The sequence below is a fragment of the Lithobates pipiens genome, unplaced genomic scaffold, assembly GCF_037356315.1.
Source record: "Lithobates pipiens isolate NorthernLeopardFrog02 unplaced genomic scaffold, aLitPip1_a1.2 Scaffold_8, whole genome shotgun sequence".
NCBI lineage: Eukaryota > Metazoa > Chordata > Amphibia > Anura > Ranidae > Lithobates > Lithobates pipiens.
In genome coordinates, this window is record NW_027507903.1 from 19,065,276 (window position 1) to 19,209,454 (window position 144,179).

The 144,179-nt window shown below is 45.5% G+C and overlaps 1 protein-coding gene across 2 annotated transcripts; it reads left to right on the plus strand.

Moving 5' to 3' along the window:
- The first annotated feature begins 9,235 nt into the window (after positions 1 to 9,235).
- LOC143963576 (protein FAM169B-like) lies at positions 9,236 to 98,840 on the plus strand. 2 transcript variants are annotated; one of them, XM_077473257.1, is made up of 9 exons: positions 9,236 to 9,389; positions 24,104 to 24,163; positions 46,985 to 47,121; positions 53,392 to 53,491; positions 56,989 to 57,074; positions 71,554 to 71,731; positions 82,396 to 82,575; positions 83,983 to 84,107; positions 93,620 to 98,840. In XM_077473257.1, exons 2-9 carry the CDS (start codon positions 24,151 to 24,153, stop codon positions 93,884 to 93,886), a joined length of 1,086 nt encoding a protein of 361 aa, XP_077329383.1. In that variant the 5' UTR covers positions 9,236 to 9,389; positions 24,104 to 24,150; the 3' UTR covers positions 93,887 to 98,840. The 2 variants fall into 2 exon arrangements, with proteins under 2 accessions (XP_077329383.1, XP_077329384.1); XM_077473258.1 differs by having other exon boundaries at positions 9,314 to 9,379.
- The last annotated feature ends 45,339 nt before the right edge of the window (positions 98,841 to 144,179 follow it).

Consider the following 144,179-nt stretch of genomic DNA (forward strand, 5'->3'; position numbering starts at 1 on the left):
TAGGGCAGAGTTGGGCAGCAGTAGTACCAGCACTTCACACAGAGATATCGGGACACAGCACAGGACTAAAACTTCAAGGGACAAGGGAATTTAAACTGAGACAGTTGGCAAGTATGGGGCAGCTGCTTTGGGCCCCACAACAATGACAGGGCCCAGGGCAGCTGCCCCTTTTGTCCTGCCTTAAAGACGGCCCTGACCTTAGGGCAGCCATGACAGCTTGGCTAACAGTGTAACATTGCACTAGAACTCCCTCCTCCCTTATGTTCAGGAATTCGTAGGCTTTATACAGTGCCTTGCGAAAGTATTCGGCCCCTTTGAACGTTTCAACCTTTTGCCACATTTCAGGTTTCAAACATAAAGATATAAAATTTTAATTTTTTGTGAAGAATCACAAACAAGTGGGACACAATTGTGAAGTGGAACGAAATCTATTGGATATTTTAAACTTTTTTAGCAAATAAAAAACTGAAAAGTGGTGCGTGCAAAATTATTCGGCCCCTTTACTTTCAGTGCAGCAAACTCACTCTAGAAGTTCAGCGAGGATCTCTGAATGATCCAATGTTGTCCTAAATGACTGATGGTGATAAATAGAATCCACCTGTGTGTAATCAAGTCTCTGTATAAATGCACCTGCTCTGTGATAGTCTCAGGGTTCTGTTGAAAGCGCAGAGAGCATCATGAAGACCAAGGAACACACCAGGCAGGTCCGTAATACTGTTGTGGAGAAGTTTAAAGCCGGATTTGGATACAAAAAGATTTCCCAAGCTTTAAACATCCCAAGGAGCATTGTGCAAGCGATCATTTTGAAATGGAAGGAGTATCAGACCACTGCAAATCTACCAAGACCTGGCCGTCCCTCTAAACTTTCAGCTCAGACAAGGAGAAGACTGATCAGAGATGCAGCCAAGAGGTCCATGATCACTCTGGATGAACTGCAGAGAACTACACCTGAGGTGGGAGAGTCTGTCCATAGGACAAAAATCAGTCGTACACTGCACAAATCTGCCCTTTATGGAAGAGTGGCAAGAAGAAAGCCATTTCTCAAAGATATCCACAAAAAGTCTCGTCTGAAGTTTGCCACAAGCCACCTGGGAGACACACCAAACATGTGGAAGAAGGTGCTCTGGTCAGATGAAACCAAAATCCAACTTTTTGCCCACAATGCAAAACGATATGTTTGGCGTAAAAGCAACACAGCTCATCACCCTCAACACACCATCCCCACTGTCAAACATGGTGGTGGCAGCATCATGGTTTGGGCCTGCTTTTCTTCAGCAGGGACAGAGAATATGGTAAAATTGAGGGGAAGATGGATGCAGCCAAATACAGGACCATTCTGGATGAAAACCTGTTGGAGTCTGCAAAAGACCTGAAACTTGGACGGAGATTTATCTTCAAACAAGACAATGATCCCAAACATTCAGCAAAATCTACAAAGGAATGGTTCACAAATAAACGTATCCAGGTGTTAGAATGGCCAAGTCAAAGTCCAGACCTGAATCCAATCAAGAATCTGTGGAAAGAGCTGAAAACTGCTGTTCACAAACGCTCTCCATCCAACCTCACTGAGCTCGAGCTGTTTTGCAAGGAAGAATGGGCAAGAATTTCAGTCTCTCGATGTGCAAAACTGATAGAGACATACCCCAAGCGACTTGCAGCTGTAATCGCAGCAAAAGGTGGCTCTACAAAGTATTAACGCAAGGGGGCCGATTAATTTTGCACGCACCACTTTTCATTTTTTTATTAGTTAAAAAAGTTTCAAAAATCCAATAGATTTCGTTCCACTTCACAATTGTGTCCCACTTGTTGGTGATTCTTCACAAAAAATAAAAATGTTATATCTTTATGTTTGAAGCCTGAAATGTGGCAAAAGGTTGAAAAGTTCAAGGGGGCCGAATACTTTCGCAAGGCACTGTACTTCAAAAGAGCTGTTATCTCAAAATCAGGGGTGGACTGACAACTCATGGGGCCCCCGGGCAATCAGAGATTATGGGGCCACACAGTAGACACAAACACACACACACACACACACACACACACACAGTATACAATCACACAGTATACACAGACATGTTTCTATTGGCTGAGAAGGTACTGGAGAGGCGGGGCAGCTATAATCTCAGGATTTTTAGACCAAAAGGATGTCTGTAAGGGACATTTCAGAGACAGATGTAAAAAAAAAACACAATTTTTTACATACTGTCCCTGGTTTTATTGAGGCTGGCAACCCTGATGGGGCCCCCTAGTGGCATGGGGCCTTCGGCAAGTGCGTGAGTGGTCCGATGGTCAGTCCACCCCTGCTCAACATAGAGAAAGCAGGACCAGGCTAGGTCTGAAAAAACAGCTAATGTCGGCCTGGCAGGATGTCCAGGCCTATCGTAAAACTGTCACCCTCTCAATTCAGAGAACCAGCAGATACCGGTCGTAAATACCTTAGTGCACATAAAGCTTAAACAGTGGAATAAGTATGAAATTTCAGCATAACTTCCAAAATAATAACAGCACAGCCATAATATGGATATATTTAGTTTCCTCAGATAAGTTGTAACATTTCAAGTCCAGACACCTCTATGTCAGGTCATATGGGAAACCACTGGTACCCCTTATTCCTCCTAGGTAAACTAGGCCTTGAAGACCTGGCATGTGTGTCTTAGTTTTGAAGCAAATGTCACACTGAACAATAATATGGATATTCGCAGTCTGTAAACAGTAGACATGCGGAGATATGAATATGTATCACAAAGTGTACCTGGGACATGGCCATGAGTATAGACACCTCCCAGCAACCAACCCCTAAACAAGATGACCAGACGGTTGGTCACTGGTCGCTGTAAACACCCCTTTGATCTGACAGAAAGGAGGACATGCCAAGACAACGGGCAGTCCTCCTTTTGCCCTGTGCACACGACCGGTTTTCCCGTCGGAATAAACTCTGAAGGTTTTTCCGATGGTATTCTGACAGAATTCCGCTGAGACTGTCTTGCGTACACACGATCACACCAAATTCCGACCGTCAAGAACGTGGTGACGTACAACACGTACGACTGTACTAGAAACAAGAAGTTTAATAGCCAGTAGCTAATAGCTTCCGTCTCGTGCATGCTTCAGAGCATGCGTTGTTTTTGGTACGTCAGAACAGCATACAGAGCATACAGAGTTTTTTCCGATAGGAATTGATTCCGCGTAAACATGTTCTCTTTCTAGGTCCGTCAGAATTTTTGACGTAAAAAGTCTGATGGGGCATACACACGATCGGAATATACGATGAAAAGGTTCCGTCTGACTTTTTCTGTCAGACAGTCCGCTCGTGTGTACACGGTATTTTACCATCCAAGCAGTGACATCTGCCAAGTTTGAGAACCAATTACCCAGCTCATCGGTCGATGCAAAACTCACAACGCAAAACTGTGAAACGCGTAGAAGCTATGGGAGACATACTTTATTTAAGGAATAGCCAGGAACAGGTCAGCTGAGTGGAGGGAGGAGAGTACCACCTGCGGAACATCATTGGCTTGCCCGATCACCTTTCAGGTACTTCAGCCACCTCCCTCTCTATCACTCTCCTCTTTCGAAGCACACTGCATTCGTCTTTTCACTCCAATTTCTCTAAGGATAGCTGTGATCTACAGGCCCCCTGGACCAGTATCAACATTTCTTGATGACTTCTCTGCCTGGCTACCCTACTTTCTTTCTTCTGAAATCCCCACAATCATTCTCTGGGACTTCAACACCCCTATTAATACTAATGCCGCGTACACACGATCAAACAATCGGGTGGAAAAGTCCGGCAAACTCAAGTCCGCCGGACAATCCCCCCGTGTGTAGCCTCCGGCGGACTTTTTTTACCCAAAAGTACGGCGGACTTAGAAAGTAGTTTTGCACTCCAATCTTCCCGCTGGACTTGCATTTCAGCGGGCAAACCGGCCGTGCGTATGCCAGTCCGCCGTACTTTTGAAATGAACGGACTTTTCCCGCCCGTAGAAAAGTCCGCTCATTTTGAGCGGGTCTCCAGGTAGGCGGGGCCCGCGAAGGATGCGTCGCTGGCCCCACCACTTGGTATGGACTTAAAGAGGAACCCCAACGCCGAAAAAAATCGGCGTGGGGGTCCCCCCCAGGTCCACATCAGACCCTTGACCGAGCACGCTACCCGGCTGGCCAGGAAAGGGGGGGATGAGCGAGCAGCCCCCCTCCTGAGCCGTACCAGGCCGCGTGCCCTCAACATGGGGGGGTGCTTTATAAGTCGCCGCGCGTCGCGTCGGTGCCATTGTGAGCGGAGGAATCGACGAGGCAACATCTGAAGAGAAGAACAGAAGGCGGCGACAGCGGCGACAGAAGACCGGGCCACCGCCTGTAAAAGAGCTAGAAGAAGGCGCGGTGGCCCAGCAGAAGAACCGAAGAAGGGGACAAGACCCCCGAAGTCGGAAGAAGAGGGCGGCGGCGAGGAAGAAAGCCGGACTCCTCCGCTAGCAAAAGAGCTAGAAGAAGATAGCGGAGGAGTCCGGCGAGAAGACCCCCGAAGACGGAAGACCCCCGGAGCTGTGCAATAAACTATTTTAACCCTTGTGTGTTGTGTTTTTTTTTACTTTATTTTACAGGTGAATGGATAGGGGTACATTGTACCCCATACTCATTCACATAGGGTGGGGGCCGGTATCCGGGGGCCCCCTTATTAAAGGGGGTTCCCGGATTCCGATAAGCCCCCCGCCCGCAGACCCCGACAACCAACGGCCAGGGTTGTCGGGAAGAGGCCCTTGTCCCCATCAACATGGGGACAAGGTGCTTTGGGGTGGGGGGGCCGCAGCCCCCCTTCCCCAAGCACCCCCCCATGTTGAGGGCACGCGGCCTGGTACGGCTCAGGAGGGGGGGGCGCTCGCTCGTCCCCCCCTTTCCTGGCCGGCCGGGTAGCGTGCTCGGACAAGGGTCTGATGTGGACCTGGGGGGGACCCCCACGCCGATTTTTTTTGCCGTTGGGGTTCCCCTTAAAGTCTATACCAGGTGGCGGGGCCAGCGACGCATCCTTCGCGGGCCCCGCCTACCTGGAGACGTGCTCAAAATGATCGGACTTTCCTCCGCGTGTGTGTGGGCGAGTCCGTTTATTTTAAAAGTACAGCGGATAGTCCGGCGGACTTAGTACGCCATATTAGTCCGCTGAAAAAGTGCCGTGTGTGGGCAAGTAGCCCGTTCGGAAAGTCCGGCGGCTAAGTCTTATCGCGGCATAACACTCCTGCCCCTTCCAAACTTCTCAGCCTAACCTCCTCCTTTGACCTGAAGCAGTGGATACATGCTCCGACTCACTCTGAAGGCAATATCCTTGACCTTGTTTTCTCTCACCTTTGCACTCCATGCAACCTCTCTAACTATCCATTCCCTCTCTCTGATCACCACCTTATTAGTTTCACTCTCTCCCTCTCCTTCACCTCCTCTCCCTCCAACCGCATTAAAGTTACCCGCAGAAACCTACGTCATCTCAACCCTTCACTTCTCTACTCTACTGTCGACAATCTCTACGACAAAATCTCACCCCTATCCTGCACCAACCTAGCCACTTCTGTCTACAACACTTCACTTCTAGCCTCACTGGACTCACTGGCCCCCCTCACTACACACAGAATCAAGCCCCGACCCCTTCAACCTTGGCAAACAGATGTTACTAGAAGTCTGAAAAAACGTAGTCGTGCTCATGAACGCCTGTGGCATAAGACCAAGTCTCAGAAAGATTTCAACCAATATAAATCTGCTCTCCAAAAATACAATTCCAGCCTCCTCTCTACCAAGCAGACCTATTTTATCATTCTCATTAGCAACCTATCATCCTGTCCCCATCAACTCTTCTCTACCTTCAACTCTCTACTTCGTCCTCCACCGCCTCCACCCGCCAACTCACTCACTGCCCAGGAGATTGCCAATCACTTCAAACAGAAGATTGATACAATTTGCGCAGAAATCTCTACTGTTCTGATACCCTCCACACTTTACACATCATGCCCACAGGCACAATCATTACTTCCCTCTTTCAACCCCACCACTATAGACGAAGTTGCTAAACTACTTGGTAATGTCCACCTTACCACCTGCCCTCTGGATCCTGTTCCCTTACAAATGCTACGTTCACCCTCTGGCTCTATACTACACTCTCTAACCCACATCTTCAATCTCTCCCTCTCTTCTGGCATCTTTCCCAACTCTCTAAAACATGCACTTGTCAAACCCATACTTAAAAATCCCTCACTGGACCCATCCAATCCTAACAACCTACGCCCCATCTCCTTGCTCCCCTTCTTATCTAAACTCCTTGAACGTCTGGTCTACAACCGACTGAGTGTCCACCTCGCTGATAATGGCCTGCTTGATCCCCTTCAGTCTGCATTTCGTCCTCAACACTCCACAGAAACTGCTCTCCTAAAACTAACAAATGATCTACTAACGGCCAAAACCAATCGACATTATTCGGTACTCCTCCTCCTGGACCTCTCTGCTGCCTTTGACACGGTTGACCACCTCCTCCTCCTCAAAATACTCCACACCTTTGGTCTACGTGACTGTACTCTTCGCTGGTTCTCTTCCTACTTATCTAACCGCACCTTTACCGTTTCTTAAAACTCTACTTCCTCCTCTCCTCTTCCTTTCTCTGTTGGGGTCCCCCCAGGTTCTGTTCTTGGACCGCTCCTATTTTCAATCTATACCTCCTCCCTGGGTCAACTGATAGCCTCCCATGGCTTCCAATACCACCTTTACGCTGACGACACCCAAATCTATTTCTCTACCCCTCAGCTCACTCCCTCTGTCTCCTCACGTATCACTAATTTACTATCAGATATATCAGCCTGGATGTCACATCACTTCCTCAAACTCAATCTATCCAAAACCGAACTTGTAATTTTTCCTCCCCCATATGCCCCTTCCCCTGATCTCACTGTCCAAATTGATGGCACAACCATAAACCCATCCCCACATGCCAAGGTTCTAGGTGTAGTCCTGGACTCTGAACTCTCCTTCAAGCAACACATCCAATCACTGTCCAAATCCTGCCGCCTCAACCTCTGCAACATCTCCAAAATACGCCCCTTTCTAACCAATGACACAACAAAGCTCTTAAATCACTCCCTTCTCATTGGCTTACCTCTACATAGTCTATCACCTCTTCAATCCATCATGAATGCTGCTGCCAGATTCATCCACCTTACCAATCGCTCTGTGTCTGCTACTCCTCTCTGTCAATCCCTCCACTGGCTTCCACTCAGCCAAAGAATTAAATTCAAAATACTAACAATTACATACAAAGCCATCCACAACTCTGCCCCCAGCTACATCACTAGCTTGGTCTCTAAATACCAACCTACTCGTCCTCTTCGTTCCTCTCAAGACCTCCTGCTCTCTAGCTCCCTCATCACCTCCTCCCATACTCGCCTCCAGGACTTTTCCAAAGCCTCTCCAATCCTATTGAATGCCCTACCCCAATCTGTCCGCCTATCTCCTACTTTATTAACTTTAAGACGATCCCTGAAAACCCTTCTCTTCAGAGAAGCCTATCCTACCCACACCTAACAACTGTATTTTCATTTTCTCCATCAGCTCATCCCCCACAGTCATTACCTTTTTTGTTTCAACTTGACCCTCCCTTCTAGATTGTAAACTCTAACGAGCAGGGCCCTCTAGTCCCTCCTGTATTGATTTGTATTGTAAGTGTACTGTCTGCCCTCATGTTGTAAAGCGCTGCGCAAACTGTTGGCGCTATATAAATCCTGAATAATAATAATAATGTAGAGTTCAGGGGTCAGCAGTGACACAGGGGTCAGTATTAAGTGACATAGAGTTCAGGGGTCAGCAGTAAGTGTAGTGACACAGAGTTCAGGGGGTCAGGAGTAAGTGACACAGGGGTCAGTAGTAAGTGATGTAAAGTTCATGGGTTAGGAGTAAGTGACGTCGAGTTCAGGGGTCAGCAGTAAGTGATGTAGAGTTCAGGGGTCAGCAGTAAGTGACGTCGAGTTCAGGGGTCAGCAGTAAGTGACCTTGAGTTCAGGGGTCAGCAGTAAGTGACGTAGAGTTCAGGGGTCAGCAGTAAGTTACGTAGAGTTCAGGGGTCAGCAGTAAGTGACGTCGAGTTCAGGGGTCAGCAGTAAGTGACGTAGGGTTCAGGGGTCAGCAGTAAGTGACGTCGAGTTCAGGGGTCAGCAGTAAGTGATGTCGAGCTCAGGGGTCAGCAGTAAGTGACGTAGAGTTCAGGGGTCAGCAGTAAGTGACGTCGAGTTCAGGGGTCAGCAGTAAGTGATGTCGAGCTCAGGGGTCAGCAGTAAGTGACGTAGAGTTCAGGGGTCAGCAGTAAGTGACATGGAGTTCAGGGGTCAGCAGTAAGCAACACAGGGGTCAGTAGAAGATGATGCAGAGGTCAAGGGTCAGTAGTGACACAGAGTTCAGGGGTCAGGAGCAAGTGACACAGGGGTCAGTAGTAAGTGATGGAAAGTTCAGGGGTCAGTAGTAAGTGACAGAGAGTTCAAGGGTCAGCAGTGATGTATTCAGGGGTCAGTAGTAAGTTACATAGAGTTCAGGGGTCATTAGTACATGACAGAGGGGTCAGTAGTAAGTGACGTTGACTTCAGGGGTCAGGAGTAAGTGACACAGAGGTCAGTAGAAGATGATGCAGAGGTTAAGGGTCAGTGGTAAGTGACGTAAAGTTCAGGGGTCAGCAATAAGGGACAGAGGGGTCAGTAGATGATGCAGAGGTCAAGGGTCAGTAGTGACGTAGGGTTCAGGGGTCAGTGGCATAGCTCCCAACTGCCCCTGATTTGGAGCAATGTCCTTCTGTCCCTCATTCCTCCTCATTTGTCCCTCATTTTGGTCTGATCCATATAGATGTATATAAAATGCACTTTTTTATCTTTAAAAAACTGTTTCCCAGTGCTGAACTCTTCATCCAAATTCTAAATTGCTGCATTTGTACATTTTAACAGCCAATATAAATGAATAATAGTGGTAAAAAAAGTCTCTTGTAGATTTAACTTTTTTTTTTTTTCTTTATTCTCCTTTAAAGGGCGTGGCAAGGGGCATGTCCTGTTCCCGCATACATTTTCTAGTAGGTGTCCCTCATTGCCCTCTCACAATGTTGGGACTCGGTGTGCGGTGACCTTTTCAGCAGGTGACCCAACGAGCAAGAATTGACACAGCCCTCCCCTCAGCAGAGGGCGGGAGCACACAACCTCCAGGTTGTCCAAGGACAGAATCTCCACACGTTTACTTGGGATTCGCGGCAGCCAATAGCAGTCCGGGGCTTAGCGTTCAGCCGGGGGGCGGGGCGAGGTTGGACCAGTCCGAGGTCACAATACCCAGTAGACTCCGCCCTCACCCCCCCGGAAGTGGCGATCCCTATGGCGAGGTTCCCCAGGTACATCGAGGTATCTGAGAGAGGAGTTCTGATATTGGTGTCCGGGTGGCGCTTCTTCCTGTGTGTGTATATGTGTGCGCCCCAGGGTCAGGCGGCCCCGTGTGACCCGGGACTTGTAGTTCCACAACAGGTGGATGAGTGACGCCTGAGCTGGCTGGATGTCCCGGGTGTACACGGCGCATGCGCGGCTCAGGTTGTAGTGTCTCTATGTGTGCCCCCTGTCATGTGTCCCCCCCCTCCTTACCTGACATGGGGGGACCCTACAAGGATCCTTCCCACCATTTCACTTCACTTTAAGCCTGCCAGAGCCGGAATCACACACACAATGCACGTTTTAGGCCTGAAGATTAGCAACCCCCCCCCCCCCAATTTTTATATATATATATATATATACACACACATATATAATATATATATATTTTTTAAAGCAGATTCCTGTAGAAAAACATGGTGGTCTTTTCCATTTTTATTTTTTTATAATTTTTTTTATTTTTATATAATGTCGCAATATTTTCACAGTTTACGAAATGCAAAATTTCAGCAATAAAAATCCACAAAAGTTATAATTAGGGCACAAATTGCCCAGTTTTTTTTTATTATAAAAGACGAGACTACGCCGAATAAATAGATACCCGACATGCCAAGGCTTAACCACCTGACCTCCGGAAGATTTACTCCCCCCTCCTCTTCATGACCAGGCCATGTTTTTTGCGATACGGCACCGCGTTACTTTAACTGACAATTGCGCGGTCGTGCGACAATGTGCCCAAATACAATTTATACCCTCCCCCCCCAACCCCACAAATAGAGCTTTCTTTTGGTGGTATTTGATCTCCTCTGCGGTTTTATTTTTTGCGCCATAAACCAAAAAAATAAACCCCCCCCTCAAAAAAAAAAAATTATTTACTTTCTGCTATAAAATTTAAAAAAAATCAAATTTCTTCATCAGTTTAGGCCAATATGTATTCCACTACATATTTTTGGTAACAAAAAAAAAAAAAATCCTGTATACTGATTGGGTTACGCAAAAGCTGTAGCGTCTACAAACTGTGGGCTAGATGTATTTATTTATTTTTTTACTAGTGATGGCGACGATCAGCGACTTATAGCGGGACTGTGATATTGCGGCGGCAAATCTGACACTTTGTGGGGACCAGCGACACTAATACAGCGATGAACAATGTAAAAAAAAAAAAAATGCACTGTCACTGTACTAATGACACTGGCTGGGGAGGGATTAAACACCTAGGGTGATCAAAGGGTTAAAGGAGCTGTAAATCCTTGGGGTTTTTCACCTTAATGTAATCTATGCAATAAGACCCCTTTCGCACTGGAGGCGCTTTGCAGGCGCTACAGCGCAAAAAATAGCGCCTGCAAATCTCCTCTGAAAGAGCCGCTGCTGTGTCTCCAATGAGAAAGCCCCCGGGGGCTCTCACACTGGAGCGGTGCACTGCCAGGACCCTAAAAAAAAGTCCTGCTAGCAGCATCTTTGGAGCGGTGTATAAACCACACCTGCCCATTGAAATCAAAGTCCTGCTGTTTGTGTAAGTGGACGCGGCAGGACTCGGGAGCGCGCCCGCATGTGTGCTCCCTTCGAATGCGGCTGTTGCAATACTTTATGCCACACCACATTTGTGCAGCTGTCTTACAAGCGCATTTTTTTTTTTAGAAAAAAAAATACACTTTTTTAATAAAAAAAAGAAAAGACAACAGTAACGTTAGCCCAAATGTAATTTTTAATTTTGTGAAAGATGATGTTATGCCGAGTAAATTGATACCCAACATGTCTTGCTTCAAAATTGCGCCCGCTCATGGAATGGCAACAAACTTTGGCACTTCAAAATCTCCACTGGCGACATTTAAAAAATGTCTACAGGTTACCAGTTTTGAGTTGCTCTCGCTCTGACAATCGCGGAGATACCTCACATGTGTGGTTTGAACACCGTTTTCATATGCGGGCGCGACTTAGGTGTGCGTTCACTTCTGCACATGAGCTCGAAGGGACGGGGCACTTAAATTCTTTTTTTTTTTCTTATTTTACTTTTTATTTTCATATTTTCACCTTTAAAAAAAACGAAACAAAAAACTGTTGGGTCACTTTTACTCCTATTGCAAGGAATGTAAACATGACTTGTAATTAGGGATGCACCGAATGGGTTTTTTGATGCCAAAACTAATACAGAAAATATATATTCCTTGATATCGAAAACCGAAACACCACTAATACCGAAAGTGACTATTTTTAAAAATATTTTTATACAGGACATGGTACAGGAGATGGTCAGAGACTGGGGACATGTTACTAGAGATGGTCAGAGCCTGGGGACATGATACTAGAGATGGTCACAGACTACAGACGTGATACAAGAGATGGTCGCAGACTGCAGACGTGATACAAGAGATGGTCAGAGACTGTGGACGTGATACAAGAGATGGTCAGAGACTGGGGACATGGTACTAGAGATGGTCAGAGACTGCGGACATGATACAAGAGATGGTCAGAGACTGGGGACATGGTACTAGAGATGGTCAGAGACTGCGAACATGATACAAGAGATGGTCAGAGACTGGGGACATGATACTAGAGATGGTCAGAGACTGGGGACATGATACTAGAGATGGTCACAGACTGCAGACATGATACTAGAGATGGTCGCAGACTACAGACGTGATACAAGAGATGGTCGCAGACTGCAGACGTGATACAAGAGATGGTCAGAGACTGTGGACGTGATACAAGAGATGGTCAGAGACTGGGGACATGGTACTAGAGATGGTCAGAGACTGGGGACATGATACTAGAGATGGTCAGAGACTGGGGACATGATACTAGAGATGGTCTGAGACTGGGGACATGATACTAGAGATGGTCTGAGACTGGGGACATGATACTAGAGATGGTCTGAGACTGGGAACATGATATTAGAGATGGTCACAGACTGCAGACATGATACAAGAGATGGTCACAGACTGCAGACGTGATACAAGAGATGGTCACAGACTGCAGACGTGATACAAGAGATGGTCAGAGACTGTGGACGTGATACAAGAGATGGTCAGAGACTGGGGACATGATACTAGAGATGGTCAGAGACTGGGGACATGATACTAGAGATGGTCAGAGACTGGGGACATGATACTAGAGATGGTCAGAGACTGGGGACATGATACTAGAGATGGTCAGAGACTGGGGACATGATACTAGAGATGGTCAGAGACTGGGGACATGATACTAGAGATGGTCTGAGACTGGGGACATGATACTAGAGATGGTCAGAGACTGGGGACATGATACTAGAGATGGTCTGAGACTGGGGACATGATACTAGATATGGTCAGAGACTGGGGACATGATACTAGAGATGGTCAGAGACTCGGGACATGGTACTAGAGATGGTCAGAGACTGCTGACATGGTACTAGAGATGGTCAGAGACTGGGGACATGGTACAGGAGACACTCAGAGACTGCAGAGATGGTACAGGAGATCATCAGAGACTGGGGACATGGTACAGGAGATAAATGCAGCCTCACCAGTGCCTGTCAGATGCAGCTTGACTGTGTCCCCATTGCAGCCAGTGAATGGAGAGGAGAGCCACTGCCGCCTGTTTGATTACAGCGGCGGGAACATCACAGCTTTAATTTCAATAGCTGTGTGTTCTCCGCTGTGTGCTGTCACATACAGCCCCTCCCTCTTGTCCGGGCACTTTGATTGGCAGATCCCCGTCACATGTGTGGTTTGAACACCATTTTCATATGTGGGCGCGACTTAGGTGTGCGTTCACTTCTGCACATGAGCTCGAAGGGACGGGGCGCTTAAATCTTTTTTTTCTTATTTTACTTTTTATTTTCATATTTTTACACTGTTCCTTTAAAAAAACTAAAAACTGTTGGGTCACTTTTATTCCTATTGCAAGGAATGTAAACATGACTTGTAATTAGGGATGCACCGAATGGGTTTTTTGATGCCAAAACTAATACCGAAAATATATATTCCTTGATCCCGAAAACCGAAACACCACTGATACCGAAAGTGACTATTTTTAAAAATATTTTTTATACAGGACATGGTACAGGAGATGGTCAGAGACTGGGGACATGGTACTAGAGATGGTCAGAGACTGGGGACATGATACTAGAGAAGGTCAGAGACTGAGGACATGATACTAGAGATGGTCAGAGACTGGGGACATGGTACTAGAGATGGTCAGAGACTGGTGACATGATACTAGAGATGGTCAGAGACTGGGGACAGGGTACTAGAGATGGTCAGAGACTGGGGACATGGTACTAGAGATGGTCAGAGACTGGGGACATGGTACTAGAGATGGTCAGAGACTGGGGACATGGTACTAGAGATGGTCAGAGACTGGGGACATGGTACTAGAGATGGTCAGAGACTGGGGACATGGTACTAGAGATGGTCAGAGACTGGGGACATGATACTAGAGATGGTCTGAGACTGGGGACATGATACTAGAGATGGTCAGAGACTGGGGACATGATACTAGAGATGGTCAGAGACTGGGGACATGATACTAGAGATGGTCAGAGACTGGGGACATGGTACTAGAGATGGTCAGAGACTGGGGACATGGTACTAGAGATGGTCAGAGACTGGGGACATGGTACTAGAGATGGTCAGAGACTGGGAACATGATACTAGAGATGGTCTGAGACTGGGGACATGATACTAGAGATGGTCTGAGACTGGGGACATGGTACTAGAGATGGTCAGAGACTGGGGACATGATACTAGAGATGGTCTGAGACTGGGGACATGATACTAGAGATGGTCTGAGACTGGGGACATGGTACTAGAGATGGTCAGAGACTGGGGACATGATACTAGAGATGGTCAGAGACTGGGGACATGGTACTAGAGATGGTCAGAGACTGGGGACAGGGTACTAGAGATGATCAGAGACTGAGGACATGGTACTAGAGATGGTCAGAGACTGGGGACAGGGTACTAGAGATGGTCAGAGACTGGGGACAGGGTACTAGAGATGGTCAGAGACTGGGGACATGGTACAGGAGATAAATGCAGCCTCACCAGTGCCTGTCAGATGCAGCTTGCCTGTGTCCCCATTGCAGCCAGTGAATGGAGAGGAGAGCCACTGCCGCCTGTTTGATTACAGCGCCGGGAACATCACAGCTTTAATTTCAATAGCTGTGTGTTCTCCGCTGCGTGCTGTCACATACAGCCCCTCCCTCTTGTCCGGGCACTTTGATTGGTAGATCCCCCGTCCAATCCTGGGACGGGTGATTGGTCTATCAAAGTGCCCGGACATGGGGGAGGGGTTGTATGTGACAGCACGCAGCGGAGAACACACAGCTATTGAAATTAAAGCTGTGATGTTGCCGGCGCTGTAATCAAACAGGCGGCTGCTCTCCTCTCTTCTATGATATAGGAAGCCCCCCTGATAAGCGGCACCAGGCCCTACCCCATTTTCGTGTGTTAGTGTTGGGAAGAATTCTCTTTTGGCTTTTTGCCGAAAGGGCCATTTTCGGCCGATATGTTCCGGCGCAGAAATGCCGGTGCATCCCTACTTGTAATAGGAAAAAAAAGCGTGACGGAAGTGATGTCGCTTTCGACATCCAACGTTATGGAGTCGAATGGGGTCCATCTTCACTCGCTCCGCTCCATACTACTGAGAGGACAGCATCTGATTGTCTCTGCCATTACCGGCAGGTCCGGTAAGTGGTGGAGATAACTGGGGCGCGGCGGGAGGGAGGGATGGGGATATCTCTCCTGCCGCCCATAAAAGTGATCTTGCAGCGAATCTGCCGCAGAGACCACTTTTATCCTAAAGAGGACCACCCGCCGTTGAAGGAAAATACCGGGGTTATGACTTCTATCTGCTGCCTTAACTCCGGTATTCTACGTCAAAGTAACGACGTTCAGCTACGGCGGTTTTGCGGTAAGCGGTTAAGAGGGAGTGACAGGGGGCGTGTCCTATGCCTAAATACTTTTGCTTAGGGATGCACCGAATGGGTTTTTTGGTGCCGAAACCGATACCGAAAATGAAAAATACACTAGGCCGAAAACCGAAACCGATACCGAAACAGCACCGATACCGAAAATGACTGTTTTTAAAAAATATTTTTATACAGGAGGTGGTCAGAGACTGGGGACATGGTACAGGAGGTGGTCAGAGACTGGGGACATGGTACAGGAGGTGGTCAGAGACTGGGGACATGGTACAGGAGGTGGTCAGAGACTGGGGACATGGTACAGGAGGTGGTCAGAGACTGGGGACATGGTACAGGAGGTGGTCAGAGACTGGGGACATGGTACAGGAGGTGGTCAGAGACTGGGGACATGGTACAGGAGGTGGTCAGAGACTGGGGACATGGTACAGGAGGTGGTCAGAGACTGGGGACATGGTACAGGAGGTGGTCAGAGACTGCATGCATGGTACAGGAGGTGGTCAGAGACTGCATGCATGGTACAGGAGGTGGTCAGAGACTGGGGACATGGTACAGGAGGTGGTCAGAGACTGGGGACATGGTACAGGAGGTGGTCAGAGACTGCATGCATGGTACAGGAGGTGGTCAGAGACTGCATGCATGGTACAGGAGGTGGTCAGAGACTGCATGCATGGTACAGGAGGTGGTCAGAGACTGCATGCATGGTACAGGAGGTGGTCAGAGACTGCATGCATGGTACAGGAGGTGGTCAGAGACTGGGGACACGGTACAGGAGGTGGTCAGAGACTGGGGACACGGTACAGGAGATGGTCAGAGACTGGGGACACGGTACAGGAGATGGTCAGAGACTGGGGACACGGTACAGGAGATGGTCAGAGACTGGGGACACGGTACAGGAGGTGGTCAGAGACTGGGGACATGGTACAGGAGGTGGTCAGAGACTGCATGCATGGTACAGGAGGTGGTCAGAGACTGCATGCATGGTACAGGAGGTGGTCAGAGACTGCATGCATGGTACAGGAGGTGGTCAGAGACTGCATGCATGGTACAGGAGGTGGTCAGAGACTGCAGGCATGGTACAGGAAGTGGTCAGAGACTGGGGACACGGTACAGGAGGTGGTCAGAGACTGGGGACACGGTACAGGAGATGGTCAGAGACTGGGCACACGGTATAGGAGATGATCAGAGACTGGGGACGTGGTACCGAAGATGGTCAGACTGGGGACATGGTACAGGAGATGGTCAGAGACAGAGGACGTGGTACAGGAGGCATCCCCCATTGCAGCCAGTGTGTCCCCATTGCAGCCAGTGTGTCCCCATTGCAGCCAGTGTGTCTCCATTGCAGCCAGTGTGTCTCCATTGCAGCCAGTGTGTCTCCATTGCAGCCAGTGTGTCCCCATTGCAGCCAGTGTGTCCCCATTGCAGCCAGTGTGTCCCCATTGCAGCCAGTGTGTCCCCATTGCAGCCAGTGTGTCCCCATTGCAGCCAGTGTGTCCCCATTGCAGCCAGTGTGTCCCCATTGCAGCCAGTGTGTCCCCATTGCAGCCAGTGTGTCTCCATTGCAGCCTGTGTGCCATTTTGCAGCCAGCCTGTGCACTGTGTGCAGGGAAGAGAGCCGCCTCCGTCGCCTGTTTGATAACAGCGCCGGGAACATCACAGCTTTCATTTCAATAGCTGTGTGTTCCCGGCCGTGCGCCGTCACACGCAGCCCCTCCCCCTTGTCCGGGCACTTTGATAGACAGATCATCCGTCCAATCCTGCGGATGATCTGTCTATCTAAGTGCCCGGACAAGGGGGAGGGGCTGCGTGTGACGGCGCACGGCCGGGAACACACAGCTATTGAAATGAAAGCTGTGATGTTCCCGGCGCTGTTATCAAAAAGGCGGCGGAGGTGGCTCTCCTGCGCTATGATGGGCATCACCAGGGGCGGGGGGCGGAGCCCCGCCCCCCACCCAGGCCACGCCCCATTTTCGGCTCCATTATCGGCCGTTTTTCTCTTTCGGCAAATTGCCGAAAAGGGCATTTTCGGCCGATATGTTTCGGCGGCCGAAATTTCGGTGCATCACTACTTTTGCTAATAGGTGTTTCTCGTTCCCATCTCAGAAAGTTGGGAGGCATGCGCAGTGCCATTCCCGCGTTCACCAATAAGCACACAAAACATGCGTGGAGCGAGGGTACCAGCACTCGGTTCACACTAGTGCGGGCTGTGCTTTCCTGAGTTTGCTCGGGCACGGCAGCCCATTCATTTGAGTGGGCTGCTGTGCAAGGCGACATGAAACGCACAAAAATGGTGCATTTTTGAAAATGCGGGTCGTATGTAAATTGCGTGGCCTTTTCTGACCATGTGGCTTCCCTGCAGTTCCCCTGCGGGCTGAGATGCGTGGCGGTGCCATTCGGAATGAATGGCAGCCCCCCAATGCGTCTCGCAAGAGCAGTGCAATTCAGGTTCGGGAATCACATTGAATCCCGCAACTGGAATGCCCGGCCTGCACTAGTGTGGACTGAGCCTTACGGGGGGGGGGGGGGGGGGTGCGATCAGGTGGCTGCACAGCCGCTGGATCACTTCCATCTGCCAGCTGACAGTCAACTTGTCAAAATTCCCACTGCTCCCTCGTAAACACGCATATGCATTTTTGCCAAGTTTTTGATGTGTTTGCGATGTGTTTTCTGGTTGCTTGCACCTGTGAATAATGGACATGTGACTTAAGGCACCAAAAACGCAGACGTGCGTTGTTTTTTGATGCGTTTCCCGTTTATTTCAATGGTGAGCTGCATTTTTTTTAATGTGGTTTTCAAAACCGCACTACGGATGCAGCAGGGCCGTTTCACATTATGCCCGCAGCTGAATCGCACAGGAACGCACTGTGCGATTCAAACCACATGCAAAACGCAGTACATTTGCAGCAGACGTCAATAAAAAAAGTTAATGTCACCCCCAAACACAGGTTGCTAACGCGCTGCGTCTGCCGGCAGCGGATCGCATGGTACAGTGTGCCTTTTTAACCACTTCAATACCGCCCATTGTCATATGATGTCCACAGATGGGATCTCCCATCCTAGGTGGGCGTCATATGACGTCTTGGGCTTCCCGGCTGCCTGGGTGGCATGCACGCGCCCCCCCGCCGTGTCACTTGGGACCGGCTGCATGTGACCGGTGTCCGCCGGGTACCCGCGATTGCCCGGTAACCGAGCAGGACCGTGGATCTGTGTGTGTAAACACAGATCCACGTCCTGTCAGAGCAGAGGAGACCGATCGCGTGTTCCCAGTACAGAGAGACACCGATCGGTCTCCTCCCCTTGTGAGTCCCCTCCCCCTACAGTTAGAATCACTCCCTAGGCAGACACACAGTTAACCCTTTGATCACCCCCTAGTGCTGGACCTCCAGCTGTTGCAGAACTACAAGTCCCATGAGGCATAGCAAGAATCTGACAGCCTCAAGCATGACACCCAGAGGCAGAGGCATGATGGGACTTGTAGTTTTGCAACAGCTGGAGGTCCGCTAATTGCATATCCCTGTCCTAGTGTTAACCCCTTCCCTGCCAGTGACATTTATACAGTAATCAGTGCATTTTTATAGCATGGATTGCTGTATAAATGCCAATGGTTCAAAAATGGTGTTAAAAGTGTCCGATTTGTCCGCTGCGATATCGCAGTCACGATAAAAATTGCAGATCGCCGCCATTACTAGAAAATTTTTTTTTAAATGCCATAAAACTTTCCCCAATTTGTAGACGTTATAACTTAGAGTTGCCACCTCATCCCTTTAAAACCGAACACATATGAATTACACGGGTTCTGAGACTAATTTAGTGCAGATGAGGCACCAAGTGAGTTTAACCACTTGGCGCCCACACTACGTCTATTGACGTCATGGGCTTTCGGTGGTTATATCTGAATGATGCCTGAGGCCACAGACATCATTCAGATATCGGCGTTTTCAGCCGGCGATTCCCTGCACCATAAGAATGATCATAGCGGCTATTCCGCCGCTTGATCGTTCTTACGGGCGGCGGGATGGGACGCCCCTCCCGCCGCCCTCCGGTGCTTGTACCGACTCACCGCTTCCATCGGTGAGTCGGTGACAGGATCCGCCGGCACCCGCCAGTTACCATAGAGATTTCCGGCGGACCAGATCGTCCCCGGAGTCTCTATGAGCGTTCGGAGGCCGGGCGCGATGTTATGACGTCACGCCCGGCCTTGGTATTCAAATTAACGGCGCCGATTTGGCAGGGAAGCCAGGATCGTTTTTTTTTTTTTTTTCTTCTTCCCAGCCTAGAGGTGAGATATGGGGTCTTATTGACCCCATATCTCACTGTAAATATGTCCGATTGTGCCATATCCTATTACATTCCTTGTAATAGGAATAAAAGTCATCAATTTTTTTTTTTAAGTGTCAAACTAAAAAAATAAAAATAAAATTAACAATAAAAAATTTTTTTAAAAATGTAAAGCGCCCCTGTCCCCGTGAGTTCACACACAGAAGCGAACGCATACGTAAGTCCCGCCTACATATGAAAACTGTGTTCAAACCACACATGTGAGGTATCGCCGCAAACGTTAGAGCGAGAGCAATAATTCTAGCCCTAGACCTCCTCTGTAACCCAAAACATGTAACCGGTAAAATTTTTTAAAGCGTCGCCTATGGGGATTTTTAAATACCAAAGTTTGGCGCCATTCCACGAACGCGTGCAATTTTGAAGCGTGACATGTTGGGTATCTATTTACTCGGCGTATCCTCCTCTTTTACATAATGTAAAAAAATTGGGCTAACTACTGTTTTTTTTTTTTTTTTTTTTTTTTTTTTTAAAGCAGGAAACTGTTTTTTTTCTGAAAAAAACGTGTTCGAAAAATTGCTGCACAAATACCGTGCGAGATAAAAAGTTGCAACGACCGCCATTGTATTCTCTAGGGTCTTTGCTAAAAAAAACATATATAATGTTGGGGGGTTCTATGTAATTTTCTAGCAAAAAAATTAGGAATTTTACATGTAGGAGAGAAATGTCAGAATTGGCCTGGGCGCGAAGTGGTTAATTACCACCTTAATCACCCACAGAACCTGTGTAATCAATATGTGTTGGGGTTTAAAGGGATGAGGTGGCAACTCTATTATAACTTTTGAGCAAACCAATAAATATACGCTTATATTTTTTACCAAAAATACGTAGAATACATATTGGCCTAAACTGAGGACATTTATTTTTTATTTTTTTTATTTGTGCTATTTATTATAGCAAAAAGTAAAAAATATTGTGTTTTTTTTTTTCAAACTTATTGCTCTTCTTTTGTCTATAGCGCAAAAATGAAAACCCACAGAGGTGATCAAATACCACCAAAAGAAAGCTCTATTTGTGGGGGAAAAAATTATAAAAATGTAATTTGGGTACAGCGTCGCATGACCGCGTAATTGTCATTCAAATTGCGATGGCGCTGAAAACTGAAAATTGGCCTGGGCAGGAAGGGGGTGAAAATGCCCGGCATTGAAGTGGTTAAAAAGTCGTGCATGCACTACTTTTGGTACAATTTCAGCCCATTCGAAATGAATGGGCTGAAATTGCAGTGCACAGAGCCACATGTGAATCGCACAGAAATGCACAGCGCGGTCCTGTACAGTTCAAATGCTTGCATGGTGTGAACTGTTCCGCATGCAGGGCTTTTCAAAACATACAGCACCTGCAGTGCAATGGTGTAAACAGTCCCATAGGGCTTAAGGGGATTGTGTAGTCCCCACTGTAATATCCACAATCTACCCACTGTAATATTGGCAGGGTATGGCAGAGTATTGGCAGGGTATGGCAGAGTATTGGCAGGGTATTGCAGAGTATTGGCAGGGTATTGCTGGGTGTTGGCAGGGTATGGAGGGATGGCTGCTTCCATCCGACCTCTCCCATCCACTGTACAGATCAGTACAGAGAGGGGAGAGAAAAACCGTCGTCATGACATGACGCTGGTTTGTTTACAAGTGATCGCTCCGTCGGAGCGATCACATTGTAAACGTCTGGGTGTAGAAAGATGGCCGCTGCTTCGGAGCTAGGCCGAAGCCCCGGCCTTTCCTAAGGCCGAGAATCCGAGTGCGGTGACCCGTTCGGATCACGGATCGGTGACGATTCGTTGCACTCCTAGTTATAAAAGGAATAACTGCTTGCTGACCGTGTAACTTACATATATATGACGGCAAGGCACTGGCAGCTCTCTTGTGCCAGATCACGTACTAAGTACGCAATGCAGTACTTCCAGGTAGGGGGCACCCCAGCAGTGCTATGATTATACACAGTAGATGCCAATCAATGGGTACCGCCCAGTGGATGACTGCCGGCACCCGCCAATCGTCGGGAAGACACACAAGACGGACCTCTGTCCTGTCAGCAGGGACGTTTTGGATTTTCTTTCCCCGCAAAGTAGGGAATAAAATCCATACCTTCCCTTAGTAAAAGCACCGCACTGTGTACACAAAAACACTGGCTAGGCACAAAGTTAACCCTTTGATCTACCCTGATGTTTAACCCCTTCCCAGCCAGTGTCGTTGGTACAGCGACCGTGCATATTTTTAGCACTGATTACTGTATTGGTGTCACTGGTTCTCACTCAAAAAATGTCAGTTAGTGTCCGATCGTCTGACGCAATGTCGCAGTCCCGCTATAGGTTGCTGATTGCCGCCATTACTAGGAAAAAATATAAAAGTTCCAGTATACAGTATCTCACAAAAGTGAGTACACTCCTCACATTTGTGTAAATATTTTCTTATATCTTTTCATGTGACAACACTAAAGAAATGACACTTTGCTACAATGTAAAGTAGTGAGTGTACAGCTTGTATAACAGTGTACATTTGCTGTCCCCTCAAAATAACTCAACACACAGCCATTAATGTCTAAACCGCTGGCAACAAAAGTGAGTACACCCCTAAGTGAAAATGTCCAAATTGGGCCCAAAGTGTCAATATTTTGTGTGGCCACCATTATTTTCCAGTACTGCCTTAACCCTCTTGGGCATGGAGGTCACCAGAGCTTCACAGGTTGCCACTGGAGTCCTCTTCCCCTCCTCCATGATGACATCACAGAGCTGGTGGATGTTGGAGACCTTGCCCTCCTCCACCTTCCATTTGAGGATGCCCCACAGATGCTCAATAGTGTTTAGGTCTGGAGACATGCTTGGCCAGTCCATCCCCTTTACCCTCAGCTTCTTTAGCAAGGCAGTGGTCATCTCGGAGGTGTGTTTGGGGTCGTTATGTTGGAATACTGCCCTGTGGCCCAGTCTCTGAAGGGAGGGGATCATGCTCTGCTTCAGTATGTCACAGTACATGTTGGCATTCATGGTTCCCTCAATGAACTGTAGCTCCCCAGTGCCGGTGTTCTGCCTTATAGTGTCCGGCCATCAAATAGTGTCCGCCCCGTACTGCGCATGCGCAGTACGGAGCAGATGAAGCTTCGGAAAATCTCCGAAGCTGAACGGCGCCTGCGCCGTGAGTGGAGGTGGTAGCCCCACCATCCAAGCGGACATAGGGTCGCCACGCTTGGGGCTCGGCCTCGCTGCGCTCGGCTCTTTTTTATTCCTACTCTATGTCCACTTGGATGGTGGGGCTAGAACCTGTACTCACGGCGCAGGCGCCGTTCATCCTCAGCAATTTTCGGAATCTGTGTTGCTGTGTACTGCGCATGCGCAGTACGCAGCGGACACTATGGAATGGAGGACGTTATATGACAAGACACCGGCAGCACTCATGCAGCCCCAGACCATGACACTCCCACCATCATGCTTAACTGTAGGCAAGACACACTTGTCTTTGTACTCCTCACCTGGTTGCCGCCACACACGCCGGACACCATCTGAACCAAATACGTTTATCTTCGTCTCATCAGACCACAGGACATGGTTCCAGTAATCCATGTCCTTAGTCTGCTTGTCTTCAGCAAACTGTTTGCGGGCTTTCTTGTGCATCATCTTTAGAAGAGGCTTCCTTCTGGGGCGACAGCCATGCAGACCAATTTGATGCAGTGTGCGGTGTATGGCCTGACTGACAGGCTGACCCCCCACCCCTTCATCCTCTGCCACAATGCTGGCAGCACTCATACGTCTATTTCTCAAAGACAACCTCTGAATATGACGCTGAGCACGTGCACTCAACTTCTTTGGTGGACCATGGCGAGGCCTGTTCCGAGTGGAACCTGTCCTGTTATACCGCTGTATGGTCTTGGCCACTTTGCTGCAGCTCAGTTTCAGAGTGTTAGCAATCTTCTTATAGCCTAGGCCAGTGATGGCGAACCTCGGCACCCCAGATGTTTTTGAACTACATTTCCCATGATGCTCACCTACACTGCAGAGTGCATGAGCATCATGGGAAATGTAGTTCCAAAACATCTGGGGTGCCAAGGTTCGCCATCACTGGCCTAGGCCATCTTTATGTAGAGCAACAATTTTTTTTGTCCAACATCAGAGCCTGACCTCACAAATGCCCCTCTGGAAGAATAGTCATACATTCCCATAGACACACTCCTAAACCTTGTGGACGGCCTTCCCAGAAGAGTTGAAGCTGTTATGGCTGCAAAGGGTGGGCCAACTCAGTACTGAACCCTACGGACTTAGACTGGGATGCCATTAAATTTAAAGGCAGGTGTCCCAATACTTTTGGCAATATAGTATATATACTTATTGCGGTCAGCAAGTGGTTAGCCCTCAAGTTTAAGAACCCTTACAATGCAATACTATGGAAGCTTACGCTCTGCATAATATGTAAATCTGCTTGTAGATCAGTATAGATCTGTGGTTCCTAAATCTTTTTTATTATTTCACCAGGTGTTCTGAAGACCATTGGCAGCATTTAATCCACAGTCACCGTTACAATGAAGCTTGCAGGTACGTTCAGATGACATTGTTTATCAATCATTTCAGGTTTAGAATGAGCAGGTAAATAACTTGCATCAAATACATTTAATGCACATATCTAATAGGATGAGCAGTCTGGCGACTGGTTCTCTTTAACCCTTTCGCTGCCAGGGCCATTATTGCTTTTTTCTTGCACACATGCTTTAAAAAATAATTTTAGGCCTGGAGATTACATAAAAACCCACAAAACATTATATATTTTCTTATAGCAGACACCCTAGAGCAGTGGTCTCCAATCACCGGGCCATGGCCTCTCTGCAGCCGGGCCGCGGGTGTAGCGGGGGGCGGGTGGCACGAGTGACCCGGGTGTATGAGAAAAATCGGGCAGGCGGATTAGAGAAGCGGGCTGGCGAGCAGAGATGACAACGTGTCTCTCCGCCCGCCCCACATCACCGCTCTTCCGCCCTCACAGCGCAGGCCTCTTCAATGTCAGAGCTGCGGCGGGGAGCAGAGGGATGACATCAACCGCCTGCCCCACATCTCCTGCCCTCACTCAGAAACGCAATTTTTAGTGCAAATAGAGCTGTGCCGAGAGTGCGCTCCCGGCACAATTACTGGTAGCTAACAGAAAGCTCCTGATTGCTGCTTGCGATCGGGAGCTTTCTGATCATGTGACTGCTGTGACTGCCAATCATGGCGGTCAAGTGACCTCCCAGCATTCTAAACCACCAGCTCCAAGGGGTTACATTTTTTATTTTTTTACCTTTTTTTTTTTGGTGACCGGTTCTCTTTAACCACTTGCTTACTGGGCACTTAAACCCCCCTCCTGCCCAGACCAATTTTCAGCTTTCAGCGCTGATGCACTTTGAATGACAATTGCGCGGTCATACAACACTGTACCCAAATTAAATTTTTATCATTTTTTTCCCACAAATAGAGCTTTCTTTTGGTGGTATTTAATTACAGCTGGGAGTTTTATTTTTTGCTAAACAAACAAAAAAGATGCAAAATAAAAAAAAATAAAAAATCATGTTTAACCACTTAATAACCGCCCTATAGCCAAATGACGGCTACAGGGCGGTTTCTTAACTCTGGGAGGGCGTCATATGACGTCCTCCCAGAATTCCGCTCTCGCGCGCCCCCTGGGGTGCGCACTCGAGAGCATCCGTGACCGCCGGGTCCTGTGCATCACGGATCACGGTAAACTGCCGCTCAAATGACGGAGTGATCACTTGTAAACAAACCGGCGTCATAACATTCCTCCCTCCCCCTCTCTGTACCGATCGGAACAGCGGAGGGGGAAGAGATCGGTGTCAGCAGCGATGTGGGCTGCATCTGCAGTGCCCACATCGCTGCTCACCGAAAATTAACCCCTCAATTCCCTGCAAATACTCTACAATACCCTGCCATTACTCTGCATTACTCTGCAATACCCTGAAATACTCTGCATTACTCTGCAATACCCTGCAATACTCTGCAATACCCTGCAATACCCTGCAATAGTCTGCATTACCCTGAATTACCCTGCAATACTCTGCATTACTCTGCAATACCCTGCAATACTCTGCAATACTCTGCATTACTCTGCATTACTCTGCAATACTCTGCATTACTCTGCATTACTCTGCATTACTCTGCATTACTCTGCATTACTCTGCAATACTCTGCAATACCCTGCAATACTCTGCATTACCCTGCAATACCCTGCAATACTCTGCAACACTCTGCAATACCCTGCAACGCTCTGCAACACCCGCCAATACCCTGCAACACTCTGCAATGCTCTGCAACACCCACCAATACCCTGCAACACTCTGCAATGCTCTGCAACACCCGCCAATACCGTGCAACACTATGCAATGCTCTGCAACACCCGCCAATACCGTGCAACACTCTGCAATGCTCTGCAACACCCTCCAATATCCTGCAATGCTCTGCAACGCCATACTCTGAGATACCCAGCCATACTCTGAGATACCCAGCCATACTCTGAGATACCCAGCCATACTCTGAGATACCCAGCCATAGTCGGTGATACCCTGCAATACCCAGCCATAGACACCCCCCCCCCTCCCGCCGCCCTCCGGTGTTTCTACCGACTCGCCAATACGATCAAATCCAGAATCTTTTTTTTTTTTTCAGGCTTCCCAGCTTAGAGATGAGATGCGGGGTCTTATTGACCCCATATCTCACTGTAAAGAGGACCTGTCATGCCATATTCCTATTACAAGGGATGTTTACATTCCTTGTAATAGGAATAAAAGTGATCAAAAAATTTATTTTTGGGGAAAAAAATGTCAAACTAAAATAAATAAAGTAAAATGAACAATAAAATATATATATATTTTTTTAAAGCGCCCCTGTCCCCATGTGCTCACATGCAGAAGCGAACGCATACGTAAGTCCCCCCCACATATGAAAACGGTGTTCAAACCACACATGTGAGGTATCGCTGCGAACGTTAGAGCGAGAGCAATAATTCTAGCCCTAGACCTCCTCTGTAACTCAAAACATATAACCAGTAAAAAAAAAAATTAAATCGTCGCCTATGGGGATTTTTAAGTAGCGATGTTTGGCACCATTCCACGAGCCTGTGCAATTTTGAAGAGTGACATGTTAGGTATCGATTTACTCGGTGTAACTTCATCTTTCACATTATGCAAAAATTGGGCTAACTTTACTGTGTTTTTATTTTTTTTTAAGCACAAAACAGTTTTTTTTCCAAAAAAAAAGCATTCGAAAAATTGTTGCGCAAATACCGTGCGAGATAAAAAGTTGCAACGACCACCATTGTATTCTCCAGGGTGTTTGCTAAAAAAACATATATAATGTTTTGGGATTCGATGTAATTTTCTAGCAAATAAATGATGATTTTTACATGTAGGAGAGAAATGTCAGAATTGTCCTGGGTGCTCCAGAACGCCTGATGGCGCTCCCTGCATGTTGGGCCTCTGTATGTGGCCACACTGTGTAAAAGTCTCACACATGTGGTATTGCCGTACTCGGGAGTAATAGCAGAATGTGTTTTGGGGTGTAATTTGTGGTATGCATATGCTGTGTGAGAAATAAACTGATAATATGACAATTTTGTGAAAAAAAAAAAAAGTAAAAAAAATCTTGATTTTGCAAAGAATTGTGGGAAAAAATGACAACTTCAAAAAACTCATCATGCCTCTTACTAAATACCTTGGAATGTCTTCTTTCCAAAAAGGGGGTCATTTGGGGGGTATTTGTACTTTTCTGGCATGTTAGGGTCTCAAGAATTGAAATAGGCCGTCAGTACTTCAGGTGTGATCAATTTTCAGATATTGGCACCACAGCTTGTGGACTCTATAACTTTCACAAAGACCAAATAATATCCACCAATTTGTACTTATTTTTACCAAAGATATGTAGTGGTATACATTTTGGCCAAAATTTATGAAGAAAAAATTACTAATCTGCTAAATTTTATAACAGAAACGAAGAAAAATTCATTTTTTTACAGAATTTTCTGTCTTTTTTCTTTTATAGCACAAAAAATAAAAAACCCAGCGGTGATTAACCACTTGCTTACAGGGCACTTAAACACCTTCCTGCCCAGACCAATTTTCAGCTTTCGGTGCTCTCACAATTTGAATGACAATTACTCAGTCATGCAACACTGTACCCAAATGAATTTTTTGTCCTTTTTTTCCCACAAATAGAGCTTTCTTTTGGTGGTATTTGATCACCTCTGGGGTTTTTATTTTTTGCGCTATAAATGAAAAAAGACCGAAAATTTTGAAAAAAAACGCATATTTCTTTGTTTCTGTGACAGAATTATGCAAATTATTAATTTTTCTTCATAAATTTTGGTCACAATTTATACTGCTACATGTCTTTGGTAAAAATAACCCAAATTAGTGGATATTATTTGGTCTTTGTGAAAGTTAGAGAGTCTACAAGCTGTGGTGCGAATCGCACAAAATTGATCACATCTGATGTACTGGTGGCCTATCTCGCTTCTTGTGACCCGAACAAGCCAGGAAAGTACAAATACCCCCCAAATGACCCCTTTTTGGAAAGTAGACATTCCAAGGTATTTAGTAAGAGGTATAGTGAGCTTTTTGATGTTGTCATTTTTTTCCCACAATTCTTTGCAAAATTAAGATTTTTCATTTTTTTTTTTTCTCCACAAAATTGTCATTGTAATAGGTTATTTCTCTCACGTGGCATGTGTATACCACAAATGACACCCCCCAAAAAATTCTGCTACTCCTCCTGAGTATTACAATACCACATGTGTGGGACTTTTTCACAGCCTGGCCACATAGAGAGGCCCAACATGCAGGTAGCGCCATCATGTGTTCTAGGAACATAAGTTACACATCTAACTTGTTGACTATTTATTACACTTTTGAAGCACCAGGACAATGACACGTGACACTGATGACAGATGGCACTGATACGTGGCAATGATGACAGGTGGCACTGATGACAGATGGCACTAATATGTGGCACTGATGACAGATGGCACTAATATGTGGCACTGATGACGCGTGGCACTTATACGTGGCACTGATGACACGTGGCACTAATACGTGGCACTGATGACACGTGGCACTGAAACGTGGCACCGATGACAGATGGCACTAATACGTGGCACTAATATGTGGCACCGATGACGCGTGACACTGATGACAGATGGCACTGATAAGTGGCATTGATGACACGTGACACTGACAACAGATGGCACGTGACACTGACAGGTGGCACTGATGACAAATGGCACTGATACGTGGCACTGATGACAGATGGCACTATGTGGCACTGACGGCAGGTGGCACTGACGGCAGGTGGCACTGGGGGCAGGTGGCACTGGGGGCAGGTAGCACTGGGGTGGATGGCACTGGGGGCAGGTAGCACTGGGGTGGATGGCACTAGGGGCAGGTAGCACTGGGGTGGATGGCACTAGGGGCAGGTAGCACTGGGGTGGATGGCACTGGGGGCAGGTAGCACTGGGGTGGATGGCACTGGGGGCAGGTAGCACTGGGGTGGATGGCACTGCTGGGGGCGGATGGCACTGCTGGGGGCGGATGGCACTGCTGGGGGCGGATGGCACTGCTGGGGGCGGATGGCACTTTTTATTTCATTTTTTTAATTTATTTTTTTTCCACAATCAGAACGGCTGCCGCTGCAGCCGTTCATCTCTCCCCTCTCGCACTGTCTGTGCGAGGAAGGAGAGCGGCGCTGCGAGATGATCTCATATGTTTACATATGAGATCATCTCCCATTGGACACGCCGATCGTGCTGTAAACGGCCGCTGTGATTGGCCGTTTACAGCGATCTGTGTTTGCCTGTCCCCGGGGGACACGGCGAACACAGAACTTCCGCGATGCGCGCCCGCGGCGGCGCGCATTGCGGAAGTAAACATCAGGCCGTCCAGGGACGACCGCCCGGACGAACGCGCCTGCTCTACGGCCGTCATTCGGCTATAGGGCGGGCGCGAGGAGGTTAAATACCACCAAAAGAAAGCTCTATTTGTGTGAAAAAAAGGACAAAAATTTCATATAGGTCCAGTGTTGCATGACTGAGTAATTGTCATTCAAAATGTGAGGGCACCGAAAGCTGAAAATTGGTCTGGTTATTAAGGGTGTTTAAGTGCCCAGTGGTCAAGTGGTTAATAGTTTGTTATAAAATTTTGCAAACAGGTAATTTTTCTCCTTCATTGAAATGCGCTGATGAAGCGGCACTGGTGGGCACTGATAGGCGGCACTGGTGGGCACTAATAGGCACAGTTAAGGCGACACTAATAGGCACAGATAAGGTGGCACCGATAGGCACAGATAAGGCGGCACTGATGGGCAAAGATGGGCACAGATAAGATGGCACTGATGGGTGGCACGGATGGGTGCCCCTAAGGGGCACTGATAGGTACCACTGATAGATGGGACTGATGGGCACTGATAGGTGGCTCTGATAGGTGGCACTGATGGGCGGCACTGATGGGCACTGGTAGATGACACTGATGGGCACGGATATGTGGCACTGAGGTGCAGCACTGTTGTTGAGGCAGATTGTGGACACTGATAGGTGGCACTGTGGGCACTGATAGGTGGCACTGTGGGCACTGATAGGTGGCACTGTGGGCACTGATAGGTGGCACTGTGGGCACTGATGTATGGCACTGTGGGTACTGATATATGGCACTGTGGGCACTGATGTATGGCACTGTGGGCACTAATGTATGGCACTATGGGCACTGATGGGTGGCACTGCTGGGTGGCACTTTTATTAATAACTGGCAGGGGTAGGTGGGCACTGATAAGTTGGCCGTGATCAGGACTGATGTCCCGATAACGGCCGCCGGTGATCGGCTTTTTTTTCTCTCCTCGCGCTGACAGCGCGAGGAGGAAAAATAGCCGATTACCGGCTCTGTTTTGTCACATGATCAGCTGTCATTGGCTGACAGCTGATCACGTGGTAAGGGGTCGGGATCGACCTCTTGCTCGGATCCGTGATCAGGCGAGTCTCATAGACTCGCTGATCACAGAGCGCGCCGCGTAGTCCCGGCAAAGCAGGTCCGCGCTGTAGCCGTCATTCGGCTATAGCGCGGATCTCTAGTGGTTAATGAGATATCAAGACTATAATGAGACCCCCAATGTCTCCCCTGTGCTCCACTGAATGTCATGCAATGCAGATCACACTGCATTACATTCTTTCCTGGGTATGCTGGCTGGGAACAGGACTTGTTTTCAGGTTTTCCTTTACCCTGCACAGGTGCTTTAATGTGTTTGTAAAGGCAGACGTTTTTTATTTTTTATCTTAATGCATTTTATGCATTAAGATAAAAAAAAAACCTTCTGCGTGCAGCTGCCACGCCAGCACCCATGTCACTAATACTTACCTGAGCCCCATCTCTGTCCCATGATGTCCAGGAGCCTAATACCATGAATCCTTTCTGTTAGACCCAGCTACTGTGGGAAGCACTTCCCTGATTACTACCTTTAGTACTCCAGTTCCAGGGGGGTGGCCCCTTTGTCATTGAAACCCCCCAGCTGTTCTCCTGTCTTAACAGCTAACCAGGTGAGTAGTCCTCCACTGTCACAACCAGCATGAAGGCAGCCAATCAGGAGCCTAATAGCATGCAGCCTCCCCAAAATTACCCATTTGCTTTGGATAGCTTCTCCCTTATAACTATCACAGAAATCCAGTTCCGGGAGGGGGCGGGGTGGCCCTTTGGTCTTTTGACCCCCCCCAGCTGTTCACATGTGTTACCAAAGCTAACCAGGTGAGCAGTCTTCCGCTGTCAGAACCAGAATGAAGGCGGCCAAGCAAGAGCCTAATAGCATGAAGCCTCTCTGAAGGACCCAGCTTCTCCCTGATTACTACCTTTGTACTCCAGTTCCAGGGGGCCGGTCCCTTTGTCCTTGGATCCCCCCCCCCCAGCTGTTCACCTGTGTTACCAAAGCTAACCAGGCGAGCAGTCCTCCACTGTCAGAACCAGAATGAAGGCGGCCAAGCAGGAGCCTAATAGCATGAAGCCTTTCTGAAAGACCCAGCTACTGTTGGGAGCTCCTCCCTGATTACTACCTTAGTACTCCAGTTCCAGGGGCCGGTCCCTTTGTCCTTGGATCCCCCCAGCTGTTCACCTGTGTTACCAAAGCTAATCAGGCGAGCAGTCCTCCACTGTCAGAACCAGAATGAAGGCAGCCAAGCAGGAGCCTAATAACATGAAGCCTCTATGAAGGACCCAGCTTCTCCCTGATTACTACCTTAGTACTCCAGTTCCAGCGGGCCGGTCCCTTTGTCCTTGGATCCCCCCCCAGCTGTTCACCTGTGTTACCAAAGCTAACCAGGCGAGCAGTCCTCCACTGTCAGAACCAGAATGAAGGCGGCCAAGCAGGAGCCTAATAGCATGAAGCCTTTCTGAAAGACCCAGCTACTGTTGGGAGCTCCTCCCTGATTAATACCTTAGTACTCCAGTTCCAGGGGGTGGCCCCTTTGTCCTTGGATCCCCCCCAGCTGTTCACCTGTGTTAACAGTGCTAACCTGGACTTCAGTGCGAGAGCTGTGAGGATAATCACAAGTGACTGTTGGTGTTCAGAATTGTTTTACTCTCCACTAGACTGTCTGTTGTTATAGAGCAGTGGTTCTCAACCTCAGTCCACAAATACCCCCAACGGAGTTTATCTACTGAGTGTTCTCTTTCAGGATATCCGAGAGCCGCCCAGGACTGAAACAAGGTCCTTTTACAATACATCCTCATTGTCCATTGGCCCCTTTGACTACTCTTCTATCCACCGCCTGCCCATGCTATAGCCAAAAGATGAGATGGCTACAGCACAGGCTCACATTGCTTGGAGGGCATCAATGAACGTCCTTCCATGATCACACTTCCCGCGTGTCCCCTGCGGCACACATCAGTATGGATCTGTGATTGCTGTGTCCAATCTCAGCTGATTCCAACGTAAACAGGATTTACTGGTTATCGGCAGTCCTCTCCTCACACTGAAAGCACGTGAGGAGAGGAGAAAGGCTAACCAGCAAATCCACACAGGGGAGATCTACACTGGTAATCAGGGCACTCTTCATCAGTGCCTTGATTATCAGTGCAGCCCCAACAGTGCCCATCAGTGCTGCCAGTCAGTGCCCATCAGTGATGCATATCACTGCAGCCTCATTGCTGCTGCCTCAGTAGTACAGCCTATCAGTGCCCATCAGTGCAGCCTTATCAAAAATTACTTTGATTTTACTTTAGAAAATTTTATAACAAAAACTAAGAAAAACTTTTTTTTTTACATTTTTGGTCCTTCGTTGTTTTGCAAAAAAAAACAAAAAAAACCCAGTGGTGATTAAATACCGCCAAAAGAAATCTCTGTCTCAAAAAAATACAAATTTCATTTTGATACAATTGTCATTCAAAGTAGGGCTGAAACAACTAATCGATTAATCGACAACTAATCCATTATGACTATTTTCATAGTCGATTAATCGGCCAGCCGATTAGTTGGCCTGCATACAGAATGCATTATTTGTTTACATACCAGGAAATACAGAGCAGCACACATACAGCTCAGTACATCATCCATACATGTCAGTAAGTGCCTGTGTTTCGTTACATATGGCGACCCATCAAATTTGGCTACCCGCTGGACTGCGCATGCGCGCCGGCGCTATATGCGTTCCACCCCTGAGTCCAGGGTCAAGCCCCACCATCCAAGTAGACATAGAGACCGATTATAATTATGCCGAGCGAAGCGAGCCCGCGAGTGGCCCTGTGTTGGAACGCATATGGCGGCGTCGCGCATGCGCACTCCAGCGGGTAGCCGAATGTGATGGGTAGCCGAATGTGACATGACACCTGAGAACTTGTGAATGTGTGAGGAGCAATGCCTCATGGGACATGTAGTCGTGGGCAGGAAGTGATGGGTTCTAAAGGCAGAAGTTTTCTTTACCTTTATTGGGGCGCTCTATACTGTACTTAACACGCAGCAAAAAGCAGTGTAGAAACAGATCAAAAGCCAACTGCATAGGTGTGTACCGAGCCTTATGCTGGCCACACCGATCGATATTCAGATGGGAATATTCATATGCAAAATCTTTGTACCTTCGCCAAATGAAAGAATGTTTGAAATTTTCACTTGCTTTTAACATTCTGTTTTAAAATGAATGTAATTTCTGAACGAAAACCACATACATTGTCTGACCAAGAAGTTTTCTATTATTTCTAAATTTTTCCCTTCACTGTGGTTGAAAATGAACGTCGATTTGACCCCAAAAACGATTCGAAAATCGAACGAACGTTCTTAAAATTACTTTTTTTGTTTTATAATTAGTTATTTTTTTCATATGCCCAGCATATAATATATTACAGTTCTGTTTAAAAATCTGCAAAACCATCTTTTTTCTTAACCACTTTCAGACCGGACCAATTTGCTGGTCAAAGACCAGACCACTTTTTGCGATTCGGCACTGCGTCGCTTTAACTGACAATTGCGCGGTCGTGCGACGTGGCTCCCAAACAAAATTGACGTCCTTTTTTTCCCACAAATAGAGCTTTCTTTTGGTGGTATTTGATCACCTCTGCGGTTTTTATTTTTTGTGCTATAAACAAAAATAGAGCGACAATTTTGAAAAAAACGCATTATTTTTTACTTTTTGTTATAATATACAGGTCCTTCTCAAAAAATTAGCACATTGTGATAAAGTTCATTATTTTCTGTAATGTACTGATAAACATTAGACTTTCATATATTTTAGATTCATTACACACAACTGAAGTAGTTCAAGCCTTTTCTTGTTTTAATATTGATGATTTTGGCATACAGCTCATGAAAACCCCAAATTCCTATCTCAAAAAATTAGCATATCATGAAAAGTTTCTCTAAACAAGCTATTAACCTAATCATCTGAATCAACTAATTAACTCTAAACACCTGCAAAAGATTCCTGAGGCTTTTAAAAACTCCCAGCCTGGTTCATTACTCAAAACCGCAATCATGGGTAAGACTGCCGACCTGACTGCTGTCCAGAAGGCCATCATTGACACCCTCAAGCAAGAGGGTAAGACACAGAAAGAAATTTCTGAACGAAAAGGCTGTTCCCAGAGTGCTGTATCAAGGCACCTCAGTGGGAAGTCTGTGGGAAGGAAAAAGTGTGTCAGAAAACGCTGCACAACGAGAAGAGGTGACCGGACCCTGAAGAAGATTGTGGAGAAGGACCGATTCCAGACCTTGGAGGACCTGCGGAAGCAGTGGACTGAGTCTGGAGTAGAAACATCCAGAGCCACCGTGAACAGGCGTGTGCAGGAAATGGGCTACAGGTGCCGCATTCCCCAGGTCAAGCCACTTTTGAACCAGAAACAGCGGCAGAAGCGCCTGACCTGGGCTACAGAGAAGCAGCACTGGACTGTTGCTCAGTGGTCCAAAGTACTTTTTTCGGATGAAAGCAAATTTTGCATGTCATTCGGAAATCAAGGTGCCAGAGTCTGGAGGAAGACTGGGGAGAGGGAAATGCCAAAATGCCTGAGGTCCAGTGTCAAGTACCCACAGTCAGTGATGGTCTGGGGTGCCATGTCAGCTGCTGGTGTTGGTCCTCTGTGTTTTATCAAGGGCAGGGTCAATGCAGCTAGCTATCAGGAGATTTTGGAGCACTTCATGCTTCCATCTGCTGAAAAGCTTTATGGAGATGAAGATTTCATTTTTCAGCACGACCTGGCACCTGCTCACAGTGCCAAAACCACTGGTAAATGGTTTACTGACCATGGTATTACTGTGCTCAATTGGCCTGCCAACTCTCCTGACCTGAACCCCATAGAGAATCTGTGGGATATTGGGAAGAGAAAGTTGAGAGACGCAAGACCCAACACTCTGGATGAGCTTAAGGCCGCTATCGAAGCATCCTGAACTCCATAACACCTCAGCAGTGCCACAGGCTGGTTGCCTCCATGCCACGCCGCATTGAAGCAGTCATTTCTGCAAAAGGATTCCTGACCAAGTATTGAGTGCATAACTGAACATAATTATTTGAAGGTTGACTTTTTTTGTATTAAAAACACTTTTCTTTTATTGGTCGGATGAAATATGCTAATTTTTTGAGATAGGATTTTTGGATTTTAAGGAGCTGTATGCCAAAATCATCAATATTAAAACAAGAAAAGGCTTGAACTACTTCAGTTGTGTGTAATGAATCTAAAATATATGAAAGTCTAATGTTTATCAGTACATTACAGAAAATAATGAACTTTATCACAATATGCTAATTTTTTGAGAAGGACCTGTATATCCCCCAAAAATATATAAAAAAACATTTGTTTCCCTCAGTTTAGGCCGATACGTATTCTTCTACATATTTTTGGTAAAAAAAATCGCAATAAGCAATTATTAATTGGTTTGCGCAAAAGTTATAGCGTTTACAAAATAGGAATAGTTTTATAGCATTTTTATTAATAATTTTTTATTATTTTTTTTACTAGTAATGGCGGCGATCAGCGATTTTTATTGTGACTGCGACATTGTGGGGGACCCATCGGACATTTTTGACACATTTTTGGGACCATTGTCATTTATACAGTAATCACTGCTATATAAATGCAGTGATTCCTGTGTAAATGACACTGGCAGTGAAGGGGTTAACCAGTGGGTGGCAGTGTAGGGGTTAAGTGTTCCTAGGGGCGTGTTACTAACTGTGGGGGGGTTGGGCTTTCATTTAGTGAACACTGATCTCTGCTCCAATCACATGGAGCAGAGATCAGCGTCACTAGTTGCTAGGCAGAATGGAGAAATGTTGTTTACAACGGCACTTCTCCATTCGGCCGCTCCGTGAGACGATCGCGGGGATGCCCGCGGCGATCGAGACCACGGGTCCCGCGACCGGACTCACGGGGGTCCCGACCAGTGCGGGAGCGCGCCGCCGGCGCGCTCCCGATGGCAGGGCGGCAAATTTAAAGGGACGTACATGTACGCCCATTTGCCTGCCCGTGCCATTCTGTCGACGTACATCGTTGTGCGCTGGTCGGCAAGTGGTTAAAAAAAAAAAAAGAAAAAAAGATCTCTGAGTCTGATGATATTTACCAGATTCAACCTCCTAATAGTATATACAGTATATATCTCCTCTAATAGTATATGCAGTATATCTCTCATCTAATAGTATATACAGTATACATCTCCTCTAATAGTATATACAGTATATATATCTTCTAATAGTATATGCAGTAAATATCTCCTCTAATTGTGTATATACAGTATATCTCTTCTAATTGTATATACAGTATATCTCTTCTAATAGTATATACAGTGTATATCTCCTCTAATAGTATATACAGTATTTATATCTTATAATATATATCTCTTATAATAGTATATACAGTATATATCTCTTCTAATAATATATACAGTATATATCTCCTCTAATAGTATATACAGTATATATCTCTTATAATAGTATATATCTCTTATAATAGTATATGCAGTATACATCTCCTCTAATAGTATATTCTGTATATCTCCTCTAATAGTATATTCTGTATATCTCCTCTAATAGTATAAACAATATATATCTCCTCTAATAGTATATACAGTATATATCTCTTCTAATAGTATATACAGTATATCTCTTCTAATAGTGTATATACAGTATATATCTCCTCTAATAGTATATACAGTATATATCTCTTCTAATAGTATATACAGTATATCTTTTCTAATAGTGTATATACAGTATATATCTCCTCTAATAGTATATACAGTATATATCTCTTCTAATATTATATACAGTATATCTCTTCTAATAGTGTATATACAGTATATATCTCCTCTAATAGTATATACAGTATATCTCTTCTGTCTGTTATTCTCAGAGTGGATTATATGTTTTGCTCTCTAACCATATAGTTGGTTACTCATATTTACCACTGCATACAGAGATATTTAGGAATAAATTGGCTTTTTAAAAAAAAAAAACTTTACATATTAACTAAATTATACACAACACACTTTTTTAAGGTTAATAACCGATTATTCTAAATAGTAATCGGCCAACTAATCGATTATGAGAATAATGGTTAGTTGCAGCCCTAATTCAAAGTGTGACAGCGCTAAAAGCTAAAAATTGGCCTGGGCAGGAAGGGGGTGAAGGGGCTCTTGTAGGGCACTAAACATTTTTTTTCTCAAGTAAACTAGATATTTAATTATCCTTGTCTATGATGACTAAAGGAAGCCCTATGTAATGTTTATAGAAGTCAGGAGCCAATCCATTCCATCGAGTAACCACATTTTACCCTTGGGGGAGGAGATCCTACCCTTGCATACGCAGCGCACAGTAAAGGCATGCAATGCTACCTTGCTAAGATCATACGATATGCAAAGAGGCGTTTATTTGATTGAGCGCCACAAACTGTTACAGATCACGTCTTACTGGTGCTGCGGATCCCAGAATTAGGTAGAGTTAGGTAGGGAGATCCCCAATCACCGGACCGCTATACCTCGTGCTGTGTCCCTTTTTTTAAACAGCGATAGCCGGGATGAAATTACTTACTGTAGTAAAAAAAAAAAATGGCCCCAGCGTCTCATGTGTTTTGGGACGTATCGGCACTTTAATCTCACACTGGCTTCGCTGCTTTTTTATCCAGTTTCTCTGTGAAAATACATTCCTTACGGTCAGTGTCAGCTGAAAGAGATAGAAGGAAGCCGATACCCAGATGGGGCACTCCAATTTTCAAGGGAACGCTCTATGAGATGCATGGGAGGGGGAGGGGAGGGGGGACAGGGTTGTTTACCAGTTCTCAACTGTATAAGATGGACTCGGTAATGTCTGGAATCCCCTGACTCACAAGGCGCTGCATCTAAATTTATCCTTCATGCAGTTATACCGTGCCCTACATACTGATATCCTATATACACATACCTCTATTTAGCTACAGCATACTTGCTATGGATAGAAAGTAAACGAGTAAAAACCAGTGAGACGAGGGTCAGCAGATTTCACTTTTAAAGCATCATTTTTTATTTTTTTTTGAAATCCCAAAAGTTTTTATCCATCAAATAAACATAAAGTAACAACACTGATGCTGACAAAGACTGTCAGGTCTCTAGATAGATTTTTACTCCAAAAGCATTTTATTAAAATAAATTTGATTAGAAAGTAATATTTACAGTAACGATTTGCTCTTTTTTTGTACTATAAAGGGCTAATTTTTTTTAACCCATTATGTTACTGGCCGATTAATCGATTATGAAAATAGTAATCGATTAATTTAATAATCGATTAGTTGTCGATTAATCGATTAGTTGTTTCAGCCCTACATGTAAGCCTTAATCTTGGCTTACCTGTAGGCTAAAGTGGCCTGTAAGGGTTTACAACCACTTTAACCTCCTCCCGCCCGCCCTATAGCCGAATGACGGCCTTAGAGCGGGCGGGTTCCTTCGCCTGGCCGTCCCTGGACGGCCTGGTGTTTACTTCCGCAATGCGCGCCGCCGGGGGCGCGCATCGCGGAAGTATTGTATTCGCCGTGTCTCCCGGAGACAGGCAAATACAGATCGCCGTGAACGGCCAATCAAAGCGGCCATTCACAGCGTGATCGCAGCTGCCAATGGGAGATGATCTCATATGGAAACATATGAGATCATCTCCCATTGCCGTGTCTCTCCCTCCTCACACAGAGACAGCGTGTGAGGAGGGAGAGCGATCTGTGTGTCAGCCCCAGTGCTGTGTGTCAGCCCCAGTGCCAGTGCCATCTGTCAGCCCAGTGCCATCTGCCAGTAGTGCCAGCGCCTGCCGTCAGCCCCAGTGCCGCCAGTGCCACCTGCCAGCGCTAGTGCCACCCGTCAGCCCCAGTGCCGTCCGTCAGCCCCAGTGCCGTCCGTCAGACCCAGTGCCGCCAGTGCCGTCAGCCCCAGTGCCGCCAGTGCCGTCAGCTCCAGTGCCGCCAGTGCCAGTGCCATCCGTAAGCCCCAGTGCCGTCAGCCCCAGTGCCGCCAGTGCCACCTGCCAGTGCCACCTGCCAGCGCCAGTGCCACCTGCCAGTGCCACCTGCCACCACCAGTGCCGCCAGTGCCACCTGCCAGTGCCACCTGCCAGCGCCAGTGCCACCTGCCAGCGCCAGTGCCATCCGTCAGCCCCAGTGCCACGTGCCAGTGCCACCTGCCAGCGCCAGTGCCACCTGCCAGTGCCAGTGCCATCCGTCAGCCCCAGTACCGTCAGCCCCAGTGCCGTCAGCCCCAGTGCCGCCAGTGCCACCTGCCAGTGCCACCTGCCAGCGCCACCTGCCAGTGCCATCTGCCAGCCGCAGTGCCATCTGCCAGCCCCATTTGCCAGAGCAATTATCCAGAGCAAATAGCCAGCACCATCTGCCAGTGCCAGCCCCAGTGCCATCTGTCAGCGACATCTGCCAGCCCCATCTGTCAGCCCCATCTGTCAGCCCCATCTGCCAGCCCCATCTGCCAGCCCCATCTGCCTCCAGTGCCATCTGCCTCCAGTGCCATCTGCCTCCAGTGCCATCTGTCAGTGCCACGTGTCATCAGTGCCACGTGGGGTCACTTTGTGGGCATTTCCATTGTCCTGGTGCTCCAGGGCCTTCAAAACTGTAATAGGTGGTTGAGAAATAAGATGTGTAATTTATGCTCCTAGAACGCCTGATGGTGCTATTTCAATATTGGGCCTCTGTATGTGGCCAGGCTGTGTAAAAGTCTCACACATTTGGTATCATTATACTCAGGAGGAGTAGTAGAACGTATTTTGGGGTGTCATTTTTGCTATGTACATGCTATATGTTGGAAATATCTTATAAATGGACAACTTTGCGTAAAAAAAATGCGTTTTCATTTTTTTTCCACATTTTCCCAAAACTTCTGGAAAAAAAATGAACCATTCAAACGACTCATTATGCCTCATAGATTATACGTTGGGGTGTTAGCTTTCCAAAATGGGGTCACTTTGTGGGCATTTCCATTGTCCTGGTGCTCCAGGGCCTTCAAAACTGTAATAGGTGGTTGAGAAATAAGATGTGTAATTTATGCTCCTAGAACGCCTGATGGTGCTATTTCAATATTGGGCCTCTGTATGTGGCCAGGCTGTGTAAAAGTCTCACACATTTGGTATCGTAATACTCAGAAGGAGTAGCAGAACGTATTTTGGGGTGTAATTTGTGGTATACACATGCCATGTGAGAGAAATAACCTATTACATTGAAAATTTTGTGAGGAAAAAAATAAAAATAAAAAAATCTTCATTTTGCAAAGAATTGTGGGAAAAAGATGACAACATCAAAAACCTCACCATGCATCTTAGTAAATACCTTGGAATGTCTACTTTCAAAAAAGGGGTCATTTGGGGGGTATTTGTACTTTCCTGACTTGTTCGGGTCGCAAGAAATGAGATAGGCCACCAGTACATCAGGTGTGATAAATTTTGTGCGATTGGCACCACAGCTTGTAGACTCTCTAACTTTCACAAAGACCAAATAATATCCACTAATTTGGGTTATTTTTACCAAAGATATGTAGCAGTATAAATTGTGGCCAAAATTTATGAAATTTTTTTTATAATTTGCAAAATTTTATCACAGAAACAAAGAAAAATGCGTTTTTTTTCAAAATTTTCGGTCTTTTTTCATTAATAGCTCAAAAAATAAAAACCCCAGAGGTGATCAAATACCACCAAAAGAAAGCTCTATTTGTGGGAAAAAAAGGACACAAAATTCATTTGGGTACAGTGTTGCATGACTGAGTAATTGTCATTCAAAGTGTGAGAGCACCAAAAGCTGAAAATTGGTCTGGTCAGGAAGGGTGTTTAAGTGCCCAGTAAGCAAGTGGTTAAGAACCGAGCCTCTTTCTGAGATTTGTTGTTTACAAGTTTTTTGCTAGAAAATTACTTGGAACCCCCAAACATAATACTTTTTTTTTTTTCTAACACCCTAGAGAATAAAATGGTGGTCCTTGCAATACATTCTGTCACACCATATTTGCTCAGAGGTCTTACAAACGCACTTTTTTTTTTTTTTTGGAGAAAAGACACTCTTTTGAATTAAAAAAAATAAGACAACAGTAAAGTTAGCCCATTTTTCATATTGTGAAAGATAATGTTTTGCCGAGTAAATTGATACCCAACATGTCACGCTTCAAAATTGCGCCCGCTCGTGGAATGGCGATAAACTTTTACCCTTAAAAATCTCCATAGGCGATGTTTAAAAAATTCTACAGGTTGCATGTTTAGAGTTAAAGAGGAAGTCTAGGGCTAGAATTATTACTCTCGCTCTACCGTTGGCGGCAATACCTCACATGTGTGGTTTGAACACCGTTTTCATATGCGGGCACTACTCGCTTCTGCACACGAGCTCAGCGGGACGGGCACGTTTACATTTTTTTTTTCTTATTTATTTAACTTTTCTTTTTTTCTTTTCACACTGTTCTTTTAAAAAAAATGGTGTCACATGTAAACATCCTTTGTAATAGAAAAAAAGCATGACAGGACCTCTTTACAATTTTTGTTATTAAAGGTGGGTAATTGAGAGTATATAGGGATGATGGCTCTCAACCTGTGTGTATTCCCAAATATGTGATATATATGAGTGGCTAAAGTAAATGGAGAAGACAACCGCCATTTATCTGATAACAGGGGGTTAAATGCTAGAACCTCACTTTTGTCAAAATTAATTGTAATGAGTCGAAAAGGCCACAAATAGGTCACATAGTTTATCAAAATCTGAGAGAGGATTGTTGGAGAAGAGTAGAATATCATCCGCATATTGGTCGCCGATAGTGACACCACTAACACCAGCACATGAGTTAAGAATTCTAGATAGAGGGTCAATCGCTATATTAAAGAGCAGAGGGGAGAGGGGACAGCCCTGTCTTATTCCCATAGTTAGAGGTATGGTGTCTGAAATAAAATCCGGAGTAACGAGGCGAGCTGTTGCATACATTTGGTATAAAAAAATGTACAATCGAACACAAAAACCCGAATGCACTCATTACCTTAAATAACCATGAAAAACAAATATTGTCGAAAGCCTTTTTGGCATCTAGAGAGATGATAGTAGTGTCTTGATCTGGATGCAGTTTGGCATATTCTAGCACCAGCAAGACTTTACAAATGTCCAAAGTCGCTGAACGCCCTGAAACAAAGCCCGATTGAGCTGGGTGTAGCAAGGAAGGGAGTAATGTAGCTAGGCGTGGGGCAACCATTTTAGAAAGAATCTTTACATCTGTTGATAAACAGGATTGGCCTATAGGAACCTTGGTGCAACGGGTCTTTCCCTTTTTTTGGATATTAGTTTAATGTGTGCCCGAGTTCCTGTGGGGGAGGTATGGGCCCCCTTCCCACATGGCGGTAAAGACATGTTTCAAAGTGTTGGAAATGAAATCACTAGTCGGTTTGTAAAATTTGGCATTGTATCCATCAGGACCCGGGGGCCATTGAGGCTAAGGATTTAACCGTTTTTTGGATGTCTTCCACTGAAATGTGAGCATTAGGGGCCTCTAAAAGTGCGGAGGTGAGTTGGGGCAGTCGCACTTTGGAGAACAAATTCTCTGCCAGTGTCTGATCGTTCAGAACCTCCGAGTAGAGGGATGTGTAATAATCAGTAAGTAGTTTACTAATTTCTGCAGGGGAGGTAACAAAGGAACCAGCAGTATCCTTAAGAGCAGAAATATAGGTAGGCCGTTTAGGACCGGTACACAGTCAGCACAGAAATTTGCCCGCCTTGTTACCACATCTGTAGAGACGAAGTGTAGAGTAGGATGTCTTATGCCGCGTACACACGATCGAATTGTCCGGCGCACTTAGTCCGAACGGACTTGGCCACACCCGGGCGCACGGAAAGTCCGGCGATTGCTAGCGCGATGACGTACAGCACGTACGACGGGACTAGAAAAAGGAAGTTCAACAGCCAGTAGCCAATAGCTTCCTTTTCGTACTTGCTTCTGAGCATGCGTCATTCTTAGTCCGCCGGACTAGCATACTCACGAACGTATTGTCCGCTGAAACCCAAGTCTGGCGGAAAGATTGGGCTGCAAAACTACTTTCTAAGTCCGCCGGACTTTACACTGAAAAAGTCAGCTGGAGCCCACACGCGATCGGATTGTCTGGTGAAATGCGATTCCGGCAGACTAAGTACGCCGGACAATTTGATCGTGTGTACGCGGCATTAGCTGCTTCCTGTTGCTCTGCTCACAGATCAAAGTTCTGCTTAGCGAGCTGCCAGGCTTTAATGTTATCCAAGGTGCGAGTATGCGTTAAAGTAGCATGTGCTGATCGTAACATTTCACTAGCGTGCATATATTGCTGTCGGGAGTGTCTTTTGAATTGGGCAGTATATTAGATAATCTTTCCTCAAAGGAAGACCTTACCCGCCTCCCAAAAGAGGTTTGGATCGGTAAGGTGTGCTCCGTTTGTGGAGGCATAATCCGCCCAGGCATCATGAAGCATGTGATGAAAATCCTTGTTTTCGGCTAAATATGAGGGGAATCGCCAAGTGGGTGAGGGCGTTGATGGTGTGGCATTGGTCAAGTGTACAATAATTGGACTGCGATCTAATATCATTGTATCGCCAATCTCTGCATCACGGATCGTTGACGGTAAAGCTTGGGAAGCAAAAAAATAATCTATTTGTGAAAGAATTGTGGGGGGGGGGGGGTGGAAAAAAAAAGTAAAATCTTGGTGAGTCGGGTGGATTAGGCGGCACAAATCTACAAAATTTATTGGTGAGATGGCCCAGGTAAGCAGGGAGAGGTCTGCAGTCAGAGAGTCCGGGTTCCGTGACGTCTGGGATGATCGACCATCACGGTCCTCTGATGGACTCATGACAGAGTTAAAGTCTCCTCCAACCAGGTGGAGAGCCTCAGGAGCGATCAAGATCCAAGAAACCATGTCCTGAAAGAAGAGATTATTAGGTGAGTTGGGAGCATAGCTGTTGGTGATAGCGATGTCCCTAGAAACTAATGATAAATGTAGTGTCAGTTTGCGGCCAGTCGACTTAGCTCGGATATCTCCAATAGTGTGTCTCAGATTTTTATGTAGCAAGATAGCCACCCCAGCTTTGCGGCCTACTGCCGGAAAGCCATAGACATCCCCAAGACATAATGTACAAAGACGTGGTAAATCGTTAGCAGATAGATGGGTCTCTTGAAGGAGCACCACATCAGCCTGGAGACGTTTTAGATGTCTAAGAATTTGCATACCCTTATTGGGGGAACAAAGTCCCTTAACGTTCCAGGATACAATCTTTAGGATTGGGGAGGAAACAAAGGGGGAGGGGGGATTGAAGGGGAAGGGGTGTTGAGGAAAAGAGACCCGCTGACAGCAGGTAGGACTAGTCAGTACATGGGCAACTGAACAGAATGTAGCAAGAGAACAGCTGAGAATATAAAGCGCCTAATAAACCAAGTGCTACTAAACCAATGCATAGCTAACAGCAACTAAGGTAGTGGTCACATGGTACATAACAGAACAGGAGGCGTAAAGGGAGCAGAAAATTTAAAAACTACCAGCTTCCAACAGGACTCTGGAATCCGCATAGCATTAGGGACAATTCAGTGAAATTATGAGTGGTTAGCTTGGTTGGTAAAACGACTACGCTTGTATGGAGCTTTTCAGGACTGGGTTGGCTCTTAGCTGAGGCTCGGGAGGCCTTAACAGCTCTCCCCTGCAGGAGATTGGATGTGGAAAACAGCCAGGTAGGCCAGGGTGAACTTGACGTATGAGATTAAGGAAATTGACGAGAATGCTTTGCGCTGTTTCATCACCTCGATAGAGTAATTGGTGAACAGTTGCAGGTCTGCGCCATCAATAGAGAGGGTTCACATGGGACGGAACTTCTGTAAGATGGCGTTCTTGTCAGCGTAATTGAGGTATCTGACGATGACTGGTCTGGGTTTAGCACGGTGTTCTGTGTGCTGGCCTATGTGGTGAACACGCTCAATGACACATGGTATACAGAGGCCAAGTTGCTCAGGGATGGTTTTGGCACAGAGATCTGTGAGCTGTCCACTAGCGAATGATTCTGGCAAGCCAATAATCCGCAGATTATTTTGTCGCAAGCAATTTTCTAAATCATCTAATTTGTCCCACAATTCTCTATTAGAGTGTGTAAGGCGTGCGAGGACAGCAGCGTTAGCTGTAGTATCATCCACCAGTGAGGAGATCTGCTCCTCTGTATGAGAGATTCATTGAGCCTGGTTCTGGAGTTCCATATGGTGCTGCTCCATTCCCCTCTGCACTGCAGCATCCACTGAGGCAGCCAGTCTGGGTGTAAGAAGGGCTACAACTGCCTGGGCTATGCCTGCAGGAGAGGCAGGATCGCTGGGTACTGTGCCTATGTGAGACTACACTGTCTCTATAGCGCTAGGTGCGGGCGGCACCTTGGCTGCGGCCGCCGCTGTATCGGCCGAGGATGGCTGCATAGTGGTGGAGAGAGATCGGTTGTAGGAATGCTCCACAAACCCGATCCATGACCTCACCATGTAGCGGAGATGGAGAGGGGTGTCCCCGAGGCATTAGTGGGCTTTGGAGAGGAGTGCAGTGGGAGCTTGCTCTGCCTACCTCCTCCTCATGTGTCGCCGGAACCAGAAGTGGCCTGGGCCATCTTTATGTAGAGCAAAACATTTTTTTTTTCAGATCCTCAGAGAGTTCTTTGCCATGAGGTGCCATGTTGAACTTTCATTGACCGGTATGAGAGAGTGAGAGCGATAACACCAAATTTAACACACCTGCTCCCCATTCACACCTGAGACCTTGTAACGCTAACGAGTCACATGACATCGGGGAGGGAAAATGGCTAATTGGGCCAAATTTGGAAATTTTCACTTAGGGGTGTACTCATTTTTGTTGCCAGCAGGTTTAGACATTAATGGCTGTGTGTTGAGTTATTTTGGGGGGACAGCAAATGTACACTGTTATACAAGCTGTACACTCACTACTTTACATTGTAGCAACGTGTCATTTCTTCAGTGTTGTCCCATGAAAAGTTAGATTGAGTTTTTTCATGTAGGAAATTACACATTAGGATACATCCACGTGGGCAGCCAGGGGCGGTGGAGCTACATGCTGAATGCACACAGTGTAAATCAATGGCCAGTGCTGCTGTTGTTCACATGTAAACTACTTATCCGAATTGTTACATGTGAGTAAAGACCAACCCTGGACACAGACAGTGTGCATCCAGGGATGGCGTTTGTGGCCAATGCCCTGAGTGCAGCTGCATCCATTAGTAGCATTCAGCCGCCTCTGAGTGCAGCAAACGATCCACCCCCCAGCTGCCCGTATGAATGGGGTTGTATTGCTGAACATCACTGGTGTGAGCCACTTGTATAACTTTGATAGGCAACAGAAATACGTTGTTCCAGTTTCTCTACAAAGCCCAATGCATCTAATATGTCTGTTTTATTTTGCAGAACAATGCCACCCCATAGACTGTCTGATGTCATCAGATTTGCAGAGTCTTCTGGAGCAATCAAACCAGCACTTCTTACAGATCACCCAAGGGCAAAGCGATTTTGTTGAGTTTTTCTTCTGTCCAGATGGAGAGAAGGTGGGTGGGAAAACCATAAATATCAGATGATCTTATAATATTTTTCAAAATGCATCTGCGCTAGGGCTGAAACAACGAATCGATTAATTGATTATGAAATTAATCGATTACTATTTTCATAATATGTTACTAAACTTAGTCTTAGCCCTTGTGCACACGGTCGGATATTCCGATGGACAATGTCCAATAGGACTGTGTTGTCGGATAATCTGACAGTGTGTGGGCTCCATCGGACTGTTTTCGTCTGAGTATCCGACGGACCAAGTTTTCCAGCTGGGCTAGAAAATTTTCCGACAACATGATCCGATCGGATTTTGTCCGATCATGTGTAGAGAATTCCGATCGGACAAAGTGCCACGCATGCTCAGATCAAATTCCTAGACCAAATCTATTAGCAACTAATTAACGAAATAACGTCATCACGTTAAGTACGATCGGATTTTCTGACAACTTTGTCCGACCGTGTGTATGCAACAGTTTTGGACAAAATCCGATGGATTTGGTTGTCGGAATGTCCGACCGTGTGTACAAGGGCTTAGACTTGCTTCACATCTATGTGTTGGTGCTTTTTGCAGAAATGCATTACAGTTCATCTACATGATTTCCTATGGGACACGTTCACATCTGAAAGGGTCAGGGACTTTTAATGCAAAATGGTGCTTTATTGGTTCAATATACTTCAATTGAGAAGCTGCAGAAAAGCGTGGAATGTGTTTTTGTAGCAATTTGTGTTTTTTAATCTGCCCAAAAAAAAATGCAAAAATACAAATTGCAGTAAAATCACGTGCGCAAAAATCAAAACGCACAGCAAAAAGCAGTGCAGAAACAGATCATAAGCAAACTGCATAGGTGTGTACCGAGCCTTATGCTGACCACACCGATCAATTTTCAGATGAGAATATTCAGACGAAAAATCTTTGTACATTCGCTGAATGAAAGAATTTTGTTTGAAATTTTCACTTGTTTTTAACATTCTGTTTTTAAAATGAATGTAATTTCTGAACGAAAACCACATCCACTGTCTGAAAATTCTACTAAGAAGTTTTCTATTATTTCCAAATTTTCCCGTCACTGTGGTTGAAAATGAACGTCAATTTGACCCACTTTTTTTTTTTAAAGGTTATTAACCAATTAATCGAATTATAAAAATAATCGTTAGTTGCAGCCCTAATCTGCGCTGTCGTTTATTAAAATGTTTATAAACTCTAACAATATATTTCTCTTTGAGAAAGAAATCCGGATGGCAGCAATCCTAGGATCTTCTAAAAATCATGTTTATTGGCAACAAAGTAATCCATATAACACACAGGACACCCCGCGTAGAGGAGGAGACCAGGAGATGGTAGGAAGCACTAAACTATTGTGAAACGTGTTACCGTCTCCTGTTCTGTTCTCCCCCCTCCAGGTCTGATGTCTTGTTTGTTATGTAGATTACTTTGTTGCCAATAAAGATGATTTTTAGAAGATCCTAGGATTACCGCCATCAGGATTTCTCACGCTGGTGCGACAAAGGCTCCGACATTGGGAGCTGAAAATCAATGGTTCCCTATGAGAACCGTTTTATCTGGTTCGACTTTGAAAATGCTCTCTGCTCACTACTTTGATCCTACTTCAGCCCATTGAATATCACTGAAGTCGGATCGTGGTCTTAACTGATCTGACTTTGGCATGCAGATGATCTTGAAAGGGAACTCCACGGCAAATAAAAAAAAAACAAAAAAAAAAACATTAGTTCCCCCTCCAAGGCCATACCAGGCCCTTCTGTCTGGTATTGATTTTAAGGGGGACCCCCCACACCAAAAAAACGACTTGGGGTCCTTCCCAAAATCCATACCAGACTCTTATCTGAGTACGCAGGTCAGGAAAGGGGTCGGGGACAAGCGTTTTATTTTTGACACTTTTTTTTTTTTTTAAGTAGCAGCTCTGGCGTCTCTTTCGATTTCTTCTCCCCTCTCCGCCTCTTCTGCCTCCTCCGCTGGAGTCTTCTGCCGGTTCTTCTCCTCTCTCCGGGTCTTCTCCGCTGATGTCTTCTAGCCCTCTTCGGTTCTCCTCCCTCTGTGCGCTGTCTTCTGGCTCTTTTCTTCTTCTGATGTTGACTCGACTTTCTCTTCCGCTCTAATGCTAGGTGCGCAGTGTGCCACTATTTACATTGGCATGGGGTGGGGTCACCGGGTCACTGCTACTCTCCCAAGACATGGACAAGGCAGTCTCCAATTATGATCCTCCAAAAGCCTCAATCATCATGACCAACTTCAGGTATATGCGTTCATATGTATCCCATAATGTCAATCCAAATATAGATATGCAGAAAATGGCTCCAATATGGAAAAAGCCCCAGCCAGAGGAATTCAATATATATAAAAAAAAATTAAATAAAAAAACGACCTAAGTGTAGCAAAATAAAATATCGTTTTATGTAAATTCAATGAAATTTAAAATTTATGATAATAAATAGCAGTCCAAAATTAATACATAGGCTTCTGGAGGATCATAATTGGAGACTGCCTTGTCCATGTCTTGGGAGCGTAGCCGTTTGGTCCTTACATACCACATGTGCGAATCTGCCTGTTTGACCATTTGAGTATTCAGTGGTCCATCCCAGCTGGTAAGAATATATTAGCACTGGTGGAAGTATTGGTCACACACAAGAGAAGATTTTCCTCACTACGTGGTGTTTCTTCCTATATATTTCATGCTGCTACACAATAATACGTGATCGTTATTGGACTTTATTTGCGCTGCACCATTTTTGTATTTTATATAAAATAAGTTATAATTTTTTTTTTTTTAAAGCACCTCCGTCATCCCTCTATACAAAAGTTATTTGTAGCAAAAAATAAAAAAATTCAGATTTTGACACGTATGAAAAAAATAACAAAACTGCACGCGGTAAAACACATCTCTGGTCATATTTAAATTTTATTTTGATGCAAAAAGTAATTATTCTGACAGATCTCTTATCATTCGACAATCCACAATACCCATGTAAAGCCCCGTACACACGATCGGAAATCCCGCCAGCAAAAGTCCGATGAGAGCATTTGGTCGGAAATTCCGACCGTGTGTATGCTCCATCGGACTTTTGCTGGTGGAATTCCCGCCAGCAAAAGATTGAGAGCAGGTTCTCTATTTTTACGACGGAAAAAATTACGGTCGACTGTAGCAAATGCGACGCGCAAAATTCCTACGCATGCTCGGAAACAATTGGCCGCATGCTCGGAAGCATCAAACTTAATTTTCTCGGCTTGTCGTGGTGTGGTAGGTCACCGCGTTCTTGACGGTCGAAAGTTCAGAGAACTTTTGTGTGACCCGTGTGTATGCAAGCCAAGCTTGAGCAGAATTCTGGTGGAAAAACCATCCAAGTTTTTTCCAACGAAAACTCAGATCACATAACTCGCTGCTTAGAGTGTTCAGGTGTTCTGCTTCCCAAATGGAGAGAGTCATTTTATTATTATTATTTAAAGTGGAGGGCCACCCTGAAAAAAAAAATACATTAAAAATTAGAAAAAAATCAGAAAAAAAATAATTTTTTTTTTTTTAACTTACCAGAAATGCCTGTTGCTAGGCACATCGTCCTAATCTGCCTCTTCCTCCTCCGAGGAGATCTTCTGTCTTCTCTCCTCTGTGCGGCGTCTTCTGGGTAATGGGTCGCGCTGTGTTCTGGGAACTGTGTGTCCCAGAACACAGCGCGCCCCATTCACAAAGTGCTGCACGACTCGCGCATGCACAGTAGGAAACGGGCAGTGAAGCCGCAAGGCTCCACTGCATGTTTCCCTTAGCCAAAATGGCGGCGCCGGGACCCGAGAGCCGAGGGACAGGTCAGCCTCGGGCGGCCGACATCGCGGGTGCCCTGGACAGGTAAGTCTGCTTATTAAAAGTCAGCAGCTACAGTGTTTGCAGCTGCTGACTTTTGAATTCTTAATTTTTTTTAAACCGGCCCTTGTCTTTAAGGTACTTATATAGTGCTGTCAATTTACGCAGCACTTTACATATACATTGTACAGTCACATCGTTTTTATGATTTCCATTTAAATGTAGCGGCTCTGTTTACACAGTCTGCATTTTTGTGACTACGTGTTTAATGCCATTTCTCAATTGCTGATCTCCTGTATTTAATATCCAGTTATGCAACCTTTAAATTAATGTGTTTTGCCAGTAAAAGGGCCCACCCGATGTGTACAGAGAGACCCCGTTTGAACCTCGGCTGGATGTTTGTAATGCACGTTTTTGAACCCCCCCGACACCACGCCCCTCACATATTTTCAGTGCCACCTCCCTTTGCTGTGGGGCCTGAGCAGGAACTCTTAGGAGGTTGTTTAGCACTTTTCTAGCAGCAGTTGTAAAAAAAAAAAAAAAACAGCAAGTTTTGTGCATAAAAAAAAGTAAAATAAGGAGGGCAATGGTCTCAATATGAAGCTAATATTAAGAACATGGAGATATGGGGATATGACCTCAAACTAGCTGGAGGAAGAAGTTCAACACTAATCTTATTTTAAGAAAAGAGTAGTTGATGCTTGGAATAGACTCCCAGCAGAGGTCTGGCGTCTGTCAACAGTGAGTGAATTCAGACATGCTTGGGACACACGCAGATCTATACTTAAAAAAATAAAATAAAAAATGTGTGCGTTTAATATACAGTGCTTTGAAAAAGTATTCATACCCCTTGAAAGTTTCCACATTTTGTCATGTTACAACCAAAAAAAAACCCAGAAATGGTATTTTATGTGATAGACCAACACAAAGTGGCACATGATCGTGAAGTGGATCGGAAGTGATAAATGGTTTTCAAAAAAAATATCTGAAAAGTGTGTGTGGGAGGGGGGGGCATTTGTATTCAGCCCCCTTAGGCCTCTTTCACACTGACGTCCCGTTCAGGCCCGCCTGTCAGTTTTTCATGCGGACCTGAACGGGTGCTCCATAGAGCTCTATGGAGCGTCGGATGTCAGCGGTGACATGTCCGCTGACATCCGACCCACTCCGATCCGAAAAAGTGTAACGGAGGAAAAAGCTATTTTTCCATCCGTCTGCGGATCGGATCGGGTGACGACGGGCACTGCGGTCCGTCGTCATCCGATCTCCCATAGGGGAGAGCGGCGCTGTGACAGGTCCGTCCCTGCGCAGTGTGCAGAGACGGAGCTGTCATCTCCCTGCTCAGCGGGGATCGGCGGAGTGATCCCCGCTGAGCAAACGGATATCCACGGGGCGGATCAGAACTGATCCGCCCCGTGTGAAAGGACCCTTACTCTGATACTCTGATACCCCTAACTAAAATCTAGTGGAACCAATTGCCTTCAGAAGTCAATTAATTAGTAAACAGAGTCCACCTGTGTGTAATTTAATCTCAGTATAAATACAGCTATTCATTTAAATTCCACAATTATGAATTGGTAAGCTGCAATATCACATTTTTTGTTTTCGGGGGTTAGTACAACTTTAAGCCCTTGTACACACGGTCAGACATTCCGACAACCAAATCCGTCGGATTTTGTCCGAAACTGTTGCATACACACAACTGTCGGACAAGTTGTCAGAAAATCCGATCGTACTTAACGTGATGACGTTATTTAGTTAGGACGGGACTACATTCACGCTAGTAGCCAATAGCTTTGGTGTAGGAATTTGATCTGAGCATGTGTGGCACTTTGTCCGATCGGAATTCTCTATACATGATCAGACAAAGTCCGATCGAATCATGTTGTCGGAAAATTTTCTAGCCCAGCTGGAAAACTTGGTCCGTCTGATACTCAGACGGAAACAGTCCGATGGAGCCCCCACACTGTCGGATTATCCGACAACACGGTCCTATCGGACATTGTCCATCGGAATATCCGACCGCGTGTACAAGGGCTAAAAGAAAAGTACAGGGTTTAGTTTTTGTCCAGAATCGTACTTACCCAGCTGGATGCAGCATCGGTCCCTGCCGGCTCTAACACTGAGAACCGAGCGATCAAACACCACCAATCGCTCGAGTCTCTCAGAGTTGCCTGAGCAGAGAGCCGGTGACTGTCAGTCATCCGCTCTCTGCTCGGCCACCCCCCTGTGCTCACTGGTGCAATGGGCTGACTCAGGCTCTCAGCGGACATTTGTTTTATTTATGTACAGTGTTCCATGGCCACGTAATTGTCAGTTAAAGTAACGCAGTGCTGTATCACATAAAATGGCCTAGTAATGAAGGGGGGGAGGGGGGTAAACCTTCCGGAGGTCTGGTGGTTAAACAAGTAACCCCTTTACTGTCCAATGTGACCCATTAATATTTTGTGTCATTTGCAGATAAAAGTCGATGGGGACTGTGTTCTTCACATGCCGCTTTACAGAGATGAAGATTCCCAGAAAATGCTGCTCTTGGTGAACCCCAAGAAAAGAAACTCAGGTAGCTTTCACATAAGATGTGCGTGCAAACAACCATCATGACATCACAGCTTACACCATGACATCACCAGGGTCATCAGAACTAGTGTCTCCATTGGGCGATTTCCCCTTTTATTTCTCTTTTTTTTTTTTTTACTTTTGGTGATAATGGTCACCAGGACAAATAGAGAGGGTGAATTTCCCTAATGGGGACATAGGCAGCCAGAAAAACCTGACAGATGTTCTAACCCCTCTTCACTGTCCAAAAGTAAAAAAAAAAAGTTTTTCCTTCAGTTATACTTAAGGCCCCATGCGCACTGGGCATTTAGCCCGGTGCATGAGGCTCTGGCATTTAGGTGCAGGCGGAAGGCACAGGCGCACCGTCCAGCCCATTAAATTCTATGAGAGACGCGTGATTGGTCACGGACAAATGCCCGGAACTTAAAGTAAACATCTGGGCTAAATTTATGTGTTCTTAAACCAGCTCCCATCCAAATTGTATGTCCTATACTAACTAGCCTGTAGAGGGAAGATGTCTATACTTGCCTGTTTCTTAGGACGCTCCAGTCCAGTCATGGCTCCCAGCGCTGGCTTCAGGGGAGAGCAGCTGCAATGCCTGAGTGGTGACGTCACCCATAGAGCTACTATGGGGCATCTGTTGTCGGCTGAAACCGGCAGCTGGGAGACCAGACCGGAGTGCCCTGAGAATAGGTAAGTATAGACATCTTTCCTCTACAGCAGAGGAGTAAACCATGCCCCATTATTGGTATTAGTGGGAGGAAATATTTTCATTGTTGGTGTCAGTGGAAGGAATAGTGCCCCATCATTGGTATCAGTGGTAGAAATAGTGCCCCATTATTGGTGTCAGTAGGAGAAATAGTGTCCCATCATTGGTGTCAGTGGGAGGAATAGTGCCCCATCCTTGGTATCGGTGGGAGGAATAGTTCCCCATCATTGGACTCAGGGGGAGGAATAGTGCCTTATCATTGGTGTCAGTGAGAGGAATGGTGCCCCATCATTGGTATCAATGGGAGGAATAGTGCCCCGTTATTGGTCTCAGGGGAAGGAATAGTGCCCCATCATTGGTATCGGTGGGAGGAATAGTTCCCCATCCTTTGTATCAGTGGGAGGAATAGTGCCCCATTATTGGACTCAGGGGAAGGAATAGTGCCCTATCATTGGTGTCAGTCAGAGGAATGGTGCCCCATCATTGGTATCAATGGGAGGAATAGTGCCCCGTTATTGGTCTCAGGGGAAGCAATAGTGCCCTATCATTGGTGTCAGTAGGAGGAATGGTGCCCCATCCTTTGTATCAGTTGATGGAATAGTGCCCCATCATTGGTGTTGGTGGGAGGAATAGTGCCCCATCATTGGTGTTGGTGGGAGGAATAGTGCCCCATCATTGCTGTCAGTGGGAGGAATAGTGCCCCATCATTGCTGTCAGTGGGAGGAATAGTGTCCCATTATTGGTGTGAGTGGAAGGAATAGTGCCCCATTGTTGGTATTAGCAGGAAGAATAGTACCCCATCCTTGGTATCGGGGAAGTAATAATGCACCACCATTGGTGTCGGTAGGAGGAATTGTGCCCCCTTGTTGATGTCACTGGAAGTAGTTGTGCTCCGGGGGGGCCAGATATAGGCAGGCAAAGGGCCGCAGTTTGGAGACCACTGGTCTACAGGCTAGTTTATATGGGACTTAGAATGGGGGTGGGAACTGGTTTATAAAGTGGAGGGCCACCCTAAAAAACAAAATTACATTGAAATCAGAAAAAAATAAATTAGATTTTTTTTTTTCTTTTAACTTACCAGAAATGGTTGTTGCTAGGCAGATCGTCCTAATCTGCCACTTCCTACACCGCAGTGATCTCCAGTCTTCTCGACCTCACGTTGTCTTTTGGGGAATGAGGCGCCCCATTCACAAAGCGCTGTGCGACTCGCGCATGTGCAGCAGGAAACAGGCAGTGAAGCTGCAAAGCTCCTCTGCTTGCTTCTCTTAGTACCAATGGCGGCGCTGAGATCGGAGGGACGGGTCGGCCTTGTGCGGCCGACATCGCGGGCACCCTGGACAGGTAAGTGTGCTTATTAAAAGTCAGCCGCTACAGTGTTTGTAGCGGCTGACTTTAAAAAAAAAAATTTCAGCTGGTCCTTCCCTTTTAAGATTAGAGAGGTTTCTCCCGGACTTCCACTTCAAGTCTGCATTGCAGGCATCCGTCATGAGCACATACAGCCCTAAACGTTGCTAGAACTTGGTACACCGTCCAGCCCCATCCAGCTGTCAGCCTCCCATAGAGTTTAATAGGATGCTGGCAGCAGGTCTGGATGGTGCACCTGTGCCTTCTGCCCACACCTAAACGCCAGAGCCTCCTGCCCCTGGGCTAAACACCCTGTGTGCATGGCGCCTTAATTGATTTTTTACTGATTAAATTATTATACCCAAAGATTATTTTATGACACCCATGAGTTCTTGCTTCTAAATAAAATCATTCCAACATAATTTTGCCTTGGGTAAAGTCCTTTTGCGAATCCTGTGATATGTTGTACTATACACTATATTGTCAAAAGTATTGGGACACCTGCCTTTACACACACATGAAATTTAATCCGTAGGGTTAAATGTTGAGTTGGCCCACCCTTTGCAGCTATAACATCTTTAACCCTTCTTGGAAGGCTGTCCACCAGGTTTAGGAGTGTGTCTATGGGAATGTTTGACCATTCTTCCAGAAGCGCATATGTGAGGTCAGGCACTGATGTTGGAGTAGAAGGTCCGGCTCGCAGTCTCCGCTCTAATTCATCCCAAAGGTGCTCTATCGGGTTGAGGTCAGGACTCTTTGCAGGCCAGTCAGGTTCCTCCACCCGAAACTTGCTCATCCATGTCTTTATGGACCTTGCTTTGTGCACTGGTCCAAATCATTTGGTGGAGGGGGGATTATGGTGTGGGGTTGTTTTTCAGGGGTTGGGTTTGGCCAGTGAAGGGAACTCTTAAGGTGTCGGGATACCAAGACATTTTGGACAATTTCATGTTCCCAACTATGTGGGAACAGTTTGGGGATGGCCCTTTCCTGTTCCAACATGACTGCTCACCAGTGCACAAAGCAAGGTCCATAACGACATAGATGGGTGAGTTTGGGGTGGAGGAAGTTGACTGACCTCAACCCAATAGAACACCTTTGACCCATGAATTGGAGCGGAGACAGTTAACCAGGCCTTCTCATCCAACATTAGTGCCTGACGTCAAAAGGCGCTTCTGGAAGAATGGTCAAACGTTCCCATGGACACGCTCCTAAACCTTGTGGACGGCCTTCCCAGCAGACTTGAAGCCGTTATATCTGCAAAGGGTGGGCCAACACAATATTGAACCCTACGGACTAAGACTGGGATGCCATCAAAGTTCATGTGCGTGTAAAGGCAGGTGTCCCAATACATTTGACAATATCGTGTATTTGTAGTGTACTAGCTCTGCCTTTCTCTGCAAACAATTTGTCCAGTCTTAGTGTGTGAGCTGTTGTGCTTGTTTTTCCAGTTGTGGCGGTGTCTTTGAATGGCAGATGGTGGGGTGTAGATGACGTCTTGCAGTCATGTGTTCCCATCCAGGAGGGTCTTCAGCAGGTGAGTGCTGTGTAGTCCTTTGCTCGAGCCAGAGCAGAAGTAAAGGACCACATTTCTTTTTTTTTTTACTTCACCATTTACCGTCTTCTATCATGAGAACTGAAGGAAAGGGAAAGCAGATATTTCTTACTCCACAGTAAAAAACGTAAAATTGGCTGTAATTTCCTTGCTCTGGGCTGTGAATATTTAAATGGAATTCCAGACAAAAGGAAACGTTCTTTCACTTCCTTAACTGTTGGCACTCAAGGCTACGGTATGAGCTAAATCTCCTTTCTCTGGAGAGTCTTCCCCATATACAGTATTCTGTTGGAGGATCTGCTCCGGAGCCAGAGAAATTGTCATCGGCATCAAGTGTATATACAAAGAGTTTTACCGAAAGTAATGCAAAAAGTGCGCATAACTTTTATTTATTTTTTTTTTTTATTAAAGTGGTTCTAAAGGCAAAATGTTTTATTTATTTGTTTATTTTTTACTGCATTCTGTGCATTAAGGCAAAAAACGCTCCACTACCTTGTCCTAGACCTCCCCTGCCCACCCCTAAACACTTAGCTGGCTACTCTCACCGCTCCAGCGTTGTCCCAGCTGCAGCATTGCTTCTCCACTTCCCGAAATCACAAGAAGGCACAGGCAACCATAGGCCCCCTGCTGCTGCTCAGTCAGACTTCTGTGAACCGGGAGTCGGGGCCTGGCTTACAGGCGCTGTGTGTGTGTGTCTATGGGCGCACACAACCCGTCTCTGGACCATGCCCGCATAGGTGTACACCCTTAGCGTATGGCTTGCTGAGTGGGCACCCGGAGGAAGGAGGAGTGGATAGCACTGGCAGGGGTCTCTAGAAAAGGAGGTAAGGGACTGATCTGTGCAATGTTATTGCACAGAGCAGGTAGGTATAATATATTTTTTTAATTTGAAGCAGGGTGGATATAAATCAATGATTTAAAAAAAAAAAAATCCCAAAAATCTATTTTTTTTTTATTTAAATCTGATTTTTTTTTAATTTAAATCTGTTTTTTTTTTTATTTAAATAGATTTTTCATTTTTTTTTTAAATAGATTTTTTATTTTTTTTAATCAAATTTCTTTCGACCACTTAAGCCCCGGATCATTTGGCTGGCCAAAGACCAGAGCACTTTTTGTGATTCGCCACTGCATTGCTTTAACTGACATTTGCGCAGTCGTGCGACGTGGCTACCAAACAAAATTGACGTCCTTATTTTTTTTCCACAAATAGAGCTTTCTTTTGGTGGTATTTGATCACCTCTGCGGTTTTTATTTTTTGCGCTATAAACAAAAAAAAGAGGGACAATTTTGAAAAAAAAACATTTTTTTTTAACTTTTTGCTATAATAAATATCCCCAAAAAATCTTTAAAAAAAAGTATTTTCCTCAGTTTAGGCTGATACGTATTCTTCTACATATTTTTGGTTAAAAAAATCTCAACAAGCGTCTATTGATTGGTTTGCACAATAAGTGTCTACAAACTACGGGATAGTTTTATGGCATTTTTATTGATTTTTTTTTTTTTGCTAGTAATGGCAGCAATCAGTGATTTTATATTAACATTATGGCGGACACGTCGGACAATTTTGGCGCAATTTCGGGTCCATTCACATTTATACAGCGATCAGTGCAATTAAAAATGCATTGATTAATGTGTAAATGTGACTGGCCGTGAAGGGGTTAACCACTAGGTGGCGCTGTAGGGGTTAAGTGTGTCCTAGGGAGTGATTCTAACTGTGGGGGGGAGGGGCTGTGTGTGACACGTCACTGACAGATGTCATTAGGCAGAACGGGGAGATGCTTGTTTACATTAGCATTTCCCCATTCTTCTTTACCGTGAGACGATCACGGGTATCCCCGTGGACATCGAGTCCGCGATCACAGTCACGGAGCTTCCGGTGGGCGGGCACGTGCGCCCGCAAGCTGCCTCTTAAAGGGCCAAGTACAGGTACGTTAATCTGCCTGTACGTGCCCTTCTGCCGCAGTATATCTGCGCGAGGCGGTCGGGGAGTGGTTAATAAAATGCTTTTGGAGTAAAAATCTATCCAAAGACAGTTTTCTGTTTAAGATACCTTAATAATTTAGTTTATTCAGCATGAAATGGAGCTTAGTTATGTAGAATGATACTGTATATTCTGCAATATTTACTTTTTTTGGTAAACTCATTCAATGAATCCAAGCTGAGATAACATGCACTGCATTGATGCATTCACACAATTTCACATTAACCATGAGATAAACCTTCAGGAATGTTTCTTTATCGGATTGTTTTGCGAATCTATGTACACTACAAACTGTATGATTGAATCGGTTCTGATATCGCTGTTTTACTAACCTAACAGCTTATTATTCTAAATAGGAAACCTTCACCAGTTTGAAAATATTAAAAGTTCTAACTACCAGCAAGGATAAGTCCTTACATTTAAAGAGCCCCTGTCATTTCAGATCCATCATGGCAGTGCCTGTTAGCGACATCCACTCACCTGCTGCCGCCACGTCCCTCAACCTTGTGTCACTGCCGTATCACCAGCCGTCCCATTAAAGTGAATGGGACTGTCGGCGAGTCACCAGGGGGTCAGAGGAGGAGCCGCTGCAGGACAGAGATAACAGTTGCTCTTTAAAAATTATGATTTAAATCAGGTTGATTTAAATCAAGCCTTTTTACTAGTGATTTAAATCCATGATTTAAATTGTAATTTAAATCTACTTGATTTAAATCAAATCCACCCTGTTTTAAAGCAAAAAAAACCCCAAAATTTTAATTTCACTTTAACTTACAGTAAATAGGTGTCAGGAACCATAAACCAGATGGAGACAGAAAATTCAGTTCAAATCACACCTTTTAATAAAATAGCAAAAAATAACACAGTTCATCAACATAGTCAAAAACTGAAGCCAGGATTTTGATGCCAGAATATAGAGGTCATCAGACGAGCCGGGGTCAGAAAGCCAGAAGTCAGCGTAGTTAGGAGCAAAAACAGGATCAGGTATCAGAAGAGAGGTCAGCCAGGCCAAGTCATACACAGGAACACACTGGAAATCATAGACCACACAATGAGCAAATCTGTTTAAGGCTGGGTTCACACTGCTGCGGCAGAGAGAACCCGGATGTGATTCGCACCGCACTGCAGTGCAAATCACATCCGATCTCTTGTGCGATACGAGTTCAGCCATACAGATAGTATGGCTGAATTCGCATTGCACCCGGCCCAAACTCGCACAGGACCCTTTTTTTGGTCCGCAGCAGAATTGGATCGCATGGGTGTTCACACCATGCGATCCGATTCCTGTGCGAGTGTGCAGATCGCACTGCGATATGCGAACTGATCTGGGGTTGTCATTAACTTTTCACTGACACTCCCAGCCGTTCGCAGAGGGCAGTGTGAACTGCCGCTGGGAGGCATGCGATGCGGGAACCCGCAGCGGATTTGCGGCGTTCCCGCATCGCTGCAATGTGAACCCAGCCTAAATAGTGAAAAGGGATGACTGTAGTCTGGACTAAAGATGGCAGGTAATGGTAATCAGGTGAGTCACTGTGGAAATGAGTGGCTCGTAATTTGCAGACAGCTGAGCAGCCTCTGTGCACTGAAAGAAAAGAGCTGCTTGAAAATGACAGGAGCCCAGCCCTGACAATAGGTCATTCAAATTTCATAAGTTTTTAGAGTAACTCATCCTCTATAGTAATTCTTTTTCATTGCAGATAAATAATGGATTCCAAGCAGAAGCAACGTGTCATCATTAAGAGATAGAAGAATAGTGGTGCACTGTACATAAAAGATAAAATGCTAAAAGGTACTAATAAAATGAGATCACAGTAAAATATGATATACAAGGCAGATGCTGGCAATTGTCAGACTAAAAACGTGCAGACAATGCCAAAAAAGCCAAATGTGGGCTAATAGTAAACAAATGATAAACTCAAGCTAGATGTGCAAGACAAGTGCTAACAATTACCAGTCTTAGGTACTTGAAACAAAGTGCTTATCTCCCAAGTGAAAATGGATAATAGGTTAATAGAAAAGGATATCAAATCATACATGTGTATATATATATAAATAAATAAAAGTTCATATAAAAGCATATATCAAAATGTCCATAAATGCTTCCTTCGACAAAAATATATATAGTGCAATATATAGTGGTTCTGTAAACCCAGAAAATTAAAGTGCTGGTGCTGGTAAACCAAATGCTGTAAAGTGCTGCTAGTGGTGGATGACCCGTGCGATCCATCGTGCTGATTAGATATATGGGTGTTCCCTTACCTTACTGCTGTAAGGTAACAGCATAAAAATATGTGTCTTGTGGGTCCTTGGTGACCGTCCTAGCGAGGTAGCCCAGGTCCTTGTTGGTATAGCTATCCTGCCTACAGTCAGCGTAGGTGTCCCCTTTAAGAATGACCTTAAGGTATCCGGGATGGATGGGTCTCGCCAGTGTACCATAGGTGGAGATTAAAAACAGGAGGGATGCCCCATAGTGTAGTATATTACAGCGTATTTATTGATTAAAAAAAAGTAGACAGGTACTCGCATCAACATAAAAGCAATCAGGCAATGTAAAAACGAGCAGCGAGCTCGATCGGTGTCACAGTCCCGAGGCGTGTTCATCACGATCACGTGACTTCATTATTCATGATGAATGATGGAGGGGAGCAGAATGTCCAAAATCAACAGAAGGCTTATGGCGATAATATCATTGACAACAGTCACCAATTAGAAGACATTGGTCTTGCCAATGGTGCCATCTCTGTAAACATTCTGTAGCCTTATGTGGATGTCAGACATTCTGCACCCCTCCTTCATCATGAATTCAATGACGGCATGTTGCTTCTGCTTGCAATTCATTATTTACCTGCAGTGAAAAAGAGTTACTATAGAGCATTGGTGCTTAGTCTGTGGCCCTCCAGCTGTTACGGAACTATAAATCCCATCATGCCTCTGCCTTTTGGGGTCATGCTTGTTTAACTGACAGCATGGGACTAGTAGTTCCGAAACAGCTGAAGGGCCACAGGTTGAGCACCCATGCTCTAGAGGAAGAGTTACTCAAACAACACGGGAAATTTGAACAACCTATGTAAGTCGGAAAAAAAGTTGTGTCCACTTTTGCATTACTTTCAGTACTGCCCTCAAATATATGGAGGAAACTCGGCTCACATTTGTGTCCTGGGTGCTACTTCCCAGGGAGACAGCATAAAAAAGAAGTGCTTTAAATATATAGTGTGTGCGACTTTTCTGAATTCTAAACTGACATGTTTAACCACTTTCAGACCGGACCAATTTGCTGGTCAAAGACCAGACCACTTTTTGCGATTCGGCACTGCGTCGCTTTAACTGACAATTGCGCGGTCGTGCGACGTGGCTTCCAAACAAAATTGACGTCCTTTTTTTCCCACAAATAGAGCTTTCTTTTGGTGGTATTTGATCACCCCTGCGGTTTTTATTTTTTGCACTATAAACAAAAATAGAGCGACAATTTTGAAAAAAACGCATTATTTTTTACTTTTTGTTATAATAAATATCCCCCAAAAATATATAAAAAAACATTTTTTTCCCTCAGTTTAGGCCGATACGTATTCTTCTATATATTTTTGGTAAAAAAAATCGCAATAAGCGATTATTGATTGGTTTGCGCAAAAGTTATAGCGTTTACAAAATAGGGATAGTTTTATAGCATTTTTATTAATAATTTTTTATTATTTTTTTTTTTACTAGTAATGGCAGTGATCAGCGATTTTTATTGTGACTGCGACATTGTGGGGGACCCATCGGACATTTTTGACACATTTTTGGGACCATTGTCATTTATACAGTAATCACTGCTATATAAATGCAGTGATTCCTGTGTAAATGACACTGGCAGTGAAAGGGTTAACCAGTGGGTGGCAGTGTAGGGGTTAAGTGTTCCTAGGGGAGTGTTACTAACTGTGGGGGGGTTGGGTTTCATTTAGTGTACACTGATCTCTGCTCCAATCACATGGAGCAGAGATCAGCATCACTAGTTGCTAGGCAGAATAGACAAATGTTGTTTACACAGCATTTGCTCTATTCGGCCGCTCCGTGAGACGATCGCGGGGATGCCCGCGGCGATCGAGTCCGCGGGTCCCGCGACCGGACTCACGGGGGGTCCCGACCAGCGCGGGAGCGCGCCGCCGCCGCCGCGCTCCCGATGGCAGGGCAGCATCGAATATTGGACGTACCTGTACGCCAATATGCCTGCCCGTGCCATTCTGTCGACGTACATCGTCGTGCGCTGGTCGGGAAGTGGTTAATGTGATTGTAGCCGTATTAGTGCAATTGTGACAGAGAAAATTGAGCTTGTCCTGAAAAATTGTATGTTGGTGCAAATAAAAAAACTGACATATAAAAGTCAGACTTCCCTTACTAACTTGTGGGTATAAAAATACATTTCATCTATACCCATGAAATCGCAGCCTTCTCTAGACCTGTGTGGGTTTGTTATTTACTGACCCCATGCACACTGGGCGTTTTTGCCCCATTGCACCATCCAGCCACGCTGCAGACAGCCTGTCAAGCTCTATGAGAGGCTGACCGCTGCGGCAGCTGGAAGGGGATGGATGGTGCCCCTAGTGGCAGGGGCATACTTACAGGGGTCGCAATTGTCCTTTTATTTTAAAGAGAAAACAGAAATTGTTGGAAAAAACATTTCATCAGTGGAGGCGGAAGAAACATGCCCACCATATGCAGGGACCCGCTTCTTGGTATTTTATCCGGTGACTCCAGAAGATATCAAAATCATTCTCAAATCTCTCAATGCCTCTTCCTCATCACTTGATCCCTGCATTGCGCAGTTGGTGAAGGACTCCTCAGATGCTCTGGAGCCTATTGTCATTGTCATTGTCAGCATGTCTTTTGCTACTGGTGTCGTTCCATGTATTCTGAAGCAGGCGGTGGTTATACCCCTGCTAAAGAAAGCTAACGTGGAGCGCACCACGTTGAGCAACAATCGCCCTATTTCCACCCTTCCGTTTTTGGCAAAAATCACGGAGCGAGCTGCGATATGGCAATTTCAACCTCACCTGGAGTCTAATAAAATTTTTGATGACTTCCAGTCAGGATTTCGTCCTGGGAGAGGTACGGAAAGAGCCCCGGTAAAAGTGCAGGACGACTTACTCTGGGCCTTGGATGAGAATGAAACTTCGACCTTGGTACTTCTGGATCTGTTGGCATCTTTTGATACCATCGACCACTCTATACTTGTGGATCGGTTGGAGATGGTGGCGGGAATGGATGGCATAGCTCTGGCATGTGTAGCCTCGTTCCTGTGAGACAGGGTTCAGAGGGTAAAGTTGGGACCATTTTATTCCGCTGATAGCTCCCTGTCTTGCGGGGTCCCACAAGGATCGGCTTTATCTCCTATCCTTTTTAACATCTATATGAGGCCGCTGCTGTATATCATTCGCTGACACAATCTCCCGTTCCATGTCTACGCTGACAACACCCAAAACTACTTCAAATTATCCAAGAAAGGGGATTATCAGGTGATGCTGGCCTCCTGTCTATAGGAAATCCAATACTGGATGGGTACCAATTATCTAAAACAAAATGACACCAAAACTGAATGCATCATCTTCAGTAACCAGGTGTATTCCTGGCCGGAATCTTTCAAACCTTTTCCGATTCCGGACACTCTTTGACTCTAGGTTGAACTTGCACCCTCAGGTAAATCAGGTGGTGAGTTCATGCCACTTCTACCTGAGACTCCTGAGGTCCACTTTTCGCTATATTGCAGACTCTGACAAGATCGCCATGGTCAATGCCATTATCAGCAGTCGATTGGACTACTGTAATGCCCTGTATCTGGGTCTGCCTGCTTGTACCATATACAAGCTCCAGTTGATTCAGAACGCCGCAGCAAGGTTACTGACAGGTGTTGTTCGTCGTGACCTCATCACTCCATCCCTTAGAGCCCTGCATTGGCTGCCCGTGAAAGAACGGGGTTGTGTTCAAAACTGGATGTCTTGTCCATAAGGCATTACACGGACGTGGTCCAGAGTATCTGAAGGAAAAATTTGTCAAGTATGTGCCTACCCGATTCTTGAGATCGGCAAACTTTTTTTTAAAAAAAACATGCGGCGGGAGAACGAGTGAAGTACAAGGAGCTGAATTTTGGAACTCCTTGCCTCTGAAACTGAGACTTGAGAATTACTTTTTGAAATTCCGAAAGAAATTGAAAACCTTACTTTTTGTACATACTTTTGGAGTCACCTAATTTTAAAGTGGTAGTAAAGTAATTTTTTAAACTTTTACCTACAGGTAAGCCTATAATAAGGCTTACCTGTAGGTAAAAAAAAAAAATCTCCTAAACTTGTACGGTTTAGGAGATATTCCCCTCACAATGCGCCGCTGACTACAGCACCGCATGCTCACAGGGGATTCTCGGCTGAAAGTCCGGCAGACGCCGGACCCTACTGGAAAGAAATCTCCCGCACGCATGCGCGGGAGTGACGATATCGCGGCTCCGGCCACTCATAGCGATGGAGCCCCACAATACCCGGAAGACACGCCGAGGGAACGTGTCAGCTCCCTCGACGTGTATCGGGGAGATGTCGGGACCTCATTCTAAGGTATTTCATAATGAGCTAGTATGCAGTGCATACTAGCTCATTATGCCTTTTCCTTTGCAGGTCAAAAAAAAAAAAACTTCAGCGGGTTTACTCCCACTTTAATTTGGGGTGTGTTGGACAGACTCCCTGGCTTTTATTTTGTATGTTGCCCTGTTGGTATGTTGGTTCTCTTAAGGTCTTTTAATGTCAATGTCTTTTGTGCATCAAGGCCTTCGGGTAAGACTGCGAAGGTTAAGCATTTTAATAAATAATTGTGACTCAGGCCCCATGCTTCTCCCTGTACACATGGATAGGAGGAGCGGCGGGGCGACTGCATATAGAGCAACCTATCTGTTAATTTTCCTCCTGTAGCTGCTGACTGCCTTCTTCTTCTCCTCCTCCCTTCTGCAGGCAGGATCAATTCCTCTATATGCAGCTGCCCCCTTCGCTCCTCCTATCCATCCTTTTTGTGCGCCCCCCCTCTCCCGCTCGCTGCTGCGGGGGATGCTGTCGGAATGGAGAGCATAGAAGGGGACAGTAAATGTGTCATTTATCGGCCCCTTACTGTTCTTAATGAATAGAGTTAGTGATTTGTACTGATCACTGTCTCTGTTCATTTATATCTGAGGAATATTAAATTTGAAGACACTCTTGTAGAATTGAGTCATTAGTCTAAGGCCCAATGCACAATGCCAATGGGCATTTAGACACGGTGTATGAGGCTCCAGCATTTTGGTGTGGGCAGCATTTTTTACAATTTTATTAGGAGCCCTGTTAGGGGAGGATTTGGTGAGATGTCAGGGGTCTAAACAGACCTCTGATGTTCCACCTTTGAGACAGAGGAAGGAGATTGAGGGCTATGTCCTCAATCTCCATCTCTGCAGCCTCAGAATGAATGGACTGGAATAGCTCTGTACAGAGCTTTCCATTTATTCACAAACTAAAACATAGTGAACACAGTTTAAAGGGGAACTTCTTTCTTGCAAGGTAAAAATGCTGGAAAACGTATTAGTGTGAAAGGGCCCTAAGAGCACTGAGATTTGAGTTTTGCCCTGACATCATAGCTATTTAGATACAGGTTATATAGGCTCTTGCACACACATATGGGCATATTTTGCCCTCTTAACCCTCTTGTATGTTATTGTATTGTAACTGCAAATGTCTCCCTTTATATTGTAAAGTACTGCACAAACTGCTGTCCCTATATAAACCCCTCAGTTTAAATTAGCTAAATACTGTACATATCAAGAGCATTGAAACATTGTCTAAACCAGCTACAGTCCATGTACAAAAGCCTTTGCCGGCAGTTTTATTCATACAGCCGCACACAACGTATTCTGTATTGCGTGTCAATGGGCACAATTATGCTGCAGTTGTGGCTTCTGGGCAAGGGCATAGATGAGGGGGATAAAAGGCCCGTGGCGCACCAGCTAGTTCTGGTAGTTACTACATCCCCGAAGCAATGCAGTTTTTCTTGCCGCCCGTCAGACCTCATAGACAATCCGTTTAGAAAGAGTGAGCTGAGGCAGTTCAGAGTGAGGGGGGCACTCCTTAGCTCCTTCTTGGCATCAGTCACTTGACCCAGCCAAGGGAGGCCAGTTATCCGTAGTGAATTGATAACTGAAGGGGAGTGAAATCTATAAGGGGGGGTGATCTCAACTGGGGTAGATCTGTACTCTGGCAAATCTGTACTGTGGGAGATCTATACTCTGTCTCTAGTACAGATCTGTCTCCAGTACAGATGTGTGCTGCGGAGGTCTGTACGGGGAGGGGGGATTTGTACTTGGGAGATCTGTACTAGGGGGGTATCTTTAAAAGGGGATCTGTACTGGAGCAGAGGTGTACTGTGAAAGTGCTGTAATAGGGGATAGATCTGTACTGGGGGTGATCTGTACTAGGGGGAATATACGAACTAGGATGGGGTTCTGTACGAGGGGGGAGATCTGTGCTGGAGGTGATCTGTATTAGAGGGAGATCTGTACTGCTTTAGCTTTGTGCTGGGTAAGATCAATGCTATGGAGAAGATCTTTACTAGTAATGAGATCTGTGCTGGAGGAGATCTGCATTATGGTGAAACCTGTACTGGGGGAGATCTGTTCTGGGGCAAAAGTGTACTGGGGGGGAGATCTCTACTAGTGACTTGGGTAAGTGTAAGACTCCATTTTCTGAGCCATCACCCTCCATAAAGCCACACACCAGGCTGTTCTGCCCTGTGGGGAGATCTGTATTAGAGGGGCAATCTGTACTAGGTGAGATCTGTGCTTGGACAGATCTGTACTGCGGGGGGGGGGGGGGGGGGAGATCTCTAGTAAATACGAGATTTGTACCAGGGGTATCTGCACTGAAGATGATCTGCACTGGGGGAGTTCTGTTCTGGAGGGACATCTGTACTGGGGGTGTTGTGAAAATTTTATGAAGATGTATTTTAATATGTATTGTCATAGTGTCTCCCAGTTTTAGTCCTCCCGCAACCCGCTCTAAAGAGCTGACTGGGGCGGACTGAGGCTGGTTGAGATCCGTTTGGTAGTGGAAAACTTCCTGAGGTTGGAGAGAGGTGCTTGCAGAGTGGGGATATGTCTGCCGACGAAAGGACCCCTGTGTGTGTTCGCTCTGCAAAGACATCGGTTTAGCGGATGTGCGCTCGTGTCACCCCTGTATGGCTGATCAACATATTTGAGGTGTCATGGCATACATCTGCAGATAATCTCCCATCAGCAGGAACGGTAGTCAATGTTTGTATAAACTGATATCCCGCTTGGTCATATCCCGCTTGGTCATATCCTGTGAGGTCATATCCTGCGAAAGAAGTGATTGGTTGTTGGGGCCAGGGCTTCCTGTTTGTGATTGCTTTTGTTGTCTTTGAATAAAAGAGCCAGTGCTTGGCAGACGGTTGGAGGAGCAATGGAGCTAAGACAGTGACTATGTCTGTTTACTTGGGGGGAAAAGAGGAGCCATGGGTTGTTTAACCACCTCGCGCCCGCCCTATAGCCGAATGACGGCCGTAGAGCAGGCGCGTTCGTCCGGGTGGTCGTCCCTGGACGGCCTGATGTTTACTTCCGCAATGCGCGCCGCCGCGCATCGCGGAAGTTCTGTGTTCGCCGTGTCCCCCGGGGACAGGCAAACACAGATCGCTGTAAACGGCCAATCACAGCGGCCGTTTACAGCGTGATCGGCGTGTCCAATGGGAGATGATCTCATATGTAAACATATGAGATCATCTCTCAGCGCCGCTCTCCCTCCTCGCACAGACAGTGTGAGAGGGGAGAGATGAACGGCTGCAGCGGCAGCCGTTCTGCCTGTAGTAAGGAAAAAAAAAAAAAGTAAAAAAATAAAATAAAAAGTGCCATCCTCCCCCAGCAGTGCCATCCGCCCCAGCAGTGCCATCCGCCCCAGTGCCATCCACCCCAGTTCCATCCACCCCAATGCTACCTGCCCCCAGTGCCATCCACCCCAGTGCTACCTGCCCCCAGTGCCATCCATCCCAGTGCTACCTGCCCCCAGTGCCATCCACCCCAGTGCTACCTGCCCCCAGTGCTACCTGCCCCCAGTGCCACCTGCCCCCAGTGCCACCTGCCCCCAGTGCCACCTGTCGTCAGTGCCACCTGTCGTCAGTGCCACGTGTCATCAGTGCCACATAGTGCCATCTGTCATCAGTGCCACGTATCAGTGCCATTTGTCATCAGTGCCACCTGTCAGTGTCACGTGCCATCTGTTGTCAGTGTCACGTGTCATCAATGCCACTTATCAGTGCCATCTGTCATCAGTGTCACGTGTCATCGGTGCCATGTATTAGTGGCATCTGTCATCGGTGGCACGTATTAGTGCCACGTATTAGTGCCATCTGTCATCAGTGCCACGTATTAGTGCCATCTGTCATCAGTGCCATGTATAAGTGCCACGTGTCATCAGTGCCACATATTAGTGCCATCTGTCATCAGTGCCACATATTAGTGCCATCTGTCATCAGTGCCACTTGTCATCAGTGCCACGTATAAGTGTCATCATTGCCACGTATCAGTGCCATCTGTCATCAGTGTCACGTGTCATTGTCCTGGTGCTTCAAAAGTGTAATAAATAGTCAACAAGTTAGATGTGTAATTTATGTTCCTAGAACACATGATGGCGCTACCTGCATGTTGGGCCTCTCTATGTGGCCAGGCTGTGAAAAAGTCACACACATGTGGTATTGTAATACTCAGGAGGAGTAGCAGAATTTTTTGGGGGGTGTCATTTGTGGTATACACATGCCACGTGAGAGAAATAACCTATTACAATGACAATTTTGTGGAGAAAAAAAAATGAAAAATCTTAATTTTGCAAAGAATTGTGGGAAAAATATGACAAAATCAAAAAGCTCACCATGCCTCTTACTAAATACCTTGGAATGTCTACTTTCCAAAAAGGGGTCATTTGGGGGGTATTTGTACTTTCCTGACTTGTTTGGGTCACAAGAAGCGAGATAGGCCACCAGTACATCAGATGTGATCAATTTTGTGCGATTCGCACCACAGCTTGTAGACTCTCTAACTTTCACAAAGACCAAATAATATCCACTAATTTGGGTTATTTTTACCAAAGACATGTAGCAGTATAAATTGTGGCCAAAATTTATGAAGAAAAATTAATAATTTGCATAATTCTGTCACAGAAACAAAGAAATATGCGTTTTTTTTCAAAATTTTCGGTCTTTTTTCATTTATAGCGCAAAAAATAAAAACCCCAGAGGTGATCAAATACCACCAAAAGAAAGCTCTATTTGTGGGAAAAAAAGGACACAAAATTCATTTGGGTACAGTGTTGCATGACTGAGTAATTGTCATTCAAAGTGTGAGAGCACCGAAAGCTGAAAATTGGTCTGGGCAGAATGGTGTTTAAGTGCCCAGTAAGCAAGTGGTTAAAGAGGAAGTAAACCCTCAGCATGAAAACGAAAAAACTAAAAACCCTGCAAGACAAAGGTTTAATTGGCTAGTATGCATAGCATACTAGCTAATTATGTATTACTTACCTCAGATCGAAGCTCCCGCATCGGTCCACGTCTCCTCCTCCAACCACCGACATGTTGTCCCGGAGTGACTTCCGAGTATCGCGGCTCCGGCGCTGTGATTAGCCAGAGTCGCCATGACGTCACTCCGCGCATGCGCGCGGGAACGGCACAGTACAACTGAAGCAACGACATATAGCACCATTGCTTCGGTTGTCTTAAGTGCGCATGTGCCGCATGACGCCGGCACATGCAAATACAGGGATATCTCCTAAACCGTGCAGGTTTAGGAGATATCCTTGTTAGCTACAGGTAAGCCAACATATTATGGTTTTCTGTGTGCAGAAATGTAAAGGGGAGTTTCATTCTTTACAAATGATTGTGCTGAGGTTTGCTTTGAAGTACTCTGGCATATGTACACAATGAGTAGGCTCAGGTTACTGTACAATATCTCCCCCGGTATACACCTTTTTATTGTACAAGTGCCCAAGACTGACCCCCTTCAGTCCCCCTCCCCCCAAAAAAATAAAAGGACCCATGCCCCCGGCTTCCAGGTGCCACAACAACAGTTCTTGGACCTTACACTGTGCAGTCAAGACTACTGTCCCTGGACAATATAACTTGATAGGCTTCGCATCCCTCTTGGTGTCGTTCTCCATAATGAACACTTTATAAAGGTTGATAGCAGCAAGTTTAGAAGCACATTAGATCTTCAAAAGTGTGATAACTTTTTATGTCTATTTAGTTGCTGCCTGACTCGCTGTAGCCGATTACACTGTTCTAATGTTATTTCCGTTGTATTATCTCGCAATTTTCTAGAGTACCCCCAGGCACAGATCGATCTTTCTATTAGAGAAGGGCACTGAGAACCGTTCTTGTCAGCAGTTTGTGATAATTTGACAATTGGTACTTCCTTTGACAATAAACTTTGTCATTCTCCAGGTCCAGACATGGGGAGAAAGGATTGTCCTCTTTGTGCTGAACTGCCTGGTGTGTGGCTTCGTGGAGGGTGGTGGTTCAGAGAATGGAGTCTGCTTCCTTCCGCACTCTGCAGGGGAGCTGGCCAAGATCCTTTGGCACCACGGAGAGGCTGTGGCATTTTACACGTACAAAAACAAAGGTAAAAAAAAAAATCAAAAAGGTTAAGTGACTTTTAAAGTTAATGGGGGCACTCTGATGCCAGTCATCACTTTATTACAGTATGTAAAAAAAAACAAAAAAAAAACAGAAAAAGGCTTGTGCTTAGATTGGCGCAATATTGATATGGTTTAGTGTATATCTGCAGTGGATCGCTTTTCAGAGAGCATTTGACAGGCAGTGAGGAAGAGGTATATTACCCCCTCACTGTCTGATATAACCCCTAAATACCTTCACCACTGCACTGCAGTGGTGGTTGTCGGACAGCCTCATTCAGTGAAATGGGTTGTGTTTGGTGGGCAAGCACAACATGGGGGGTCATTTTTGCCATGCTGTGATGGAAAGCATCACGGCCACAGCATGTGTACACCCCCATCCATGTCCTTTGCAGGTTTTGTCCCATTTTATGCCTTTGCCTGTGTGTCACCCCCTCCTAAACCTTGCACTCTGTGCGTTACATACTCTTCACCCCTCCACTCTGTATGTTACTCATTCCTGACCCTTGAAGTATATAGATTATCCACTCATGATGACCCCTGCACTATGTACATTAGTCACTCCTTACCCCGTCACTCTATTCATTACCCATTCCTGACACTTCAACTATGTATATTACCCACTTCTGATCCTCTGCACTATGTGCATTATGCATTCCTGACCCCTGCACTTAATGTGTTACCCACTGATGACCCTTGAACTATGTACATTACCCACTCATGACCCTACACTCTGTACATTACCCACTCATGACCCCTACACTCTGTACATTACCCACTGCACTATGTGCATTACATAATCATGACCTCTGAACTGTGTACATTACCCACTCTTGACCCCTGCACACGATATGGGTTACCTCCTCCTGTTCCCTGAACTATGTACATATTACCCACTTCTGACCCCTCTACTCTGTACATTACATACGCCTGACCTCTGAACTGTGTCGATTACTCACTCTTCATCCCTGCATATGATACAGTACATACTCCTGACCCCTGAACTTTTTGTTGCCCCCTCCTGTCCCCTGCACTCTATAAATTTCATACTCTTAACCCTTGAATTATGTACATCAATCTCTCATGACCCCTGAACTATATATTTACCCACACCTGACCCCTGCAAACTGTACAGTACATACTCCCGACCCCTGCACATTACCCACTACTGAATTCATACATTTTGAAGTATGTATTTTAACCACTCCTGACCCCTGAACTATGGACGTTACCCACCCTCACCCCTGAACTATGTACGTCACCCACTCCTGACCCCTGAACTATGTACGTCACCCACTCCTGACCCCTGAACTATGTACGTCACCCACTCCTGACCCCTGAACTATGTACGTCACCCACTCCTGACCCCTGAACTATGTACGTCACCCACTCCTGACCCCTGAACTATGTACGTTACCCACTCCTGACCCCTGCATACTATACAGTACATACTAATCTGTACATTATCCACTCCTGACCCCTTCACTCTGTACATTACACACTGCTGAACTATGTACGTTACCCACCCCGACTCCTGCACTCTATACATTACACACTGCTGAACCCTGAACTATGTACATTACCCACCCCTGCCTCCTGCTCACTGTAGGGTACATACTCCTGAAACTGGCACCGTGTACATTACGTACTTCTAACCCCTGCATTCTGTACATTACCCATTTCTGACCCCTGAACTATGTAAATTACCCACCCCTGACACCTGCACACCGTAGGATACATATTCCTGATCCCTGAGCTATGTACATTACCTACCCCTGCACACTGTAGGATACATACTCCTGAAACCTGCACTGTGTACATTACACACGCCTAACCCCTGCACTCTGTACATTACTGTGCATTTTGTACTTTATATACACCTGATACCTGTATGTTACATACTTCAGTTACCAACACTCTTTGTTACATACTTTTGGCTCATAGGGGGGCGTTTTTCAAAGTGATTTCTCATCAAAATAAAGCATAGAGGCACGGGTGGACGGGGAAAGTTTGCTTTGAATAATGAATTAAATAGACCAGTTGCGCATTTAAGCGAATTGAATTCTAGTTGAATAACATATTGTTGGATATCGGTGCGGTGTAATGCAAACATTGCAAACAAGATTATAGGGGGAACCCAAAAAAATGACATGAAAACCTGTAAGTTCTCGGTAATTCCCAAGCTTTGAATATTTCAGGTTCTGGTGTTCTGTAAAGGAACCAGCTTCCCTTTCTGGCCAGTGGAAGCCTTTTCCTGTTGAACTGTGCCAGTACTTAATGAAGTTTAAGTGACCCCTGTTGTCTAATAACATGTTTACCCCGAGTCTGCAGCGAGATTTTAGCTTGCAAAACATTGTTTGTGAGCGGCTGGGGCTACATTCTTGCTTGGTTGTGTCAGTGTTTTTAACAAACAAGGTCATTTTTTGGCAGTGAGATCTCCTCTGGCCTCTCCGGTGCCAAGGCCGGCATTAAAGCAGCAGAAATAATTACCTCCTGTTGACTGTCTCATCAGGCGGAGGCGACAACATCCACTGTGTGTTTTGACAATAAACTGAGTCTGCTGACTTGCTCCATCATACTGAATGTGATCTGCTAGCCAGCCCACAAGTCTTAACCCTTTACATGGTAGGGGAAGTTTTAGTTGTTGTAGCAAGGTCTCCGGCCTCCTTCAGTCTAATGAGAACCTTCAGGGCCAGAGAATGCTGCCATCCTTCAGTATGTGGTGGGTTGGGAGGCATAGTGGGTGCAAGGTGGAAGTTATTGGGCGCCAGACACTTCTTGAATGCAAAAAAGATGATTTTTTTTCTCTTAAAAAAACTTTTATGGGGGAAAGAGGGTTAGGGCCAGACCAACCTTTAGCAGTTGCAAGTTCAATTAGCAGACCCCGAGACTTCAATAAGAGGACAGTTGTGCAGGGAAAGGCCTCCAGCAAGAAGCCACATCTGCACGTGTAGGAATGCTGTCTCCTATTGCAACAGTCTTTAACAGTTCCTAACACAAAGTGTAAGCCCTTGTACACACGATCGGAGATTCCGACGGAATGTGTCCGATCGGAGCGTTTTGTCGGACATTCCGACTGTGTGTGGTCTGCATCGGACTGTTTCCGTCGGAATATCCGTCGGACCAAATTTTCCAACTTGCCGGAAATATTTTCTGACAAAATGCTCCGATCGGACATACTCCGATCATGTGTAGAGAATTCCGATCGGACAAAGTGCCACGCATGCTCAGATCAAATCCCTACATCAAAGCTATTGGCTACTAGCCTGAACATAGTCCCGTCATAACGAAATAACGTCATCACGTTCTGAACGAACGGATTTTCCGACAACTTCGTCCGACCGTGTGTATACAACAGTTTCGGACAAAATCCGACAGATTTGGTTGTCGGAATCTCCGAACGTGTGTACAAGGGCTAACAGTTCTTTCACCTTCACTACAACATCTCCTTGTAGTTCTTCAGCCCACTGAGCTCCAGGTCTCTCACTAGACCCACTGATTCACTGCCACTGAATCCCTTGAACTCCTCCAATCTTTACGGTGGTATCTTCCTCAAGTGTCACCTGCGCTTCTCTGCTGGGTCCCTAGCTTGGCACTCCCGATACTTCTCAAGCTTCACCCCACTGGCCTGCTCGGCCCCTGGCTTGACACACAAGGCTGTTCTGCAAGCCTCACCTCCGCTGGCTGGGTTCCTTGACTTGATCACCACCTCAAGTTTTCTGATTCTCCACTGTGCCCGTTCGGTGAGAATATTGCTCCGGCACTTGCTTCAGTTACTTACTGTGGTCCCTGGTAATAAGGTGGTTGGTCCCTTAGTGGCAACAGCTTCCCCTCTATCTCCGACCACAACAGGTTCTCTGGCTGGCAGAACCATCACCTCTGGTTCGACTGCAAGCCGCAATCCCAACCCTGCGCTACTCTCTTGCTTTTGGATAGGCCCCCAGACAGCCTAGCAGCCAGACGCCCCTGGGATAGGCCCAATCTCCGGCCTAGCAGCCCGGGGCAACATGACACACATCCACCCAGACGGCCCTCCAGGTGGCACAGAAAACGGATCGCCCGACTCGACCCGAATATATACCGTAGGTTTTTCCAGCAGGCCAAGGAATCCAAGAAAACCCCTGCCCATTGGCTGAGATACCCCATATACCCATAACCTGACCTTGAGTTGCCCTTCTGATATCTAGTATCACCAAGTACCCAGCCACCTAGTGGTAGAAGAGAAAAGTGCAAAAAAGGCCAGACTTGGGGAGAAATCAATGGATCTCTAACAATCAACCAGGTTGACTACTCCTGGTAAGTAAATGTGTGAGGAGCAACCCTGCCTCAACTCCAGGGTGCTACAGATGCTAAAGAGTTATTAGAATAAATGCTCCACTTTGTCACCCCTACATGGCCATGTCATAAACCTTATCTCAGTTCATCTATTGGCTTCCTATGGGAGAGTTTAAGGCTGGGTTCACACTGCTGCGGCTGGGAGACCCGGATGTGATTCGCACCGCACTGCAGTGTAAATCGCATCCGATCTCTGTGCGATGCGAGTTCAGCCATACAGATAGTATACAGATAGTATGGCTGAATTCACATCGCACCCGCTCCAAACTCGCACAGGACCCTTTTTTTGGTCCGCAGCAGAATCGGATCGCATGGGTGTTCACACCATGCGATCCGATTCCTGTCCGAGTTTGCAGATCGCACTGCGATATGCGAACTGATCTGGGGGTGTCATTAAGGTTTCACTGACACTCCCAGCAGTCCGCATAGGGCAGTGTGAACTGCCGGCGGGAGGCATGCGATGCGGGAACCTGCCGCGGATTCGTGGTGTTCTCTCATCGCTTCAGTGTGAACCCAGCCTAAATGCTATTGAATACATTTTACAACATTTTCTAGTTTATTTCAAGTACTTGTATAGCACCATCAATTTACGCAGTACTTTACAAATTTATTATGCACTCACATCAGTCCCTGCCCTCAAGGAGCTTACAATCTGAGGTTAAAGGCGTAGACGTGTGCCTACTGTTCTCCAGCTCCCTCTTCTGTCCACGTCCCCACTGCAGTTGCAGTGTTGGCAGCCCTGCACATACTCCGTTTTCAGTGTATTTTCTACCCTGAGCATTTTCTTCCCATCACATCTGAGCAGCCCACGTGACTGTAGAGCCACCCATGTGGGTGTATACACAATGGTAAATGACAGCCCACTCCCTCCCTCCTCCTCCATGTCCACCAACCAGCTAAACACAATGGGGTGGAATTTTACATGTAGATTGATGGAGGCTTTACCTCCCTGTTATTCTAAGACACAGGCTGGAGAGGTGCGTCACAACCTGTGACTGGCAGAAATCTGCCCAAACCATGGTGCTGCCAAAAAAAAAAAAAAATGTATTTCAAATATATATTTGTATGACCATTTAAAACAGTTTATTGATATTAATTATTTATTTTTACTCTGTGTCCTAAAGGCTTTCATTTTGAACATGTGACCAGCAGCAGAGGACTAGAAGCTCCTCCTACTTAGGTTTCCCTGTAGACAGGCTGGGAAAGAGCAAGGTCATGTGACCAGCAGCAGAGGACTAGAAACTCCTCCTACTTAGGTTTCCCTGTAGACAGGCTGGGAAAGAGCTGGGTCATGTGACCAGCAGCAGAGGACTAGAAACTCCTCCTACTTAGGTTTCCCTGCAGACAGGCTGGGAAAGAGCAAGGTCATGTGACCAGCAGCAGAGGACTAGAAATTCCTCCTACTTAGGTTTCCCTGCAGACAGGCTGGGAAAGAGCAAGGTCATGTGACCAGCAGCAGAGGACTAGAAGCTCCTCCTACTTAGGTTTCCCTGTAGACAGGCTGGGAAAGAGCTGGGTCATGTGACCAGCAGCAGAGGACTAGAAACTCCTCCTACTTAGGTTTCCCTGCAGACAGGCTGGGAAAGAGCAAGGTCATGTGACCAGCAGCAGAGGACTAGAAGCTCCTCCCCCCACTGTTTCCCTGCAGACAGGCTGGGAGAGAGATGGGTCTTGTGACAGCTGTATATCAATTAGGAAAAGGGTACTTAGATTTTTTTTTTAAATTAAAATAATTACAGCGCCATCATTCATATACAGAAATAGCATTGACAATGTCAATTAAATAGTGTGTGTTTAGTATAACTTTAACTCCTTGTAAACCGTGACACAGTTTTTTAACTCATTTTGCTCTGTACACAATGGATGACAGTTCCTCGATACACTTCAAAACTTGTGTCTCTGTATGGTGCAGCATTTCTGCTCTGTACTGGATTCTACCAGCCCAATAACCCGTCACCCCACTCCCAGTGACACTGATTTGTATAGTAGGCTTAAATACTAGGTAGCTTGCACATAACCCATGTTTATTATTCCCCCAAGGGCTCACTCCATCTTCTGTGACTTCCAGGCTGGGTCCCTAGGATTGCCTGCGCTGTGAGTCGGAATCAGTATTGGAGTTTTGGTTGCTAGGGAAGGAACCTGAGCACACAAGCTCCTTCTGTTGCCTGTGCCAAGTCACATCAATTCCCAACAAGCTGTCTGCTTTTGCACTCGCCACTGCTACTGTAGCCATTGGCAATGGCAATATAGCCTCCTTCAAAAAGCTTCACTGCACATTAGACAAAAGTACCGTATCTTCTCTAACTTGTCTTGTTCCCTAATAAGCCCTCTTCTTGGCATACGCCATGTATGCATGGACCCCTTTAAGGTTGTCCTAGAGCAGTGATGGTGAACCTTGGCACCCCAGATGTTTCGGAACTAATTTCCCATGATGCTCAACTACACTGCGGAGTGCATCAGCATCATGGGAAATGTAGTTCCAAATTATCTGGGGTGCCAAGGTTTGCAATCACTGTCCTAGAGTGACCTCAGACCAGGCCAAGATGTATGTAACAATAAAAGTTCTTTACTGAAGTTGTTGTTATTATACAGGATTTATTTAGTACCAACAGTTTGTGCAGCGCTTTACAACATGAGGGCAAATAGTACAGTTGCAATACAGTTCAATACAGGAGGAAACAGAGGGCCCTGCTCCTTAGAGTTTACAATCTAGAGGGTCAAGTGATACAAAAGGTAATAGCTGTGGGGGATGATCTGATAGAGAAAGTAAAAGTACAGTTGTTAGGTGGAGGCAGGGTAGGCTTCTCTGAAGAGAAGGGTTTTCAGGGATTGTCTAAAAGCAAGCAGAGTAGGAGATGGTCAGACAGATTGGGGTAGCGAGTTCCAGAGGATGGGAGGGGCTCAAGAAAAGTCCTGGAGGTGAGCATGGGAGGAGATGACAAGGGAACTAGAGAGCAGGAGGTCTTGGGAGGAACGAAGGGAACGAGTAGGTTGGTGTTTTAGGACTAGGTTAGTGATGTAGCTGGTGGCTGAGTTGTGGATGGCTTTGTAGTTTTTACTAGAATTTTTTTCATTTAATTTGTTGGGTGAGTGGAAGCCAGTGGAGGGATTGACAGAGAGTAAGGTGGATGAGCCTGGCAGCAGCATCCATGATGGACTCAAGGCGGGATAGCCTGTGTAAGACTCCTTTCACACTGGGGCATTTTGCAGGCGCTATAGCGTTAGAAATAGCGCCTGCAATCCGCCCTAAAAAAGCTGCACCATTGGGCTTTCACACTACAGCGGTGTGCTGGCGGGACGTCAGGGAAAAGTCCTGCCAGCAGCTTCTTTGGAGCGGTGAAGGAGCGGTGTGTTTACCGCTCCTCCACCGCTGCTCCCCATTGAAATCAATGGGGCAGCGCTCTAATACCGCCGGCAAAACCCACGCTATGGGCGGTGTGGTGTGAAAGGGGTCTAATGGTAATCCTGGGAGGAGGGAGTTGCAGTAGTCGGCGGGAGATGACCATGGAGTGAATTGGGAGTTTTGTGGTGTCATTGGTTAGAAAGGAGATGTTGCGGAGGTTGAGATGAGTTAAGATTTATAAAGTGTTTGGATGTGGGACCGAAAGGAGAGTTCGGAGTCCAGGGTTACACCTAGAACCTTGGCATGCGTGGACGGGCTGATAGTAGTGCTATTGATTTTGACAGAGAGATCAGGGACAGAGGCACGTGGAGGAGGAAAATCATGAGTTCACTTTTGTATAGATTTGAGTTTGAGGAATTGGTGTGACGTTCAGACTGATATGTCTGTTAGTAAGCTAGTGATAGGTGAGGAGACTGAAGGAGTGAGCTGAGGGGTAGCGAGATAGATTTGGGTGTCGTCAGCATAAAGATGGTATTGAAAGCTATGGGAGGCTATTACTTGACCCGGGGAGGAAGTGTAGATGGAGAATAGGAGAGGTCCAAGAACAGAACCTTGGGGGACCCCGACAGAGAAAGTGAGAGGAGAGGAGGCAGTAGAGTAGTAAGTGACACTAAAGGTGCAGTAGGATAAAAACCAGCGAAGAGTACAGTCTTGGAGACCAAAGACGTGGAGTTTTTTGAGGAGGAGGGGGTGGTCCACTGTGTCAAAGGAAGCAGAGAGGTCTAAGCCCTTGTACACACGGTCGGAGATTCCGTCGGAATGTGTCCTATCGGACCGTTTTGTCGGATATTCCGACGGTCTGTGGTCTGCATTGGACTGTTTCCGTCGGAGTATCCGACGGACCAATTTTCCAACTTGCCGGTAAAATTTTCAGACAAAATGCTCCTATTGGACATACTCCGATCATGTGTAGCCTACTCCGACGGACAAAGTGCCACGCATGCTCAGATCAAATTCCGAGACCAAAGCTTTTGGCTACTAGCCTGAACGTAGTCCCGTTGTAACGAAATAACGCCATCACGTTATGTACAATCGGATTTTCCGACAACTTAGTCCGACCGTGTGTATGCAACATCACTTCCGGACCTCTTCCGGAATTAATCCGTCGGAATTACTCTGACGGATTTGGTTGTCGGAATCTCCGACTGTGTGTACAAGGGCTAAGAGTAGGCGTACAGAATAGAGTCCATTGGATTTAGCTGTTAGCAGATCATTTGTGAGTTTTAGGAGAGCAGTTTCAGTGGAGTGTTGAGGGGACAATCCAGACTGAAGGGGATCAAGGAGGTTATTCTTGGCAAGGCGGTCACTCATTTGGTTGTTTGGATAAAAAGGGGGGCAAGGAGAAGGGGTGTAGGTTGTTAAGATTGGTGGGGTCTAGTGAGGGCTTTTTAAGAATGGGGGTGACTAATGCATGTTTTAGAGAGTTTGGGAAGCTGCCTGAGGAGAGAGATTAAAGATGTGAGTTAGGGAATGTAGAATAGAGCCAGAGGGTGAATGCAGCAATTGTGAGGGATCCAGGGGGCAGGTGGTAAGGTGGATTTTAGAGAAAAGTTCATTCATCCTTGCCTATAGTGGCGAGTTTAATGAAGGAAGTAATGATTGTACCTGTGGACATGGGGTGTTAGATGGAGAACAGTGGGGATCTGCTCACAAATTGCATCAATTTTATGTTTGAAGTGATTGGCGATCTCTTGGGCAATGAGTGAGTTAGTGGGTGGAGGCAGTGGGGGACGAAGTAGAGAGTTGAAGGTAGAGAGAGTGTTGAAGGGGATGGCAGGATAAGTTGTTAATGAGAGTGATAAAATAGGTCTGCTTGGCAGTGAGTAGGCAGGAATTGTATTTTTGGAGAGCAGATTTATAATGGTTGAAATCTTTCTGAGACTTAGCCGCGCACTTGAGTGCCAGTGGCGTAAGACTGTTTTTTCAGACTTCTAGTGGCATTTGTTTGCCAAGGTTGTAGGGGACGTGGCCTGATTCTGTGTGTAGTAAGGGGAGCGAGCTTGTCTAGGGAGGATGGCGGTGAAGTGTTGTAGACAGAAGTGGCTAAGTTGGGCCAGGACATAGGTGAGCTTTTGTCAGAGGTGGTCAGTAGCAGAGTAGAGAAGAGAAGGGTTGAGGAGTGAAGGTTTCTACGGGTAACTATTAGGCGGTTGGAGGGAGAGGAGGTGGTAGAGAAAAAAATAATAAGGTGGTGGTCAGAGAGAGGGAAAGGATAGTTGGAGAGGTTGCACAGAGTGCATAGGTGGGAGAAAACAAGGTCAAAGTTATTTCCATCAGTGTCTAGATGCGTGTATCCATTGCTTCAGGTCAAAGGAGGAGGTTAGTCTGAGAAGTTTGAAAGTAGCAGACGTGTTTATTTATTATGGTAGCCTCCCTGGCGGTATTCCCGAGTTTGGCTCGGCGTGAGATTTCAGTACCAAAAGCGGTATTCCCGAGCCAGACTCGGCATCGCATCGCAGGATCCATGTAGAGGTTTACTTACCTTGTCCCCTGGATCCTGCGATGTCTCCCCGCAAGCAGGCAGAAGAAACAGACTTTTTTAGTAAAAACAGCACACATTATACAAAAAAAACACTTGTTAGGCACACACTTAACCCCCTGATTGTCCGAGATGTTAACCTCTTCCCAGCGAGAGTCATTAATACAGTGACAGTGTATAGTATTATCATATCTTTTATGTACCTAGTGCCCATTTTTCCTTTAGGCAGCATAACCCTACATTGCGTATCATCAAGCGATGGCCCTCAATTTACTCCAATTAGATAGTTTGATGGTCATTACAAAAAAATCCTGTTTTTGATTTGGCAATCTGAAGGGTGACATTAGTGGCCTATGAAGCTATTTTGTGTTGAGGAAGAGCTTTACAACGCAGATGTGGCCTGTCCTCTTAGAATAAATATTTTCTTTTCCCAGGAAGCCTGTGTGATCGGGGCAGTCAGTGTTACATGTTACCTGTGCTGGACACAATCTATGTGCAGAAAAAATGGCGGAAACGCGGCTTTGGAATGACTATGTTACAAGACTTCTGCCAGATGTTTGCCAAGGAAGTTGCTTTGGGTATCAGCTTTCCCATTTCTTCCGACATGTATCATGGTAAGAAAACCTAAAACCAAAACCTAACATATGTTCCTTTTTTATGCTTCCAAACATGCTATTTCATTGTAAAAATAACACCAGTGTATTATTGTCTATTAAAGAGGAAGTAAACCCTGATGGGTTTACTTCCTCTTTGTCTCCCTGCAAAGGTAAAGCATAATGGACTACTATGCATCGCATAGTAGTCCATTATGTGTCACTTACCTGACACAGGAGCCAGCGATGTCACCGCTGTCCCCTGTAGTCCGGCGCATCCATCTTCTCGGTGGGTCTTGCAGCTCCGCCGCTGTCATTCGGCGAAGCCGCGATGACGTCACTCCCGCGCACGCGCATGGGAGCCGACATGCGCGGCATCTTCGTCATTGACGATGCCGCGCTCAGTGCGCCTGCGCGCCGCTGTCTACGGCGCATGCGCCGTAGACAGTGGTGCCTGTCTTCGGGCAAATATCTCCTAAACCGTGTAGGTTTAGGAGATATTTCTTGGACCTACAGGTAAGCCTTAATCTAGGCTTACCTGTAGGTCAAAGTGGTTTGTAAGGGTTTACAACCACTTTAAAGAGGAAGTAAACTTTGATGTGTTTACTTCCTCTTTGTCTCCCTGCAAAGGTAAAGCATAATGGGCGACTATGCATCGCATAGTAGCCCATTATGTGTCACTTACCTAACACAGGAGCCAGTGATGTCACCGCTGTCCCCTGTAGCACGGAGCGTCCATCTTCTTCCGGGTATCGCTGCTCCGGCCACACGCAGCGTTGGAGCAGCGATGACGTCACTCCTGCGCATGCGCACAGGAGCCGCCACTAACGGCATATCGCCGTTAGCAGCGGCATGCTGCTAGCGATGATAGTGCGCCTGCGCGCCGCTGTCTACGGCGCATGCGCCATAGACAGCTGTGCCTGTCTTTTTGTTTTAGGAGGTTTAGCAGATATTTCTTAGACCTACAGGTAAGCCTTAATCTAGGCTTACGTCTAGGTCAAAGTGGTTTGTAAGGGTTTACAACCACTTTAATGCTTAGAGGTAGGAAAGATCCTTCTAAGCTGTGTGCCTTGGTACATTAATGACATAGATTGCTGGCCTTCGCATGAGGTTCTGGTGCATAAAAAGACTTTCAGCATATCTTGTGGCTGAGTTGGAGCAAAACTTTGCAACTGCATATTAGCCAAAGGGTTGTAGAACGTGCGATGTGTTTTGTTACGAATCGAAATTCAGACAAAAATTTTCGTTAATTTCGAGATTTGGATGGTGGTCAGCGGTTATAATAAAAATGTGCAATATCAGACCAAAATAGTTTTATGGCGGGATATACACTAATGCACATCATTGCTCTTGGCATGCGTTATTAGAGACTGAATTTGTTGGCATAGTAAAGCTGATCAGATGGTTCCATTGCATTTTTTCTCTAAGTGTGTGGAAGATTTCTTATGGATAAGCCTAAGGAACAGGAACGTCTGTGGGAAGTTGATCCTCCTGGTGACTGGAGCCAAAGATTGAATATATGGTTACAAATCCAGCTTGGAGAGACGCCTGTGGTAAGTGCATTTTACGTCTTTTTTTTTTTTTAAACGAATGTACAGACGTAGACTTAGGAGGTTATTTACTAAAGGCAAATCCACTGTGCTCTACAAGTGCAATTTAGATGTTCACTGCAAGTCCACTGTAGATCTGGGGAGAGACGGACATGCAAGGACAGTATTGATTGGATGATAGAAATCAGCAGATCTTCCCCTCAGTTCAGATCTTCCCCTCAGATCTACAGCGACTGCACTTGGATTTATCTTTAGTAAATCAACCCCAATGTTCACTAGTAAAAACACTGAGACACAAGCATGCTATGGGGTAGATTTACTAAAACTGGAGAGTGTGAAATCTGGTGCAGCTCTGCAAGGTAGCCAATCAGCTTCTAACATCAGCTTGTTCAATGAAGCTTTAACAATAAAACCTGGAAGCTGATTGGTTTCTATGCAGAGCTGCACCAGATTTTGCACTCAGTTTTTAGTAAATAAACCGGCAGCACAGTGGTGTAGTGGTTAGCACTCTCACCTAGCAGTAAGAAGGGTCGCTGGTTCAAATCCCAACCACGACACTACCTGCCTGGAGTTTGCATGTTCTCCCTGTGCCTTCGTGGGTTTCCTCCGGGTACTCCGGTTTCCTCCCACACTCCAAAGACATGCAGGTAGGTTAATTGGCTTCTGTCCAAAATTGGCCCTAGTATAAGAATGGGGACCTTGGATTGTGGGCTTCTTGAGGGTAGGGACTGATGTGAGTGTGAAATGTACAGGGATAGGGACAATTGTAGACACTCACTCAGGTTGAACTGGATGGACTGGTGTCTTTATTCAACCTTACTAACTATGAAACTATGAAACCTCTGTGGCTGAACCAGTCTACCAAAGTTCTGCATCCATGTATAAGGGTGACAAGGGGAACTTCACTGTCTGATCTAGTTTTAACATGGTAGCATTACCCCACCAATGTCTCTCAGGGTTAAAGGGTAGCTCTATAATAGATAAATTATACCAAAGATAATTCTATGCAGATCAACTGTTTCAATTATTAACAGTTTTTTAAACTCATGCCCTATTTTGGAAAGTTTTACCTCTCTGCTCATAGTCACTCCCTCTGTTCACCTAAAACAGGGGTGGCCAACCAGTTGCCCGGGGGCCACATGTGGCCCGCGGAGCCCTTTGATGTGGCCTGCGACCTCCTTCTCTGGAATGGCGGGTTAGCAAGCGCAGATCACAGGTTGCCGACCCGTCATACCACAGCATCGGTGTTGTGAATGAAGCTTGTGGTAGAGGAAGAAAACGGCTGCAGAGCAGAACCCCATAAGCCGATGCTTCCTGTACAGCGCCGGCTTTTGCCATAGGCAGAGTCTATGGCAAAGATCAGTTAATCCACAGGATAGACCCAGGTGCACTACGCCTCACCCGCGGTGTGGGTAATCATCAATGTGAAAGCAGTTTAGGCCCTTTTAACACGATCGGCCCTACCCAATAGGACCCTCAATTCACCTCTACAGAGCGGCAGATGTAAACAGACTTTGGTCCGTTTACTCCCGCCTGCCTCCAATCCGGTCCTAAAAATCCTTCCATCTAGGTGGATTGAATTGGAGGGCCTATAGAGTAGCCGTGACCTGTTATCCGCCCATTGTGGCCCGCGACTGGTTACCAAGTTGCTTGAGTGGCCCTCGCTCTTAAAAAGGTTGGGCACCCCTGACCTAAAAGGTCCTGTTGATGACCTTTTTTGATGACGATGGTTGAATCTGATTTTGTTGGTTTGGAGAAAATCCAAATTTTTTTTATTTTACAGTTCTGTCCCCTATGGGACAACGCACATGTAGTACTTTGTCCCATCACTCCTGCCATGGGCAGTCCAACAACAACTATGGAGGAGACGGCTGGTTTATTTATAGCAATGGCAAGAGAAATGCAGAGGCCGACGCGCCAGCCTGTCCCTCTGCATTCCTCTCGCCGTTGCCTGTTTTAGGAGATATCAAAATAGAAAATGGCACAGCTACATAAACAGTCAAGTATATGTGTATAGCTCATACACACAGATAAACTCTAGTGCGATATACTGGTGTTCATTGGAGCTTTAACCATGTGTATACATATAACATGCATAATACTGTCAGAAAGAGTGGTGAAGAGGCACCCAGGAAAGGAATTATGGAAAAAGGGGTGAACCTGACCTGCGATAAAGCTGTTGTATCATATATATATATATATATATATATATATATATATATATATATATATATATATACACACATACACTGTATACTATATTGTCAAAAGTATTGGGACACCTAACTTTACCCCAGGGGTCTCAAACTGGCGGCCCTCCAGCTGTTGTGAAATTACAAGACTGACAGTTACAAGCATGACTCCCACAGGCTGAGGCATGATGGGACTTGCAGTTTCACAACAGCTGGTGGGCTGCCAGTTTGAGACCCCCGCTTTACACGCACGGATTAATGTTATCCCAGTCTTGGTCCATAGGGTTCAGTATTGAGTTGGCCCACCCTTTACAGCTATAACAGCTTCAACTCTTCTGGGAAGGCCGTCCACAAGGTTTAGGAGTGTGTTTGACCATTCTTCCAGAAGCTGTTTATATATGAAGATGTTGCACTTATCCCTTCGCCCCTTAGTTTAAGTGAACCAAACAATTAATGCAATTAATTAAATAAGTGGTCACTGAAGAAGCTGCAACCTTCCAGAACCTGCAATTTTTCCAGAAGCACATTTGTGAGGTCAGGCACTTATGTGGACGAGAAGGCCTGTCTCGCTGCCTCTGCTCTAATTCATCCCAAAGGTGTTCTATCGGGTTTGAGGTCAGGACTCTGTGCAGGCTAGTCAAGTTCTTCTACCCCAAACTTGCTCATCCGTGTCTTTATGGACCTTGCGCACTGGTCCAAATCATTTGTTGGAGGCTGAATTATGGTGTGGAGATGGGGTTGGGCTTGGCCCCTTAGTTCCAGTGAAGGGAACTCTTAAAGGCATCAGCATACCAAGACATTTTGGACTATTTCATGCTCCCAACTTTGTGGGAACAGTTTGGGGATGGCCCCTTCCTGTTCTAACATGACTGGGCACCAGTGCAGAAAACAAGGTCCATAAAGACATGGATGAGCGAGTTTGGGGTGGAGGAACTTGACTGGCCTGCACAGAGTCCTGACCTCAACCTGATAGAACACCTTTGGGATGAATTAGGTCTTCCTGTCCACATCAGTGTCTGACCTCACAAATGGTCAAACATTCCCATAGACACACTCCTTTACCTTTTGGGCAGCCTTCCCAGAAAACACTCTGTTGAAGCCACTGCTTTTTATCACAAGTGCTTTTTTATCTACTAAAATATGAGTGTATTTCCTTTTTTTTTTTTTTTTTTATTTTTTTTTTTAAATATTTCCTGTTTCAAAACGGAATCACACTATGTGCCTCCCTTCTTCTCTTTTTTTATAATCACATTATACCGGAGAAATCATCTATCCGGTTTCCTGTTTGAAACAAATCCTACTGAGTTCTATCCTTGGAATTCACCATGTAATTGGAGGTGGTGTCTGCTGAGGCAGTCTTCCCTTTGGTGTATTACATTACAAGCTTGATTGACTCATTAGGTGTATACCTGTTTTGCCGCGTACACACAACCGGACTTTCCGGCGGAATAGGTCCGACGGGACGATCCCGTCGGACATTCCGATCGTGTGTGGGCTTCATCTGTCTTTTTTTTTTTTTTTTAAAACAGATGGACCTAGAAATATAACATGTTTTAAATCTTCCCGCCGGAACTCCGCTGGACCCAGTTCCTATCGGCAAATCCGTTAGTCTGTATGCTGGTCCGACGGACCAAATACGACACAAGGGCAGCTACAGCACCTGCCTGCGAGAATGTTTCCAGCGCAATCCTATCACTCTGGTTCTCGGCTACAGGGTACTGTACATCTCGCACTCGCTGTGATAGGAAAAACACATTTTCCTATTGCAGCGAGCATGAGAGAGAGGCGACAATGCCCCTTAGGTATAGTATGGATTTTAGGGGAACCCCCTATACCGAAAAAAAACGGCGTGGGGGTCCCTCCAAAGTCCATACCAGACCCTTATCTGAGCACGCAGCCCGCTGGTCAGGAAGGGGGGTGGGGACGAGCATAGGGTGTGGGTGCTTTGGGGAAGGGGGCGCCCTGAGGCCCCCCCCACCCCAAAGCACCCTGTCCGCATGTTGATGAGGAAAAGGGCCTTTTCCCGACAACCCTGGCCGTTGGTTGTCAGGGTCTCGGGCGGGGGGCTTATCGGAGTTCGGGAGCCCCCTTTAATAAGGGGGCCCCCCAGATCCCGGCCCCCCCCCCACCCTATGTGAATAAGTATGGGGTAAACCGTACCCTTATCCATTCACCTGGGGGGAAAAAGTGTCAAGAAAAAAAACACACTAGACAGGTTTTTAAAGTCATTTATTAGGCAGCTTCGAGAGGGTCTCGTCCGTCTTCGAAGGGTCTCTTCTGACTCCTCTCTCTCCGGCCTCTTTTCCCGCTCTCCGGCCTTCTCTCCCGGTCTCTGGTTCTTCTCCCGCTCTACGGCCTTTTCTTCCGCTCTCCAATTTCTCCCAGGCTCCTCCGCTATCTTCTGCTCTTTTTCTAGCAGTGGCCCGGTCTTTTCCGTTGTCTTCTTCCAATGTTGACACGACACTCTCTCCCGCTGTAATGCTGTGTGCACTACGACTTATATAGGCATGGGGCGGGGTCACCAGGTGATGTCACCCGGCGACCCCGCCCCTTATGATGGCACAGTCCCAGCATGCCCGGTGAGCCTGCCCCTTATGACGGCACAGTCCCAGCATGCCCGGTGAGCCCACCCCTTATGACGGCACAGTCCCAGCATTGCCCGGTGACCCCGCCCCTTATGACGGCACAGTCCCAGCATGCCTGGTGACCCCGCCCCTTATGACGGCACAGTCCCAGCATGCCCAGTGGCCCGCTCCTTATGACGGCACAGTCCCAGCATGCCCGGTGACCCCGCCCCTTATGACGGCACAGTCCCAGCATGCCTGGTGACCCCGCCCCTTATGACGGCACAGTCCCAGCATGCCTGGTGACCCCGCCCCTTATGACGGCACAGTCCCAGCATGCCCGGTGACCCCGCCCCTTATGACAGCACAGTCCCAGCATGCCCCAGGACTGTTGTTTACTCTATGGGTTTCACCAATGTTTTTTCCCCAGTGATATGCCCTCTGAACATTATCCTTGGACACTATTTCATTTAAGTGTTTTTTTTTTTTGCAATGATTACACATTGTCATTTATCACTTTTTGTTTAGAGGTTTACAGTTTATGTAAATGTTGTTTATATACACTTTCCAGTCTCAGTTTATACTGTGACGATTCATTAGCGCTGCACTCATTCTCTACAGAAGAGTTATAGCTGCAAAGGTTGGGTCTAGTCAATACTGAACCCTACAGACTAAGACTGGGATGCCATTAAAGTTCATGTGCGTGTAAAGGCAGGCGTCCCAATACTTTTGACAATATATCTATTGTGTATATTAAAGGTATGTCTTCAAGGTGTCCATAGAAGAGTGTATACAATTGTGCCTGGAAGTGGTCTAGAGTGTCTGTACCGGAAGCTAAAAGTTCCTCCGATAATAGAATCGTGCAGATTTAAGCACAGTGACCTCCCTGGCCAGAGAAATGGCAACAGATATTTGAGATGGATCGCAGAGGAAGTTATATGTTCAGTTGCCAAAACAAAGGCATTCTGATGATGACTTATGCCTAGTACATACAATGAGAAAATCTGAAGAAAGACACCACATTCGAAGCGATCGTCCAATAATCTGTTCATTAGTACACAGATTTCCAGACCCAATCATGACAGTTCATGCGAAAAATATCCAAAGAGATGAGCATATCAACATTTTTTTCCCATACAATAACGATTTTAGTGTAATTAGTATAGGATTTGTACAAAAAATATTGTGTGACCAAGACCACGCATGCTCAGAAACAAAAGAATACATTGCAATACAATACAAATATATTACATCACTTCCAAAGCTGTGTTCTGTCTTACAAAATTTTTCGTAACTTTAGTAACCTATTCGTTTTCAATAGGAGACTAGCAAAAAAAAAAAGTGGCGATCATTCATCCAATATTCTCATTGTGTGTACAAGGCTTTAGAATTGCACCTCTACTTCTTGTTAAACTGCTAACCTGAAGGTCATCTGTATATCTACAGTGGGTATAGAAAATTATCTCCCCCCCCCCCCCTCCCTTTTAAAATAATCACATTTTGTTGTTTTGCAGCCTGAAATGGAGACAGACACAGTTTTTGTTTTATCCAGCTGTATTTATTCAGTGCAGCTTATAATATCCATGTGAAAGATATAACACCAATGTGGCAGAAAAAGATTTTAAAAATTCAAAAACAGAATCAATGAGTTGGAAAAAGGATCACCCCCCTCCCTAAAAATAAATAAATTTGTAAACTCAATCAGTGAATGTAGTTAATTACCTTCTTAATGACACACAGATACATTTGCCTTTCAACTGTGATCAGCTGTTGTCATTTTGATTAGCTCAGCATGAAAAGAGCTTTCCTGGAGCATTTCAGTGCAGGCTGGTAGTGAAACTGAAGCAATCATTCAACTATGGGTGGCAAGGCACTGTCACCGGGGACAGGGGCTCTTTAAAAAAAAAATTATTGTTAATTTTATTTTTATTTTTTTAGTTTGACACTTTCGAAAAAAATAAAAATGTGATTACTTTTATTCCTAGTACAAGGAATGTAAACATCCCTTGTAATAGGAATATGACACGATCGGACCTATTTACAGTGAGATATGGGGTCAATAAGACCCCACATCTCACCTCTAGGCTGGGAAGCCTAAAATAAAAAAAAACCATCCTGGCTTCCCAGCCAAAACTGCACCGTTAATTTGAATGCAGAGGCCGGGCGTGACGTCATAACATCGCACCCGGCCTCCGAACGATCATAGAGACTCCAGGGACGATCTGGCCTGCTGGAAATCTCTATGGTATCATCCGGGGGCCCGGCGGATCCTGTGACCGACTCACCGATGGAAGCGATGAGTCGGTAGAAGCACCGGAGGGCAGCGGGAGGGGGGGCGTCCCCTCCCACCACCCGTAAGAACGATCAAGCGGTGGAACAGCCGCTATGATCATTCTTATGGTGCAGGGAATCGCTGGCTGAAAATGCCGATATCTGAATGATGTCTGTGGCCTCAGGCATCATTCAGATATAACACCACAAAGCCCACGACGTCATATGACATAGTATGGGCGCCAATTGGTTAAACTATCTCTCCCTGCTGATACCACTGCTTGTGGAAGGGAATTCCACATCCTTACCGCTCTGACAGTAAAGTACCCTCTATGCAGTTTGAGGTTAAACCGCTTCTCTTGCAACGTAAGTGAATGGCCACGTGTCTTTTTAAACTCCCTTTCACAGAATAGTTTTTTATCCCTATTGTGGGGTCACCAGTACGGTATTTGTTGTTGATATCATATCCCCTCTGAAGCGTCTCTTCTCCAGAGAGAATAAGCTCAATGCTTGTAGTCTTTCCTCTGAGGTCCTCCATTCCCTTAATTAGCTTTGTTGCCCTTCTCTGGACTCGCTCCATTTCCAGTACATCCCTCCTGAGGACCGTTGCCCAGAGCTGGACAGCTTACCCAAGATGCAGCCGGACCAGAGTCTTGTAGAGCGGGTGAATTATCATTTTATCTCTGGAGTTGATCCCCTTTTTAATACATGCCAATATTCTGTTTGCTTTGTTAGCAGCAGCTTGGCATTGCATGTCATTTCTGAGCCCATCGTCTACTAGGACCCCCAGGTCCTTTTCCATTCTAGATTCCCCCAGAGGTTCTCCCCCCAGTGTATAGATTGCATTCAGATTTTTGCCACCCAAATGCATTATTTAAAATTTTCCCACATTGAACCTCATTTGCCATGTAGTTGCCGACCCCATTCATTTGTTCAGATTTTCTTGCAAGGTTTCCACATCCTTTGGAGAAGTTATTGCCCTGCTTTGCTTAGCTTTTTATCTTCCAATACAGAGATTGAGCTGTACCCCATCCTCCAGATAATTTGTGAATACATTAAATAGGACTGGTCCCAGCACAGAACCCTGGGGGACCCACTACCCACCCCTGACCGTTCCGAGTGTTCCCCATTTATCACCACCCTCTGAACTCGCCCATGTGGCCAGTTTTCAGTCCATGTACTCACCCTATGGTCCATGCCAACGGACCTTACTTTGTACAGTAAACATTTATTGGGAACTGTATCAAATGCCTTTGCAAAATCCAGATACACCACGTCTTACGGGCCTTCCTTTATCTAGATACACCACGTCTACGGGCCTTCCTTTATCTAGATGGCAACTCACCTCCTCATAGAAGGTTAGTAGATTGGTTTGGCAAGAACGATTCTTCATGAATCCATGCTGATTACTGCTAATGACACCGCTCTCATTACTAAAATCTTGTATATAGTCCCTTATCATCCCCTCCAAGAACTTGCATTCTATTGATCTTTTACTTGGATGTTATAAGTTGAACAGAGTAAATACAACTGGATAAAACAAAAACTTTGTCTGTCTTCATTTCAGGCTGCAAAGCAACAAAAGGGGATTATTTTAAAAGGGGGGGTGATTCTTTTCTATACCCATTCTACATAAGCTGCTCTCTGCCTATAAAGCAAGAATGGTTCCATCAATATGTGTTTAACCTGTGCACATGCAGATCTATTAGGGCTGGGAACCAATTCGGGAAATGGTGGTTTAACAAACTTTAAAGAGTAAATTCACCTTTACAGAAAAATTTGTAAGGTCAACTTACACAGGACCCCCTCCCCCACAGATCAACACCCCCCCACCAACCAGTTCCACTGATCTGGAGCACAGCGATCTCCTGTTCTGGGCCCTGCTATAGCCGCATCAAGGGTCCGGGGCTTAGAAATCCCCTCAGCTTAATCTCCAAAAAACCTACCCCATCAGGAGGTATGTTTAGGAGCATTCTAATTGGTGGGAAGCGCCGACCAATCAGAACCCGTCCTGTCAGCGGGGTAGAAGAAGAGTGAAAGCTGAGGGGATTTCTAAGCCCTGGACCCGTAACGCCGCTATAGCAGGGCTCAGAACGCGAGATCGCCAGATCAGTGAGACTGGTTGGCTGAAGTTGGTGTCCTGTGTAAAGCTGGCCATACACCTATAGATTATCTGCAGATTTTCTGTGGTAAAAGTGGGAGATTCCTCCATCCACACAGTTTAGCGAACATGGAGAAATCTGTTGCACTTTTTCCATCTAACCATAGAAAATCTGCAGATAATCTATAGATGTTTGGCCAGCTTAAGTTCACCTTACAGATTTTTCTGCAAAGGTGTACTTGCCCTTTAAATGTTCTACTACACGTGAGACCCCTTGTAGTAGAATCATTGCAGGAGGGACATCACTGAGCTGTCATACTGTGCATGTTAAAAAGATCACAGATACTGTTTTTATTTTGCCACCATGATGGTATATGTTTGTCGTAGAAGATGGATCATCCCGCGGAGGAAATGCTAGAAGCCGCAGAAAAGGAAACGGTTATGCTGGAGGAGCAGACTATGCATCTTACAGGCAAAGAAAGTTCGGTCTTCTCTGTTGATGACAACGTTGACCGCTTGATTCAACCACTCTACCACAAGAGGAAATACCAGAAAAAAGGGAAATGTTTGAAGAAGGGAGGGAAGGTGAGGAAGAGAAAACCTTTCGGGAAAAAAGGCGCGCCGGAAGAAACCAAGCGCAGAAAAATACGCTGAGATACGAGAGGGTTTATACTAAAACATACACTAATGGCGTACACCAGCTCCATGTCTTTGTGTAGCAACATGAAATACCTCCCTCGACCCCAACCCGTGTAAGTAACACCAGAACTGTCCTAAGAGATGTAATCAGAGTTGCACCAATACTGGTATCAATGCTAAGCATTTGTACAAGTACTCGTACTTGTGCAAACGCTCTGATACCTGAAACCGATGCCTTTTCGGTGCGATTTGAGCCCATGCAAAACGAATGAGCTCAAATCGCACTGCAAAGAACCCCATGTGGTTTGAGCAAGAATACAGTGCAATTCCTGTCCGAATTGCATGTGGTTTCCCCCATTGCTCCCGTGTGAACCCAGGCTTGTCATAGTGACTTCAGCCTGGGTTCATACAGGAGGGGTGTGGGGAAACCTCCTGCGATACGGACAGAAATCGCAACGCATTACTATTCAAATCGCATGTGATTCTTTGCAGTGTGATTATAGCCCATTCCTTTTGTATGGGCTAAAATCCCACCGCAAAGGTATCAATAGAGGAGCAAAAGGGGCTGGATGGCTGCACTCCAATGCAATTTCTTTTATTGATGAATAACCATGATCCTTACCGGAAACAGAGGTGAACTACAAAGATAAGCTGACGTGTTTCGCACTACATCTGGTGCTTAATCAAAGCTTAAAATATTAAACACATATGAAGGTATATATATATATATATATACAGTATACATACAACTAGATCTGTAGGGCATTGACAATGACAAATCAGTCACTTAAAGTGGTTGTAAACCCTTACAACACACTTTGACCTACAGGTAAGCCTAGATTAAGGCTTACCTGTAGGTCCAAGAAATATCTCCTGAACCTACACGGTTTAGGAGATATTTGCCGAAAGACAGGCACCGCTGTACGCAGGCGCACTGAGCGTGGCACCCGTCAACGGCGATATGCCGCTCGTGGTTGCTCCCGTGCGCATGCACGGGAGTGACGTCATCGCGGCTTCGCCGAATGACAGCGGCGGAGCAGCGAGACCCACCGAGAAGATGGATGCGCCGGACTACAGGGCACAGCGGTGACTTTGCTGGCTCCTGTGTCAGGTAAGTGACACATAATGGACTACTATGCGATGCATAGTAGTCCATTATGCTTTACCTTTGCAGGGAATGAAAGAGGAAGTAAACCCATCAGGGTTTACTTCCTCTTTAATAAAAGACCAGCATGTGTCAGATGCTATCAATACAAAAATCAATTTAGAGCCAATCGGCTCTTTGACCATGAATAAAAAAAGCAATCAATCATCACACATAATACAGAAAAGGTCATGAGGATGTGGATAAAATTGTTCAAAAATGAATCTATAAACATTGTTACATAAACATCAAAAAACTATACATATATATCTCATAGTTATCAGGGACTACCATTAATATAGAAAAATTCTATCAATTGATCAATAGGTACTCAAATAAATCCAACCAACAATGTGGAAAGGGCAACACATAAGGGTGCATAACCACATACCGATCGATTAGAGAGAATAGTATATATACATAATATATGTGTGACCTTAAAATAAAAATATATACATGACTCTTATCAGCTGTTTAGAAAAAAGAACAAAGTGTTTATATAAAGAAATTGTATGAAAAGCATAATTAATCTTCCAATCCAAAAATGAATAAATATTAGCTTAGATTATTTCCAGAAAAAAAAAAAAAAAAGGTAAGATGGGTCGGGACCGTTTGGACTATGAAAGCCCAAATGTTTATATTTGGCAAAAAACTGGAATTTTCCATTCGCTCGCGTAAAAGGCATACTAAAAAGCGAGCGAGTTTTTCGGATACTGAAAATGACCAACTTGATAATACAATAGCGATTACAGATTCAGATTCCTCTCCTGAAATCATGAGTTGACCTATTGGAGGGGGTGGCACAACCAATTCACAAACTTTAAAGTGTAAGTTCACCTTTAGAGAAAAATCTGAACTTACATAGGCCCCCCCTCCTCGCCGCCCCCTGGTCCCGCTGACCTGGACCACTGCAACCTCCCGTTCTAAGCCCCGGTATATATCCGTGTCAGAAGCCCCGGGCTTAGAAAGCCTCTCTCCATTCTCGTGTCTTCTCTATAGCGGACAGGACAGGCTATACGGCTGCTGATTGGTCGGTGCCACCCGTGTGACAGTGCTGAACAATTAGAATGCTCCAAAACGTCCCCCCTGATGAGGGACGTTTTGGAGATTCAGCTCAGAGGATTTCTAAGCCCCGGACTCCTGGCACGGATATACCGGGGGGGGGGGGGGGGGTTGAACCGGAGATTGGTCAGCGGGACCGGGTGGGAGGGGGTCCTATGTATGTTCACCTGACAGTTTTCTGTAAAGGTGAACTTACCCTTTAAACAAGAATTTTCAGGGTGCCAACAAAAAGAAGACACAAGAAAACGAGGAGAGGAGGAAGACGGCACAAACGAGGGAAGCGATGGCCAATACCGGCTATGCGGTCGGCCCCAGAAAACACAGTAAATGTCATACATTTATAGCAACAAACATGAAGTGATCATGAAATATCTTTACAAAGGGTTTGACATTTTTGTCCTAGTCGACACTTTGATCTATTCAGCACGATCCCTGATGTCAATAAATCTGTGAGATCTTTAACCCTTAAAAAGCACTATTTCAACAATGGGGTGGTTTCAGATGAAGGTAAGTAGGGATGACATATTAAGAACAGGCGAATCACAATCCTCCACACTTAAATTGATAGATCTTTGTGCTTTATGTGATCTTGAGGATCTAGCACTAGAATCTAATCCTGTTCCTCCAGAGTTCCCATGTGGGCATACAGCTATTCCATTCAAGTTGCACTCTGATTTTTATCCTGTGAACTCTCGGGGTAAGGATATGGATGATTTCCAGAAAATGGGGGAGAGGGATCTTACTCACATAGCTCGTAAATGCTCAAGTGTTCCTATGTCTAAAAATCTTATGACCCCTGAAAGAGAAGCACTCAAAACTTCACGTAAAGATAACAGTATTGTTATTTAACCCTTTCATGACTAAGCCTATTTTTGGAATTTGGTGTTTACAAGTTAAAATCCGTATTTTTTGCTAGAAAATTACTTGGAACCCCCAAACATTATATATATTTTTTTAGCAGAGACTCTAAAGAATAAAACGGCGATTGTTGCAATATTTTATGTCACGCGGTATTTGCGCAGCGGTGTTTTAAACGCAACTTTTTGGGAAAAGGGACACTTTCATGAATTAAAAAAAAACGAAACAGTAAAATTAGCCCAATTTTTTTTTCTTTTCACATTTAGCTCAATGTGAAAGATAATGTTACGCCGAATAAATAGATACCAAACATGTCACACTTTATAATTGCACACACTCGTGGATTGACGACAAAGTACGGTACCTAAAAATCTCAATAGGCGATGCTTTAATTTTTTTTTTCCGGTTACCAGGTTAGCGTTGCAGAGGAGGTCTAGTGCTAGAATTATTGCTCTCGCTCTGACGGTCACGGCGATGCCTCACATGTGTGATTTGAACACTGTTTACATATGCGGGCGCGACTTCCGTATGCGTTTTCTTTGCTTTGTGAGCTCGCGGGGACGGCGGGCGCTTTAAAAAATGTTTTTTATTTTATTTATTTGAAAATGAATAAATTCTTTAAAAAAATAAATAAAAATTGATCACTTTTATTGCTGTCACAAGGAATATAAACATCCCTTGTGACAGTAATAGGTGGTGACAGGTACTCTTTATGGAGGGATCGGGGGTCTAAAAGACCCCCCACCCTTCCTTTACACTTCAATGTATTCAGATCGCCGAAAACGGCGATTCTGAATACCGTATATATTTTTAAAACCGGCGCCATTGGCAGCCGAGTAAACGGGAAGTGACGTCATGACATTGCTTCCGTGTTTACGATTAGGATAATCGGCTTCGTTCCAGTCCCTCCCCGGCAGCCGGAGGCGCCGGATCTTGAATCGGTGCTCCTGATCGAGCGGGAGCACCGGTAACAGCGGCGGGAGGGGGGGGACGTCCCCTCCCGCTCCTCCAGCATAACTGCCAAGCGGCTTTTAACTATAATATAGTTATATATATATTATATATATAACTTGCTGTTTTTTGGTTGACAATCTATCCATCAATTTATCCATCTAGCCTCAAAAGCTAATATTTATTCATTTTTGGATTGGAAGATTCATTATGATTTCCATACAATTTCTTTATATAAACACTTTGTTCTTTTTTTTTTTTCTAAACAGCAGAGTCATGTATATATTCTTGTTGTCGGGTCACACATATATTATTATGTATATACACAATTCCCTCTAGTTTATCGGTATGTGGTTATGTACCCTTTTGTGTTGCCCTTTTCACGTTGTTTTATTTTATTCATGTTCAAAGAGCCGATTGGCTCTAAATTGATTGTTGTATTGACAACATCTGAATGGACACACATATGTTGGTCTTTTATCAATTACGTGACTGGTCGTTGTCAACGCCCTACAGATCTACTTGTTTCTGTGTGTGTGTGTGTGTGTGTGTGTATGTATGTGTATATATATATATATATATATATATATATATAGTCTGCATATGTGTTCAATATTTTAAGCTATGATTAACCACTTGTGGACCGCCTAACGGTGATGTACGTCCTTTTTTTGAAGAGGGATATCTCGGTAACGGCAGCAGCTGCTGCCACAACCGAGATATCCATCTCTTCAGGCGGCGGTCGGCTGTACGATAACGGTGGTCTCCGCGGCGGATTCGCCGCGAGATCACCGCTATCGGCGGCGGGAGAGGTGCCACCCCCCTTCCCGCCGCCCTTCCGCCACTTACCGGAGCCGTCGGTAGCGGCGGAGGCGATCGGGTCCTCTTCCTAGCTGGGCATAGAGACAAGTGAGGCTAAGATGGCCCCCACTCGTCTCTATACCATAGGAGGGCGGAAGCGACGTCAAAACTTCAAAAATTTTTTTTTTGCATTTTAGCCCAAATATGAGATCTGAGGACTTTTTGACCCCAGATCTCATATTTAAGAGGACCTGTCATGCTTTTTTCTATTACAAGGGATGTTTACATTCCTTGTAATAGGAATAAAAGTGATCCATTTTTTATTTTTTTTAAAAACAGTGTAAAAATAAATAAAATCAATTAAAATAAATAAGAAAAAAAAATTGTTTTTTTTAAAAAACACCCCGTCACGACGAGCTTGCGCACAGAAGCGGGCGCATACGTGAGTAGCGCCCGCATATGAAAACGGTGGTCAAACCACACATGTGAGGTATCGCCGCGATCGGTAGAGCGAGAGCAATAATTCTAGCCATAGACCTCCTCTGTAACGCAAAAAATGCAACCTGTAGAATTTTTTAAATGTCGCTTATGGAGATTTTTGAGGCTAAAAGTTTGACGCCATTCCACGAGCGGGCGCAATTTTGAAGCGTGACATGTTGGATATCAATTTACTTGGCATACCATTATCTTTCACAATATAAAAAAAAATTGGGCTAATTTTACTGTTGTCTTATTTTTTTATTCAAAAAAGTGCATTTTTTCTAAAAAAAAGTGCGCTTGTAAGACCGCTGCGCAAATACGGTGTAAAAAAAAGTATTTCAATGACCGCCATTTTATTCTCTAGGGTGTTAGAAAAAAAACAATATAAAATGTTTGGGAGTTCTAAGTAATTTTCTAGCAAAAAAAAACAGTTTTAAACATGAAAATACCAAGTCTGAAAAAGAGGCCTGGTCCTTAAGTGGTTAAGCACCATATGTAGGTGTGAAACGCGTCAGTTTATCTTTGTAGTTTTCTGTAAGGATCATGGTTATTCATCAATAAAAGAGATTGCATTGGAGTGCAGCCTTCCAGCCACTTTTTTCTCTTCCCATGTTCCTGTTTGCAGCAGGGCCTGCCCCCACTCACGTTTAGAGGCAGCGGAGCAGCAGGGCAGTTGAAGTAGTCCTGGGGCGGTGCTATTACACATGCAAAGGTATCAGTACTTGGTATTGGCAAGTACTTGACCGAATGTATCGTACTCATAGGTAAAAAAAAAAAAAGGGTATTGGTGCAACCTCAGATGTTAATATACACTATATTAGCAAAAGTATTGAGACACCTGCCTTTAGATCAGGGATATGCAATTAGCGGACCTCCAGCTGTTGCCAAACTACAAGTCCCATCATGCCTCTGCCTCTGGGTGTCATGCTTGTGGCTGTCAGAGTCTCGCTATGCCTCATGGGACTTTTAGTTCTGCAACAGCTGGAGGTCCGCTAATTGCATATGCCTGCTTTACATTAACTTTAATGGCATCCCAGTCTTAGTCCGTAGGGTTCAATATTGAGTTGGCCCACCCTTTGCAGCTTTAAAGTGGTTGTAAACCCTTACAAACCACTTTGACCTACAGGCTTACCTGTAGGTCCAAAAAATATCTCCTAAACCTATACGGTTTAGGAGATATTTCCAAAAAGACAGCCATGCGCCGTAGACAGCGGCGCACAGAGCAGGCCGCAGATCACGGCGATATGCCGCTCGTGACGTCATCGCGGCTCTGGCGAATCACAGCGCCGGAGCAGCGACACTCCGGGATACATGGCAGCGGCGAAGATGAAGATGGAGGACCGCTTTGGGGGCTTCGTTCTCAGGCAAGTTATTCATAATAAGCTAGTATGCTATGCATACTATCTAAATAGCCTTTACTTCCTCTTTAACATCTTCAACTCTTCTGGGAAGGCCGTCCACAAGGTTTAGGAGTGTGTCTATGGGAATGTTTGACCATTCTTCCAGAAGCGCATTTGTGAGGTCAGGCACTGATGTTGGATGAGGAGGCCTGGCTTGCAGTCTCCGCTGTAATTCATCCCAAAGGTGTTCTATCGGGGTGAGGTCAGGACATTGTGCAGTCCAGTCAAGTTCCTCCATCCCAAACTCGCTCATCCATGTCTTTATGGATCTTGCTTCGTGCTCTGGTCCAAATCATTTGGTGGAGGGGGGATTATGGTGTGGGGTTTGTTTTTCAGGGGTTGGGTTTGGCCCCTTAGTTCCAGTGAAGGGAATTCTTAAGGCGTCAGCATACCAAGACACTTTGGACAATTTCATGCTCCCAACTTTGTGGGAACAGTTTGGGGATGACCCCTTCCTGTTCCAACATGACTGCTCACCAGTGCACAAAGCAAGGTCCATAAAGACATGGATGAGTGAGTTTGGGGTGGTGGAACTTGACTGTTCTGCACAGAGTTCTGACCTCAACCCGATAGAAAAAACTTTGGGATGAATTAGAGCGGATACTGCGAGCCAGGCCTTCTCATCCAACATCAGTGCCTGACCTCACAAATATGCTTCTGGAAGAATGGTCAAACATTCCCATAGACACGCTCCTAAACCTTGTGGACAGCCTTCCCAGAAGAGTTAAAGCTGTTATAGCTGCAAAGGGCGGAGCCAACTCAATATTGAACCCTACAGACTAAGACTGGGATGCCATTAAAGTTCATGTGATTGTAAAGGCAGGTGTCTCAATACTTTTGGCAATCTAGTGTACCTCATAGGGTGTGTACTATTCTCTGCATGGATGAAATATAATCAAAAATATTGACTCTTGGGCGTAAAGCTGTGGTCATACACATAAGATTTTTTTTCCTATGAATAAAATGTAACAGTTTCCTCCATAACCCAGATGGAGGAATCTCCTGCCACAGTTATTGTATGTAGACAGCTGACCCCATCGGTTTTAAAAATACCTGACCAGTGCCTTCTGATTGGATGTGGTCGCTGTTCTGCAGACACATTTCTACCCCCTTTTTTTTTCTCTTTTTTTAAAATCTCGGGATGTTGGGTGGGAGGTGGCCGCCATCCACTGAGAGCATCTTCACCTGAAATATGTACAGTGTATGACCAGCCTAAGGGGCTCAGGGAGTGCATTGGGGCTACACAGAGAAAGAATATTCTGCTATAAATTAGCCCCCCTCCCAAAGGCATTTTTTTTTCATCATGTCTTCAGCCTGTTGGATCTGGTGACCGCTGATGGCGATCTTGGTGACTACTAATTATCTAAAATATAATGAAAGGGGCACTAAGATAGGTGCTAACTACCAGGGCCATCTTAATGAGAGGGCACACTTGGCCACTGCCCAGGGCCCCCAGCTGCATGGGGGGGCCCTTCACTTTGCCCAAAGAAGTTGCTCCTTGAGCCCACGTTGCCCGGAAATTGGGGGCACCATGATGGTACTGAGAGTGATGGATACGCTGGGGAGGCAGGCTGGCAGCGTTGCGCCGTGCTGTGCAGAATGATACCTATTATTTCACAGGCAGCAGGGAGGGGCCGGAGCGCCAGTGATGCTCTGACCCCGCCCCATGCAGCTTGAATACTTGGGACTAGGAGCCTGCGGGGTAGGAGCTGGAGTGGTAGCGGCTGTGTCGACAGCACTGAGAGCCCACCTGCACAAGTAGCATTGTGGATGGTGAGCCCAGCTGTCCAGCACTGTTTGCACCGAAGGGCTTGGAATGCCCGGAGGGATGCTCCCTAGTCCGCCCCTCCTTCTGCCTGCATGACTTGATTGGTATAGGTGAGTCCTTGTCACAGTGCTGGAGGTGGGCACAAAAGTTTACATGCACTGTATCTTCACTGGAAAAGAGGGTACTACATGGATGGAATAATGGTGCTGGGGGATCAAGGGTGTAAGGGGGGAAAACAATGCTGAGGGGGGATCTGGGGTGTATAGGGGGTAGCAATGCTTGGGGTATATTGGGTGGCTATAGTGCTAGAGGTATCAGGGATGCAGAGAGCCCACTGTGTAGGGGGTATCAGGGATGTAGTGGGGTCACAAAACAAGGGGTATCTTATGATATATGGTAACAGTGTTGGGGAGGATATCTGGGGTGTAGGGGGGTCAGAGTGCTGGGGGGGTATCTGGGGTATAGAGGGGTCAGAGTGCTGGGGGGATATCTGGGGTGTAGAGGGGTCAGAGTGCTGGGGGGATATCTGGGGTGTAGGGGGGGATCAGAAATCTGGGGGGGATATCGGGGGTGTAGAGGGGTCAGAGTGCTGGGGGGATATCGGGGGTGTAGAGGGGTCAGAGTGCTGGGGGATATCTGGGTGTAGAGGGGTCAGAGTGCTGGGGGATATCTAGGGTGTAGAGGGGTCAGAGTGCTGGGCGGATATCTGTGGTATAGAGAGGTCAGAGTGCTGGGGGGATATCTGGGGTGTAGAGGGGTCAGAGTGCTGGGGGGATATCTGGGGTGTAGAGGGGTCAGAGTGCTGGGGGGTATCTGGGGTGTAGGGGGGTCAGAGTGCTGGGGGGGTATCTGGGGTATAGAGGGGTCAGAGTGCTGGGGGGATATCTGGGGTGTAGAGGGGTCAGAGTGCTGGGGGGATATCTGGGGTGTAGAGGGGTCAGAGTGCTGGGGGGATGTCTGGGGTGTAGGGGGGGTCAGAGTGCTGGGGGGATATCTGGGGTGTAGGGGGGGTCAGAGTGCTGGGGGGGTATCTGGGGTATAGAGGGGTCAGAGTGCTGGGGGGGTACCTGGGGTATAGAGGGGTCAGAGTGCTGGGGGGATATCTGGGGTGTAGAGGGGTCAGAGTGCTGGGGGGATATCTGGGGTGTAGGGGGGGTCAGAGTGCTGGGGGGATATCTGTGGTATAGAGGGGTCAGAGTGCTGGGGGGATATCTGTGGTATAGAGGGGTCAGAGTGCTGGGGGGATATCTGTGGTATAGAGGGGTCAGAGTGCTGGGGGGATATCTGTGGTATAGAGGGGTCAGAGTGCTGGGGGATATCTGGGGTGTAGGGGGGTCAGAGTGCTGGGGGGATATCTGGGGTGTAGGGGGGTCAGAGTACTGGGGAGTTATTTTTTTAGGGGTTGAGAATCCAGGGGTGTGGCGGTGGTAACAGGATAACAATTTTATGGGGTGGTGTGTGTGTGTGTGTGTGTGTGGGGGGGGTGTAGTTAGGATTGCTGGATGTATATAAGATGTAGAGGGGTTACAATGTTGGGGGTATCTGAGGCCCTGTCAGGCTGGATGGTGCCTCATGATTTTTATTGGCGGCCGTGTCTATATTTGTTACAACTGTCCTGAGCATCATTCTAGTAGATATATGATATGCACAGGACAGCTGTGTTACTTCATGTATGTAGTATGTTCCCACTGTTTCTTTGCTGTACAGAATGATTGTTCATGTAGTTAAAGTGGAGCTCCGCTTGTCTGCCTTCTACCTACTTGATGTCTGTTTACCTGCGCTGTCTCCATTGTAGGGGCCCCAGAGCATTACTTTTCCCAGGGGCCCAGGATGCTATTAAGACGGCCCTGCTAACCACTTGCATATGACTCAGGGATTGCCACTTAAATATTAATATGGTGGCGTAATTTATTCTAGTCACTCTTTACATCTAATTTAATACAAAAGTAATATATTTTAATTGTAATAAATTATTTAAATTAAATGCTGTGATATATTTTATTATTCACTGGTGTCATTTTCTTGACTCACTGTTCAGATTATATGACTACTAAGTAATTTGGTGGTACAGAAAATTAGTGTCTAGGATCTAATGCAAAAAATAAAATAAAAAAATGTTTTCTTCTTCTTTTTTTTTTTTTTTATTCACTTGACCTCCAGAAGATTTACCCTCCTTCATGACCACACCATTTTTTGCTGGACGGCACCGCGTTACTTTAACTGACAATTATGCGGTCATGCAACACTGAGTGTATATGAATGAAATTTGTGCCGTTTTTTCCTTACAAATAGAGCTTTCTTTTAGTGGTATTTGATCACCACTGAGTTTTTTTTTATTTTTTGTGCTATAAACAAAAAATAAACAACAATTTTGAAAAAAAACTATAATTTTTACTATAAAACATTTCCAATAAATTAAAAAATAAAATTTCTTCGTCAATTTAGGCAAAGATGTATTCTGCTACATGTTTTTGTTAAAAAAAAATCCCACTATTCCTATATTGATTGGTTTGCTCAAAAGTTATAGCGTCCACAATCGTATACAGTTTATACTGAATTTTTTTCTTTTTTTTTATTCTTTTTTTTTTCCCGGCTAGTAATGGCAGTGATCAGGGACTTTGCTATTATGGCGTAAAATCTGACACTGATACTTTTTGGACACTTTGTGGGAACCAGTGGCACTAATACCGTGTTCAGTGCTAAAAAATATGCACTGTCACTGTACTAATGACACTGGCTGGGAAGGGGTTAAACAGGGCGATCAAAGGGTTAAATGTGTGCCTAGCCAGCGTTTATGTGTATACTGTGTGCTGCTTTCACTAAGGGCACTTTCACACTGTGCAGCACTGGGCATCGGCGGTAAAGCGCAGCTACTTTTAGCAGTGCTTTACCGCCGTTTTTGCAGCGCTTTTCGGCCGATAGCGCTTTTAACTCCCGCTAGCGCCCGAAAAAGGGTTAAAAGCGCCGCTGCAGCAGCGCTGACCATTGATTTCAGTGGGCAGGGAACACATTTAACCCCTTGATCGCCCCCTGATGTTAATCCATATTTGTAGCACTGATCACTGTAATAATGTCACTGATTTGCAAAAAAGTGTCAAAAACGTCACTTAGGTGTCCGATTTGTCCACCGCAATGATGCAGCTAAAAATCGCAGATTGCCACCATTACTAGTAAAAAAAAAATAATAATAAAAATGCCATAAATCTATCCCCTATTTTGTAGACGCTATAACGTTTGCACACACCAATCAATATACACTTATTGGGATTTTTTTTTTTTTTTACCAAAATATGTAGAATATATATCAGCCTAAACTTTGTGTTTTTTTTATATATTTTTTTTTGGGGATATTTGTTATAGCAAGAAGTAAAAAAATATTGATTTTTTATTTTTTCAAAATTGTCGCTCGATTTTTGTGTATAGCGCAAAAAAATAAACACCGCAGAAGTGTTCAAATACCACCAAAAGAAAGCTCTATTTGTGGGGAAAAAAAGACGTTAATTTTGTTTGGGTACAAAATCGATTGACCGCACAATTGTCAGTTAAAGCGACGCGGTGCCGTATCGCAAAAAATGGCCTGGTCATGAAGGGGGAAAGTTAAAGGTACTCCATAGACAATTGATCAACATTTCTTTTATACCATTCTACCAAACGAAATACCAGCGGAACTCAAGGAAAATAGCAATTAGCTATGTTGGATATTGAGTGATCGTTATTTGGATAATTTCATATTATTATCATACAGGATTTATATAGCGCCAACTGTTTGCGTATCGCTTTACAGCACGAGGACAGACAGTACAGTTACAATACAATTCAATACAGGAAGAAACAGAGGGCCCTGCTCATTAGAGCTTACAATCTAAAATATATGATCACTTTTTATTGTAAGGAGCTGGCACTTGGTCAGCTGAACATGCAAATTTATAAAAAGATGTTTTGGCAGATTAATCAAGAGTATATACCTAAAATGAAGACAACAGAAATGTTATTGCTCCCTTATGAAATGTGGTTACATACTGACCTCTAGTGGTTTGGTGGTAGAAAACATTCTGTTAAATATGATTCTTGGGTTGTGGGATTTCAGGTATTGCAAAAAAACAAAAACAAAACAATCTACACATACTGTATACCGCAGGGCTGCCCAACCAGTGGCCCGGGAGCCACATGTGGCCTGCGGAGCCTTCTAATGTGGCCCTCGACCTCCTGCTCTAAGATGGCAGGTTGGCAAGCCCAGATCATGGGTTTCTGACCCCTCCATCCCAGAGCAGCAGTTTTGTGAATGAAGCTGCTGGTAGTGCAAGCAAGTGGCTGCAGAGCAGAGCCACATATGGTTTCAATGCTAACAATGCTTTCTGTATAGTGCCCGCTCCTGTCACAGGTGGAGTGATACCAAATACATTCCGCCTAGGACAGCAACAGCCGGTGATACCAGAATGGAAGACAGTTATTAAAGGTAAGTTTACTACTAAATTCACAGTAGAAATGGATATATCTGTTTTGCAGTGGTTACTGGGCTGCTTTCAAACTGATCTGCAGCTGCGGGTTACCTGCATTGAGCCATAGACTTCTGTTATTGCCTGCGGGTTTGTTGCGCCTTCAGAAAGTGCGCCAAACCTGCAGGATATAATAGAAGTTTACGGCAAAGTGCAGCTAACCTGCAGAAAATCCACAGGCTCACTGCGCTGCACCCGCGGTTTGGGCAAATCGCAACGCATCCGTGTGAAAGTAGCCTTAGGCCCCTTTCACATGATTGGTCCCACCGAATCCGACTTACTATTCACCTCTATGGAGCAGCAGATGTATGTTGTGTCTGTTTACACCCGCCTACCTAAAAAAAAAATGGGATCGGCCCCTTCCATCTGGGCGAATCGGATTGGATCAGAGGGCCCATAGAGTAGAGTGGGCTGTGTAAGTGGACACAGACCTCTCATCCTCCCACTCCACTCATTGTGGCCCACGACCAGTTACCAATTTGCTTAAGTGGCCCTCGCTCTTCAAAAGGTTGGGCTCCCCTGGTATACCCGCTTCGGTTCTCACACCTGTTCACCCCTTATGGGCCAGAGCAATTTTCTAATTTCTGCTATAAGCCTGTTTATTCCACGATAATTTTGTCATTGCTTAAGATAACAACGTAATACATACATTGTTTTTTAACCACTAGAGATCCGGGCTATAGCCGAATGACGGCTACAGCACGGACCTGCTTTGCCGGGTCTATTGACGTCGTCCCGTGCACGAGCGGCCTGCGCACCCCCTGGGGGGTGCGCGCTGCGCGCACTGTGATCAGCGAGTCTATGAGACTCACCTGATCACGGATCGGAGCAAAGGGTCGATCCTGACCCCTTACCACGTGATCAGCTGTCAGCCAATGACAGCTGCTCATGTGACACAACAGAGCCGGTAATCGGCTATTATTCCTCCTCGCGCTGACAGCGCGAGGAGAAAAAAAAAGCCGATCACCAGTGTCCGTGATCGGGACATCAGTCCCGATCACGGCCAGCTTATCAGTGCTCACCTGCCCCCTGCCAGTGCCACCTAAGTATTAAAAAAGTGCCCCCCATCAGTGCCACCCATCAGTGCCCACAGTGCCACCCATCAGTACCCACAGTGCCACCTATCAGTGCCCACAATCTGCCTCAACAACAGTGCTGCACCCCAGTGCCACATATCCGTGCCCATCAGTGTCATCTACCAGTGCCCATCAGTGCCGCCCAGCAGTGCCACCTATCAGTGCCCATCAGTCCCATCTATCAGTTGTCATTCAAAGTGCATCAGCGCTGAAAGCTGAAAATTGGTCTGGGCAGCAGGGGGGTTTAAGTGCCCAGTAAGCAAGTGGTTAAGGACAAACAAGTCTTTCTTTTTTGTGAATATTGGCCTGTAACAATGATTTTTTTTTTTCCCCCACAATCTTTAGACAATTAAACGTAATAAAAATTAACAAAAGGTACTTTTTTTTTTAGCAGTGTTGGTTTAAAAATAAACAGTGTTACTGCATTTAACAAGTGTGCATTTTGTTCTGTAATTTGTCCTGTTTATAACAACACCACAATTATGATCATTGCAAAGTTATTTAGAAATAAAATAAAGTAGGGTTTTTCTATTTTGTGCTTTTTCCAGTGTGATTTGTGTAAATATATGTAAAAGGTGTAAAAATATTAATGAAAAAAGCAAACAAGAACTGAAAAAAAGTTAAAATATTAGTTGATAAAATAGAAAATAACCAGGAAAATTATAATTTGATTGGAGAAGGAGAATTAAGAGTTAATTAGAGCTGACGAGAGTAAAATGGGGGTTAATAAGGCGTTCAACAGAGGAATTAAAAAAAACAAACAAAAAAAAAAACTTGTCTGGTTGTCTTCATCTTTAGATCTTTAGATGAAAAAACAAAGTTATAAAATGAAACCATGTTTAATTATATCTTTCTGTATTGTGGCTGAGCAATGTTGATAAACATTGCCAGACTGCTTTTTTTTTTTTTTTGGCAGCTCCTGCTGCCAGGACCTTCTCTGTGTATTCATCAGAGCTGAATTACTGTGTACTGTGACAGGGGAGATCCCAGCAGAGGTATTGGATGTACTAGACCTGCCCTGTATACAATGATGACTTTTTTGGGGTGTGTCTAGTACAACCAGAGTCTGCAATTGGATACATACAGTGCTATATACTTAAACCGAATCATAAATAGTGACTGAAATCAAAAATATTATTATTAAAGTGTCCATGTTTAAAAAGAGTCCAGCGCTCAAGGAATAATGGTGTTCTGTGCTATGAAGGTCTTCTTCCAACAATCTCTATTATTGTTCTCTGTGCTCCACACCCTGCCTGATCCTCCATACCAGAAAACTCACCAGATTTCCTTGACCCCTGTCAGGGCTGGCTCAACCCTTCCTTCTCTAAGCTGGCTGCTCAGCTGTCAGCTAATTGCCAGCTCTCATCTCTCTCCACAGTTAACCAACTGTCTGCTTGTCAGTCCCGCCTACTTAAAGACCTCCAGCTCACTTCATTCCTACCTTCGCCTTGGTCACATCACAAGAAACCATCTCCTGCGTTCCTGTTTAACCACTTAAGCCCCGGACCAATTTGCAGCCAAAGGACCAGGCCCCTTTTTGCGATTCGGCACTGTGTCGCTTTAACTGACAATTGCGCGGTCGTGTGACATGGCTCCCAAACAAAATTGGCGTCCTTTTTTCCCACAAATAGAGCTTTCTTTTGGTGGTATTTGATCACCTCTGCAGTTTTTATTTTTTGCGCTATAAACAAAAATAGAGCGACAATTTTGAAAAAAATTCAATATTTTTTGCTATAATAAATATCCCCCCAAAATATATAAAAAAAACTTTTTTTCCTCAGTTTAGGCCGATACGTATTCTTCTACATATTTTTGGTAAAAAAAAATTCACAATTAGCGATTATTGATTGGTTTGCGTAAAAGTTATAGCGTTTACAAAATAGGGGATAGTTTTATAGTATTTTTATTACAATTTTTTTTTTTTACTAGTAATTGTGGCGATCTGCGATTTTTATTTTTTATTGTGACTGCGACATTATGGAGGACACATCAGACGTTTTTGACACATTTTTGGAACCATTGTCATTTATACAGCAATCAGTGCTATTTAAAAGCACTGATTCCTGTGTAAATGACACTGGCAGTGAAGGAGTTAACCACTAGGGGGCGAGGAGGGGTTATGAGTGATGTGTGTGTGGTTTTTTATTGTAGGGGGCGTGGCTTGGCATGTGACGTCACTGATCGTCTTTCCCTATAACAGGGAACAGACGATCAGTAACAGCCACAGTAGGAAGCACGGTTAGAGGTTTGTTTACACAGACCTCTCCTCATTCTTCGGGTTCGAGTCCCGCGCCCACGGTCACGGAGCTCAGGACCCGGCCCCGAGTGCGCCGCCGGCGACCCACGACTGGGCACTTAAAGAGCAACGTAACTGTAAGTGCTTGTGCCCAGCCATGCCATTCTGCCGACGTAAATGTGCAGGAAGCGGTCCTTAAAGCGGAGGTCCACCCTAAAGTGGACCTCCGCTCATCGGAACCCTCCCCCCCTCCGGCTCCACAATTGGCACCTTTCAGGGGGGAGGGGGGTGCAGATACCTGTACAGTACAGGTATTCTGCACCCACTTCCGGGATAGCTCTCTGCGGAAAGGGGCGTCGATTACGTCCCTTTCCGCAAGTGCCCACCCCTTTCCGCAAGTGCCCCGCTGCCTGCTGGGAAACACACAGATCCCAGAGGCAGCGGGGACCATCCTTATTGCGCAGCGCGATTCGCGCATGCGCAGTAGGGAACCGGGAAATGAAGCCGAAAGGCTCCATTTCTTGATTCCCATACCCAAGATGGCGGCGGCAGCACCCGACAAGACGATCTAGAGATCGGCTTCGGGTGCCGACATCGCGGGCGCGCTGGACAGGTAAGTGTCACTATTTTAAAAGTCAGCAGCTGCAGTATTTATAGCTGCTGGCTTTAAAAAAAAAAAAAAAAACGCGGAGTCCCGGCGGACTCCCGCTTTAAGCGGTTAAAGACTGGCTTTGCTGACATCCCTTCTGGCTCTTTATCCTGCTTGCTGTTCCTCTACTTGGGTCCCTGACTTCTGGCCTGGCTGATTACCCGATCTGGTTACTGAACTCTGGCTTGGCTGATTACCCGATCTGGCTACTGAACTCTTGCTTGGCTGACTACCCAATCCAGTTACTGGAGTCTGGCTAGGCTTTGACTACGCTTACTCTATTTATCTTTATTAATAAACAAGTGTGATTTTACTGTACTTCTGTCTGTGTCTGGTTCATGGTTTCTGACAGTAGACGAAGGCCATGATTCAGAAGATACAGTCAATCTACTCGTTGGTAATATTTTTTCCAGATTGGATGAGCAAGATCCCCGCATGGATCAGTTTGCCATGGCGTTACAAATGCTCCTGAGTCGCATGGCTCATCTGGAACACCCACTGTGGCTGCTCCGCTATGACCTGAGTTGCAGGCCATCCCTGCTGCTGTGCCAGTCTGTGCAGGCCCTCGCCTTGAGTATTACCTCTATAAAAGGTATGTCTGGTTCTGCCCCGCTTTCCCAGGGATTTGGGGGCGAACTAGTTCAATGCAGAGGGTTTCTCAACCAGGTTGAGATTTACTTGAGATGCTGCCCCAGGCATTTCCCACGGACAGAAGCAAAGTAGGTTTTGTGATATCTTTGCTTTCTGAGAGAGCCTTGGCATGGGCAAACCATCTATGGGAGACGCAAAAACCTGTTGTCTTGAGTTACCCTGACTTTGTGGCACCTTTAAAAGGGTATTTGACATTCCTGCATGCTCTGCTTCTGCTGCCAAGTGCCTCATGTCCATCAAACCGAGTATGAGAACTGTTGCCGACTATGCTATTGAATTCTGTACTCTGGCAGCTGAGGTTTCTTGGAACAATGAGGTCCTCATGGCTGCTTTTTCTCTCGGTCTTTCGGATTCCATCAAGGATGAGATAGCAGCCTGAGATATACCCACTGAGCTTGAGAGCTTGATGTAGTTTTGCCATCCTCATTGACTCCAAACTCAGACTTTCTTTTAAGGAGCACTTGCGGAAGCCTCCTGTATGTTTGCCTCAGAGCTTTGCAGTCCCACCCATGCCTCCCTCACCTCTCATGCCTCCTGGTATCGAGTCGGTCAGTGAAGATGAACCCATGCACTTGGGCTTCACGCATCTCTCTGCGGATGAGAGAGCCTTTAGGAGGAGGGAGAGATTGTGCCTTTATTGTGGCCAAGCAGGTCACTTTTTGAAGTCTTGGCCTACCCATCCATGGAACTTCCGAACCTTGAGGTCCTGTCATGGACAGACCTTAGGTGGCGTTGTGTCGTCCCCAGTTATCCAGAAAGATAAGCCCCTGGTTTCGGTCACCCTTTCTTGGGCTGAGTCGTCCATTGAGATACAGGCTCTAATTGACTCTAGGGCTGCAGGCCTGTTCATTGATGCTGCCTTTGTATCGCAGCACTTGATTCCACTGCAGCTGCGTAACACTCCACTTGCCATTGACGGGAGACCTCTACAGCCTGCCCATGTGATACGGTTCCGTTGTCCATGGTCGTAGGGGCTCTTCACCATGAGATAATCCAATTCCAAGTTATTTCCTCACCTAGGTTTCCGCTGGTTATTGGTTATCCTTGGTTACAGAGCCACAACCCCTCTTTTGATTGGCTCCGTGCTGAGGTTCTCTCCTGGTCACCACAATGCAGTGAGACATGCTTCCTGAAGGTAGCCAAGGTCCTGTGCACCTCTTCACTCTCCTCCCTGCCGGAGGAGTACCGTGATTTTAGCGATTTCTTTGACAAAGGTTAAGCCGGTAGTTTGTCTCCACACCGGTCTTATGATTGTGCAATTGACCTTCAACCTGGTGCCATACCCCCTCGTGGCTGGGTTTACCCTTTGTCGGTCTTGGAGGATAAGGCCATGGAGGAGTATGTTGCAGACGCACTGTCTCAAGGTTTCATCTGCAAATCCTCGTCTCCTGCTGGTGGTTTCTTCTTTGTGAAGAAGAGCGGTGAACTGAGACCTTGTATTGATTATAGGGGTCTCAATCGTGTCACGATTAAGAATGCCTACCTGATCGCATTGATTCAAGTTATTTGACCGCCTCAAGGGAGCAACGGTTATCACGAAGCTTGATTTGAGAGGGGCATACAATCTCGTGTGGATTAAGGAGGGCGACGAGTTGAAAACTGCGTTTAATACCAGAACAGGCCATTATGATTACGTTGTAATGCCTTTTGGCCTTTGTAACGCCCCGGGAGTTTTCCAGGAATTTATTAACGATGTCCTCCGATTTGTTGCAGTTATGTGTGGTGATTTATCTCGATGATATCCTCATATTTTCCATGTCCCTGGAGAGCCAACACACAGATGTCTGTCAGAAAACTATTTCTATTGTAAACTGGAGAAGTGCGAGTTCCATCGTGAACAGGTTAAATTCCGGGCTATGTAATTTCCACTGCTGTTTTTTTTCGATGGACCCAGAGAAACTTTCGGCAGCCCTACAGTGGCCCTGACTCGTGGGTTTACGTCCTCTGCAGCGTTTCCTGGGCTTTGCCAACTATTATCAGAAGTTTATTCGTAACTTCTCGTCTCTGGTCAAGCCCCTGACTGATATGACCAGAAAGGATGGTAACCCACAGAGTTGATCTCTTGAGTCCATTAAGGCCTTTGAGAGTCTCAAGGCTGCCTTTGTTTCTGCTCCTGTGTTTGCACATCCTGATCCTACGTTGCCTTTTATCCTAGAAGTTGATGCTTCTGAGATTAACTCTGAGAGCGCTATGCATCCGTGTGGCTACTTTTCCAAGAAATTGTCACCTGCAGAGTGCAATTACGAGATTGGTGACAGAGAGCTGTTGGTGATAATTTTAGCCCTGAAAGAATGGAGACATCTCCTTGAAGGTACCACTGTGCCAGTTCTCATTCTTACTGACCATAAGAATCTCATTCTTGTCTGAGGCTAAGCGCCTCTCTCCCAGGAGGGCGCAATGGGCTCTTTTCTTGTCGAGTTTTAATTACATTGTCTCATTCTTACCCAGTACTAAGAATGTAAGGGCTGATGCTTTGTCACGACAATTTTCCTCCACTTCCAAGTTGGAGTCAGTTCCGGTTCCTGTGATTCCTCATGATCGTATCCTGGCTACGGTTCGCACCAGTCTTACTTCTCCTTTGGGTGACAAAATTCTTGCTGCTCAGGTCCATGCTCCTCCCGAGAAACCTGGTGACCGCTGCTTTGTCCCAGGGAGTCTCCTTACTGCAGTGCTCCAGACTTGCCATTCTCTCAAGGCAGCTGGCCACCTTGAGAAGAATCAACTTGTTTGCGCCATTTCCCAACAATTCTGGTGGCCTAGTCTATGGGCTGATGTAACTGCCTTCTTAGCTGCCTGTTCCGTGTGTGCTCAGAGTGCTCCACGACACCTTCTACAACCCATACCCAATGGAGAGAGAGAGGCCCTGGACCCCCCTGTCTATGGATTTCATTGTGGAGTTACCCAACTCCAAGGCAACACTGTTATCCTCATGGTGGTTGACCAGTTCTCAAAGTTGTGTCATTGTATTCCACTTAAGAAGCTGCCCACTTCTAAGGAACTGGCTTCCATTTTTGCATGGGAGATATTTGGCTTACATGGGCTACCCCAGGTGATTGTCTCGGACAGGTGTAGTCGGTTTGTCTCCCGGTTCTGGCGAGCCTTTTGTGCACAGTTGGGAATTCAGCTTGCTTCCTCCTCTGCGTATTACCCGCAGTCTAATGGGGCCACAGAACGAGCAATCAGTCCTTGGAGCAATTCCTACGTTGCTATATTTCTGACCATCACAACAAGTGGTCAGACCTATTATCATGGGCTGAGTTTGTGAAGGCCCTGGAGCACCAGGACAATGGAATTACCAACAAAATGACCCCATTTTGGAAAACGAACACCCCAAAGTATATTCTATGAAGCATTATGATTCTTTTGAATGGTTAATTTTTTTACACAAGTCTTCAGAAAACATGGAAAGAAAATGAAAATCTTTTTTTTTTTTTTATACAAAGTTGTCCATTTATAAGATATTTCTAACACATAGCATGTATATAGCAAAAATTACACCCCAAATCACATTCTGCTACTCCTCCTGAGTATTGCGATACCACATGTGTGAGACTTTTACACAGCCTGGCCATATACAGAGTTCCAACATGGAAGTAGTACCTTCAGGTGTTCTAGGAGCATAAATGACACATCTCATTTCGTTCCTACCTATCACACTTTTGAAGGTCCTGGAGCACCAGGACAATGGAATTACCCCCAAAATGACCCCATTTTGGAAAGCAAACACCTCAACGTGTATTCTATGAGGCATGGACTGCAAATAGGTACTCGGGTACTCTGACGGGGCTGGTGAAAGGTACTCGGTTACTCCAACGGGCTGGTGACAGGTACTCGGTTACTCCGACGGGCTGGTGACAGGTACTCGGTTACTCCGACGGGCTGGTGACAGGTACTCCGACAGGCTGGTGACAGGTACTCCGTTACTCCGACGGGCTGGTGACAGGTACTCGGGTACTCCGACGGGCTGGTGTCAGGTACTTGGGTACTCAGATGGACTGTGACAGGTACTCAGATGGACTGTGACAGGTACTCAGGTACTCAGATGAACTGTGACAGTTACTCAGATAGACTGTGACAGGTACTCAGATGGGCTGTGACAGGTACTCGGGTAGTCTGCAATATGGCAGAGTAACAGTGTGCTTTGCCAACCTTCCCCCGCAGCTATGGAAGCGGAGGTCTTATGGTGGATGCAGCAAGTGCTGGCTGACCTTGATGATCCTGTTTCTGCATGGGATGATCTTGGATGGAGGAATGCGTCTGTTCAGCAGCTGGATGAGGGTATGGGAGATGGAGCAGTCGGCTCATCTCTCCAGCCACAGACCACAGAATGTTTGGATTTAATTGACCGCTCATCAGAGGATGTTATAGATTGAGTCACCTGCCAAAGTGTTGGCACTGGGCCCAAGTGCAGCCAACCCGTGCCCTGGATTTTCAGCAATTCCAGATCCATTTCCAGAGACTTTTGTTATTTAATTGACTTTTCTGCTGAGAAAGAACAACCGAGTGAGCCTCCAGCAAAAGAGCTAACATCAGGGCAGAACATCACGGAGCTCTGCTCAGCTCCAACATCAGCATCTGTGGAGTTACAAGGAACTTTCCCAGCTGAAGCACTGGCCACCAGACATAGAGTCCAAGACCTCTGCCCCACATATGTGGCAGTTCCGGAGGCTCAGGCTGAGAAGGTGGCGGTCACTTTCCAGCAGCAGATCAGGATATAGGGGGAGTAGGTAAAGGAGGTGTTCATCGTCCCTCCCCAACAGTCGGCCAGGGTGGAGGAAGCAGTCTTTCCTCCCCAGCAAAGATCCATGCACCTGGGAGACAGTACCAGAGACACGTCGTCCCAGCAGCCAGATAAGGGAACGGAAGAGGAAGCAGCCGGCTCACCTCCCCAATGGTAGCTACACAGTTTGGGAGTAGAGGAATCCAGCTTCCTGCCCCAACAGTTAACCGAAGCAGATGATGTGGAGTCCCCAGTTGAAGTGCTGGCAACAGGGCAGAATGCTACCGACCTCTGTGTTCTCTGAGTTCCAGGGAGCCTGGGCAGTCGGTCCAGATCCCCAACAGCATGACGGTGGGAGCCCAGCCACCCTGTCTTCTCTCCAGCGGCTGAAAGGACTCCAGGGAGATGGGCCAGCCCAGGCCTCTCCCCAGCGGCGGATATGTTCTCAGAGAGAGGCAGAGGTTGGCTGGGTGGGTAATGCTCTGTTTGGGACAATTTATTTGGGGGACAGTGTGGGGACTGGAACTACAAACTTCGGAGTCAACCTGTCTGGGGTCTCCTCCTGTGTTAGTTTGCTGCTGAAAGGGGAGAGCTGTGACGGAGTCACTTTGGCCGGGGTGGCAATGGATCCCAAAATCCCTTGGGGTGGTTGGGAAAACCTTGTTTCAGCTCCCCATGCACCTCCTATGTCTAAGTCACCCTGCCTCTCTAATAGGTGCACAGGGTGACCGAGAAATCCAGTCTGATCGGTACTAATCAGACTTACTGTACAGCCAGGGCCATCTTTAGCGCAGGGCAAACGGGGCACTTGCCCTGGGCCCAATGTTTGTAGGGGAGCCCGCACTGCTACCCGCCAATTGGGGCCCCAATAAAAGTTTTGCAGAGTGCGCAGAGGACACGGGACGGGAGGCTGTATTCCCGTGTTAGCCAGCAGAGAGGGGGCGGGGCCCGGAGCTCCACTGACACTCTGACCCCGCCCCGTGCAGCCTGTATGCTCGGAACAGAGCGGCTGTAGTGAGAGCCAGTGATCGGAGTGGGAGCGTCAGTGGAGCTCCCGGCCCCGCCCCCGGACCTCTGTATTCCCCAGCCAGTATAGAGGGGGCGGGGCTGGGAGCTCCACTGACGCTCCCACTCCAATCACTGGCTCTCACTACAGTCGCTCTGTTCCGAGCATACAGGCTGCATGGGGGCGGGGTCAGTGCGTCTGTGGAGTTCCCGGCCCCGCCCCCTCAGCTGGCTAGCGCGGGAATACAGCCTCCCGTGTCCTCTGTGCACTCTGCAAAACCTTCATTGGGGCCCCAATTCACGGGTAACGGGCCCCCTACAAAGCATCAGTGGAGCTCCCGGCTGTTGTAGTGAGATCAGAGAATGGAAGCCCCGCCCACATACCTCTAAATGTATGTAGTGAGTTTGGCTGCCCAGGTATGTCCTTGCACCCATAAAATGCCTGACTGCTTAAACCCTGAGCTGTGTTATTCAACTGTCAAGCTGTGCGTTGCTAAAAGTTCTCTGACCATCACCTGTAGCATGTCCGTAGTCTCTAATTGTCTCCTGCAGTATGTCTGCAGTCTCTGATTGTCTCCTGTAGTATGTCTGCAGTCTCTGAACCTCTCCTGTAGTATGTCTGCACTCTCTGACACTCTCCTGTAGTATGTGTATTAATGTGCCCCTTTACTTGCTCAATTATTTAGGATTGCTCCACTGCTCAGTGAGAGGTAATGATGTGCATTAACCTGTAGCAACCAATCAGCGAACAGTAGTGATCTGCTTTAATCTCTAGCAGCCAATCAGTAAGTGGTAATGATGTGCATTAACCTTTAGCAACCAATCGGCAAGCAGAAATTATGTGTTGTAACCTCTAGCAACCAGCCAGCGAGCAGTAAGGATAGGCTGTAACCTCTGGCAAACAATTGCAATCACTGCGTGATCTGCTGCAGTAAACTGATTTTGAGTCTACCTGCTATTTTTTGTATGTCTCAGAATGGAGGGGGGGGCGGGCCCAAGAAAATGTTTGCCCAGGGCCCAATCAAAATTAAAGACGGCCCTGTGTACAGCCACACTAGAATGTTGTGTGTGTGTATATGTGTGTATATGTGTATGTATATATATATATATATATATATATATATATATATATATATATTCATATTTATTGTATATTGTCTAATTTTGTTGTTTACTCTTTGCTGGGTCCTTTGGGGTATGGCTGTATTCCAATGTTCTATTGTGTCCTATTATAGGATGTGTATGTAGATTAGCTGTGAGATTGGTGGGTGCGAATTCCTCTAACAGCTCTCACTGCTAATCGGACAGTCTACCCAGCCCGGAATGCAAAAGGGAAGAATTGTTCAGAGTATTACCTGTGTTTTTGAATAAACAGTCCATGTTCAGCAACCAAACAAGTATATGATGAAGGCACTCAAGCAGAGTGTGGGATGTTTAGCTACACTACTTATAACATACAAGTAAAAGATCTAACACCAACATATAAGAAAAAAAATTACCAAAATTCAAAAACAGAATTACTGAGTTGGAAAAAGGATCACCCCTTTGTGTCAGTGTTTTGTTGGACCACCTTTTGCTTTAGTTCCAGCCTTTAGTCTGTTGGGATTTGTCTCCACTAACTTTGCACATTTACACTTTGCAATGTTTGCCCTCTCTTCTTTACAGAAATGCTCAAGTTCAATTAAATTTGATGGTGATCGTTTGTGGACTGCAGTCTTCAAGTCATTCCACTGATTTTCAATGGGATTTAAGTCTGAGCTCTGACCAGGCCATGCAGAGCCTTTTTCTCCTTCAACCACTGTGTGCTCATTTTTGTTGTGTGCTTTGGGTCATTGTAATGTTGGAAGTTGTCTTCTTCCCATTGACAAGTTTCTGGCAGAGTGCAGCAGATTTTCCTCAAGAATTTGATGGTATTTTGCCCCATCCATTTTTCCTTCTATCCTGACGATTGCTCCAGTCCCTGCTGCAGAAAAACACCCCCATAACAGGATATTACCACCTCCGTGCTTTACTGTAGGAACGGTGTTAATTGGATGGTGAGCTCCATTGGATTTCCGACAGACATTGTTTGGTGTTGAGGCCAAATAATTCAATTTTAGTCTGATCTGACCATAACGCCGCACAGTTGGCAAGCACTCCCTAGGAGCACATTTAACCCTTTGATGTAGCCCCTGATGTTAACCCCTTTCCTGTTCATTAATACAGTGACAGTTCATTTTTGTAGCACTGATTACTGTGTTAGTGTCACTGGTCCCCAAAAAGTGTCACTTAGTGTCAGATCTGTCTGCCGCAATGTCGCAGTCCCACTAAAAATTGCTGATCGCCCCCATTACTAGTAAAAATAAAAGTACCCATACCACATAGTTTGTAAACATGAAAACCAATCAATATACACTTTTTTTTTTTTTACCAAAAATATGTAGCAGAATAAATGTTGGCCCAAATTGATAAAGAAATTATATTTTTTACATTTTTTCTTTGGGTATGTTTTATTTATTTTTTCCACAATTGTCTGTCTTTTTTTTTGTTTATAGCGAAAAAAAATAAAAACCATAGAGGTGATCAAATACCATTAAAATGAAGCTCTATTTGTGGGATAAATGAATGTTTGGGTACAGCGTTGCATGTCTGTGTAATTGCTAGCAAAAGTAGCGCAGTGCCAAATTGCAAAAAATGCTTTGGTCAGGAAAGGGCTGAAATCTTCTAGGGCTGAAGTGGAACCCCGCTGACAGCTGATGACTTATTGGTTGTTAAGGATGCGGCGGACGCCTGCCCCTTAGCAACTAGCTATATACAGTGTGTTTAAAGAAAACACAAAATGCACGAAAACTGCATGCAAAAACGCATTAAAAAACACAAAAGTGCCTTTAAAATGCATCAACCTCAACTGCATGGATGTGAACCTAGACTTACAGAACCGCCCGCAGTGTACTGCGGATGTGTAGCCCATACCTGTTTCTAGATTTAAGGTGCACGCATGTGCCCCTCCATCACCGACACCTGCTGTGATTGTACACAGCGGGATTCTGTTAGCAGGTCCAAGCCAATGATTTATGGCTGGGACCTGCTAATCTGCTGTGTCCCATCACAGCCCAGAGCTCTGTGTTGGCAATCAACACAGGGCTCTTTACAGAGGGAAAGATCTCTCTGTTTCTTATGTCGGCAACGCAGAGATAAGAAACAAAAATCTTTAGTAAAAATAAGCACACATTACTCACATTACACATTGTTAAGCACACATTTAACCCCTTGATCACCCCTAAATGTTAACCCCTTCCCAGTCAGTGTCATTAACAGGGGCATACGAGGGAAACAAGGCGTTTGCCTTGGGCGGCATTTTTTGAGGGGGGGGGGGGCGACACCTTTACCGTGATGATGCCTGCAGCTTGACGCATCACCCCGGTACAGTTTTTTGAGCCGCCGGTCGGCTCTCTTGTTATAGCAATCAGAGTGGCTTACTAGCCGCCCCATTGCTATTACAAGCAGCGGGAGGGGACGTCCCCCTCCTCCCACTGCCTTTCACATTATTCCCGGGCTCTCCCATCCAACTGGCTGGCGGGACAGCCAAGCAAAGGCAAGCTTGGCTTTGATCGGCTGTTCGTAACAATAAACCGGAAGCGATGACATGATATTACTTCCAGTTTACTTGGAAATCTGCACCATTTTTAAAAAATCGAAAGGATTCAAGAGCCCAGATCTTGGTGTTTTTATTGCTTGTAAGGGCAGAGGAGGGATTTGGGGCCTTGCTGTCAAAAGGAAAGCAACAGTGTAAAAAGAATAAATTAATTAATAATGATGTCCCGCACGCACACAAATAGCGATCGTCCCACACATGTGAGGTATCACCTCGAACGCCACATCATGGGCATTCTAACACCAGACCTCTTCTGTAGATCTAAAGTTGTAGGCTTTTAAAGCAAGCAAGTAAAATTTACGTTGTTTGTCGCCGTTGCACAGTCATACGCAATTTTATAGCAGCTGGGGTGGGACAAATTTAGATGGGGGGGTGGCCGATTTTAGCCTTGCCTAGGGAAGCAGAAAACCAAAATACACCACTGGTCATTAATACAGTGACAGTGTATAGTATTAGCACTGATCATTGTACTAATGTCACTGGTGATGTCAGTGGCAGTTAGTCAGCCCCCCCCCCCCCCCCCCCCCAGTGTCAGTTAGTGTCAGATTTCAACCACACTATTACAGTCCCATTATAATTTACCGATCACCGCCATTAGTAGTATTAAAACTAAAAATTCCAATATATATATATATATATATATATATATATATACACCATCATTTGTAGATGCTCTAACTTTCACTCAAACCAATCAATATACTCTTATTGGGATTTTTTTTTTACCAAAGATATATAGCAGAAAAAAAATATGAAGAGATATGTTTTTTTTTTTATTAATTCAATATAATTTAAAGCAGAAATTAAACAATATTAATTTTTTTTTTCAAATTTGGACAATCCGATCGTGTGTGGGCTAGTCCAAGTGAGTCCCACCACCACCATTCATTGTGTGCTCTCACCTGAACTTGTGGACCTGTTAGTGTAAGCAATAGGTCAAATGCAACTTCCCATTTAAGGGGTCCATTCTCAGGGCTTCACCACACTCACTGTCCTGGGCTCTCTTCACTTACTCCTCCGCTTAAAAAAAGAAGGAATAGAATACAAAATCCCTTTATTAAAAAGCCTAAAATATATACACTCATACAACAGGTGCACTCAGACAGCGGTGCTCCACTTTAACCACTTGCTGACCAGGCCCTTTCTTGAACTTTTTGTTTACAAGTTTAAATTAGTATTTTTGGTTAGAAATGTACTCAGAACCCCCAAACATTATATATATTTTTAGCAGAGAGCCTAGAGAATAAAATGGCGATCGTTGCAATATTTTATGTCACACTGTATTTGCTCAACTGTCTTTCAAACGCAATTTTTTGGGGGAAAAAAGCACTTTAATGAATAAAAAAAAGCAAAACAACAGGTACCCCAATTTTTTTTGTATAATGTGAAAGATGATGTTTGCGCCGAGTAAATTGATTTCCTAACATGTCATGCTTTAAAATGGCGCACCCTTGTGGCATGGCGACAAACTGCGGTATTTAACCACTTGCAGACCGGACCAATTTGCTGGTCAAAGACCAGACCCCTTTTTGCGATTCGGCACTGCGTCGTTTTAACTGACAATTGCGCGGTCGTGCGACGTGGCTCCCAAACAAAATTGACGTCCTTTTTTTCCCACAAATAGAGCTTTCTTTTGGTGGTATTTGATCACCCCTGCGGTTTTTATTTTTTGCGCTATAACCAAAAATAGAGCGACAATTTTGAAAAAAACGCATTATTTTTTACTTTTTGTTATAATAAATATCCCCCAAAAATATATAAAAAAAATTTTTTTCCCTCAGTTTAGGCCGATACGTATTCTTCTACATATTTTTGGTAAAAAAAATCGCAATAAGCGATTATTGATTGGTTTGCGCAAAAGTTATAGTGTTTACAAAATAGGGATAGTTTTATAGCATTTTTATTAATAATTTTTTATTATTTTTTTTTACTAGTAATGGCGGCGATCAGCGATTTTTATTGTGTCTGCGACATTGTGGGGGACCCATCGGACATTTTTGACACATTTTTGGGACCATTGTCATTTATACAGTAATCACTGCTATATAAATGCAGTGATTCCTGTGTAAATGACACTGGCAGTGAAAGGGGTTAACCAGTGGGTGGCAATGTAGGGGTTAAGTGTTCCTAGGGGCGTTACTAACTGTGGGGGGGTTGGGCTTTCATTTAGTGAACACTGATCTCTGCTCCAATCACATGGAGCAGAGATCAGCGTCACTAGTTGCTAGGCAGAATGGAGAAATGTTGTTTACACAGCATTTCCTCCATTCAGCCGCTCCGTGAGACTATCGCGGGGATGCCCACGGCGATCGAGTCCGCGGGTCCCGCGACCGGACTCACGGGGGTCCCGACCAGCGCGGGAGCGCGCCGCCGCCGGTGCGCTCCCGATGGCAGGGCGGCATTGAATATTGGACGTACCTGTACGCCAATATGCCTGCCCGTGCCATTCTGTCGACGTACATCGTCGTGCGCTGGTCGGGAAGTGGTTAAAGATCTCCAAAGGCAACACTTTAAAAATGTTTACAGATTGCCAGTTTAGAGTTGCAGAGGAGGTCTATTATTGCTCTCACTCTCACGCTCTAACTATCACAGCATTACCTCACGTGTGGTTTGAACACAATTTACATATGCCTGCTCGACTTGCATATGCATTCGTTTCTGCGCACGAGCACAGAGGGATGGGACGCTTTAAATTTTTAAAATATTTTTCTTATTTATTGATTTTTTTATTTTTACACTGTCCCTTTTATTTATTTTTTATTATTTTTAAGTTTAAATTAGTATTTTTGGCTAGAAATTTACTTAGAACTCCCAAACATTATATATATTTTTTTGGCAGAGACCCTAGAGAATAAAATGGCGATCGTTGCAATATTTTTTGCCACACTGTATTTGCGTTTTAAACGCAAACACAATTTTAAACGCAACTTTTTGGGCAAAAACAAAACAAAACACTTTAATTAAAAGAAAACCACAATAGTTAACCCAATTTTTTTGTATAATGTGAAAGATGATGTTACGCCGAGTAAATAGATACCTAACATGTCGTGCTTTAAAATTGCGCACCCTAGTGGCATGGCGACAAACTATGGTACTTAAAGATCTCCATAGGTGACGCTTGAAAAATGTTTACAGGTTACCTGTAAAGTTACAGAGGAGGTCTTGTGCTAGAATTATTGCTCTCGCCCCATTATTATTACCTCCTTAGATATGCAGCTATGTGGGTGAATGTGGATGCATGATTGGTGTCATGACATTTATTTTGGTTAGATTGTGTGTTTTAGATGGTGGAAAGTGGAGAATCATATTTATTCTGTTTTTGCTATAATAAACTTTTTGCATTCATTTTGATTTGTTTATCTGTGCATTCATTTGGTACTATATCCCTGAGGCTCATCACAGGGGTACTTTGAACTATTCTTTCTAGTCTAGTTCTGTTGTTTTATATGCTGGTCTTTACCACTGAGCCCTACTTTCTGTTGATATAGTGAATGGATAAGTACCCCATGGCATTTGGGTGTGCCCTTACAACAAGTTTCCCAAGCCACTTTTTGTTTTTGCTTTGAGCTATGCCCCTATAGGGTACTAGTAACCCTTTCTTTGGGAACCCTCCCTACTTTAAGACGTCATTGTTTCCTCCTATCCTTTCATCATCTTGATGTTATAATTTAAAATTGTGCGTGTGGTGTCTTGTTGGGTGGGTTCATTTGTGAATTAAGAATTTTATGACCAGCATCTTTGTCTGCGTTTGCATACACAGCATTCCATGTTTTCTTTGTTTTGGTTTTGAAAAAAATTCCCTCTGGTAATTTATTTAGGGATCTATTTAAGACCTCTAGTTTGATATGGCGTATGTCCTAGGAGATGAGGTAGATGTAGAAATTAAGGCGGCCCTAAAGGGTGACCAAGTAGAGATAGAAACTAAAGGGAAAGAGATAAAAAGACGCTTTAAAATCCATAGGAAATTGTTGATTAACCACTTCAGCCCCGGACCAATAAACAGCCTAAGGACCAGAGGTCTTTTTACAATTTCGCACTGCACTGCTTTAACTGGTAATTGCGCGGTCATGCAATGTTGTACCCAAACGAAATTTGCGTCCTTTTCTTCCCACAAATAGAGCTTTCTTTTGATGGTATTTGATTGCCTCTGCGATTTTTATTTTTTGCGATATAAATGGAAAAAGACCGAAAATTTTGAGAAAAAATGATATTTTCTACTTTTTGTTATAAGAAAAATCGAATAAACTCAATTTTAGTCAAACATTTAGGGAAAAATGTATTCAGCCACATGTCTTTAGTAAAAAAATGTCAATAAGCGAATATTTATTGGTTTGCGCAAAAGTTATAGCGTCTACAAACTAGAGTACATTTTCTGGAATTTACACAGCTTTTAATTTACGACTGCCTATCTAATTTCTTGAGGTGCTTAAATGGCAGGGCAGTACAAACCCCCCCCAAATGACCCCATTTTGGAAAGTAGACACCCCAAGGAAGTTGTGGAGAGGCATGTTGAGCCCATTGAATTTTTTTTTTTTGTCCCAAGTGATTGAATAATGACACAAAAAAAAAAAAAAGTTTACAAAAAGTTGTCACTAAATGATATATTGCTCACACATGCCATAGTTTTATGTGGAATTGCACCCCAAAATATATTCTGCTGCTTCTCCTGAGTATGGGGATACCACATATGTGGGACTTTTTGGGAGTCTAGCCGCGTACGGTACCCTGAAAACCAATCACTGCCTTCAGGATTTCTAAGGGTGCAAATTTTTGATTTCACTCCTCACTACCTATCACAGTTTCGAAGGCCATAAAATGCCAAAATAACACAACCCCCCCCCCCCCCAAATGACCCCATTTTGGAAAGTAGACACCCCAAGGAAGTTGTGGAGAGGCATGTTGAGCCCATTGAATTTTTTTTTTTTTTGTCCCAAGTGATTGAATAATGACACAAAAAAAAAAAAGTTTACAAAAAGTTGTCACTAAATGATATATTGCTCACACATGCCATAGTTATATGTGGAATTGCACCCCAAAATATATTCTGCTGCTTCTCCTGAGTACGTGGGATACCACATATGTGGGACTTTTTGGGAGTCTAGCTGCGTACGGCATCCCGAAAACCAATCACTGCCTTCAGGGTTTCTAAGGGTGCAAATTTTTGATTTCACTCCTCACTACGTCACAGTTTCGAAGGCCATAAAATGCCAAAATAACCCCCCCAAATGACCCCATTTTGGAAAGTAGACACCCCAAGCTATTTACTGAGAGGCATGTTGAGTCCATGAAATATTTTATATTTTGCCACAAGTTGCAGGAATTTTACAATTTTTATTTTTTTTGCACAAAGTTGTCACTGAATGATATATTGCTCACACATGCTATGGGCATAAGTCAAATTACACCCCAAAATAAATTCTGCTGCTTCTCCCGAGTATGGGGATACCACATGTGGGGGACTTTTTGGGAGCCTAGCCACGTACGGGACCCCGAAAACCAAGCACTGCCTTCTGGATTTAAATATAAAATGCTACCAAAAAAACTGTTAGCGATGGCAGGAATCAGGCCTGACTCTGCGATTGCTGCAGTTATGTGTTTAGTGTTTTGTAAGTGACAGTGATCGATCGATACTGCACTTGGGTGGGCTGGGCGGAGGGGCAAAACGCAGGTGCTAGCAGGTATCTGGGCTGATCCCGCTAACAATGCGTTTTTTTGGAACCCTAAACTGCTGGGGATGCTAGTATAGATCTGATCAGATCAGATATTGATCTGTTCAGATTCTATACCACTAGGGGAGGTTTATGCTTTGCGTGTGGGTGTTAGCTGTACTGGCACTAACCTAAAACCTAACCTCGCTGGTGAAAGGGTTAACTAGGGGCAATCAGGGGGTTAAAACCATTATTGGGTAGTATATGGGGGTACCTAACGCTATAAAAACCTGGCGGTGAACCTAAAAAAATAACTAGCTACTTAACGACACTAGTGACACTAATGCAGCGATCAGAAAAACGATCGCTTAGTGACACTGGCAAAAGGGGGTGAAAGGGTTAACTAGGGGCAATCAGGTTGTTAAAACCATTATTGGGTAGTATATCGGGGTACCTAGCGCTATAAAAACCTGGCGGTGAACCTAAAAAAATAACTAGCTACCTAGCGGCACTAGTGACACTAATGCAGTGATCAGAAAAACGATTGCTTAGTGACACTGGCAAAAGGGGATGAAAGGGTTAACTAGGGGCAATCAGGGGGTTAAAACCATTATTGGGTAGTATATTGGGGTACCTAGCGCTATAAAAACCTGGCGGTGAACCTAAAAAAAAAACTAGCTACTTAGCGACACTAGTGACACTAATGCGGCGATCAGAAAAACGATCGCTTAGTGACACTGGCAAAAGGGGGTGAAAGAGTTAACTAGGGGCAATCAGGGGGTTAAAACCATTATTGGGTAGTATATCGGGGTACCTAGCGCTATAAAAACCAGGCGGTGAACCTAAAAAAATAACTAGCTACCTAGCGACTCTAGCGACACTAATGCAGCGATCAGAAAAATGATTGCTTAGTGACACTGGCAAAAGGGGGTGAAAGGGTTAACTAGGGGCAATCAGGGGGTTAAAACCATTATTGGGTAGTATATCGGGGTACCTAGCGATATAAAAACCTGGCGGTGAACCTAAAAAAAAAACTAGCTACCTAGCAACACTAGCGACACTAATGCAGCGATCAGAAAAATGATCGCTTAGTGACACTGGCAAAAGGGGGTGAAAGGGTTAACTCTAGGGGCTACCCTGGACCTAACACTAACTGCCCTGACAGTTTTTACTGTTACAACTGACACTGAATGCAGTGATCAGTAAATAAATGATCAATGCAATCAGTGACACTGTGACTGGGGGGGGGGCGATCGGCGGGGGGGGGGGGTTTGTGTACCTATGTGTTAGAGTAGTGTTTTGGTGCACTTACTTTTAGTCTTCTCCTCGTAGTCCGGTCAAAAAGACCGCCCCGAGGAGAATGACATCACTTCCTCCTTCCTGTGTATACAATACACAGTGGGAGGAAGCTTCTCATTGGCCAGGAGTGATCCAGAGGGGGTGGCCAGAAACCAACGGCCATCCCCTCATCTCGGATCGCTCCGATCGGACCCCCCACCCGCTGGAAGGCAGGCACGTACATATACGTGCTTGTGCCTGCTTGTGCCTGCCTGTGCCATTGCGATGACGTACAATGGCAATACGGCGGTCCTTAAGTGGTTAAACATTTAAATCGGAAATGGGATGCATCTTTCCTAGAGCTTTATATTACACAGAGAACTGGAGAGATAGGGCTGAAAGATAGGGTAATCCCTGTGGAACACTTGCAAAACGATAGATTTATTCCCAAATAGAAAGAACTGTGTATTTCCCATGGAATAGAGTTAATGAAATTGATTGTAGAAGAGGAAAGGGCCCAATTAGAGGACCTAAAAGTTGAGATTGATCAAAGCAGTCAAGATCTAAACCCATTTAGTGAAGAAGAAGAATTCACTAGACAAAATGATACAGTTAAAGAGGGGATAGACAGAGTACAAAACATTATCTAAAGATAACTTAACGGGCCAAATGTAAAAGAGATCTTGACTGGGAGAAGGGGAGATTTTTGATCTATCCTCCCAAAAGGGCAGAAATAGATCATGACACAGAAGATTTCGATCCCCTTTCTCCCAATCAGATACGGACATATAGTGATACAGATAGTGAAGATACCACCCATTCAGTCTGTTTTTTAGATCCAGAGCGGGACAGTTCGCTGTCCCCGTCAAGAGGCCCTTCCGAAAGGATAGTTATCTTGAAAGCAAAGAAAAAGACACAAAGGTAAAAAGGAAAAGAAAACTTATATCACAAAAAAGGACAAGGAGCCAGAGAAGGAGAACCTAAAGGGTGACTCTGTACTGATTCATTTGGACGATAAAGTGGTTAATCTCTCATCTTTTCCTTTAAAAGAATCACATCTACAAGTACTTAATAGAGGTTTACCATTCTCTCCTAAACAGGATATGGAAGAATTAACAGTATTTAAAGATGTGAATCTTTTTCTGCTTAAAGCCCTTTTGTTTCGTTTTGTATTAGCAAAGAGATAATAGTCAGTCAGTGAAGGAAACCCTGCAGGAGGAAGAGACAAAAGCCCTTGAAGATTTCCTAGCCTTGATCTATGAGGGAACATCTGATTTGGAATTGATAGAAGATGAGGATACAGTAATTCTAAGACAAGTGGACCTAAAAATGAAATTACTAAAAATGTTGCCTCTTTCCAAAAATAAGTTAATCAGTCAATTTTGAAACCTAGTCAGCAATGATTTGGGTAAAGTAAACTGGGAGGCCCATGGTACAGATAACTTCAAGAAACGTCAAGAAAAGAAAGGATTGCCCTCAATAAAATAAAAAATGCTAAGAGGATATTTATTAAAAAGAGCGGTAAAGGATGTAATGTCGTCCTTATGAGTGAGGAGAACTATATTAAAACAACTAAACAACTCAGCTGTATATCTAAGGCTCCGTGATCCCCCCTTCTTTTACTTAGTGGAAAAATGAAATTTTAAATGGGCTTTGGCACAGGAAGAGTGTTTAATCTCCAAAAAAGAGCTTACCTACCTAAAATTCACGTAATATAATATTCCAGTTCTCTATATTATTCCTAAACTCCACAAAGACGTGCAAACCCCCTAGGAAGACCCATAATTTCTGCCATAAATGGACCCCTGTAAAGGGTAGGCAAATACGTAGATGAGCTACTTAAAACTATGATCCCTGCTCTAGACTCTTATGTTAGGGGCACAAAAGATGTCCTGAATAAGTTTAGCAACATCAAGGTAGAAGATAAATGATACCCAGTGAGTATCAATGTAGAGTCTTTACATTGATACCCACCATTGGGGACTGAAAGCAGTTGAATTCTTGACAGACTATATCCTGAACGGGCCCATCAAAATTAGTTCATTTTGGATCTTTTGAACTTCGCCCTATACAACAACTATTTTCAATTTGGTGAGCTGAATTACCAGCAGGTGTCAGATACTTCTATGGGTGCCCCTTGGGGGAGTCATATGCGTGCTGCATCTGGGTATGTGGGAGGAGGTAGTGGTCTACAAGCTTCAATCATTTAATAGACCGGTGAGCACTTGGATACGCTACATTGACGATATACTGGTGGTCTGGAGGGGAACCAAAATGGAACGTCATGAATTTATTCATGAATTGAACAATAACAATCATAATATTAAACTTATCTATAACTTAGATTCCAGTTTGGTTCCCTTCCTTGACCTCAGGATCTCAAAAAGCAATGGACCAAAAACCTTGGTACAGGGTATCCCTATGGGTCAGTGCCTCTGTATCAGGAGGAACTGTACCAGTGAAGTGACCTTTAAGATAGGGGCCATGAAAGATCATTCTTCTTTGCTGTCAGAGCAAATCCCCCTTGTTGAACAGGACAGGCAAAGAGAACCTGTACGAGTATGGAACACAATGATCAGAGGTAAGAGAGATTATGGAAAGGCATTGGTCTACCATGTCTTGGTATCCAGTACTGACAAAAATAGTGGGGGAATATCCCCACATTGTCGCCCTAAGAGACCCGAATTTATCTGATATGCTCTCTCAGTCTGAGTACATACGGACATCAGGGGAATTCTGACTATCTGCTCACTATAGAACAAAAGGCATGGTGTCCTGTGGGCACTGCCAAATTAGTAAATTTGTCAAACATACAGAGACTTTTACAGGCGCAGATAACTTGAACGTATACAGGATTAAAAGTTTGATCAACTGTGCAACCACTAAAGTTATCTATAGTTTTGGGGGCGTGTCCGGATGTGAGTGGCAGCAGAAGTGTCTGAGAGGAGCTCCGGGTATCCTGCACTCAATCCTTTGCCATCCAAGCATCTGTCAGCCTAAAAAAACTCAGCCAACCTGTCATTCTGCTCCTCTCTGTCCCCTTCAGAGCCCTGGGGAGATATTGAGCGGAGATTCTGCCGAGGGAAGCCGTGCATCGCTCGGGCCTGCAGACGCCGCCATCTTGTGGAACCGTGCTCGGCTGGAACGAGCTGATCCCAGCCTGGGCTAAGAGACTGCCATCCTTCCAGGGGATTGTACTCCATCCTCCCTCCTGCTTGCCCCTCCACCTGCCTGACATGGTCTGCTAACCTCCTGGGCCGCCGGGAACGCTCGCGGCGGCCGCGGCCTACTGCGGCCTGGTGGAGCCTGCCAGACACCGCTGTTTCCTGGAATCTCCAACTCCACATCACTCAGGTCACACGTTTAGAGTTATTTCACACTAAACAAAGATTCTTTGAGCAGGGTGATAAAAATGGTAGACTACTAGCAATGATGTCTCATCACGACACCCCTATGACTCTGATCCCCGAATTGGTTTCTCCTACTGGGGAATCTATTACATCCCGGGAGGGTATCCTGAGGGAGTTTCAGACCTTCTATCAGACACTATACAGTACCATGCTCCCTCCAGGTGTAAATCCTGGCGAGATGGCGCCTCTCCTGGACCCCCTGGCCTTGGGGTGGCTCTCAGATGAGGAGAGGTCCCATCTGGTCAGGCCTATCACTGCAGAGGAAGTACATGCTATTATTAACTCATTGGCAACTGGGAGGGCCCCAGGCCCGGACTGTCTGCCCGTTGAGTTCTACCGGTCTCACGAGGATCTTCTGGCCCCCCTGTTGGCAGACCTGTATACCCAGTGTCTGGAGGGGGGTGCGCTCCCACCCTCCATGGCAGACGCACATATTATTCTAATCCTTAAGCCCAATAAAGACCCCAAACAGTGTGCCTCATACAAGCCCATAGCACTTCTCAACACTGATTTCAAAATTGTATCTAAATTAATTACCGTTAGACTCAACCCACTTCTACCCTCCATTATAGACACAGACCAGACTGGGTTTATGGCCCAGAAATCAACGGATATCAACCTCCGCAGACTATTCACCAATCTGCATGCCATACATGACAATGTGGGCACTAGAACGGTTGCCTCCTTTGATATCGAAAAGGCATTCGATTCGATCAAGTGGCCATATCTCTGGGAAACTCTGCGGAGGATGGGATTTCCGTTGGTTTTTATTGGGTGGCTGCAAACCTTATACAATTCCCCAAAGGCGGCCATCAGACTGGCGGGTGATGTCTCTGCTCCCTTCCCGCTGTCCAGGGGTACCAGGCAGGGCTGCCCTCTCTCTCCAGCACTATTTGCAATAGCTATGGAACCGGTGGCGGAGGCATTGCGGGTCTCGCCCCACATAAAAGGACTAAAAATAGCGTGGCTGGAGGAGAGGGTAGCTCTGTACGCAGATGACCTCCTACTCTTTCTGAACGACGCGGACTCCTCCCTTAGAGGAGCGCTTCAAGTATTGACTGACTTCTCCAAAATAACAGGTTTACGGGTGAACTGGACGAAATCCCAGTTATTAGCTATTGACCCTGAGGCAAAAAGACTAGCCCCGCCAGATTTCCAACTGCAATGGGTAGAAGAAATGGTGTACCTGGGGGGTGAGGGTCTCGAGAGATGCATCCAGCTTTATCCCCCTTAACCTAGAACCGGTGGTCCAAGGAGTCAAGGCCAAACTAAAAGCCTGGGAAAACCTTCCTTTATCCTTATTAGGCCGCATTAACCTAATTAAAATGAAAATCATACCTAAATTTACCTACCTATTCCGTAATTCCCCACAATGGATACCTTCCTCATTTTTTACGAAACTAAACCGCATGTTCTCCTTCCTCTGGGGCTCCAGCCCCCCTAGATTTAAACTGTCCACGCTGGTGCGTCCGGTGTTGTGGGGGAGTTTGTCGTTTCCAGACTGCCAGAAATACTTTCTGGCAGCTCAGCTGGTCATGGCAGTTTGGTGGCTGGTGCCGGACGCGTCCAACCCTGCGGCAGTTCTGGAGGCTGCAGTGGTCTGTTCTGTGGAGGCCCTAACACATTTACCCCTTCGGGGTCCCAAAGCTCTCTACGATTTTGACACCCTCCATGCACACGACTCTAAGGGCCTGGAGGGCGGGACTGGGACTTGAGGGGTTCCCACGGAATGCAATCTCCCCACACTCCCCCCTATGGAACAACCCTACCTTACCCCATCTCTACTCACTACCAGACCCCAAAATATGGGCCAAATGTGGTATTAAACTCATATCTGACCTCACAACCGGCATGGCTATACACCCCTTCAATCACCTGGTATCCCACAATAATGTACCCCCCTGTATTCATGTATCACATGTATTCCGATATATGCAGCTATCTCATACATTTAAAGCCCAAATATTAGCCAACGACACGCAAATAGTGCAATCCGATATGGAAAAGGTCACAAGGTATGAATGCACCAGGAAGCCGACTTCGGTCCTCTATGCGCACCTCCTTAGGGTCTCCTCTCCAGATCTGTCAAAGCTCCGTCAAAGATGGACACATGACATCCCGGGTCTGGACTCCGAAGACTGGGAGGACATGTGGGACTTCCCCTTCAAACTCCTGGTCTCACTTCGAGACTGTCTCATACAATACAAAATACTACACCGGGCATATATTACCCCGTATAGATTGCATAAAATGAGAACCTCCCTGTCCTTGGAATGTTGGAGGTGTACTGGGGGTCTGGGCGACTTCATACACATCTTCTGGTCCTGCCCAGCAATTAAAAAGCCCCAACCCCGCGGATATGCCTTCTAGGCTTAGTAGAAGAATTTGCCCCCAGTATAGCGGAGAGAACTCTGATAGGACTCCTAATTTTCTATGCCAGGAAAATGATCGCTCTCTGCTGGAAAAAGCAGGCCCCGCCGTCAATATTGTTGTGGAAAACACATGTCAATAAAGTAATACCACACTATAAGGAAACCTACCATAATAGAGGATGCCCCAAAAAATACAAGAGAGTGTGGGCCAAGTGGCTGGCAGAGGCCTCCATGGCGTCCACAAACTGAGCATGTACATAATACCACTCTACGGGTGGATGCGATTTTGCTGCATTGGGTGATTAGTATTTATTTCTTTCTTTTTTGTTGTGTTTTTTTTTTTTTGTATTGTAGCCTCTGATATGGGTCTATTTCATTTCTATTATAGTCCCTTGGGACTCGACTGAAGAATTTGGTCCTCAGATATCTCAATTGAGTGGGAGCCAACCCAGCACTAAGTTATTTGTTTGTTTGTTCTTGTGGACCTGTTACAGCTGTATATCAATAATGATGGAAGCAGCCCACTGACCCCTGCATGGGTCTAGTCCCAATGCTGTGGCATGTTTACTGTTAACTGTCAATTGTTTGTATGTCTTAAACTCAATAAAAATATAAAAAAAAAAAAGTTATCTATAGTTTACAATGTCTCTTCAATAAAATGTATGTAGGAAAAACTAAACGCCAATTACGCATTCGCATTGGTGAGCATTTGGGAGATATCGAAACATATGGAACCTAAGAGCCCTCTAAAACAACATTTCCTCCTTCATCATCAGTCCAAGACAGATGGACTGAGGGTGAAGGGGATATATGTCTTGAATTTGAGTAAGAGGAGGGGTGGCTTTGATAAGGTGCTCCTCAAAAAGGAGATATTCTGCATATATAAATGAAATGCGTTGATGCCGAAAGGTTTAAATAAAGGGTTAAATTTACAAGTATTCCTAGATGAAAGCGGAATACAATCCCCTGGCCTGTGGTTGATATGTACCAAAGTGGCTCACTCGGCTTATGAACATAACGCAGACATGATATTCTGGTGATCAAGTTTATTAGCTTAAAAAATTGTTGCCACTGGGGCAAAATATATATTTATATATATATGTGACTGTGTCTTTAAATTCAAATCAGATCTGCTGCAGTTATAAATCACCCATCGATATTGTGGGATATAAAATGTTTACAGTGAAAAGTATAGTTGCGCTGATCTCAAAAATATTAAGTATATATCTTACCACAAAACACATAAACAAATATACCGCATTTATCGGAGTATAACATGCACTTTTTCCCCTTAAAATCAGGGGACAATCATGGGTGCATGTTATACGCCGATCCCCCACCGATTGTGAGCTTTTTGGCTGTTCTCGGCGGCTTTCGGCCGCTCTCGGAAGGCCGAATGCCGCCGAGAACGGCCGAGAGCTACCGAGCGCCACCGAGATACATAAGACATCCGCTCTGTATCTTGGCGGTGCCATTTTTAAACGGCAAGCCTGCAACGACACTGACAAGGCTGCAAATGACTGACAAGGCTGCACATGACTGACAAGGCTGCAATGCAAGGCTGCAAATGACACTGATAAGGCTGCATTGATGGACATTTAAATGTAAGTTTTTTTCCCTTAAACTTCCCTCCTAAAAGTTTTTTTCTTTAAAATTCCCTCCTAAAGTTGGGGTGCGTGTTATACGCCGGCGCGTGTTATACGCCGATAAATACGGTATGTGATACAAAAAATTGCTGCATAAAACTACATTTCCTCAATCCTGCGTAGTGATAGCAAAAAAGTAGAAAGTAATGATAATAATCGTATATTCAATAGATAAACAGTCCCCTTGATTCTCTGTATAAATGGAACATCCAACTCCCATGTGCACAAATTCACATCCGTGACTGGAATAAACCTTTCACCAATTCGTGAGAGGCCATCAGCTTCTGAAATGGACACTCACCAGAAACAAGTAAAAAATGCGCCTTTGGTTTATGCTGGGTTAACCACTCCACTCTATATTTGAAGATTTCCAAATTGGTTGCCAACGGTTACTCCTTATACCTTCTCATTAATAACAATATCTCATGGAAAGCAGACAGCCACCATTGCACAACATGTTTAAAATGTATTTAAGATAGTAAAATAGGTATATAAATGTACACTCACAAGTAAAGTGCCTTTAGACCGGCACTGAGTTTTTCCATCAGTCCGTTTTGGGGCTAGCTAGCGCCATTTACGTGTTCCGAGATTGGCGTGCAGTTCGAGCCTCGATCTAGTGCAAGCTGGGGCAAGAAGTGATGTCAGTGTTTGCCAAGAAGGCTAATATCGGCTCTGGCTATCTTTTTTCAGTGGCCATTGGCTGCTCTCTCGGTGCGCACATTTATTCAGAGGGTTTGTTATATGGCTCCCCCGGTATGTCCGCTGCTGCCTCTGTGGGATCTGAACCTGGTATTCCAGAAGCCACCGTTTGAGAACATTAAGGAGATCCCCTTACTTACGCTCTCTCGAAAGGTTGTCTTTTTAGTGGCTATTATGTCCGCTTGGTGGGTTTCTGAGCTGGCGGCCTTGTCATGCAAGTCTCCCTATTTGGTTCTCCACAAGGATAAGGCGGCGCTGCGTTCGCATCCCTCTTTTTTTCTTAAGGTGGTATCTTCCTTTCATCTAGAGGACATTGTGCTTCCTTCCTTGTGTACTTGACTGTCTCACCCCGAGGAGATCACCTTGAACTCTTTGGAAGTGGTTTGGGTCTGCGCGTGTATCTGTCGGCTACGGCTCCTTTTTGAAGGTCGGATTCGCTGTTTGTCACTGTGGCTGGTCCGAGGAAGGGCCTGGCGGCTTCTTTGGCCACAATTTCTCTATGCATCAGAAAGATTGTTGTCCTGGCCTATGCCATCAGGGGGTGGGTGCCCCCCTTTCCCATCACAACGCATTGCACCAGGGCGGTTAGTGCTTCCTGGGCCTTACGGAATCAAGCGTCCGTTTCTCAAGTGTGTAAGGTGGCTACCTGGTTGTCAGTACACAGTTTCACCAAGTTTTACAAGGTGGATTTTGGGGCATCTTCGGATGCGTGTTTCGGCCGCAAAGTTTTGCAGGCGGCCGTCTGAGGTTTTGGATCCTCTTACGGGGGGTTTTTGTTTCGGGTGGAGTTTATTTTTTTTCAGTGTTCCCAACCCTCATTGTGGTACTGCTTTGGGATGTCCCTAAAGTCAAGACTGGAAGTGCTGTATCCATCAATTCATTGACGGACACAGCACCCACCCCTCCTATTTATGTTTGTACTGCTTTATAATGAACTGAGCTGCCTGTAGCAGAGTTACTGCCTGTAGCAGGGTTACTGCCAGTGAGGACCGCCCCTAGGCAGTGCTGTGCTTGTGTTTTTTTTTTTTCTGCCTAGTTCTAATCCTGAAGGTGGCGATATAACCCTAAGGTCAGGACTGGAAGTGCTGTGTCCGTCAATGAACTCAGTGAAAGGGATTTTATGGTGAGTAAAAAAAAATCCCATATAATTAACTAAATTTTATTTGATATGGCAAATAAATACTATTTTAAACAATAACTCAAATTTCCTCTCTTTAAATTGCCTTGAGCCTGGGTTCACACTAGCGGGATCTCAGAGATCGCATGTGATTCGCACCCGCATTGCAGGTGCCGATCACATGCGATCTCTGAGCAATGCGAGTTCAGCCATACAGTTGTATAGCTGAACTCGCATTAGATTTGCACAGAAAATAGTGCAGGGACTTGTTTTTCCCCACAGTAGAATCGGATCGCATGGGTGTTGTCACGATATAGGTTGGCACAATGGCACGGCTGCACAAAAAGGAGCGTACAGGTACATCCCCTTTAAGATTCATCATTGTAGGCGCGCCTCGTACTCTGTGACGGTGTTTGCGGGTCCTGGGAACTCTAAGTCCGCCAGTGTCCCGCGATCATATCACAGAGCAGCAGAGCAGGGAGATGCCTATGTAAACAAGGCATTTCCCCTTTCTGCCTAGTGACAAGACAGAGATCACTGCTCCCTGTCATTGGGAGCAGTGATAGCTGTCATGTCAGTGGAAGCCCACCCCCCCACAGTTAGAATCACTCCCTAAGACACACTTAACCCCTTCATCACCCTATAGTGTTAACCCCTTCCCTGCCAGTGTAATTTATACAGTAATCAGTGCATTTCTTTATCGTACATCATAGGACACAGAGTCGCAAGTAATTACTTCGTGGGTTATGGGCCTGCCTTCAGGTGTTGACACTGGTGTTGACACTGGTATAACCAATACAGGAAGTTGACTCCCCTATATAACCCCTCCTCCTTCCAGGAGTACCTCCGTTTTTTCACCAGTGTCTAAAGGTGTTGGTCACGTGTGAAAATGTGCTCTGAGGAGCTCCTAGAGGGATCCATGACGGATTTAAAGAACCTCCACAATCAGATCCATCCTCGCCACTGAGGCCATAGGATGGTACCTGGACCTCGATGCAAGGACGAGGTTTTGCCTGTTACGCTCATCTTTGAGAGCTGGACCCTAGGAACCAGGACGCTTTTTGGTCTTGCTACATTACCTAAAAATGTCCTGAGGGGTGCTATACAAGGCCCAAAGGAGCGGAACCCCTTTTAAAGGGCCCCAGTCTTTGAGCGTGTGATAACGCAGCCTGCTGTGATGGGTGAAGTTTGGATCTGCTGTTTCAGCAGTATCCTGCAGCGAGGATAAGGTAAAAAAAAAGGTAATGTCAGGTCAAGAAAGCGCTGTCTCAGTATATGTGTAGTCCAGCAGAGGGGGTTCTTACTTTCCTAAGGGAATTAGCAACCTGGATAGTTATTAACTGCTTAGCAGCTGAGGGGAAAAGTTATCCCATATCATGAAGGCTCTGCAGAGTTTAGCAGCATGCTGACAGAAACCGTTTTCCTCTCCCTCTCCTCCTTTAGAGTTGTTTTGGTGTCTTTCTACTTACAGTTGATAGTAGGTATCCCAGCCTGCTGTGGAGCGGCATACCGGCAGTTTTTTCAGCAGCTACCTTCTCTTTCCCTTCAGGTCTGCATAATGCAGACCCATATGTTGCTTGCGCGCGCGCTAGCGCTCGGCATATTGAAACTGAATGGGGGTGGGCCGGAGGATGCAGAGGGGCGTGGCCGTAGGTCACATGACGCTATGTACGAGACACAAGGTCTATCCACACAGCGTTTGATTACTGAGGGGGACGTTTTGTGGATGCCAATCGGGTCCATCAAGCTTACACATTGAAGCACTCTCTGTTACAAGGAAACTCAGCCTGCAATCGCAGCCATAGTCCACTGAGGAGAGGAGTCTGTTATACTAAGAGACATCTAGCGCAGGGCACGTAAGGGTGTAAACAGGCATTTCCAGTACAGGAAAAGAACTGTTGTTAGCATGCATGGTTTGACTAGAACTATTTTTAGCAGATAATATTGTGTGTACCTCTGCTTTTGTACTTAGCATTATGTCTTCCAGACCTACCGTAAAGGTACCTAAGGTGTCACCTACAGGCGCTGGGAACCCCAGTCATGCCTCCATACTGTCTTCCTCTTCAGAGAGATCAGACATGGCAAGCCTTGGTAAGTCATTGGAAGCTGCTTCACAGACTTCAGCTCCTGTATATGTGACTGAAGAAGCACTTTCCTCTGCCCTGCAGGGCTTAGAAGGAAGATTAGCGACTTTAATCGCATCATCCATTCAGGTGGATAGGAAACGTCCTAGATCCCCCTCCCCCACCTTAGACTCTTTACAGTCAGTGGAGGGTCTTAAAGAACTATGGGGACAAAATTAGATTTTACCCGCAGATGATCGGGAAGAAAAACAAACCGGTTATTCCTCTGCAGAGGAAACAGTACTTGGAATTTCACCCTCACAAACTGAAGTACAGAGCCTTACAGAGATGGTTCACTCTACTTTCATGTTACCCTTAACAGAGTTAGCTGAAGGTCCGGTCTCCTCTTTGGGATCCTTGACAGCCTTTACATGCGTTTCCATTGCACGCATTACTTGAAAAGCTTATTTATTCCGAATGGGATCATCCGGATAAGCATTTCTCCCCTCTTAAGAGATTCTCAAATCTCTATCCTATGGAGGAAAAGTTCACTACAAGGTGGAAGGTTCCAGCAGCGGATGCTGCCATTTCCAATGTGAATAAAAGTTTAACTTGTCCAGTGGACAATGCACATATGCTTAACCACTTACAGACCGGACCATTTTGCTAGTCAAAGACCAGACCACTTTTTGCGATTCGGCACTGCGTCGCTTTAACTGACAATTGCGCGGTTGTGCGACGTGGCTCCCAAACAAAATTGACGTCCTTTTTTTCCCACAAATAGAGCTTTCTTTTGGTGGTATTTGATCACCTCTGCGGTTTTTATTTTTTGCGCTATAAACAAGCTATTTTTTACTTTTTGTTATAATAAATATCCCCCAAAAATATATAAAAAAACATTTTTTCCCCTCAGTTTAGGCTGATACGTATTCTTTTACATATTTTTGGTAAAAAAATCGCAATAAGCGATTATTGATTGGTTTGATTGGGATCCGCGACCGGACTCACGGGGGTCCCGACTGGCACGCGAGCGCGCCGCCAGCGGAACGCGAGCGATGGCAGGGCGGCATTGAAGATTGGACGTACCTGTACGCCAATATGCCTGCCCGTGTTATTCTGCCGACATACATCGGCGTGCGCTGGTCGGGAACCGGTTAAAGATCCAACAGATAAAAAGTTGGAAGGTCTGTTAAAATCCTCTTTTTCCTTAGCAGGGACCGTAACTCAGCCTGCAATCGCAGCCATAGGCATCTGTCAGTCCTTAAAGGACCAGTTTACAGATACCCTCAAAGAGCTCCCTGCACAACAAGCTCAGGAGTTGGCCAAGCTACCTCAAGCATTATGCTTTGCCATAGATGCTATAAAGGACTCTATTCACCAGGCATCACGTCTGGCGCTACTACTTGTACACATGCGAAGGACCCTTTGGTTAAAGGGTTGGTCAGCTGAAATGCCTTGTAAAAATCTTCTAACTGGTTTCCCCTTTAAGGGAGAACACTTTTTTGGAGATAGTTTGGATAAATATATTCAAACTATTTCCAGCGGAAAGAGTACTCTTTTGTCAGTCAAAAGAAAATATAAACGTCCTTCGTTTAAACAGACTTTTTCCCCAGCGCCAAGGGCGTCCTCCTCTAGACAGGGGCAACGGCCTTTTCCATCAGACCCTACGGGGAGATCTCAGGGTCAGAACCAGGCACAGAGGAGGACCTGGGACCGCAAGTCTGCAAAGCAGAATACCAAGTCCTCTTCAAGAAGAGGCATCTCCCCTCACCAAGGTGGGGGGAAGACTTCTGAGGTTCTCAGAAGCCTGGCAGAGGGAAAATCAGGACAGATGGACTCTCTCCACTGTATCCCTAGGATACAAACTAGAATTCTGAGAGTTTCCACCGGCCAGTTTTCTCAGATCAAACGTTCCCAGGGATCCAGCCAAAAGGCAATCCCTTTTGCAAGTATTGTACCGATTATTGGCTCAAAGGGTGATCATGCAGATTCCCAAAGAAGAGCAGGGTTTGGGGTTTTACTCAAACCTATTTACGGTGCCAAAACCGAATGGAGATATCAGACCAATTCTAGATCTACGGAATCAAAATCAGTTCCTGAGGATCCGCTCCTTTCACATGGAGTCAATCAAGTCATGTTTATCCTATAAGGAGGGGAACTTCTGGCATCCATCGACATCAGAGATTCATATCTGCATGTCCCTATATTCCCTCTTCATCAGAGGTTTCTGCATTTCGAGGTAGAAAAGAAGCATTTTCAGTTTGTAGCCTTGCCCTTTGGCCTTGCTACAGCACCTGGGGTATTCACAAAAGTACTTGCCCCACCTCTAGCCAGGTTAAGGACACAGGGCATAACTGTCTTGGCTTACTTAGATGATCTATTGCTAATAGACCGGTCAGTGTAGCTGTTACAAGCAGTTACCTCAAAAGTTTGGGTTGGATTCTCAACCTAAAGAAGTCCTCTAGGCATGATCATAGACACAGCCCAGAAGAGGGTGTTCTTGCCTCCTGCAAAGATCAGCTCCATACAGGAGCTAGTGAGGATGATAAGGTCAAGAAAAAAATCCTTCAATTCGCCTTTGCATGAGATTGTTAGGGAAGATGGTAGCTTCATTCGAAGCAGTAATTTTTTTATTTGAGACTGTTTCAAAGCAGTATCCTGCCTGCTTGGATAAGACGATTCAAGCTTTGGATTTGCCAATGCGGCTGTCCCCAAGAGTGTCCCAGAGCCTCAGTTGGTGGTTACTATCCCGGAACTTGCTGAAGGGAAAAACCTTCAGACCAATTATCTGGAAGGTAGTAACGACAGATGCCAGCCTTTCAGGCTGGGAAGCAGTACCAGAGAAGACGACTGTCCAGGGACGATGGTCAGGAACCGAAAGTACCTTACCCATCAACATCCTAGAGATTCGGGCAGTGTATCTGGACCTCCAGGTTAAAGAATTTTCCTGTCAGGATTCAATCCGACAATGCCCATGCTGTGGCATATATCAATCACCAAGGGGCACCAAAAGTCTCTCAGCTCAGAGAGAGATGAACCAGATTCTAACTTGGGCAGAAGAGAATGTCCCCTGCCTATCGGCAGTTTTCATTCCGGGAGTAGAGAATTGGCAGGCGGACTATCTAAGTCGCCAGCAGCTATTCCCGGGGGAATGGTCTCTTCACCCAGAAGTGTTTCGAGCTGTTTGCCAAAGATGGGGGACTCCAGACGTAGACCTTCTAGCATCCAGATTTAACACAAAGCTAGTCAACTTTGTGTCCAGGACAAGGGACCTACTCGCGTAGGGAACAGATGCGTTGGTGACCCGTGGGATCAGTTCTCACTGATCTATGCTTTTCCCCCGATCCGGTTGCTGCCTCGGCTTCTTTCCAGGATCAAGCTGGAAAGAAAGTCAGTAATACTGATAGCACCAGCATGGCCCAGAAGGTCATAGTACGCAGAGATTGTAAAGATGACAGTGGAGGGTCCTTGGCCCCTTCCACTAAGGCCAGACCTGCTATCTCAGGGGCCGATATTCCATCCTACTTTACGAATGCTAAATTTAACGGCTTGGCTATTGAGACCCACATTCTGAACAAGTGCGGGCTTTCCAGGTCAGTTATCTCTACTTTGATTGATGCTAGGAAGCCAGCTTCTAGAGCTATATATTATAGAGTCTGGAAAGCTTATGTTTCCTGGTGTGAATCCAAGGGTTGGCACCCTCGGAGATATATCATAGGCAGAATTCTTGCCTTTCTACAGTTAGGCATAGAGATGAAGTTGGCCCTGAGTACTATTAAGGGCCAAGTATCAGCCTTATCAATTTTGTTTCAAAGACCGCTTGCTATGCATTCTTTGGAAAAAGATGTAGAAACAACTCCCGTGGGGTTTTTTAGCAGCTAATTGAGAGACATCAATAAAAAATTCAAAAATATTTTTATTTTTAGACACTATATCAGTGATTCTCAACCAGTGTTCCGTCGAACCCTTGGGTTCCTCCAGAGGTTGCTCGGGGTTCCTTCGGCATTGGGCAATTTCTGCCTCTCAGATAAGTTCCCACTGACACCATTAATATTTTTAGCTAACTGTAAGGAGGTAATTCTTTCCAATGACCACAAGTGTAAGGATCATTCCTCTCACTGACCATCACACTAATGTATCATGAGTTGTAGAGTTCTCATTTTTTGGGATGGTTCCTCCAGACCGGAGAACTATTTCAAGGGTTCTTCTCTGTTGAAAAGGTTGAGAAAGGCTGCACTAGATGATAGACACATCACAATAGATAAATGTACATGGTTAAAATATGAGCTCTGGTGTAGCAAAAAGATCTGCAAATCTCTACATACAAATATTAATCTACAATTTTCTCCTAAAAACAATATCTGCGTTCAATCGAAGATTTCTGCTTATAGGTTCCCAGATTGTTTTTACATATTACCTATATCAATGACCTCAAAACCCGGGGGAAAGGAGGAGGACCGGAGCAGGGTGGTCAAGCCGGAGAAATCTGTGGCCAAGAGAGAAAACACCATATTTAATACAATTTTATCAACATAAATTAATTACTGTATATATAAAAATGCATGAATAATTAGGGGTCATCACAATCTCTCTCATGGATCATAGTTTCTATATGACCCAATCTCTCAAAAGGTACAAATTATTTTTGAGCTGGGACACAAAACAGTATTGTGAAAATACATGGTGTGCTTATCCAAGGTTGGACAATTATAATACATATTTCTCTCAAATTATTATGTATTTGTCAAGGGTTCTGTACAGATCCAGCAAGGCAAGACCTTCACTAGTCAAATTTATATTTGTCTCCTGGGATATTAGTCCCTGGATCAAAAGATTTTATCTTTTCAATCTATATGTACAATAAGCATTGATTTATGCTGTATGGTGCTGCTGCACCAGGCGACACTGCATTGATCAGGAGGGGTACATTAGACCCCACCTGTTCAAATAGCGCTGAGTTTTAACCTCTACAGCCTAAAGTATATTCTTTCTGTTCATGAAAGGATTGATGATTATAAGTCATCACTTGCTTACTTTACTTCGAAACAAAGTAAGTTAGCTTGTCTTGCCAGAGCTGTAGCCCTTCAAAAAAGGTGCAAACTAAATTGATTCATTAAGACCTGGATATACAGTAGCTTGTAGCC

What these genes read in the sequence shown, in the direction of transcription:
- LOC143963576 (XM_077473257.1), top strand. An exon ending in TTCTTCCGACATGTATCATG is followed by an intron (nt 82,576 to 83,982) that starts GTAAGAAAACCT and finishes TTTTTCTCTAAG; the next exon opens with TGTGTGGAAGATTTCTTATG. An exon ending in AGCTTGGAGAGACGCCTGTG is followed by an intron (nt 84,108 to 93,619) that starts GTAAGTGCATTT and finishes TGTTTGTCGTAG; the next exon opens with AAGATGGATCATCCCGCGGA.